General features: G+C 37.7%; 1 protein-coding gene across 1 annotated transcript; it reads left to right on the forward strand.

Moving 5' to 3' along the window:
* The first annotated feature begins 8,999 nt into the window (after nucleotides 1-8,999).
* On the forward strand, nucleotides 9,000-74,777 carry SH2D4B (SH2 domain containing 4B). The gene is made up of 8 exons (XM_010567848.1): nucleotides 9,000-9,183; nucleotides 22,200-22,359; nucleotides 23,472-23,619; nucleotides 33,416-33,560; nucleotides 41,932-42,142; nucleotides 45,581-45,708; nucleotides 71,082-71,302; nucleotides 74,685-74,777. Exons 1-8 carry the CDS (start codon nucleotides 9,000-9,002, stop codon nucleotides 74,775-74,777), a joined length of 1,290 nt encoding a protein of 429 aa, XP_010566150.1.
* Nucleotides 74,778-144,179: the final 69,402 nt, after the last annotated feature.

The raw sequence follows: 144,179 nt of genomic DNA on the forward strand, positions 1-144,179 counted from the left end.
TACGTGGCACTGTTGGAAAAGAATGAGGAGGTAACTATCATGACTGAGCATACGACAAGAGAAGAGAGAATGAAGAGAAATAGAGCTGCTCTTACTTCATAAGTCTGCCATAAGGGATTGATAGGGGCACATCCCTATTGTGAAACTTGGATCTGTCATGATTTTGCAAATAGCTTTGAAGAGTGTATTTTCTGCCAGGTGAATGGAGCACAGACATGAATGCCAAAGCTGCTAAGGCTCGTATTGTGAAAATGAGTCAGTGGGCTTAATCCAGGTTTTGTGATTTGAAACTGTGAAGATGATTGGGGGAGGAGGGAAGTCAAGTAAATTTCAACAATGTCCTGAGCTGTTCTTTGTCCCACAGTATGACAGGAGTGGAGAAGGTCTTAAAAAGGCTATAAAGAAAAAGGGAAGGATTTTCAGAATGCTTTAGGTACTGCTTTTTAAACCTTTTGAACAGCACCTCAATGTCAAGACATGGAAAGTGCTGAATATGATCAGCAGCAGAAACTTAGGGGTCTTTTGTGGCAGAGGTTTTGCCACCTTAGGAGGTGGGCAGCAATGAAGCTGAAAATTAAAGGGCTTTAAAGAACAATACAATGCCAAAATGATGTTAAAGAACAATGTGATGTTTGTGGATTTTTCTACCTGGTCCTTGAAAACAAAGAAAAGTCTGGCTTCTTATGGTGAGTGAAATATTAAAAAAAACCAAAACCAAAACAAACCCACAAAAAACCACACCAGAAACAAACCCCAAAACAGAAATCATCAGTTTGTTGATGTGATTCATAATGGCAGCTAGCTTTGTCTAGCTGGATTGTTGATCAGGTCTTGCAAACAAGAGTCTGATAGTCAAGAGAAATCCTATATAGCCTCCATGCAGAATATGCTCTGCCTTTTGTAAATCTTTAGGACTTTATTGTCAGTGAAGATGATGAGAATAAGAAGTGGCTTAAATGGGCAAAATGCTATGCCCTGAAAGAAAATCACTTGCATGATGCCACTAAAGCAAGACATTTTGTATATAAAACTGATGAGTCATTTAAATGATTAAAAATTTTCCTATTGGTGGCTTTCAATTACACAAGTAATCAATTTAGCTGCCATAATGCAGTGTCTAATATGATGTGAAGTTGATATGATATGACTGCTGCATTATACATAATGCAGCTAAATTGTACCAGGGAGTATATTAAAGAAAATTAGCACTCACGTGATACGTTTTGATGCACTTATGGTTAGATGGAAACAGGTGAACTTACTGAGCATCTTTGTAAGTTAATATATATCTGAGAGAAGAAACTCACATAATTTAGAGCATGGTATCTCTTGGGTAGCTTATTGTAATGAATTTCATTGAAAATGTACCAAACGCTGGAATAATTTCATGTAGCAATTAGGCCATGGGATCCACAGGTCTCTTGGACTTTGCAGATACACAAAGCGAATCATTCATGTAAAGGAGAATATTGAATTCCTGCTTGAAGCTATGTATCCTGTAGTTATGCAGACAGCTGGGTCTTGGAAAGGTGTGTGCTGAGGGGCAGGGGCAGAAGGGCAAACTGGGCCAATATTCTTTAGGTACCTGTCTATACTTGGAGTTTCATCCTAGGTTAACAGTTCATTATAGAGATCAGATAGAGGTAAATCAATAAAAAGGCAAGGTGTGTAGAGTCTTAAGAAAAGCCTATCACTCAGGAGTTGAAAGGCAACCAGTTCTGCTTTGAAGAGTCATGGATGGCCTCCCTCAGCTACGGAGACTTCTGCTGAGAAACAGATGGACTGATGTATTTTGTACTTAAACAGCACAAAGCTGAACTGCAGTGTGCAGTGTAAGCACATGCTGTGTTTAATACAGTGAGGTATAACATCAGGATCTGACATGAGCAAGGAAGTGTAAATAGGAGAGCAGGGGGTAGTGCATTCTGCATATCTTTTTGAACTAAGAAATTCCTTGGAGACTGTTGCCAGTGGGCCTTTTAATCTGTGTAAGGCTAGATGCCTACAGACACTTAGTGAGCTGTAATTGCTTCCTAAGTAGAGCCTGCTGCCTGCCACCAAGTACACCCCATTCATAGCTGAGGGTCCGACCTGAAGAGCTTGATTACTGTTTTGTAAATAAGATACACACCAGTTGAATTAGACAGCACAAGCCAAGTGAGAGGATGGTGGAGTACCGAGAGCTCTGTTGTAGTTAACTGCAGTGTGTGCGAGTGTTTTGCTGCCTTTTTCTGCCTCTCCTCTGCGAAGTATCTCTCTACAGTGCTTGGCTTGCGGGACACTAGTTGTTGCTTGCGAGCCTATGTACCATGTTTTCTCAGATGAATTTTCTCAAGGAAGCTTGAATTTTTTTCTGTTTGGTTTACTTTACTAGCTTTCATTCTGAATTATTTTAATGGTGGATGTTTCATTCTCCGTTTGAAAAATTATGATGGGACTTGCCCAGCTCTTTGATGTATTTTGCAATTGTGAGTGTATTAATAGCAATAAACATTAAGTATGTGATCTTCTAGTTTGGGTTGCATCCATGTCTATTACTATAGAGGTATTAAAATTAAAACAAGTCTAAACTTAAAGTTGACAAACTGGTATTGACCTCAGACCTTTGTAATGTAGGTCAGAATTTCAAATATCTACTATCAACTTGAAGAAAAATTGGAGTGCTGCCCTTTCTACCCAGCTTCCCAAATCTCTGACAAATTGTGCTGAACCACACAGGCATTACAGGCTCCAGTGTAATTCTGTGTACAACAGCTGTAGCACAGAACACAAAGGGATAGACCTAAAGTAATCTTGCTGGGTAGGATTGCCACGCTGCCAGGCAAAAATAATCACTGATGTGACATCTTCTGAAGGGCAAGTAGTGTTGCAGAGTACAGAATTAACCTTGGGAGAGTGGAGTAATGACAGATCGGTCTATTGTCTGCAGCCCTGGACTTCAAATACTACTTTCTCTGGGTTAGTTCCCATCCCTTTTCTGTCCCTACTGTTAGTGCTATCTATATTTGTGATTGTCTAATTTCTGCAAGGAGCTGAGGAGTAACAGATTTGAATTTGGGGAAAAAAAAAAAGAAAAAAATCTGATGAGACTCCTGCCACTGTAAATCACCATTGCGCCATTAAAGTCCCAAGTTAGCGTCACTTCACTTACAGCTATGTGACTGACAGTATGATAAGACATCTTTTCTCATTAATTGGTTTATAGTTCTTCTGCTGCATTTAATTTCTTTAATATAGGGTTTTAATCGATTTCATTCCTATTTTGCTGTACAGACCTCAGATTTTTTCTTTTTCTTTTTCTTTTTTTTAATTATGGCAGTGCCTTGTAGAAATACCAGTCTTGAAAGAGTACAGAGAAGGTGACAAATACGCAAAGCCAGTCCATGCTCCAAAACACTTCGAAGTCTGATTTACTGATATTAGCCCCGTCTAGAAAAGGAAGGTCTAGGAAAACACACCCTCATTCTTGCTTTATGTGATGCTTTGTGATGGAATAGCAGCTTCAGGGAAATGATCATTCTGATCCAGCTGCAGATTGTGCTGTTGAGGAGCTCATTGTAGCCCTTAGAGGGAGCCACAGACTTAACTATGGAAAAGGAGGAAAACCAGGCAGGTTTTGTTACATCCATCTGTGATAGAGGAGGTGGGGAGGGGATGGTTCTCAATTGTTTTTGGTTTTTTTCTAGTTTTTAATTGAACAGCGATGTGTAAATCAGACACAAGACTGGTTTGTTGTGGTGACTGCCCTAATGTATTTGCTTTTCTAGTGACAGTTTTGTAGAGTTTAGAAGGCCTCAGACAAATGTTAATTTTACTTTTCCCCTTTCACGTTGTCAGCTCCCTCCTGCACCATTCATTTCCAGATTCCACTGTTCTCCTTTTGATGCTGACACAGCAGGACTTGAAAAATTCAAATACTGAACATTGCTTCCTCGTAAAAAATGAAAACAAAAAAAGACACAAACCACAAAAAATTGATTAAGGCTATGGAGTTCAAAGTCTAGAAAACATATGATTGCCTTTAAGGAGAGAGGTTCATTACCCCTCTCTCTTTCCTTGTAATATGTAGGTTATGGCAGAATATTTTTATGTAAATGGCTAAAGGTTATATGACTCTGTTGTAAAATCCAGATGAACATGCTGTTCTGCTGGCTCAGCATTCATCAGCATTGCCAGTGAGCTATTCAGTTCAGGGAATGGAGGGTGCACATGCTCAGAGGAAAATGGATGAGGAGATTTGCAGGCCTTGGCCAATTAAGCACTTCCCCTTTTCTTAAAGTAAATTTAAAATGTTTTTCTCTGCCTTTTCCTCACCCTTCCTCCCCCTTCCCCAGCAGATGAATTCTAGTGGCAGTGCTGAAGACCGCTTAGCCAGAAAGATGCTATACCAACGATGGGACAGAGTGTGTCTAGTCCCAGAAGATACCGTTAAAGATTAAAGGAAACTCCAGACTTAAATCTCAAACAGCTCTGAGCTGCTTGCAGAGACTGCTACTAATTAGAGCATCGAGTTGTGTGGCAGTTACCGTAAGGTACTGACTGCCAACAAAGAGCTACATTAATAGTAATCTCTTATTTTGTGTATAGGCTGTTGACACATAATGTCTTTCTGTAATGGTTTTAGCTTAGTTTGGACTGTTGAGCTAGGGGTAACCAAGACGGAAGAGCAACGGAGAGGTCATTGTCCTTCTAAACTATTCAAAATACTTCCTAGGAAGGCTGGGAAGATGCTGAATGTCCACGGTCAGGAAGGGGCACCCTTACTTCAAATTTCCCTGCTCTTCTGAGTCATTAATTCATCCATATTTTAATGAGGTCTGGGAAAGGAAGGGAAGAGAGAGAATTTTTATTTTGCAATAGAAAGTTTTATTTGTGTTTTGTGTGAGTTATGTCCGGTTCCTGGCTGGAACTGTAAAGCTCATCCGTTGCAAAATATGAGCTAATCCTAGAAGTGGCAAGAGTTTTTAAAGTAGATTTGGTGTTTCATCGAGGTTGCCATTTTATGTTTTGGACTTCATAGATTTTATGAATTTTCTGAGAAATCAGGAGAGTTCATGATAATTTCTTTGTGATAACTCAGACTATTCATTTGGAATATTTATGGAAAAGTGAACTATAATGAGAATCAGTGTCTACTAGGTTAAAAATCCAGTCTTGGATTTGCATAGGATACTGCTGGGAATATTTAATATACAGACAAACCCGTTCACTGAGATAGCCAAGAGAGAATCAGCCCTTTTATCTCTTTAACAGGACCATGTCTTCAATGAGGAGAAAAATCATTTTCTAGTAGACAGGTGCTTTCTTTTCCTCTGACAGGAGGCTTAGAACTGGAAATTCTGTTCTCATTTATGCAAGGAAATCTGTGACCTCTCATTTTTTTGACTTTAACTATGGTGAGTGAGTGTTTTCTTTGAATTTTTGATTGTCAGACATCTTGCTTATCAGAATCTATTAATTTTTACCTGAGGTCATTCTAGAGATCGTCATTCATAGAGGAATCAAGTGTCTAGCTTTCTCTTAGTGAATAAGGTGAGCAGGAAGCAGAGCTGCACAGATGCCTGTGTCTCGCTGGTCATCTGGTCATCCTGACACCTCTGTGTGTTATGGGAGTGGGCTGTGAAAACAGTCTGTTTTAAAGATCACTAAAGGCCGGATGTGAGGAGGGCATTAACATCTAAAATGGTGCCTCCCACAGGAGGACAAGCAGTGTGGAAAGAGAATGTTTTTACACATATATTCTTTTTCCATCTTCCCCATGACGGTTATTACAAGGGGGCAGATGACTACATTTTGTGTAGTCAGGGTTTTTTTATTCCTTGTAGTGTATGTTTGGGGTCATTCTGCCTGTATCAGAGAGATCATTTAATTGTTTTCTAATAGTTCTTCCAGAGTATTTCTTCAGAGAGGAGAAATGTGATTCTGAAAGGATTTGTGTCAGATACAGAAGAGATTTGACGTACTGGAATGGTGGTTAGTGACTACACTTCATTGTCTGAATTATTTATTGCTCCTTAGCACTTTTAGTCTGGTGAGGGTATATGGAAGGTGGACCTGCCGTCAAATTCTTTCATACACTGCAAAGTGCTTAGCATAGACAGGTTGGGTGTTGCCAGCTCCTGATGAAGCCAACAGGCTACGCCTAGTTTGGGCCAAATACTTCATTGGCCCAAAATATTCAAAGCTTATATTTCTGGGAACACCATCCAGCATTAGTCTTTTCTGATAAGTGGAACATCAGATGGTTTCTCAAGCATGCCTAGTATTTACTTACATGACTGAGGTTCTCTATACCTTTGGGATCTGCAGGTAGGTAACCATCTCTCTCCTTCCATTCACTCCATTCCCAAATTGTTATCAAATCAAATGTTAATTAGGAAGGGACTGGTGAAAACACTTGATTCTTCCCATTGGTCCTCTCGGATTTTCCACCCCATAAAGAAACATAAATCTTAAAACAAACATAGCTGCCAGTGGAAGCAAAGGGAGAGATTTGATGAAAAACTGCCATGCATGTGAGAGTTCAAAGACCAAGTGTTCTGAGGCAGAGTATTTTTATCTTGGACAAGAAACTAATGGAAGACTTTATGATGTATCTTTCTACTTCTGTTGCGTGTTGACTTATGTCAGATAGAGTATTTCTTTATCTTCCTTATTTCTCCTTTGCATTTCTGCAATTTTTTGTTTTCAGGTTGCTACAATCCAAAGAAGAAAAGCTATGACAGAGGAGGTTGATCAGATTCATTGCTGTGATTAGATGATAACACTTCCACATGTGACTTTTATTTAAAAAAAAAATTCCCCCACAGATTAATTCCACTTGATCATTTGGTTACCATTCTTAAATATTTTTGGTGAATAATCTTAGGCAATGGTTTGTTCGTGAAGCATTCATTTCGTCTCCTTGTTCTTGCTATTTTTGTTGTGTGATCGCTCGTTGAACATTACCAGTGGTTTCCTGAAAACTTGTTTGTATGCCGTCTTGTATCTCCATCCTGAGCCACTTCTGCAGCTAAATGCAGTTCAGAAATGGTTCTTCTTATCATGCTTAAATGCACATAATCCTTGATGAAGAGTTTGTTCTTTGTACTGTGATCGCTTCTGATCGGGATTTGATTTCTGTTCTGTGAAGTCAAGTAAAATAAAATAAGAAAGATGACAAATGGGTAGAACAGCAAAACTGCTTGCCCTGAAGCCTTTGCAAAGGCGAGTCTTTTTCAATTAGTGCCAAAATGTGGAGCCACAGCTCTAATATAATTGAATAAAAGCAGAGATACAAAGGCCGAATCCCCCAGGCTCTCCCCTTTCTATACCTGACCAAGTAAAATGGAAGAAAGAGGCAGTATCAAAGTCTTTCTTACCCTGTTTTTTTTCTTGCCAAACTGTATTTCTTAAAAAATAAAAATAAAAAAATTAAAGCACTTTATTTTAGGAGACAAAATATGTACATAAGAAGAGATCCTGAATTGCAGAATGGCATGCATTTGAACTGAGCCCTATAAAGCCCAAACATGATGGGTTCTGAAATTCTGTTTCAGCTGAAGGCATTATTCAAGTATAGTCTTTGGATTCCTGCTTCTAGGTGATACAGTGTCTTGTCTTGAATTACAGTTTAGGTCAGATGTATTTTATGCCTAAATTAAAATGATAGTATTTTGCATACATGAAAAGAATGTTACGTGAATAGATGCATTGACAGTGTAAGGTTTTGAATATGAGGATCATGGAAATCATTTGACAGATACCTATCTATAAAGAAGGCTTCTCATGAGGAGATCTCACAGATCTGCTTTCGCTCTTCATTCTTAGGTAAACACCGTGCAGTGGGACTCGGCTCAGCCTGCACACGTCATCCGTGTTTTGTTGTGACTCCAAGTGGCCACATCGTGGTTCTCCTGAGAAGACGTCCCCTTCCCACAGAGTGCCACTGCTCCCTGGGGGAGCTGCGCCCCTGCCCAGTGCAAGCTGGCTCTGGAATCCAGAGGGTTTGGGGTTTGGTTTTTTGGTGTGTTGTGGGGTTTTTTGGACACAATTAAGTGGCTGTTGGCCCTGGTGCTGAAATCCAATTATTTTGCTCATTTTGGTGAAACTCTCTCACATAGTGAAAAGCCACAGCTGGCTTGAAGAGCAACATTGTAACTTTCTCCACTCACAAAGTGGAAAATAAATCAACAGCAGGACTTGCATAGTCTGCATGAACTGCTGAGAATTTACTCTTGTTTAATTAATATTAATTTACTATTTATAAAGTGATAACAAGAGTCTTGTGGCTTTTGTTATGTCTGCTTTTAATTTTAGAGGCATTTTAATCCATTTGCTGCGTAACAATATTTGTCAACACCAGGTAAATAGGACCTCTAATATGACCTACCCTGCTGAGACTAGTTAACAGGCTAAACTGGGAAATAATACGCAAACTCGTTTCTTCTCTCTTATCAGAAGAGATCAGTTCCCAAAGTGACATAGATATTGTTGGTGTAGGTGATACCTTTAACCATGACATCACTTTAAACCCCTGGGCAACACTTACACCCTTGGGACTGTATTGCTGCTAAAGGAAACCACTTGAGCTGGAAGTCTGAGACTTTCTCTACATTAAAATTCCTTCCGCTCAAGGGAGCAAAGCTGATGGCTTCAATCCCTTATTTTTACCAGCTTGCAGTCAGGAGCACTGAAGTGACTTTTTTCCTTATCCTTGTTTGTTCCTCCCCCTTCCTTTCACTTGACACCTGTCCCTACCTTTGGAAGATGAGATAAGCAGAGAACTCTGTCCCTGTAAGAGACGAGGAGCAGAATATGCCTACCTGAAGAGGGCCAGAGCAAGAATCAAACTTCTCCTGGGCAGGCTGGTGTGGGAGAGCTCCTTTGCTGCAGGTTGCTTTCTGAAGTGCCATCAGTGGGGTTTTGCCACTGTAGTGAGTATAATTGGAAGCAGGTTTATCTTCTTGTTTTTTCTTTTTCTTTTCTTTTCTTTTCTTTTTTTTTTTTTTTGAGTCACCATGCTGCAGCAAATTTTGCGTGATATGTATATTGACCCTGAACTCCTGGCAGAGCTGAATGAAGAGCAAAAGCAGATCTTGTTCTACAAAATGAGAGAAGAGCAGCTGAGGCGCTGGAAGGAGAGGGAAGAAAAAGCACGAATGGAGGAGGCCGTGCTGAGAAAGACAGCGAGGCGCAAACAGAGTAAGATTTGTGACCTCCTTCTATACTTAAGAGCTGGGGATGGTGGGCGTGCAACTGGCTATGGTGCAGCATGCATCTGGAAGAGATTACAAGGAAGAGTGCCAGCTGTCCCCATAGGCAAAAAGACAGTCTGAGGCAGCCAAGGCACCATGTTCCTGCTCCTTGTCTCTCAAGGCTGGTTCTTTCTCCAGGGGAATAGTTTAGCGTGGGAGTAAGGGGAATTGTTTTGAAGTGCCTCTTTCAGTCAGGAGTCACTGCTCCTGTTCTCTCAGTGGTAACAGATGTATCATGACCAAGTTTCCCCTCTACTCCTAAGGCTTTTTTCTTCACCTACCATCCCCACCCCTCACCCTCAGTCAGGCAAACGGCAGTCTTGCCTGTGCTGTTGAGGTTTCTTGACTTGACATTAAATGTTTCCAAGTGGCTGGAGCAGGAGATAAATTCATGATTTTGAGCTTGTTATGAAGGGCTGTTTGTGAATAAGATGTGGCATCATACCATATGAGACTAAATTTCCAGCTGTACTAGTAAACACTCTCCAAATATAATGGCTACAGAATAGGATAATAGTGGGGCAAGCATGTTAAAAAAACCAAAACAACCAAACAAAAAAAAACCAATAAAACCCAACCAGCAACCAAAACCAAAAAAAAGAATAAAACAGAAATGTGTTTTCATGCAATATGTAGTTAAACTGTGGAGCTCCTTCTACAGGCTGCTATGGATGCTAAATGTGTGTGTTGACTTAAAAAGCAAATAAGCTAAATCATGGAAGAAAACATCAAAAAAAAAGAACTCCAAAGGTGATTTCCAAGTGTCTGGTCTTGGGTCCAAGTGGTTTGGAATAAACAGAAATACTTATTTCCTTGCTCTCTTCTCTGAACAAGTGGCTTCCAGCTCTTTTCCCATTCACAGGATGAAGTTGTTAGGCTGATGCAAGATAGAAAACATTTTCATCTTGGAAATGTAGTTGCAGTGATTCCTCAGTCAACAAGGAAATGTCACAGAGCTATGCCAAACATTCCTTTCCCTGTGAAATGCCAAAGATCTTATCCTATCTTTAAATCTATTAAAACTTGAATATTCAAAATTTCTAATAATTTGAGGTAGCTGATTTTGAGAAAGCACTCTAATACCTATGTGACTCTGCAGTCAGTGTTTAAAGTGTTGCTCATCCTAACACACCCATGCTAGAAAGCTTTGCTTGGAGCACCTCAATACAGATAGATTATTGGATTCAGTTGTCAGGCTTCTTAAAATGTTTAGAGCCTCTGAACCCTACAAAGTGCCCATTAGATAGTTAACAATTCAAAGACTATCATTAAAGAAGCGTGTTTCAAAGCAAAACTAGTTTCCAAGACTCACTTGAAGCAAAGGCCTGTATGAAATGATTCTAGAGTAAGTTACAATGGTAGCCTTAAAATAAAGGGTGAACATTCAGAAGACCCTAATCAGCCATAATAGGAGTTTAGAATGGCCCCTCAGAGATGGCAAGGTGGATGTTGGAAAGCCTCATCCTGTTTAATTTCTATTTTCTTTGTGTTAGTGTACTTACTGTGAATGGCACTATCCTAAGAGAGATGGCATCAAAATAGCTTCTCTCATACAACACAAAACCCTTGTTCATTTTGATTGATTTGTAGCCGAGAAAAAATTAAAAATGCAGTTCAGCTCCATATACCAAAACAACATTATATCATTGAGATAATCTGTATTATGCTCATTCTTTGAGGAAGACAGATGCAGAAAAATCTAACTGCAAAAATATTTATGTGATGATTTGTCACAGTGTTGACACCTCGATTTCCATATATAAATTATACATGAAACCTGTTCAGCTTCCTACTACAGGAGACCATTTTCTAGGTAATTAATTTTCTGATTTATAAAGAATAAGAGAAAGGAGAGCAGCAGAGTAACCTATAGATTATATTTGCTCTGACAAAAGTATTCACGAATACACATGGAGTTAAATTTCACAATAGCTCATATCCATTTTACCTTCTTAAATTGCCACTTTAAGGTATTGCTTAGGTTTGACTTTTGCCCACTGTTAGAAACTTTCTACTTCCTTCAGAACTGTATGAAAGAACTGATCTTACCGATTTTTTTATAGAGAGTACTGCCGGAATTAGATTTGCAAGTCAGTTATTTGGTTCTGCTGAAAATAAATTTTGACTTCCATGAACTGATGTGGACCAGAGTTACAAAAGATAACTTCCATCGTTCAGGCATGCTGGTCATCAACTATACAGAAAATTGTAACTGATTTCTACTGTACAGTTCCATAATATGATGGTAAATGGTCTCATAGTGGAGCTAGTTTCTTGTAAAAGGAAAAAAAGGTGGAAAAAGTCAGCCAGAAATTATGGTGTAAGATAGGAATTAATGTGCAATGGTTTTGCCTATATGACTCAAAGGGTCGGAGTAGATGACTGTAATAATCCTTTCTTGTCTTAAAATATGTGGTTTGGTTTTTTTTTTTTCTAAAAGACATTTGGCATCATCACTTTTTGGACCTTGAAGCTGCTTAGTTTTCAGTTTCTATTGATGTATAAACAAATTCCCAAACATTGTCGCCCTGCTACACAGTGTAGAATATGTAGTATTTTTATTCCTGTTTAAAATTAGTGGCTACCAGGAAATTTAGAGGTACTGCAATTACATGTTCTTTATTCCTTTGAAACTGAGGGATTTGAGCAGTATCACCCACAAGGTTTTGGTTTTGACTCTGTACTGCATGACACAGTTTTTATGTTTGTGCTATTTTGTTGAAGCCAAGAATTACTCTGGCTTTACAGAGGTCTTTGTAACCTGACATACAGTAGAAAACAGAGATGAGACTTCAATATCTCTAATGTTGTGCCAAGTTTCTGAAATTTTCTAGTTGACAGAAAAAATGTATATGTTGTTTGTGAATACAACATAACATTTGTATAAAATAATTTTTTACTAATTTAATCAGAATTATCTTTATAGGACTACCTTTCAAATCCTTCTGTTTTCCTCATAGTTTGAATAGCATATGAAAACTTTGCCCCCCTTCTTTGGGATGGGATAGGGTAAGATAGAACAAAAGGAATTAATGACAATGGGTGCTTCTTTAATTAAAAATGCTCAAAAAAGTGCTTGGGCTTGATCTGATTCAAGAGCTTACCTGCAATGGTACGTGTGAACCCAGCAGCATAGCAAAAGGGGTGGATTTTTTGAAACAGAGCAGTGATTGTGAATCCAATTTTGATTTTCTACAGTGACTTGAGGATGAAGGGCTCTTGTGCAAGGTTTAGATGTGTTGTCTTACAGAAGCCACAAGTGCACAGCTGGGGAGGAAAAAAGTGGCATATGCAAGTCAGATGGGCCTTGTGCTAGAGTTAAAATGATCATCAGCTTTAGGGAATGCTCATCAGTGTGATAATTCTTTAATTTCTTGGAAACTAACTAGCAAAGGCCCAAAATCTGCAGTGTTTTTTACAGAAGCACCACCGAACATGGATTGTCCATAAAAGTCCGATTCAGTACTATGAAATTTGCTTCTTAGAAAACAAAAACAAGTCCAAACCATGAAATAAGATGTAAGCTGTTGAGAGTGTTTAGCAAGCCAAATAATGCAACAGGCTATGTATAATTAGTCTTATTCTTCATTTCTAAGGAAAATAATATCAGTCACCTTCAGTAAATGCTAATTTGTGCCTTCTTTTCCATTTGGATTGTTTGGTTTCATGAATCTTGAGGAAAGGTTAAAATTGAAATTTGTATCAGAGTGAGTCAATATTAATGAAATTATTTCACTTTGGGGGTGAATGAAATGTTTTCAGATTATTCAACAGTTTTAATTTATTCCTTTTTTAAAAACACAGATCAATGTCTAAAAGGGAGCAATATCTAAACATCACTTCAGAATGAGATATTTCCTTTAGAAGATATTGAATAAACTGTTCCCATGTTTTTGCTGTTTGCACCTAGCTTACATTTGTACCTTGCCTAAAAATAGTAGAATTTGAGCATCATTTGGGTCCTCCCAAACCGGCAGTGTTTAGTGAACTTATTCCATGTAAAAGAAGTATTTCATAGCTTTAATTAAATCATGACTGCTGGCTTCTACTGAAATAGCTTCACAAGTGAGTTGAATTCCTGGACGTCCATCTCCAGTTCATTTACAAATTACTCCTGGGCAGATCTTTCAGGAACATATTTTCATTGTAATAAAACAGGTTGCCTTTTCTTATTGTGCTAAAATCACTAAGGGAAGTCTCCTCAAAATTTCAAGATCCCTTTGGGATTTGCTGAGAGTTGACTGACAGGCAGCTTTACAGTTTGCAAAGAAACATATTTATTTGATTAGGCAGGAGCCCTTTAACTCAGCTATATGCTGAGTTGGGAGTAAGTGAAGGATCCTGCCAATTTGGATTTTGACTCTGATGCAGTATCCAGAGCTGTCAGCATACCCAAAATGAGATCTCAAAAACTATTGAGCATTAGGTAGCTGAAGGACAGCCATGTGGGAGGGAAGACAATGCTGGTCTGCTGCTGCTTATTCTGACATTTATTGATTGTGAACTGGAGCTCATGATGTTCAGACAGGAGCTATTTGTAAACACTCTTATTTACCTGTCCTTAACAAGAGTAGCTGGGAGAAAATTAGGCAGGCTTATCGCAGCATGGCTAGAAAATAATTTCTTTATCTAAATGGCATTTGTGTTAGAAAATCATTAGAGAATAGATGAAGCTGTTTGGAAGCATGTATTTCAAATATCACAAGTGGATGGTTAGAGGATGCATCAGTGTCACATGTGAAGGCCAGTGCATGGGCGTGTGTTTCAGTGTGTGTATGAAGGGTGAGTGGGTGTACATGCAGTGACATTTTTTCTATGTTTTTGAACTCAGAAATGTATTCCTCATTTATACTAAGGCCTCTAGACACCCTGGTAGTGCTTAGCTAAGATTTTTCTCTCCTACGGAGACATGCTCCTGGCAGTGTTCATTGTCTCTTTCTCTCTCTTATTGGATATGGGTCTAACCAGAGACATCGGACTTGAGTATTTCTGAAATTTCTGGCTTGAATTCGGTAGAGCCCTGTCTTCTGTTTCCAATTCAGATCCAACTGAAAAAGTAACAGGAGAACATTAGCGAGAACGTTAGAATAATTTTTATTAGGGGACCGAGCCACCTAATTTGAAGTCATTGGAAAAGTTTTAATGTAATATTCACAACATGTATAGCAGCTTGTGACATGAAGCAGTTTTGTTTGTACTGTATACCTTGGGGCCAGAACTCAGCTGCTCAGAGCTCGAGCTCAGTGTGGCTGTGTACTGAGGTATGGTTAAACAGCAGCTTCTAAACTGTCTGTTTGCTTCTCCGAACCGGGGGCTAGAAAGAGACCTCCAACCGCCACATGACCTAAATATGTACCAGATGGAACAAATCCAGAGGGACTTCTCTGCCCTCCTAAGATCAGCCATAAGTCTGTGCTTTTTAGTCTCATATCTTGCCCTGCAGCCGGCTTCCCTGTTTTGCAGAAAAGTGACAGCAGAATATCGCTGGATGTTTCTCTTGCACATGTGCGATCCTCAGCGCTCCTGTTGTCTGAAGCATCTGGCATCAGCCGCTTTCTGAGAGAGGCTACTGGGTTAATTGAGCCACTGGCATGGAGAGCATTCCTGTGTTTCTCTACGGCATTGTGTTCCTCAGCCTGTCTGGACACAGTGGTGGTAGATGGGCTTTCTTGTACATACTAGTGCTCTGGTAGTGATACAAGGTTGTGACTGTCTGCAGGCTCATGAATACTTGATATGGAAAGAGAGCAGTACTGCGGCCAAGCTAATTCAATATTTCCTTGCCGATTTTGCCAGGTTTTAGCATAAATGACTAAAACATTCAAGGACAGAGGCACCAGGATTGGGAAGACATGGAAAAACTCAATGTATTCAAGTCAGCAGTGGATTTAGCCAGACACTGATGGTGGTTCATTAACTTTTGAGTCCACTCATGAGCTGTGGTGCTGGAAAATCTCACTGTAGTGGTATAGTTCTCCTTCCTTTTGTGGTCCTGTGTGCCTGACAAAAGGAGTCACGCTGCCATTAAGTAGGGGAATCTGGTGGAGAACGTGATCCATAGTTCTCTGTTCATTCTGTGACAGAGAACCCTCATCTGACTGCTTTGACTTACCAGCAGACCCTGAAGTAGCCATGCAGGCTTGGTTTTTTTTATTCTTCAGCAGTGGGAAAATCTGGATGCTTTGTGATGCCTCTGTGTGAGAAAACAAGCCCTGTATATAGCTTTTGCTCTTTACAAGAGACAATTGGGATCAGGAATCAGAAATTATAGTGCTATGTTCTTGTCTTCATTTTTTTTATGAAGAAAAAAAACATCGAATGAAGGATACTGATGAGAATTTTACAAACTTCAACTTTGATCTGATGTTTACCTGCATTTTTATACTATTTAAGGTGAAAGGGTCATTACAATGGACAGAAAGAGACTACCTCTGGATTGTACAGAGTTAGAACAATGTCTTTAAGAGTGAGTTCTGAATGTTATCTCCCAGTTGAATGTGGGCAAATTACAAAATTGTTATGCGTAACAGCGTGCCTTGGCCAGGGAGCCAAGAAGATATCTGGGACATACTAGATAGAGACCACATAAATGATACTTTATTTCTCTGTTTCTTTTTTTTTTATTTTCTTCTTCTTTGGTTTACAATATGCAAACCTGTATATATGTATTGTATATATGCATACCAGGTGATAATGCAAACCCACTTACCTTTGAGCGTTATGTACAGTTATCTTTGCTACATTTGTTAATTACCATAGTCTTATTTGAGTAACTGTTTCCTCCCTTAATGTTTGCTCTCTTGCAGTCACTCTTCCTTTATCTGATCCTGCAGGGGTATATTGCAGCATAATTATTTCCATGGTAACATGCTGTAATTCCATAAACAGAAGATTGAGTTTGTTATATGATCAGGAAGCAGCTGGAGAGCCATGAAGGCTGATTTTTCAGCAACGCTGAGATACTGCAACCCTTATTGATATAGTAATGTAAATCAGCTGAATTTCTTTCTCCCTCTGCAAATCCTTCTTTAAACAAAAACACACACAACAGAGTGTTGAAATTGGAGGGTGTGTAAACTGAAATGTTGGGGGAATGCTTGAGAAGTTCAGAATTTTTCCCCATTTTCTTCCTGTTTTAAGAATTGAAGTGACTGGGTTTTTTTAATGTATTCTTGGAAGAAAGGGGTTCATGGTCCTTTGACTATTAGCAGGGACAGACCACAGAATTAATTATAGCAGATCTTCAGTTTATTGTGGGATTATGTTATTTTCATTACTTTCATCATTACCACCTAATTATTCTATATGTATTTTAATGGATTTATGGCAGTTAATGTTTGGAAAAATGCATTCTGTCCTTTGAACAGTCTGTCAGAAACATTCACAGTAATTTTGTAGGTTTTCTCCTTAGAAAAAAGTGAAATTGTGTGTCTATTTGTGTGTTCATATAAAAGAGAAATATAATTAAATAAAATACTTGTACTGGGTAAGCTCAAGGAACTGAGAACAGCCTACAGCTCACATTCTCATTTTCATCCTAATCAATGTGCTTCTAACACATGTCCTGCAGTTAATGAAACTCTGAATGGAACCTCATCTACCCTGCAGACTATCAAAATTCAAGCTTCTACTATAAGGAAGCCATTAAAACAATTTGCTCAGAAAGTTAAGGGTGAAACCTCATGCTTAGACCAAAGTATACCAGATATCTAAACTCCAAAAGAATAAAAAACCCTCAACCCTACAAACACACCAATATCCACAAGCTATGTTTTGTCTCTGAATGACAAAAGTAAATCAGGCTGATCAGCTTGATGTCAGCAGTGAATGTTCATGCAGCCTATTTCAAATACAGAATAAATTTCAGGAGCCTTTTTCTAGTGCAGAGAGAGAAAAGAAAAGGAATATTTTCTAAAGAGAGAGTCAAAGGATGTTTGTATAACTACATAGCTTTCCAGCGAGTAAGGAGAGTCAATTGCTGTTGCAGAGATCTGTGGCTTCCAAGCAGGAGGACTATGGTGGGAAGCCCAACCTTGGAGAAACAAGACTGTTCATGGAAATAGCAGGCTCTTTTGAGAAAGTTTCAGGAGACTTTGAATGCCATTCCATGTTTCTCAGATTATAAATCAGTGATCTTCTGATTTTCTGAATTTACACTTGGCCCAGCCTGTAATATTCCCTATGATAGAAAGGCAGTCAGGGTTACTTGGTGCTCTCCATCATTTGGCTGGACTAAGCAGGCAGACGGTGGCCAAGTGACAGCACAGCTGGGAGGCGTGACACCAGATGAGGCCTCCAGTGGTCCTTGGAGTAGTTTCCCTGTAAACACTGGAGATGGATGACAAATGGGGATTGTTAGGGATTCCGTTACTGTTAAAGCAATGGTGAACAAGCTTGGAGGAAGGAAGCTGGCTCCAGCAGTATTCCATTTGCTCTGTTATTTTTAAAGCGCTTTTAATTAGAAGCCTGTGTGAAAATGAAGCCAGATAGAACCCAAAATCACAAAAATCAACCCAAACCCCCAAACCCCATAAAACACCCAAATGCACTCCGTGGTTCTGCTTCTCTGTCCCGGTTAGCAGAGGCAGTGTAAAGGCCCAGTTCTCCTTTGTTTAACTCCATTTGTTTTTAAGCCTTAGTCACAGTGTGGAAGTCTGAGCTGATTGGAATTGAAGCCTGATTTAGCCTGAGCATTGTGTGCAGCCAGGATTCCCCCTGCCAGGCACCTTCAGGTGCTGTTTTTCTCGTTCTCCTAAGGTGGCTGGCAGCGTTCGTATTTTCTGGCAGCATTCAGTCCTGACAGTAACGGTACCGTGCTTACACCAGGGACTTCCTAAGGGTAGCAGAAAGGCCAAGAGCAGCCTGTGGTGCCATATAGCACAACTCATGGTTGCACTCCAGCACTCTGTGTGTGTATGAGATTAGTAGTGCTGCCGGTAGAGACTAATAATTCTTAGAGGAGAGAGCCTTGAGTTTACTATTACTCTCTAGGGCATTGTTTTATACTTTCATTGCTGTTACAGAATTGACTGCGTAAATACAAACAAATAGTAAACATGATTTGGTCTTATTTTTGATTGTGTGTGTTTATACATGCAAATTTGTGTTGCTGTTGGTTCGGGCTGTAGGTCTCCAAGAAAGTTTTCACTGTGATCCCTTTGTGCTGCAAATTTGAGATACCTGTCTCAAATTTGCCTGGAGTAAGGACCAATACCCAGAAACCAATTTACTTGTCTCAAAGCAGTATAGATGTAGGTTTAGGGGAACTCCATGGGAAATACTAAGTTGTGGAAGAGCTACAGGTGAAAAGAACTGCAAGAATTAATGTTGCCTTCTTGTGCTGCTAAAGAGTTGTTTTAGACGAAAAAACTGGTAGAATACTACAGCCAATAATCATTGGTCTGAAGATTAGAGATGGAAAAGACTTGGTAAATTATTCAGTACATTTTCCTGATAAAGCAGTGTTTGTTTCTTAAACACTTTCATTTCGTCTCCAATGTAGACTAATTTTGATGTCCACTACTTCCTAATTGTAATTATTTGCAGCCTGCCACAGTATCTCCAGGAAAAGAAAAGTACTTTTGTGGTCAAGGCACAAGACTGGGGCTCAGGAGATTTAATTTTTATTTCCTGACTCTGCATTAGGCTTTGTGACTGGGCTCAGAAGCCTGCTTCTGAACAGGAAACATGAAGTTCCCTTGCCTCTATCTCACCTAGATTTGTTTAGTCAGGACCTGTCTCTTCCTTTTAGATTTAGTTGATTTTTTCTATTTCTTTTTTTCTATTTCTCTTTCATTTGGAAATGAAGTGTGTTAACAAAATATCTTGTTTTGCAGAAAAATGTAAAACTTGAGAGGCATCTCAAAGCAGAAATTATTTTATTATAATCAGCCCTCAATGGTAGTAATTCTCTGCTTGCAAAGCAGACACTAGTTTCCTAAAAATATTAAGGAAAATAATGTTCTGTACTTTCAGCTCAGATCTTGTAATTGGTTCTACAGTTTAAAACTGCAAGCCCAGTATCGTTAGCCTAGAAGAGCTGACACTGACCACTGTGAACTTGATTCTGCAGGCTGCAAAGACTTTTTCTATGACAGGAATTCCGTTTTCACATTGCCAGATTTTCTCCCTAAGCTGCTTTTTTTCTTCTGCACACTCATTTTTGAATGTTATTCTGTGCTAAGAATCTATCAAGTTTCATGATCAGATTGTACAGTAAAGCCCATCTCCAACTTTATGGGAGCGTGAGTTTAAGGAAAGATTTGCATGGGAGTCATTTCTTGAAGTAAAATAGAAAGGGTGGTTGGATGTGAAGGAGACATTCTCTTTTTCTAAAGAAAAACCTGAATAAAGGCATATGTGCTCAAGTTGAGTTGTTTTAAAATTGTACATGTGGAGGTCTGTCTGTTTAATGCTGAAGCTTAAAATTGCCAGATTGTTTGATACTGCTATTATCTTTCAACTTGAGCTATGGATGCTTATACAGTAGAATACTGTACTGTTGTAGACAGTAGTTAGTGCTGAATCAACAATTTGTTACACTGATGTTTTCAAAAAGTTTATACATCTACTGTCCATACCTTTAGAAGAGGCATCCATTGTTTTAAAAGGAAGACAGAGAATAATTTCTCAAGACATGTCTACAAATGAACTATTTGTTTTATGGGGCTGGGTAGTAATGGATAAGTTGTGCCTCTGAGAAATATATGAATGAATAACTCTTTGGCACAGAAAACCTGGAAAGAAGCAAAGATAAAATTTGTCTGCTTACCTGAAAAGGGTTTTTTAATTCTCTTTCCATCTGATAAGCTCATAAATGAGCAGTAGTGGTAAAGTTGTCTCAGAACAGTAGAAGTATTTGGTATCTACCAGTTATGATACAAGAAAATTAACATGAGGCATGTTGTTTGCAATGCTTCTTTAAAGTACTAAATAAAGGGCAACAACTAGGATATCCAGATTCCTCCCAGGGAAAAGGACATGAGCCACTTTTAAAACAAAAGCTGCCATTGGTTAGGTGGGATCAATACTCCTGGGAAATCATTCCATACTTTCCAAGATACTTTACTGTAAAATGCAGTAGGAGAAAACCTTGCAGGGAAATACTGATATGGGCAGTCAGTTCTCAGCAGATGGTGTTCAAATGCTGTATCCAAAAAATACAACATAAATGTTGTGCTGATAGGAACACAGAAATGTACACACTAGGAACCACAATAAAATACATTCACATTTATAACCTGAGACATAATCTGATAGACTGTGAGAGAGCAAATGCTTTTGAGACTTATTGAAGGAAAACATTTATGGCCTAAAACCCCCCCCCCCCCCCCATTGAAGTCAGTACCATTAGGCCAACACTGGGAATTCATATAAATCACATTTTCAAATTTGATATAGAATATTAGCTTTCCTTGAGAGATCTGATATGTTCATTGCCTGCAGTTCATATTGTCAACACTTGCGAGTGTGGGTTGGCACTGGCACTGCCTGCTGTCAACAGCCCTGCTTCATTCCCTCCTGCAGTTTTCTTCTTTCAGTCTGGGATGTCAAAAAAACTTTATTGATTGTGCATCGGGAAACTTAATCTGGTTAAATGGATACTGTCCTATCACAGAACAACAGGTAGTTGAAGGTGAGAGTAGCTAAGCTGATGCTTGTACAGAAAGAAGCAGAAAGAGCGGAAGCAAAGACTGGCCATTCAAATACGACCAGGTTTCTTTTAACTCTTATGGGAACATCAGAGAAAAACTACCTAGGAAAATGGCGGACTGTCCATTTCTTCACTTTTTCAAATGAGACAAAATTCCTTTTAGAAGCTATGCGGCAACGCACAATTTACTAACCTCAATATTTGGGTAAGAGGGTGAAACCTAGTGGACTGTAATATACAAGAAGTGAGATGAACTGCTGAGCCTTTATGGCCTTTCAGTCTGTGTTCTTTAAAAGAAATCCATTGTTCATCTTGGAAATGGTCTTTGTGGTAGATTCTCCTTTTGTAAAGAACAGTTTCACCAAATTTGCAAGAAATAAAACATAAAAATGGATGCATAAGAGCTGTTTCTACCAATTCCTCAATATGAACCTCTGAAACGCATAAAATATCTGTTAGTCATACATATAAAAGCAGAAGGAAAAGACCAAACCACACTAAGGCAGTGTATGTGACTATTAAAATGTATTCAGATAGGTTCTAATCTAGTGCCTTTTGTAGTCAGCAGGAACCCTATAGTTGGTTCTGGGACATGGAGGTTCACCAAATGTAGTCTATTTTGTAAAGAGCACTCAGGCTTTTCTGGTGTTTTTAAAATCACTCTGTCAACACAGTAACCATAGATTTTTGCGTGGTGTCTTTCATGCAAACTGAACCAGAAACTTAATCCCTTTCAATTGCCGACCTGAACAGAAAAGCCTCTGCAGTGTTGAGTGGTGTGCTCCGAGTATGCAGGCTTTCTGAAACTCCCCCTTTGCACAGTGGGAGCAGGAAATTTCTGGATTTTTTGCAGGGGTTCCAATGAAGTCTCTATATGCTCAACACTCGACATTCTCTGTGCACTGTAGCATTGCTAGTCACATAAAGTCACTGCTTATTGTTGTCGCTCCATCTCTTTTGCCATTCTCTTCATTTGCTGAGTGAAGCAAGAAAATAAAACAATTAAAAAGGGATCATAATACCTAAATTCTGGGAAATACATGTCAGAATTGATAATTCCATATTTTTGTGGGACAGTGAGTCTTTAAAGATTGTGTGATCTGGAGCGTACACCCCCCTTTTTTTTGCCCCAGCATAGTAGATTGGTCAAATCTGAAGATTTCATCCAACCTCTCAGTAATGTTTTATTCTGAATGGTAATTGCAAGCTTAATGTTTCTAAATTGCAGATTTCCCATCTTTTCATCTACATTTATGTAAGAATTTGAACCAGTATTTATATATCTGGTTTGTTCTTGGTGGCTGTTGCAGGTAATGGCAAACATGTGCAGTGGCTACGTGGGAAGGACGGTGAGGTCTGGGTCTGGGTTATGGGAGAAGCCCCAGGTGACAAGCCATATGAACAGATATCAGAGGAGCTAATAGCAGAGCGAGCCAGGCAACAAGCACAGAAGGAGGCAGAAGAACTATGGTGAGGATTTAAGAATCTGAATTCAGGGTCCACTTGGCATAATGGGAGACATGGCCTTGTAGAAAGGCAGCAGGTAATGGTGGGTAAGACTGGTAAGTATGCTTTGTGAACATTTGCTTTCACTTGTTTTGGTAATTTTTCAGCACATGAAAAATGTAATTTTATTTGTATTGAAAACTGAAAAACAAACCCCCTCTTTCACAAAAAAAGTGAAGCAAACCTTTTTCTTTTGGGAATTTTGCTAAACCATTGACCAGTTTGTAAATAAATAAAAATGAAACAATCTGGTTTTGAGATGATTAGATTAGAAACGTTTGTTGTATCACACATCTATGCCCACAATAGGCATTTGGTACATAAAATCGTTTTTGAAATTGGTTTTATCTGCATATCACCTGTATTAATTCTCATCCCAGCAGTTCAGAAACTGATTACACAAAGTGCTATGCTGCTGTTTCCAGCAGGGCCTCTTCCAGCTTTGGGAGAGAGTCAAAAGTGTTTTGATGCTTGATATGGTTAGGAAGTAGACCACCTGCCTCCTGCACTTCCTTTTGTAGTCCAGCACTGAAAAGTGATGGTTTAAACATCAGATTTTTCTATATTATTCCTTTTCATACCAGATTTTTCTTGCTTATGGTGATTTGCATATTTAAGCAGGGATTAAAAGCTTCAACCTGTGCTCTGCGTTCCTTTTACATTGTCAGTACTAATAAACAATCTATTGTAAGAATTTGGCAGTCACTCACATTGATATTTGAGAGACAATAAATTCCCAATCATGCTTTGCTAGACTGACAGATCTATGTTTTTGGCCAGGGGACGAAAAATATAGGGTATGACTCAAAGACACCCAAGAAGTACTTCTCTAATTTAGAAGGTGCTATTTTAATTAGTCATTTATCAAAAATTGAAAATGTCTGCTTTCTGGATAGTTTCCTCAAATCTGATTTGTGGTAGGTCTCTTGTTAAATAGATTTTAATTCTTTCCTTGTACATTTCCATGAAGTCTTATGCTAATTATTTGTTGCAACCAGTGAGCAAGTATTGATCCTTGATTTAAAAAAAATAATCAGTGTCTTAAATTATTTTTATTTTCAAACTCTTTTCTGAAGGAGGCAAAAGGAGGCTGAAATTACAAAGAAATTCCGGGATGCTATGGCTCAAGAAAAAGCCAGAATAGTGGCAGAAAAATGGAAAATAGAAATAGAAGATCGGAAAGCTGCCAAATTGGAGGAGGAAAAAATTCAGGAGGAACTGAAGGTTTGCAAAGAGTAATTTAGCTTTTTTAGTAATGTTTTTATAGAGATTCAAAGTTCTTGTCACCTTCAGTGCATGTTTATTAATCAGCTTTGAAACCCAGAGCTGTAATTTTTCATCCTGGAATATACAAATATACATGGTGTTCACCATAACAGCTGGGAGAGTGATGCAGAAAAATTACATAGCTCATTCAAAAGTGTCAGGACAATCAAACTGGTTATTCAGCTCACACATTAACAGAATTGTTCAGTCAGCTGTGCTGAGTGAATCATACTGGGGGAAAAACCGTACAATTGTGAAATGTCTCATTTTAAGTTAGTTTGCTTGAACATGTTTTGTGTATTTTGGATGAGTTGTTCACATATTTAACTTGAAAATTCTGTCACTACTTTCTTTAAGATAATGAGGGGGGAGGATCCTTCTGCTACTCAACATATGGGATGAGTCCAGTTGGCTTTGCTGGGAGAAGTTCACTTGGCTGATTTTTATTGACTTCATCATGAATTTTCTATGAGCTCAGTTATGGTATTTTAATGTTTGTTTGAAATAATATTTTTTCACAATCTCTTGTTGAAAATAACAAATTGAAAACTAAACAGAAAAAGAAGGCCTCTCTCTCCCCTTTTCATATTACTTTATAAGGATAAAAACTTGTTTAAAATGAGAAAACAAAATATAATTGGTTTAGCATGCAGAGAAATTATCTCAGTCTTCTGAGTCTGGGATGTGCACTCTGGGACTGCACAAGATTGGTGAGGCTGGGTTTCCATGGAGAAAACCTGTAGCAAAATATGACTCCTAGGAGATCTGCATCCAGTAAGTTCTGTCTATACGCCTCTCCCCTGCTGACAGCTTGCTATGTCATTTTTCCCTTCCTGGGATGGTGATTAAAGGTGTGGAAAGTGCAGATAGGCTCCCCCCTTGTCCCTCTGTGATGGGAGGAATGCTGAAAAACTCAGTGTTAAATATATGTGGTTTGATTACAAACTAGAGTCAGCAAGTTACTTGTCATTCTATAAACTGCGGGCCTGGGATTTGAGGCTGGTTGTGCAGCACAAAGCAAGGGTGGTTCCTGTAGCCTCCTCTGCACAACGCTGCGGATTTACCTTTGCACAATTAATTTGAATTCATAGGAGAGAACAGGGCCTTTGAAATTTGATGTCAATGAGTAATGAAATTATACCTTTCAAGTGCTTTATTAATGTACGAATAATGAGCAGAGCAACTAATTAAATGCTCTTTCCTCTGCTTTCCAGAAAGCAAAGCCCTCTTGAACAAAGACTGATACAGGCGTGTTCACTTACATCTCTGTGGTTGATGTACAGTGCACTTGATGGGGTAAATGTCCACAAGCTCACTGTTATTCTGTTTCAAAGAAACTTTTTCAAAAAGCAGAGTGAGCAACTTGTGAGACTTCAGTGGCCAGCAGTCATAATTTTCTGTTATGGAAAAGTAGTCTTTCAGTTACTGATACAATTTAAAAGGAATGGCACCAAATTCCGCTCATTTTCATATTGATGGAAAGGTAATGTCACAGTGATCTGTGTTCCCACTGTTTCTTGGGAAGTGAGCAGGTATCCTCCACCCAGCTGTGTGCCTGGTAGGAGCAAGAATTGCACTGATGAGATGAGAATTTGATTCAGTTTCTACTTTGAATTTCAAGTACTAACTTTTGGCCAGGATTTCTTTAGCCCTATTCATAAAGTTGCCGATATCTTTATTTTAATCAAAGAAACAGGATCCTTTAAATCAAGCATTTGAAGAGAATATTTGTAAAAATTTAAGAAATGGACCAAAATTTTTAAGACAAGACCCAGCAGAAATGAACTCTTTGGCTTCAAAAATGAGTTTGGAAACAAGATATTATGCAGTGATTATTTTTTAAATGCCCCTTCATTGAGTGTGCTCTCAGTGTTTGCTGTATGAATACAACAACATAGGCTAATTAAACTTCCAGCCCTGGGTCTTCAATTAGGTCTATAATTTGAGATCTGTTAGGAGGGACTTGGACTAACATAGGGTTCCACCAGCAGAGATCCAAATGCAGGATTGATCCCTGGTACTATAATACCACACCTTTGCTGCTCAGAAAAGCATCTTATCTATTACTTGGTCTTGAAAGAGCAGATCTTGTATATAGTGCTGTAGAACTACTTAAAAACAGTAAAGGCGTTTCAAAGACAAGTCAATCTCACAAGCTAATATGGGGGAGTTGTTAACCTCTCTGTCATGTACATGAAGTACATGAAATATTTACAAGTTGAATGAGTGGAAAAGTACCTAGACAGGAAAATAGGAAAATTATGTTTCTGGCATCTCCCTCCAACTACAAAAGATGAATAGAACTAACATGTTGGGAAAAAGATGAATTAATGAATCTACTCATGTGTGACTGCGATCATTGAAATCATGAAGAAATGTACCTTTTGTAAATGATTCAGGGTGTGGAATGAAATGCAGATCAGTTAGCAAGCCCCCTTTAACAGGTTTAAAATATTTAATGCGTAGGTAATCATCCTTCTGTGATGACGACGAGACCGTATTTAAAGTGGTCTCCAGACTGGGGTACGAAAAGTTCAGTCTTTGCTAATACTTCATCCTCTTCAGGCATTTTGACTTGGGAGATTGAAACGCTGTCGTTTCTGCTGATGTGTTTAATTTCTAACTAGATTGTATCACAAACACTCCTTTTTAAAATGCTTTTATTCCTCTTGACCTATCATGGGACTTTAGGGCTGTCTGCACTAGATAAATGGTATCTCACATATCAAAGTGAATGATGATCTCTGTTTCCTTTTCCAACACTATTAGAAAAGTGCTGCTTTCCTTGGTGTTTCTTAAGCAGAAATGCCTTTAATTTATGGTGCTAGAATATAAATGTTGACTGCTCTATTTATGCAGTTTAAGGACAGCTATTCTTTTATGCACCTATTGCAAAGGACAAATAAGAGAGCCAATTACTATCATTAATCTTTTTGCTAATTCAGAAAGGCTATGAGATCATAGGCATAATTTCCTACTGTTATCAGTTGCTGTCACTAAAAGTCTTGAACAATGTGCAGAGCTAGGGCAAATTAAAGGTATAAGTGTCAGCCAGCCAGGGGCGGGTGTTATCCTTCAGCTGCATTTAGAAGTAACAGAGATACTCTCTCAGCTGTCTCTCTCTTCATGTTGTCTACATAAAGCAAGAGAATATTAATAGCAAAGTACTGTGTATATGACAACAGCAGATACCTGCCAAATTTAGTACTATAAGCACAGTTGACAGTAAAGCTGGATTGCTGCTTAAAAATTCCTTGGGAGATGAAATGTGTGTTAACCAAAAGCTGCGTATAAACTTTTATGGGCATTGTTTTTCTTCATGCATCAAAAAATATTTAGTAGGAGTTTTAATGAGAGTGGCACTTAAGGAGAAATAATCCTTATTCTCTTGATAAGCAACAAGAGAGTAACAGTGCATTATAATTCCTTTCACAATTTTTTTTTTTTAATGCAAGTTCATGACCTTTAATTCCAGTTGGGATTGTGATGAGTGAAGTGAGCTTTTTTAAGGTGTGGATCCAAGAGTTTCTATGTCCTGGCTGTTTCCAGTCTCATCAAAGAAGACAGGTTTAGAATCAACCTTCAGAGATGAACAGAATAATTAGTGCTTCAGTTCAGGACTTCAGTCCTGTGTACTTGGATGGGCTTTCAATGCATATCTGAGTGCTTTACTGTGCTCAAAAGTGCTGTGGACCTGATTCTTCAGACAATTGCTGCCAGTCTAGAGTTTAGGAATACAGTAAAATGTTACCATCACCACTTACAGTACTATGGGCTTCTTACGATATAGCAGTGAGCATTCTGTCCTGATCTGAAAAAAAATCTTGTCTCCAAGTAAGCATCAAGCACTTCTGAGTAGGCCTGTTATCTTTAAGTGCAAATAAGCTGTAAGTTCAACTCTGTGCTTTGCTGTGCCAAGAAAACACTGAACTCTTTCCCAAGGACAGCATATTTAGAATCCAGGAATATGACAACAGCGTCTTGCTGGGGTTTGGCACCCAGTTCATACTGAAAATGCCTCTGTTGGGTTCATTCAACTGCAATTACAGTAATTCAGTAATACTTCATTTTGTTTTCTTTTGTGTGACCATAGTTCAGAAATTGGTTTTTTCTATGCAGTTGTCTCTTAAACAATGTTGGAAATGAGTCAGCTGTTAGTTTCTGCTGGGAATCAGGTCCTCAGGTTTTTCTATCCTACTTGTGAGGAACTGTGATATTAATTCTAAAGAAAAATCTTTTCCCCGGTGACATCAGTAATGATTGTGCTGCTGCAGCCACTGTCTTTATTCTGGATCGCTAGTGAAAACTAGCAAAGCTCTGATATTTTCCATGGGTAAATGGGAAGATCGGAGCCACTAATGAGGATAGTTTACATATCAGGAATTCAAGCTATGAAGAGTCCCTAAGATCCAGAGACAAACTTTTATCTATGGCAGCTTGGATCTATGGCAAGTTACCCAAGCAGAGTCTGCTCCAGCATGTGCAATAAATCTCAGATCTCTCCCAATCAGGAATGGTCCTTAGCTTTGTTTTCTGTCTCATCTAAAAGAGGATCTTTGTGAATCAGAGTATGTTGTTACCTCCCTGTATGAGCCGTGTCTGAATAGCATGTCCTGGGGCATATCCATGCCTGAAACGTAACTAACTTCTTCTGCCTAAAGCATGACTGCATTTCATACAAATACATGCACAGTGAAGTGATGCAAACCCAGTGTTCCTTTTGAGACGCTGGTAGTAGAGAAGAAAATAATGCCTCTGCAAACAATTTCTTTTCTGCGGCAAGTGAGAGAATTTTCTCAGAAAATGTTGGGAAGGAGTTGGACGTATTTCTGCTGATACTTACTCACAGCCCTGTGAGAAACTGTCAGGTGGGTTTGTGGAGAACTCCGATCTCTGAATTCAGCCTTGCTGCATCAGCCTTGCTGAGAGCAGGCTGTCCTGGAGCTAGGGACCCTGGGACTTCCAGATTCCCTTCCTCAGAGCAGGGAGTCCTGCGGGCTCAGGTCTGAAGAGGAGCTGTGCTCTCAGCTCTGTGGCAGGTAGCCTGAGTGTCTGCCGTGGCTCAGGGGTGATTGCTGAGGGGTCTCAGGAGATTCACAGCAGCTGTAATGCAGCCAACTAGCTGCAGCTCTCAGGGCTGCCAAAGACACTTCCCACCTGCCTGAAGCACTGAGGGAATCCCAGGCATCCTTTGCTTTGGAGAGGACTGCTGTAACAAATACGTCTTGTAGGTTTTGCCCTGAGCAGGGTGGCAGTCATCCCAGGATGGCAGTCAGTCATTCCAGGATGGCAGTCAGTCATTCAGCTGCCCTGCGTCCCGCAAGACTCCCCAGAGAGACCCCAAGAGCCATGGCAGCCAGAGCTCCGTTTTCCATTGTAAAAAAATCAACTGCTGTATTTTGGCTTTTCCTCAGTGTATTTTTTAAATCTTTCTGGAGCAAAAACTAAATGCTGACCTAATCTCCTCTCATCTGCACTGGACTGAAACATCAGAAGCTAACTATGGCTAATATTAAATATTATTTAGAGCTGGCTGTAGTAAAGCTATCAAACATTGTGAGACACACGTTTACAGTAACAAGTAACAAGTAACAAGTGGTAAATGGTCAACTGCCGGAGGCTAGATAAGATTATTTAGCATGTTCAAATTCTCCAGTGGAGTTAAAGCTGGAGAGGATTACTGCTGCCTATTGAATTGCCAGTGTGATTTGTTGCAGCAGGTTGGTTTTTCTTGGCAATTTGCAGCTACGTACTGAATTGTCACCTTCCTAATTATTCTGGAAGAGCTGAAAGGGTCACGGCACACAGTACAATCTCTCTCAACTGTCAGGCAGAAGGTGATGTTTGTAGGTTATTATAGCTCTTCAGGGCCATTAGCTCTGATGTGCAGGATTGGGTTCATGGGGAGAAGCAGATAAACTGGTTGCTGTATTCTTCCACTGGAGTAAATGTGAGAAGTTCAGTTGCTGCTCATTTTAAATACAAACATATACTTTTTACTCATACTTGCCAAAAGGATGACTTTTCTTTCCTGTGTCATACTAACAGGGGTTGTTTTTCCTCACACATACCTTTAAGGAGTTGTACAATATACTTGCACATGTATCCATGTGCTAATTTAAGTAAAGGGAATTTAAAATTTTTCTTCCTTTAAAAAGGAAAATCATATAAAAAAGTTTTGTGAATTCAGAATCAAGTGCCAGCATTAAGGTTTTTTTTGTAGTTGTTGTCTCTTCTTTGACTTAAATCTCCTCCTTCTCACAAAAACAACAACAAAAAAAAGGTAGAGTTTTCTTAGTAGGTATTGCTGGTTTTGATTAAGAACTCAAAGTCTACCTGAATTCTAGTTTCATTTTTTTTTTTTCTTTAGATGCTTTCACCAATTTACTACAAATGCTTCAGCAATAGTTACATTTTAAAACCCCAAACTTGTGATAAAACTCTTGTGTGATTCAGGGAAACTGCTGTGAGTTTGATTGCCCGCCCCCCATTAAACCTTGTGGTTTGAGATGTTGAATAGAAAACATTTTGATAACCCAGGATTACCCCTGTGTCTCTCCATCTTCCTGAAAAGATAGCCTAGAGGTACTGGATTTTTTTAGGTAGTGAAGCTAAAGGAATAAATATTCTCCTCATAAGAGTAAAGAATAGCCGATTGCATACTTTTTCCAAGAAAGGAATAAAGCCATTTGCTAGCAACTGAAATATGGAATCCCTAATTCTACGGGGTATTTAACAAGATAGTTTAATTTTTAATTTATTTTTTTTTTTATTCTGAAGAAGCTGCTGGGCTTTGAAGTGAGTACTTCCTAAAAGCACTGACTTTTCAAAAATAATGAACTGTCCACTCAACTAATCTTTTTAGGACTCGGGAGTTAACAATGGGAGGATGATGTTAGAAATAATCAAAGATACTAGCATTAAAATTGACTGAAGAAAAATACTATGCTTTTCTTTCTCAGAAATAAGAGCAGCCTGATGTATTGTTCATCATGTGTGTTATGGAACTATTATTCACTACACAGGTGCATCACTATTAATACCCAATATTTCAGGTGTTTTGATTTGTTGTATTATCAAGAAGACAGATCCTCTGCTGGTGTAAGCCGGTGGAGTTCAGCTGTGCTAAATCAAGAAATGCTGATTTATGTTACTTAGGGAAATGGAAAAGTGGTTGAATTGGAAAAGTGGTTGAATTCTTTCAAAGGATGGAGATTTGCATTTGTTCCGTTTTCCCACTCTGAAGATGGTGTTGCTCGTCACTGCTAAAATGCTTACTGCTCTTCAGTCTTTCTGTCATTCTTCCTTAAACGTGCCATTGTGTGATCCATGATCAGAACAACCAAACAGTCTTGATTTCTTCTGCTGCTTCTGGCCCTCACTGAGCTTCTAGAGATTGCAAACAGCAATATTGTTTGCTTTGGAAAGCTGTCTTCTGAAAAGAATTGGAGTTACCTTTCTTTAATTCTAGATGTCTGGTTAACAACAGATAACTTCTGCAGAACTAGAGAGAACTGGGGAGAGGGGAGGAGAGAAAAAAGTGCCTTTCCTTCCCCATGGTGGACAAAAGTTTTCTTCTGTTTCCCAGATAGATATTCCAGACACATGTTTCACCATTGGGAAAAAATGCATGAGTCCCTCTTAGGGGCATTAAACAACAACATTGTTTGGACATTCATATTACTGTACTCAGGTTGCTTTTGGTACTTGTGCCCTGGCAGGTATTAAGATAGGACAGAAAACCTTCAAATGAGTATTTTTGCAATGTATTATAAAATACAAACTATTTACTGTAGGGGAAGTGTTAATCAATTAATATATACTTTACTGAATTAATATAGCTTTTGGATAGTTCAGCCCCTTTCAGCCTAAAAAGAGGCTGAATTATAATGAACGTATATACATAGTGTGAACTTTCATAGAAGTAGTATCTTCAAACACTGAACAGTAAGAACCTATGTGTTAAAAAAAAAAAGACATACAAGTTACTTTTTGCAGGTTTATGAGCAACATCATGAAAGCTCAGTTTTGCGTCTCCTGAACCCACAGACTATGTTTAGAGAATAACAGAAGTCAGAGTTTGGCCCCTTTTTTTAAATCTCTCTACTCATATTTGTAGTACTTACTAAAAGAGACCATGGATTGTTTTGGTCATGCTGTGAATCTTGCTGAGATGAAAGTTTGTTTTCAAACTTAGTAAATATGCCCTTCCATAAAGTTCACAGTGCACAAATATGATATAATAAAAAGGAAGCTAAATATGTGTGATTCCCCTTTGAAAGCAGGAGCATTCCCATCTGAACATAATTTTCAGAATTTACATCATACCATGTCTTAAGAAAAAAAAGAAATTACCGGTACAAAGTCTGTAGTTAAGAAACATTTGCTCAAATATGTCAGCTCAGCTGATTGATAGAATGTGTTAGTGCATTTAAGAAAACTGTTTTCCAATTTAAAATAAGCTTGGGGTTTTGTTTGTTGTTTTTTTTTCCTGTGCTCAACTCTTGCTGGTCCCATTGTAATGAAACATTAAAATCCCACTGAAAGGGAGCAAAGTTAGGAAAATGCAAAGATCTTATGAAATACCACTTCTGACCTTTAGTAAACAAAAGTTATTTAAGGAAGACCCAAAGATCTCCCCCAAACCTCCTAATGTAAAAAGCAATGTTCCACCAGATTTTATTTAACTGGATGTCAGTTGTTTCACCCTAGGAATCTGATAGGGTTAACATTTTGCAACAAGTCACAATCTACTTTGGGCTTACCTTATTTATAGTTTAGGTTAGGTAACTAGGTTAGTAATTCAGGGTGATTTTATTCAGTGACTTATAACAAAATTCTTATCCATAAGTTTGTTACCCAAAAGGGTATAGCGTTCTGTTACAAAATTAAAGACTGTTCTTATTCATAATTCAAGTTATTTCAATAATATGAATAACATTTCATGAAGTTCAGTTTTGGTTTTTTGGGGGGGTTCCATTGAACAATGAATTAAATCTGCTTCTTTGCTACCTAAGGAAATTGGGAAGATTTATGAGAATACAGGTATGGACTCCTATTTCTGCACTAATTAAGCTCTTATGTTATTGATAGTATGTGGAAGGCCAGCTGTAGAGGCAATCTTTATCAGCTTTCCATGTCCTTTAAGGTCTCCTTGGAAGGGAACTTTTTTGTATGTTACTTGTAGCTACATTTTGCAAAGTGACTAGTGTGTGCTGAAGGATCTGCCTTTTCTTCTAGAATGTAATGATCTTGATATTTGGAAAATATTATTCTCTGTGTTAGTTATGATGACACATGGTGACAGTTGCTAAACTAAGAACACCAGTAAATCGGTTACTGAATTCTACAGATTCTGTAGATGATGTGTATACTGCTTGAGTGACAGTGATAACTCTGATGGAAGTACGTGTGGACTTAAAATGAGCATTGCTTATGGATTGCAGGATAGCACAGGCTTTGGTGCCATGTGATAAAAAATGTTTTCCGTATGGATTTCAGGTCTTAGATACTTACATGTTCCTTATTCCTGTGATACCTGTGCAGCTCAAAACATACCTCCCTCAGAAATTCCTAAGAGGTAGGAAACTTCTGTTATGCCTGTTATGATAGGTGAGAAACCCAAAGTTGGAAGAGACAGTGATTTGTCCAAGGTAACATAGCTACTCTGTGGGAGGAAGCAACTGAAGCAGTGTCCTAACTTTTGGCACGTTCTTCCTCCTTAGTCACCTCTGTTTTACTTCATTTTGCCTAGAAAAGAGAAGAAGAGGAGAGACAAAAGGGCGAAGAACAAATAAGGCAGCAGGAAGAAATCCGAGCAAAAGAGTTGTATCTGAGCCTCAAGCAAGCTCAGCAGCATAGTCAACACAGTGACGATGACCAGGAGTGGGAAGAACAGTGTGAGTAAAATTACCTTCACAGGATTAATGTATTTCTAAAAGCAAATAAAAAGAGACCTGTAGAATGGAAAAAGGAGTTGCCAAAAATCTCTTCTACCTAGAGCAATACTAAATGCTATGTTATTTTGCAGGAATTTACCAGCTCGACCTTACAAAAAGAAGTTACTGTGAGTTTACCAATTTCACATTTCTTTCTGAGTAAGAATCCATGTCAATGCCTTATAGAAAATTTTTTGTGTACAATGACTGAGATAATTAATTTTTGTCTAATGTAATTAATTAACAGTTTTGGCTTAGTAATAATAATTCTGGACACAGTTATTTCAACCGCTTGTCCTCAGCTATCTCTGAAGAGGTAAAATCTGTCTTCATCTGTATTTTAATTACTTCCATATGGTGATGGGGTCAAGCTATGGTAGCAGCACTGAAACTCACTTAATTTCAAAAGATTACAGTAAATAATACTTAGATTGTTGCCCTGAAAAAAATCCATATGATGATGATCTCCCTCTATGGAGGTGCTCTTCCTTTTTAGCCACCCTGAAATTCTTTATTAATATCATCATTGGGATTAATTTAAAAAAAAAATTAGTGATTTTTAAAAGCCTATAAGGAACAGAACAAATATATTACTATATATATGTATACACACATACTGTAGGTGAGTAAACTTCCACATTACGAGTAAATAAGACTTAATAGGTTATTGTGAATAAAATGTACGTCTCCTCCATCTGGAGCCTATTGTATAGTTGGCTTTAGAAGTAGGAAATTTGTTTGCAATAAGAATTGTGCATTTTTGTTGGGGGAAGAATATTTTTTGCTTCCCACATCTATACTGATCTGATTACTCTGCAGAAAAAGGAAATGTAATGATTGGAAAGTTTTAGCTCATGTGGGGTTATTGTATTAATTATATATGACACAATGGTTCATCAACTGATACTAGAAATGGAGTTTTAGGGAGCTGATAGTCAGTATGTGTTACATGAAATACCTCATGAAGTAGGAAAAAAAAATTGCTCTAGTGTTACTTATTTCCTGACAGAAGTAGAAAAAATGTTTCAAAATATGCAATGAGTTTGGTTTATGGTTTTAGTCATCACTTCAGGAGTTCCTGAAGACTAATTACTGAAGTCCTATTACCTGGAATTGATGTGATAGTGAATCATTCTGTACAACATGAATTAAATCTGTATAAGATACACTGGTGCCATTTTCCAAGCTCATAGCAGGCTATGCTCATTTTTGACCAATAAAACTGCTGTATATTACACTGTCAATAAAGAGAAGGTAATTATTTTCTGGAGAATTATCTAAATCCTGGTGTATGTGTTTATTCAGAAAGGAAAACTAGCTTTCTGTATTTTGGGTGTTTAAGAGCAGAACGAGTTAGGGAAAAAAAAGCCCTTTAGTTTTGTAGAAAATGAGGCATCGTCAATTAGCATCAGCTGGTAACCTAGCAGAGAGGATGGTATTATGTACTTTAGCATTTCTTTGATGATAGATAAAGAAAGAAAATATATCTGCAACCACATTATTAAAAAAAAAAAAATACAGCCTATCTTTACACTGAAAATGGCAATAAAACAAAATACTATAAACATTACTAAAACCAGCAATCATTTTCTTACTATTGCATTAAAGAGGTAACTGAGGTTTTAAATTGTTGTCTCAGTTTTCTCAAGGAATGCTGGTTGTTCAGGGACAGATACTAGAAATGCAATAGAGGAATTGTGGGAGAAGGCAGAGAGGAAAAGAATAAGCTATGAAAGGTTTTGACTATGATTTCTGTAATGGCATTCTTGGTCTGTCAAAACACTTTCAACTGCATCATATGCTGATAGATATAATCTACCACAAGTATTTTTTCTTGTGTAACCTTTGGAGTGTTCTGTATGCTCTGAAGGAACTCTGTCGCCTCCAGTCTGTGTCCCTCAATACCTATAGACCTGTTTGCTTGTGGTCAAAAGGGTGACTGACTGCAGCTCACAGGATTTCAAGCTATCCAGCCTGGTCACCAGTAATAGTGCTGCACGGGCAAAAGAAAAGCTCAGCACCTTCTAGCTGGCGGCACCACAGCTGGGTTTTGCAGCATACTATAAATTCTGTGCTGCCAGAGTTTATGTTGTTATCAGTAATTGATTTAGCATTAAACTAACTGCAGACTAATGACTAGAGTGTATCACATCCTTGTTTATCCTCTTATGCTTATCTCAGTGTCTCAATTTATCCCAGTTGGTTTGAGGGCTTAGAACTGTGTTCCATTAGCAAATGAGTGTGACAACTTAAGATATGAAGATGCAGTGTTTAGTGCCTTATCTGAAACCAGTTCCTGGCTGGTTTAGACTATGCCATCAGACTTTGCATTTGAGCTTCCTGAGGAATGTTAACATCTTCCGTTTCCTTAACTTTGCTGCAGAAGCCAGAACCTCCAGCAGACAGGCAATAATGAAACTTTGGAAGTGGGAACACCTGAAATTGCTATGGAATGAACTAGTAGCTCAGGTTCACCAGATTTTTCACTTTGGATTTCAGTTCCAGGTTCCTTTTTATGGTAATCCTTTAATTTTGTCTTCAAATATTCCTTTGGGACACCGAGAGGAAATTTAGTCCAGTTAGGCAAAGGTATCCACTTGTCATCTTTTCTAACCAATAAATAAATGCATGAGCCCATAAAAGAATCACAAGCAGATGTAATATTAACATCTTTTGTCTCTACACACCTGCAATGGAAACCATATTGCCCATTAGGAACAAGGCCAGGCTCCTTTGTGTCTTACCTCCTTGAAGTCAGCCCTCCATATTCAGCAGTGCTGGGGGGTCAGTACTGAAGAGGAGCAGCAGTGCTAGAGCAGCTATTGTGGAGAGCAAATTGAGCAATGATATTGATGACACTACTAATTTATTTAGTAGATGGAATTTAGAATGTGATGAGAATTCATCTCTTCTCATCACATTATCCCTCAGCTGTTTATTGCCAAGGCAATAAACGAAGTGTTGCTAATATTAGTTTCTGTTGTTCGGTTCAGTTTGCTTCTGCTGTTTGCCTGATTGTGCCAAATAACAATAAAAGCCCATATAACCACTGTGTTAATTGAAATACATCGTTTTGGTGATTTTTAATATACTAAATGAAGAATGTAGAATAACTTGAGAAATCAGTACTAAAAGAAAAAAAATGGTGTTTTAAGAGCAATTATATGCTTTGATTTCATATAAAGGATATATGTCGGGGTATTTTAGAGGACAGTTAGTTGTGAGTTAATATGTGGAGCAAGTATATTGGTTGGCAAATGAGAAGATGAATAGTGGAAAGACTGATTAAGAGTCCACTGTTCAAAGCTCTTACTCTTTGAAACTGAGAAGTGAGAACTAAGGCTAAGCTTGAATAGAGGAGTGTATATATTCTGTTTAGTTTTGGACCTTTCTATGGGCTGTTCCATTTTGTTAGGTTTCTAGAGTATTCAATAAACAATACCCTATATCACAGTCTCTAAGTGTGACCTCTCTCTGTGAGAGCAGAAAAGGAATCTGCAAAAGATAGTAGGAAAAACTGTAGCATAAATATTCGTCTGATTGAATATTGCAAAAGGCATTCTGTTAGTACACTTACGAACCCCTGCAAACTGCATCAAGCAGTGAAGTGCTCAGACACCAGTAAAAATGTAAACAGAGTCGAGTGACCAGATCTATTCTTATGCCTTTCCCTAAGCACCCACTTTTGGTCTCTGTTGGAAGTAGGATACCAGGCTGACTCATTATAGCTTCTTTTATATTGCTAAATTTTTATCTTCTACAAACTTTGTCTATGAATTTATTTTTGTCTGGATTTTAAAGGAATTTATGTTCATTTGGTACTTATCTTCCACAGAAATTCAAGTGAGTGAGTTTATTGGCAGGAACATTTGATAAAATGCTGGATTTTAAAGTGAGTAATCCCCAGTTTGGCTATGCATTAGCTAAGCAAGTGCTCAACCTTAAGTATGTGATCACTGAACTTCAATAGGTCTCAGAGTGTGTTGTTGAATAGGGATGGCATTATTCACATGCTTTCAGATAAGAAGATTGCTGAACTGGAGCCATATTGCAGAGTATTTGTGGGAAATTATTTTCCAATTAGGAAATGAAAAAACACCGTGTGATTTGTATGTGCACTCAGAAAATTTGAAGATTGAATTTTATCTATTAAGTAGTCATTTTGAATTGCTCATAAACAAGCTTCCAAGAATTATTAACAAGCGTAAAGCTGAAACAAAATAATTTAAAAATGAGGATGCATATTCATGGCACATGTTTTTTTTTCTGCTTTCACATAGCTCTGACTGTAACTCACAGCTCTTCAAAAGCACAAAACAGATTATACAAAATGGAGAGTTCCTAGTCTTTCACAAATGATGTGATCACGTTCAGTTGCAGCACATCATGAATTAATCCTCATCTGTATCAAAAGATTTGGTATTAGAACTTTACCAGGACTGCTAATAGGGATTTCCCAATCCTAAGTGAAAATATAAAAGGCAATCTTGTATTGTCACTCAAAAGACAACTTAGGTTAGCATAGAGGAATAACAGGTTCTTGTAAACTGTTCAAGGTAAACAAGGCAAACTCAAATTAAGACCTAGAGGATCATAAGAGCTATTGCATACATGAGCTTTGTGGTTTCTTCTTTGTTGTTAGAGTATGTTCACACTGCAGGTCATGTACACATGTCCAAGCTGGCTTTAAACTATTTATTTCTAGTAATGATAACTGTGTAATCATGACAGCACAGACCTCAGTCTGGATATTTTTACCATTTTTCCAGGAGGGTTTGGTAGCCCATTTTTGGCCTGCAGCCACAGTCACATTGGCACCTAACCTATATAAACAGCTCAGGCATTTCTACACAAGTTACAGTGCCATCAGGGCAGAAGTGTGCTTAATTTTACAAGTGCTGAAGGAGGATGTACATGTTGTTATGATCACCAACACCTGAAGAGAATACTAGTAGTGGAGATGGACTTCATGGGAACTGGTTGAACTGTAGATTTCCTGCAAGCTTGACGAATCAATCAAATTCCTCATTTCCCAGACTTGTCAGTCCTGACATTATTCTGTAATATGAAAGGAAGATGAAGAAAATGTGAATTATTATTTGTAGTAATTCTTGATGCTAGGTATATGGACCTATGGTGATGATTTTTAAGGATGGAAGACATTATTCAGATATCTAGTCTCCCTATGGAAAACACTGATTATTGAATTTAATGCTTTGCACAGGGGTCATGCCAGAAGTACATTTACTGTAAAAGGGTAGCCAGTCAAGAAAAGTAATCTGTTCCTGCTTAAGACAGTACTAGAAGTCCTGACTACTTTTGCTCTCTTATCGTGAGGAAGGCTATGATGTGTCCTGAAATACAAGTAATGCAGAATTTGTGGCTTCTTTGATCTCAGAATATTTGTGCTACACTTGATCCAGATATAAAGTTCTTATTTCTAGGGACATAGTTCAGAGTCAGAGAGAAATATTAATTAAATCCTATTGTAAGAAAAACTTGCTGCAGAAATATGTCCAGATTTACCTTCAGACTTTGAGTGACTTTCCCAGGATATATAAATTTGTAGGAGGTATCGGTAAGGGAGGACAGTTCATGTGACACACATCATCTTGTCTGGAGTGTAAAGGGAAAACTTTGTACATTCCTGACCACAATGGCTGAATGAGTCTTTATCCACAATACTCTTTCCAGTCACCAAAACCAGTTATTGGTGCCAGTGACTTTGGTTATTTGTCTGATACAAAATCCCTTGACCAGTCAGACAGTTTTAAAAGCAACTTGGCGTAACATAGCACCACAGATCCACAGTAGGAGCTGTACTAGGGAATTCCTAAAGATAGAGGAATGTGAGGAAAGAGAAGAAGGTTTCTGGGAATAATTATAAGGAATGGGACAGGGAGAAAATCAGGACTCCAGTAACAAAAAAAAAAAAAAGGTTAAGAGACCCTATGCGTCCCTATGGTCAATGATACAATTCTTCAGATACCTCAGTTGGGAAATTTCAATAAAAATTCTTCACAATGTGAAAGAGATGCCTGCATATGTATATATATATAAAATTTATATGCATGCATTTAGGCATCTCTGGCATGCAGCCTTCCCTATCCCGACATATATACAGACACATATACACATCTATGGATATATACAAATATGTAAACATATATACATATATGTGGATGGATAGGGAAGGCTTCATGTCATACAGCCTTTCAGAAAGTTTTCTGAATGTTAATATTTGACAGTTGCAAACTATGCTACCTCTCACCATTGTTTTGTGGTAAGAAATATTAAAATTTGGTACAGGTTGGGAAAATGTGATCCACGTCACTGGCTTCTAATGGTATAGATTTATTAGCTAGCACAAATACAGTAGCAGTGTCTGTTGAAAAGACTTATCTATTGCTGAGGAAAGTGGGGCATGAAGATACCTTGCCTTTTTTCATTACCAGGCAGCCTGTACATCAGTAGAAAAGAATCCCAGAAAGCTCCAGACATTCTGCCCTCGATATGTATACTGTGATTGTGACAAACAGTGACTGGTTTCTAAATGTCTTACCAAGCTGCATTACACTCATCTTCCTTGCTGTCTCTTGAGTTGTTGCAAGCACAAAGTCCATATTTGAAGCAGCCGTTCCTGAGTGGCTTTACAAAGGACAAATCACAGAATTTTTGTAACTAATATACTTGACCCATTGAAACAGTATATTTAGATGACATTATCATGCTTAAAAATTACCTGGAGGATAATAGTAAAACATGTTACTCACATTATCTGTGCTGTACAGTTGTTTGTTACTGCATTTAGCTAAAACTGCAGGGTATGTAGTTAAATGAAACCGAATTCCTGCCAGTTGTATACATATGAAGCATCTATGACTTGTTTTTTTACGCTGTCTTAATGAGCTTTTAGTCCTGTATATCTTTCTACTTACGATAATATTATATAACTCTAAACTTAAAGGTCTTTTCTCTTTCCCTTATTTGCCCAGAGGGTTTTATTTCATTTCATTTTGCTTTGAGTGCTTTTATTTCTTAATTTCATTAAACTTTTTCATAATTTGGACGAATCCATTTATACCTCTGCTTACTTTAAATCAGGAGTGTAAACCAGTGGCATGAAAACAACTTAATAAAATGCAGCTGTCTGGTTTTGTATCATGCATTTGTAGTCACAGGTACGATCACAGTAGAGTAAGAAATGTGTGCACTTTATGAATTGAGTATGATCTAAGCCAAGATAGTCATGGCAGGATTGATAATTGCTACTGGAGGCAATAGCTTGCTTCTTTAATATTTGCTTCACTGGATGTTAAAGGTTTGTTTTGCACTGGAATAATTTGCCTGCCTGAAGTTATTTGTGTCTCAGAAAAATCGTCAAAATGGGGCTTGAGGCACCAGAAAAGAGCTGATAGATTATGAATATTTGCAGTACAATTCTTGGTGCATTTAAGTTATACCATTTTGAAGACAGGATTGTTAGTACATTAGTTTTAAAATGAAGAAGCTTTAGTGAAAGATGCCTGACCTGCAGTGGCCAGAGGAGCAGTCTCATTTCAGGTTATGGAAATATGTAACTCCTTGGTCAGTGCCATTGATAGGTATGTATTAAATTTTCCAGTACAGATTCTGGTTCTTTATATGCAATTTCAGAGACTCATGTGTGAGACAACCCCGTCCATAGCATCAGCATGCCCTTTCCAATGGCTGCTAAGTTCTCCATTGTTACTGGAACCATTTTTAGACTGCAATTTTCAAGATGGAGACTTGTGTGATTTTAAGTACCACAACAAAGATAGCATCTGCCTTTCAGAAAGAAAGCAACATTAGCAACAAAAAGTGTGACCTACATGTTAGTTTTTATAATTGTAAGTTTCGGGAGTAGCTCCTGCAGTTCTAGTTATGTGCATAGTTGCAGAGAATTCTGTTAAACACAGACTTAATTTTAAGCAGTAGTTAACATTCCCTCTTGAAACATAAAACTTGGTGCACTGCCAGTGGAAAAGATGTCCTCAAGCAGAATTTCTCTTATTACAGCCAAAGCAAGTTTCAGATGTAATCGCAGTATGTAGAGGCTCAGTTATTGCCAGTGATCGATTCATTGATAGCTCAAGTCTGGCACATGTCATCTAGTGCTGGGCCTGTATTTGAAGCACCAGGGAAGCCATCCAGTTAGCTATCTCTTTGATAGTGCGTTGTCATTTATACGTTCTTAAAATCGGGTCATATAAGGAATAAAGATAGTAAGTTGTTGTATAAGGAAGGGGGTAAATGGCTGTTTGTATTTCTAAAGTCTCTCCTCCCCACCCTTCCCATTCATTCCACCCAGTGCGCCGCTCCAAAGCTGCAGATGAGGAAAGGAGCCACAAAGCACGCAGGGCCCGGGATGAATACCGACGACAATCCTTGCGTGCCATCCAGAAGGGAAGAGTGGCTGGCCTGAGTAATTTGTTCCAGGGGACAAGCCTGAATAACTATCAGGAGATAAAACTGAACAACAATAGTGCAAGTCCTTTGCTGTCTCTCTCTGCAGCATCCAGGTTGGTTTGTACAGGAGTGACTTTGAAATAGTTTTCTGTTGAATTGCTCCCTTTCCAATCCCGACCGTTTCAACAACCTCTTCAGTTGCTGGAGATTCTCAGTCTTGCTCTTTCATGACGACCAGAAAAAGAATGTTTAAAGAAAAATGAAAACAGATTGAATACTTAATATAAACTAAATGCCATTTATTTTTCAGACAGATTTCTTAGAGTTCACAGAGAGAGAGATGGGTCCTTCAAAAGTCAATATTAGATTACTATGCAAGGCTGTGATATGGAGAAATCAAACAGACAAATTCTTAGGCAAGTCTTAAGCCTCAAGCTTAAAACTGCCTGCTGCATAACAGCCGTTTGAAACATTTTACAGAGAGCTGTCATACTCCTAAGTTTCAGGGGTTTTATGTTTTATTTTCAGGCAAAATCAAGTGTCTTTGGTGTTTATTAATCTTTCATCTGATTATTTAGGGAGTGCCATGAATTGTAGAAGAGGAAAAGAATCCAAACTGGCAGATGGGTGATAGAAAGTTGAGTAGTCACTCTACTATTTTCCTGGTTATTTCTTATACCATTAATTTGGTTTCATGTGGTGATAAAGGCCATGTAAGCACTGGCAGGGTAGTAGCATTAAATGCTAAAAAAGAATAATAAACCCAACAGCCAATATCCAGGCTCAGAAAGGAAAAAGCCCCATTACATTGTTTTTCTTTACCAGTCAGTGTGGCACCAGAGAGAATTAGTCCCTCATTGTTTGGAAATGTGTTCTGCTTTGACAAGTTCTTTGCTCTACTGTGTTGAGACACAGAAGCTCTCCCGTAACAGCAGACAAAACTCCCAGTTTGAGGAGGAATCAGACTTTCACTCTCAGAGAGAGCAGGATCTTTAAAGTTGCCATCAAATCAACTTGTCAAAGGAATTCTCTCATTATTTTTCCAAACTACTTAAACTCTTCTTCAAATTGAAGTAATAAAAACACTAATAAAAGTGGCAGATTTTGAAAAAGATGGTCCATAAATTTGAGCTGAAGTTCTGAGCTTCTGAGGTGAGGTTATTTATGCTAGAATTTGGTGGTGCTAGACGTGATCCTTTTCAAAAAGGGCCTGAAAAAAAGCTGAAAAATATTCTGATCATTATCCAGCTCACCTTCAATACTATTTATCTGTTTCTAAGCTATGTCTATACTACAAAAAAACAGGCAGTATTTATTTTTCTGATCTCTTAAGGCTCCTTTTTGCCTGTCCATGACTTGATTGTGAAGTTATCAAGAAAAAATGAAAGTTGCTTTAAACATGTGCTTTAATAGTGATTATACATAAATATATATATAATTCAACTTCTCATACCCAACACTGGTATGGTAAAGCAGGAGCAGATGTGTATCTAGAATTTTACTTTGCCAGTGACCTAGGAGGTCAAGGAAGAGATGCACAGTATGTTGTTATTTACCACTAGTGTGAGACAGATTTTTTGCCTCAAGGGAATGTGGGTGCAGTGTTATGTCTCTAAGTTTTTCAGCATGAAGCATAGCTCCTGTAGTTTTTACCTTGCCTTGCCTTTTCTTTCAAAAGTCACATGAAAATAGTATTCTTTTATTTTTACTTGAGATCTCTCTTTCTTATAATTTCTATATAGTTTAGAAAGCTTCCATTTAATTTTTTTCCTACTGTCTTTCTTATTTTGCTGAGTGTTCTCTTCCCAATGAAACTCTTTGGCACACTTACTCACTTTTATCCTTTTTCCTACTGTGTTGTTTTGGTTTTGTTTTTTTTTTTTACTTTTTTGGTTGTATTTCTTTCTTCCTGCCCCTACAGGACAAGCTCGACTACAGTAGCTGTATAGAAACAGACACAGTAATTTTGAGATTTGGCCCAGGGCAGAAAAAAATCTGGATTTGACAAGTTTTTCAAATATAAACTGAATTAGAGAGAAATGAGTTAAGAAATGAGAATGGATTGTAGGGCCCTGGAACTTAAATGCTTTTTTGTTTCTGATATTGAAACAATTAAATATTTGAAAATATTCAAAAACAGAAATAAGAAACACATATGTAGTTTGGTTTTTTTAACATGTGTCTATAACTGAATATCACTTTTTCCCCTCATGTTTGTATCTTCAAATTTTATGATGAATATTGGTCAGATCTACTCACACACGTTTGTTTAATTTAGCAATAACTATTACATTCACTGCTGGCTTCATCACTTGATATCAACAGAATCAATCACTAGTTTTAGTAACAGACGTGCTGAAAGGGGGACTCAGTTGCATATCATCGAGCAGACAGCATCTATCTTTTTGCTTTTATTCCTTTCTAAAGTGCACTTTGCTGTTATGAATTGCAGAACCTTGATTGGTTTTGAGGGTGCTTGATTATCTCACAAATTAGTTTAATGCTGTTTGGTGACTTCTGAGCTGACATTCTAATTATAGTAGTAGTTCTCCGTTACATTGTCTAGAAATATACAACATTAACTGGCAGCTCCATGGCAGGTGGAGTACGAAAGCTAGAAGTATGTAGCCAGCTACTGTCCTGAGCACTGTGAGTGTATGTCTCACCAAATGAAAATGAAATTCTAGTACAAGTAGACATACCCACACTAGCCTTCATCCTATTTATCTGAAGAAGAACAGCTATGAAGATTTTATAATTTGTGCTAACAGTTTAAGCACCCAGAAACCCATGGGATTTCAAAGTGTACAGAAATCCATTGTAAAACCTCCCTTTTACTACTGTTATCAGGGTAAATGATATTGTATGCTTAATTGGAATGCAGTCATGCTTTGATTTGATATGGTATACCGTAGTCCTTATTTGGGGTAGCTGGATGGATTTTCCACGTATTTTACCTGATTTGCCTCCTACTAGCTAAAATAGTCTAAAAGCATAGAAAGTAGTAGAAACAGTAAGGGAGTCTGGCAAGTAGAGAATGCAAAGGGAACATAAGAGTTTAAACAAAACGTTCCCTCTATCATGCTCAGTGGTTTGGATACACAATCTATTATAGCTGATTCTGATTTAGAATTTCTTGTCAGTGAGAAGGACTATACTCTAAGCAAAAAAATAAACTTTGCTTGTCAAGATGTACCTTGGAATAAAAACAAGGTGGAAGAGGAAAGCTGACTGAAATGTCCATTGCAGCTTTTGTGGTAAATTGTTTTTCAATATACGTTCTGTGCTTAAGAAAATGCTTAAGATTCCATTGCAAATGTAAAATCAAAATACTCTGGTTTCTGTAAAAACTCAGAATAGTTTTAACAAAGTTAAAAAAAAGTTAAAATTTTTCAGTGAGCTATACTGCACAGCAGCTACACTGACCATTTTGTAGCTGCATGTTTTGTAAATATATAAAAGAGAGATTAATATTTACATTGTCCCTTGCTTTCATACACTGCTAATTCTTTGTATGACTCTTTTCTGTAATTACTTGCCTTTCAATGCAGTAACATCTGGGAGCGTCCTTCTAGACCCTTTTCCCGAGATGTCATCATTCGCTGGTTCAAAGAAGAGCAGATCCCTCGACGTGCTGGGTTTGAGAGGAACACGAACAGGATTGCTCAATGGTTTCATGGTAATACATTGATCCTTCATTTCTTATATAATAGAGCTGTAAGCATACATTCAGGAAATAAATCTTGCCAGCTTTCATCACAAAAAGGAACGTCTGCTGACACTGTGAAATCTAGTGCCTGTTAAAACAACGTTTTTGCATCATTCATCTTAATAGCATATTTTCCTGTTTTCTGATTAAGTAGACTAATTTGTGACTCATATCACTGAGTTTTTTTCAGGAATATTTTGGCCAGTATATACTTGCTGTAAAATAGCGAGCCAAGCAGGAGGAATGAGACCAAGATAGGGTGAGGAGGACTCCAAAATAAACTGGCAAATACCGTAGTGATATGGTATGAGGATCACTGACATTCAAGTTTTTGCTTTACCTGATTTGCAAGAAGGACTTGAACCTGCATCTATTTAATCCCTGTTGTACTTTCTAGGTGGGAGTACCATTTTTTCTTTCTCACTTTCTTTTGCAAACAAAAATTATTGAAAGATCTTGATTTTTCTTAGGAAGACTTGGAAGTGTATAATTTTAGGCAGTTTTCATGAAACAGGAAAAAAAATTTCTGTACAGATCCATAATTTGCTGTCATACCTGCTGGAGTTCCTAGCATCTCAGAGGATTTTTTGCTCTGTATAGCATTTGCTATGCAGCTGAGTCTTTGATATCAAATTCACAGGTAAGACATCTTATTTTCATAGGTATAAGCAATGATCTTTATATTTGTTATACGCAAACATGGACAAAAAGAATCCTGGCTTAATAGCTGACATAATTGAGGGAGTGGAAAGACTTTAAAGTTAAATCTCAATACTTTTTCATTGCTGCTTTTGGTGAGTCTGGTATTTCTTTGTTCAAAGCACTAAGCTCTGACCTTGATCCTATTTTCATGATTCTCTAAGCATAAGATGAAGATGTGTGGGTGTTCTAAGCTGAACCAGGCAAGGAAGATTTCTGAACAAGTTTAGTCTTTCATATATTTCAGAATTTTTTTTATGATACGCAAATCCTTATGTGTTAAAAGACATCAGCAAGCTGCTGTTTTCATTGGCTTAATTAGTCAAAGACACTGAAGTCAGTCATGAATAGCTTGCAAATGCTACATACTTCCATTTCTAATGAACAATGATGCAGACAGGGTTTTTTGTTTTCTTACAAAAGACATTTGGTGTGGTTTCTTTCTGAGACTCAAACTGATTAAAATTTCATCTGTGGACATTTTTAAAAAATATTTTCAACCATGATCTTTCTGTGTGGTCTAATGGTAAATGTTTTCCCTGCTTGTGGGAAGTTCACATCCATATAAATTGACATGAGCAGTTATGAACATAATTCATGCCTTAAGTTAAGAAGGCATCTGGGCTTGAGCTACTACCTGTGCAGTTGTTCTACTGACTTCAGTGGCTTTTGGATTATCTGTTAATCACTGCTAGAACTGAGGAATTAATGATCTTTCTTTAGTTTCTCAGATCATGTTGTTCATATCTTAAGAAACTGTGACTATCCAATGACATTTATAAAAGTGAGCAGAGTACCTCATTTGTCCTCCTCCCACTCAAGGAGCCTGACAAAGATAATTAACATAGATTCCCAGCACAGAGCTCAGTGGTTTTCTTTGCAGAGATCCACACAAATGCTGCTTTGGTACATATTTGCTGTGTTAGCTCCTTTAGCTTCTGCAGCTCTGGTCAGATTCATCGTAATCTCAGCACAACTCAGCTGCCTTGTAACTCTTCTGGAGTGGTGGAAGCTAAACATCAGGTTGTTACAGATGTAGCAGTCAATGTTTTGTAGTGTTATGTAGTGTCTAATCTACATTTTGTAATGTAGACAAATTTGAGGAAAAATAAACAAACAAACAAGAGCAAAATATTAGAAAGTATTAACATACTTTAACTTCTTTTTTTCCAGAAAAAAAACCCTTCTTCATTGAATTGCCCTCCAATTCGGGGGCAGGTGGGAAGGGGAAGGCAACCAAAAACTTTTGATCCAACCAAAAATCTTTTTTCTATTCTTTATTTACTTCTTATTAAAATAAAGATTGTGACTTCTATTGTATAGTCCTATTTAGGATCTTCTGTGTGTTGTTGTTTTGTATTGTATTCAGGGAACCAGGACATATATATACATTTTTTCTGTATGAACAAAAATACAGCAGAATGTATCTGGCTTGTATAAGAAATTGGCAATACAAATGAAAGCCATTCTGCAAAGCCCAGAATTATGGCTAACCACTTGAGTCAATGGGACAATAATATGATCATCATTTGGATAGGTGGATGTTTCTGTGGAAAGGACTGCTGCCTAGTATTTAATGTTATCTAGTATTATGATGACAGGTTCTTAAAACCTCAAACATCTCTCAAAACAGGTATAATCAGGTCCTTCACACCCTTGAACAACTTCTGTATTTTCTTATATCCCAGTTTTGGACCCTACCATGGGAGCATAATATTCTGCCTCACATTAAAGGCTTTTTGAATGCAATGCACTGAGAGCTATTACAGCAGTACTGAAAAAGTAGATATCAGTTTGTTACAGAATTGCATGTTTCTGCCAAGGTCAATAGACCTTTGCTTACCTGCTATGACTGTCAGGTTGTTCAGTTTTTTAGCTAAAGTTAGGCGTTAGCTGATTCACTGTCTTCAAATTGTGCTATGGACATACGATATTTTGTAATTATGCAGAGACGAAGGTTTGAGACAGATGTGTTTGGCTAAAATAACAAAGTCCAAATAATAATGCAAAAATGTCTTTACCCTCATATATTTGGCATATTTCCCACATTAAGTCATCAAACTGATCTGGATTCTGTTTTAAAATATATATTGTCTAGTGCATTTTCATGATATGCGAAACAGGGTAACATACAGCATACTTAATGTACCTGAAGTTTTCCTTTTGTCTTCATTTGAAGAATCACTACAAAATGTTTCATTTGAAGTGGAGTGGTAAAATCTGTAGTAAAGAAAAGTCTTTTCAAATCTGAGTATTTCCTTCCTTATTCACAAAAAGTTACTTCTTAAATGAATATCATCTTCAACTTCATCCATCTCTATTTGTCTCTTGGAATTATCATGTTATCTGCACTTCACTAATATGTTTTTAGCTCATTTTGAATAGGCTTTTCTGTTTTCTTGATTGAAATAATTACCACGTTAAAGATACAAACTGTAATGTTCAGCTGAATTTTGGATGTAAATTCTATTATTTTTGCTATGTTTGAATAATAGATCCTTGCAAAAAACTGGATCATTCACCCCTTCAATAAAGGATAACTTTTTTTAAAATTTGTAAAGAAAAAAATGTTATTTTAAAATATCTCTTTTAAAAAGTTATTTATAACTTAAAGCCATCTTTAAGCCCCTCAGAAACCATAACATTAGATGATCTTTAATTCATTTGGGTTGGGAAGCAATGAACCTTTTTTTTCAAACTGGCTTATGCTCACTTAGTGGCCACAGTGCAATGATACTCAGTTCTCAAACTGCTAAAATAAAGGAGAATCAGAGCAAGCGATTAAGGTGTCACTGAGACTATCCTGGGATATAAGGTAATTGGTGTCTAAATCTTTTGTACAAAAACCAGCTGTTTCTTTTGTATTGTTTAATAGTTGCCTTAGGTTTGAGTGAAAAGAATTATGCCTTCAATTTTTTGACTATGAAAACTAAGAAATTGGTCTAAATTTAGTTAAAGGTAAATTCTCATCATTTTGATAACCAAGAAGTTAATAATCATATTCAGATTTCTTACCTGCTAATTGAAGAATATGGGCAGGTGAATCTAACTTACAAGGCCATCCTAATGTTGTATCAAGATCTATGAAACTTTTTGTAAAGCTGAATTCAGAACATGCTTTGCCAAGATCTCAGTTGCTGCTACACTTTGAAAGCTGGGAAGTAATTTGGTGTCTAGGATGGGAGGTCTGTCTCTCAAAAGGGCTAGAAAGGGAGACACGCTCTTTCTTTTGGCCAAATTTAGCTTTGGACTCAAATTTTCTTTTCGAACCTCTGTGCGACCCGTGCCAAGTAAAGAGAAAGTTACCAGCCTTCCCTATATGTTGAAGAGTTTTGCCAAACTCTGTCACAGTCATTAGCAAATTGTAGTTTTCAGTTTACTACAGACATAAGACACTGGGAATAGAATTCCATATGGCAACAAAACTAGAGGCCTCTTCCTTCCGTAAGTATTTAACAAAAGGATGCTGGTGGCTGAGACAGATAATATTGCCATTTGTTTGCTCTGTCTTTCATTTGTCCTTTAACCTTTCTCTTTTGCCTGAAATCTGTTTCAGCATTATTTTTTTTCCATTCCCACTGGTTTGTCAGCTATTATTTTTGATATTTTTTTAACTTCGGATATTAGACTTTTTGCTCTCACATATTCTGTTCAGCATTTGGTTATTTTCCATTCAGAACACAGGAGTGTTGCTGTTTGCAGGAGGGCTGATCTCTAAATATTTCCCCAGCTTTAGTTGAGACCAATGTTTTAGGATTGTTGATGTTTTTTATCCATGATATAAAAGGGATCTCTCAGATGTATAGCAAGGATAATACAGTACGAGAAAATGAGGAATTTATTCATTGCCAGTCTGTGAGATGGCTGTATGCATGTTTGCTAGGCATCTACTGCAGCACTATCTGATCTCTACTTGCCTTCAGGTTGAAAGGAAAGTTCAGAGGCTTATATCACAGATCTGGAAACATGAGGTAGTTGCCCTAAAGATTGTACCTTTAAAATGTAATTGCAGTAGCATGGTTCCTATTGTGCAGAACTATTTTATCGAGGCAAATCAGCATGGCAGTGCAGTTACTCGTTAAGGGAGTGGCAAGCTGCGAAGCAGCTGATCAGAGCAAGTTGAAGAAGCTGAGTAATCCTTGAGGTCAGGGCAGCCAGGGAAGACAATTTTCAGTTTAACAGGATCATGTTGCAAATGTTTATAGATCAAGGTATAATTTCAGGTGGCTAATATTGTTTTCAGGAAGAAACTTGTTTTCAAGAGGAAAATCTAGCAGACCTAAATAGTGACTGGTTCTGCAAATCAGATGCTCTTAGTAAAGGATTCAAGACTTAATATTTCTGAAAGTCTACTAATTTTGAGTCCTTGAACAGCAGCAGCAAAACTGGCCATATTGGTAGAGCTGAACTGTGGGAAACATAGCTTATAAAATATAGCTTGTATAGTAATATTTTCTAAGGGACACAGAAATTGCAGTGGTTTGAAAAACATCTAACAGTGAATACAGTTTGCTGCTTCAAACATAAAAGCACACTTTTTCTTCTGCTTTTGAAGAAGAACCTTCCAATCATTCATAAATGCATGTTAGGAAGATGTAAAGCAAGTGTTGTAAATCCAGCAAAAGTACAGCCTTCTTGATGTTAATGTTCTATTTTCTAATTGACTGCTTTATCGTTATGTAGCTTTTACTTCTCTCTGAGAAAGTGCACAGATAGATTCTCTGCTTAAATAAACTGAGCCCCCTCCCAGGGGTCTGGGATTTTTTTTCACTTCTAGAATTGTTGTTGATAGGGTACTTTGTTAGGAAGAAGATACAAGATCTTGTTAAAAATCTCCTGAATTCACTGAGGGCTTTTCCACTGTCTTCCACAGGTCTTGAAAGACGCATCCAAAAAATAGCTATATGCAAAGCTTGCTATCTAAAACATCCTGTGATTGGGAAACACCTGGAATGGAATCAGAGAATTCTTGACTTGAATGATAAAAATAGCTAAAATAAAAGTTGACAATTACAACGTACCTGTTATCTTGCACACATTTGCAGGACAGCTCTGGGTCTCTAATTTATGCAAGTAAATGAAGAAGGGGAAGTGTGAGATTAAAAAACAGTTACAGAATATAAAAATTTATTTTGAACGACTGTCTGGGAAAGATTAAAAAAAAGACGACTTTCGAGATGATAGATTTAGAAGAGACTATGTCTACTCCCTTTATCAAAAAGGTAGATTTCTGTTTTCTACTCTGCCAGCCTGTTCTCAAAGAGAGAGGGCTGACACAGTTGTGAACAGCAGTTCAAATGTCTGTAGACTTTGTGGCTTAGGACTGCTGCAGGGATACACCCAGGTCAAGACAGGCTGATAGTTATTGCCACCTGGATGATTTTTTGTAAAACAAGTGATGCCACAGTCATTTAGTATTAAACACCATTCCTAATCTGTGTGAATTTCTCCAAAAACGTCGTTAGGAATGAGTGTTACCTTTGCTGAGAATCTTGGCAGAAAGGACAGATATGGAATAAGTTTGGACACCAAATGACGCTCTCATCATGTAACCCTACATTAGAAAATGGGTTGAGATATACTGTTAGGCCTGAGTGGAGAGGCATGCACTGCTGTCACTCCCGTTGTCCCTGTTCTGTGCTTAAACAGAGCACATTAGTTTCCAAGGCTGCTTAGTCCCATGCTTTTCATCACTGCTGAATTCAGACACAGAGATGAATGTGATTCCTATCACGGTGGTTACGCAGGATGAATGAAAGCCCTCTGTTGTATTAGGTAAAGGGGTTGCTAAACACTGAAGGAGACAAGTCAGGCTGGAAAATCTCTGTCTAGCATTTGAAGGACTGATGATAGGCTCACTCTGGTTTTATACCGTGGCCTTTAAATAGTAATAATACTGTAATTTTACTTTACTTTGAAAAATTATAAAGCAGTAATGTTTATAACATACACATACAGATTTTATTGGGGCACTATACGTGAACCAGTTTGTCCTTGCACTTTTATATAAATCCTCTATATGGATGGTTTTACACATAGTTATTAGAGCCATGATCATCAGTTTACTTGCTGTGAGATGGAACGCTGGTTTTTATATTTCCAGAACATATTCCTATCAAACATCTACTGGACATTCTGATAATATTTTTCAAAGATAGTGCAGTATTTGGAGTAAGCAGTTAGATCCTTTGGTTGATTCTGGTACTTGACTATGGATGTCTCAAGTCAAGTCAGACCCATAACATATGACAAAACCCAAATACTTCATCAGCTCTAATTCAGTTCTCAGCTTCTTCCTTAAGAAACGAGAGGTGTTTTGCTGTTTTCTAAGAAATAAGGTGATCCTTCATATACTAAGTCATTCTACTTAGGTCATAATGATTGTTTCAGTCTGTTAGTTCTTTTGAAGGCTTTGAAATTGTTTTTCTAGTGCCATTACAGTGCCAAAGTGTCTACGCAGACAGGTTATTAGCAAACAAAATAAATGTTTTAGACTCATGGCTCCCCTTGGAAGGGAGCAAAGTATCAAAGTGAGGTAATGTGAGCTGTAACATGCTGCAAGGAGAAAGGAAGCACAAAAGAACAGCAGGGAAATTGTAGAATGAGGCAATTGAATAATTAATGTAAATAGGCTAATTGCTAATGTGAAATGAGCTTTCTTACTCTTTTACAATACCTTGTCCTTCTTGACTCCTTTTTAACTGGAAGCTATATTCTAAAGATTAGGCATGTTCTAAAGATAGAAAGTAGCAATTTTTCTGAACAGGTATTGTAGACGCTAAAAATGAGAGATAATAAAGACCGTGTGACCACACAGGGGAAACAGGTTTGATGAAGTGTTAATGGTTTCATGGATACAAACAGGTCAGTTGCAGTGCCCATACAGTGCACTGCTAGTCAAAGATTTAAAAAAAAAAGAAAAAAAAAAGTAAAATATCCTTTCAAGTCTGAAGTTTGTGCCAGACAATTCTTTGCACTTGTGAAGAATATGCACCAGCTTTTTCATAGAGTTTACTTCCAAGTTAATGTACTAATCTCTTAATGAAAAAATATTTTGCTATTGAAAATCAAATTGGTTTACGTTCAGAAGACTTCTTGCCCCCTTTATTTAAAACACTTTAAGATTTTCTTCTCCGTGTGCTACTGTTAGAGCATGACATAGTGAGCAATTATGATTTCATTTAGTAAGCCATCGTGGTAGCTTAATGCATTTACCTGTAATTTTACATTACAGTTCTGTGTTCTATCTCCTTATTGAACTGGACTGTGTGTGAGTAGATTTCTCTATTACTGCAGCTCCTTCAGTTCTTCAGTTAGGCTTTCTTTATCACATTACAAAGAAAACAAAAAAGAAGAGGCGTTCCTGAAAAGAAAGCTCTGCTCTTAGTCTTTGGAAATGAAGAATCATTTGTAAAAAACAAGTGATATAAAAATCCGGAACATTAGATTCAAATAAAAAGCTCTGACATCTGCCAAGGTTGTTTATGCTAAGACTGGAAGAAATTATGATGACTGTTTATGGTGACCAAAGTGAACACAGAAGGCCTTGTTCATCTGTCCAGCAGCCTGAATCTGAGCTATGGTATCCTTTTACATATATTGTAGTCTGTTCCTTACATGATGGATCATGCTTTCTCCTTTCAATGTCAATTGTATATGTATTAATTGGTTGGTTAGTTTATCCACACACAAGGTCCCCTTACATGTCAGTCGCTACCAGCACAAGCCATTCAGCTCATACTGCATATCTTTAAATGCTGTACCTGGATGTTTCCTGATCACCCCCTCTAGTATACCATAGGTGTCCTGTGCAGAACCTTGTTAGTCTTGGATGAATTGCTGATATCCTTCTTATTGTTAGTCCCTATCTAACTGTTTATCAGCCATGCCTCCAGCTCTTGTTCCTTTGCCTGCACACTTAAAATAACATAATATATTTTCATCATATATAATATCCCTATATTTTCTTCAGCTTATGCTAGACTAAGTTATATTTATTATTTTATCTGCAGTACTTTAAAGCACAGCAAATAATTGCAAACCCAAGGTCAGAAAATTTTCCTGGTTTCCCAGCAGATGACCTTCTCACTGGTCCTACTGTCTTGCTACGCAAAGTATTGAAACCACAGTATTGATCCAGCCTCAAGGCAAAAGATTACAAGTTATTATTTCAACAGCTCCTTTGAAATAATGGTATTTTCCTGCTAAGCAAACACAAGTCTCTCAAACAGGGTATCAGCAGGTATGGTGTGTAGTCATGTAGAGGAGAAAAGCATGCAACTGCGCAAAATTATGTTACTGGTTTAGCTCAACTCCAGTTCACCCAGTTAGGAGCAGATTGTGACATTTAAACTGCTTTCACCACAGGAGATAAACATTAGGAGATTATATGAAAACAAAGGGACAAGATTTCTGCAACTAACCTGTATGTGCAACTTCACCATGTGACACTGGCATGGAGGCAGAATGAGGTGGAGTGTGGGAAACAAATTTTCCCTTCCCCTGCAAAAGTTAAGGGAATGACAGCTCCCTTTCTTCCCTCTTGGATTTCAGAAAGGTCAGTTCTTCCTTCTTCTCATGGCCTTTCAGTGAATGGAACTGCCAAATCACAAACTCATTAATCTTTTTAAGAGGTAAAACTCTGAAAGAGCTATCTGGATTAGCATGCTATTAGCATTGGCTCTGACTGGATCATACCCTACTTCTCTATCCAAGATTAGCATCTCTTATGTAATACACAACAGTTCTTAATCCAGGATAGGGAGGACTCAGATCTAAATTATATATATAATTCCATGGAACATTCTGCCACTGCTGTTACCACTGCTTCTCACAATTAAACACAGCATGGGTCTTTCATGAGTTCATGTGGTTATTGCAAATTCATTCCAGTATGCTTGCTAAAAAGAATCTTCTGTACTTGAAGTGAGCTGCAAACATTTATAGATATTTCAATCCAAGATACAAGAAAGTAATAGTTCATTAGTCATAGGATAGAGCTCCCTCTCCTATTTTCTCTCTTAACCATGCTACTGTTTGCAGGGTGGAGACGGAAGCTCTGAGAGCTAAGATGGTGGTAGCAACAAATGATTCTGCACACTTGCCGTTTGTGTGCAGATCCTCTTGTCATGTAACCTGGAATAGTCCCATTGACGAAATTTAGCATAAATGAAAGACTCTTAATTCCAGACTTTGTATTAGAAATTAAGTAAAAAATTCCGTTTGCTTCTGTTTGTAACTTTTTCAGAACTTCAGAAGAAGTTGGTCCCTCCAATGAAGACATTTCTGCTTACTAAGTAGTGGCTTCAAACACCTAATTCAGATTATCCCGCTGTGAGTTTGAGCCTAGCTGCTAGCTCACTTACTTTAATTCCAGTGCTGGTAGGAAATGAGGCTATTTAGTGGCTGTTTTTTAGTGGCTTAATGGAGAAATGGGTCAAACCCCAGAGGATGTCCAGAACTGGATCATTGTAAGAGCTTCACGTGGTTATACTGCCACTTATTAGGTGTGAAGTTTTTACTATCCCAGTGTTTTTCTCATTTGACTTTCAAGAGTGCTTCAGTGTCTGGTTCACTTTATCGAGTGATTAAAGGTAACTTTTTCCCCTGAGGAACAGTACACTAAATCAATATGCAAGAATGTTGCAAGTAGCTAGAAAGCCCTGTAATTAACAAAGTTAGCTTAAAGTTTGCAAATCTAGCCAAGTGTGTAAGAAGAAAAAATAGTTATCAATATTAACCCTAGATTTATTTTTCTTTGAGCTGGATAAAGAAGTATAGTTTCTTAAGTACTTACAGAAAATACCACAACCAAACTGCTTTGTAGAAATCTATCTGGAACTGCTATTTTAATTTGAGTATGGGAAAATACTCCAGATATAGCATGATTTAAATTTGTATCCCTTTTAGCAATAAAAGTTCTAATGATTGCTTGATTAAAAAACATGTAGAAAGATTTCTTCTAAGCTCAGTGACGTCATCTGGAAGATTCTCACAGATGTAAATAGATTTCAGATTTGACTGCTAATGTACCTAAAAAATGTACGCATTCTTAAACCTTACAGAAATGGAATATATTTGAGGCAAAACCATTTTCCTTCACCTATGAAAAAAGCATGAAAAACAAAGACCACAGTATATTTTCTGCTTAGTTATCTGTTGTAACATCAGTTGTAAAATTTGAATTCCAGGGCTCCATGTTAACTGTGACTTTTATTTTTCTCCTTTTATTGAGTGAGCTCTGCTGACACTGTGATTTGCATTACAGTTGTCATTTAAGTTTATGGAAAATGTATCTTGACAGCTTCTTTAACACCTATGAGATTACAGTGTTCTAGGCAAACTGTAAGAAATATGTGTTTTTGAAGACCATCATAGGCACATGTATTTGTATACATGTAAAGTTTTGGTACTTTTTGGATCTATTAATTTCATTGTAAAAAGAAGAAGTGCTGAATGGTTATTTTTGAGCATGGGATGTATTTTTGTTAATAACCAAGGGGTTTTTTTAGTATTTAAAAACAAACTGAGAATGCATTCAACTGCTTTTCTTCTGTCTAATTCACAGTCAAGAACGTTATCTTTAAAGCCTCCTGAAAAGTTTTTATACCTTCTACTCATAAATAGTTGTGATTGTAGAGCTAATTGTGCTGTATAACTGCTATTATCAGCTGATATCTACTCAGTGTATCCATGGTAGTGCGTCAAATTGGCTATAAACTGTGGGCCAAATTTATGACAATAGTCGACGTTCTTCCTGAAATTAATAGTTTCATGGTGGGAGCATACAGCAACCTTCAGCTATGTCATAAGGTACAAGGAAACATACTATGGGGAGAGAGAAGCTGGAGCTTACTGCACCGTAGTGATGATGCCATTCTGGTCCCTACCCACCTGAATGAGCCCTGGGCTGCCTTTCTAGGGCTGATGTAGAATGGACCCCAGAATCAAAGAGTCAGCTCTTGTTGTGCATGGAGCTGGAGGTCGAACTAGAGGTTTAAGGAGTCTTGTTAGATGCAATGAAGAATCAAAATCTAGCTTCCATATACTCAGATAAAAAGCAAATTCAAATAGCATAGGTACTTCAGTGCAAATCAGTATCAATATAAAAAGGCTAGTGGAAAACATTAGCAACTCTAGCAAATTAGCAGCTTGTCAGAGGCTGTAATGTGATATTTTGTTTACTACCATGTAACTCAATTAACTTCTAGACATTTCAGTGTCCATTCATTGGACAAATGCTTTTACAGTGAGACCACTAAATTAATGAAGTTGTATTCATATTGCATTCCCAATGTACTGAATGACTAATCAATACTAGCATAAAATAAAGCCATTTAAACTAGCAGTATACCAGGAAGACTCCTGAAGAAGGCTCTGAACATTCCTAGTGCCCAAACCCATGATCAACCTAGATATCACTGCTCTGTTGTTAACCACTAGAATTACAAAACCTTTCCCACACAGCTATGCATTTTGTATTACACTATTCAAGACGTTTGTTCACGGAAATTTGACATTTGCATAAAACTTACTAAGTATGTATGTATATGGAGAGATTTGGTTTTCAGTTTACCTACAAGCAGATTTTGAATATCTAATGGTCCTTACTCGTGTCAAAATCTTACTTCTCTGTTTCACAGTAGTAATTGTGAAGCTTGTTTGTTTTAGGTAGAATTGCAAATTAATTGCCTTTATGGAAAGTAATTTAAGTATTTTTTCAATGTTATTTCTGCTGCAGAGATGCATCATATAGAGAACTATTTAAATCCGTGGAAGTAGCAGTGACATCTGCTAGTCTAAAGCCAGTCCAGTTGTCTTCCTTTTTATACCACTAGCAGGATCATTGTTCTTCAGATGTTCTTAAAATATGCTTTCATTCAGTACATCTCATTTATTTTTATTTACATTTTATTCTAAATAGGATTAGGGTATATTTCCTGTTTGCCTGAAGCTGTAATCTATATTTTTGGTTGCTTTATTGCACCCAAATAAAATATGTCAAGCCACTAATAAAGACAGTAAGTTCAGTTTCTAAGTCCATATTTGAAGTGTTGAGCTTTATCTTAGTTCACCAAGATTGTGAAAAAGTTGTGAAGATATTTTTAAACGTACTTTGTTTTTGTAGTGAAGAAATTATACTACTTTTATATGGGACATACTGACAAGCTTTATGTCAGTTTGGAGAAGGAAAGAATGCCTGAGAATGACTCCTTTTCTTTTTCCTTTTCAAGGGGTGAGCTTGAGAAAGCAGCACTGCTAATTTTCTCCGAATTTTAACCATTAAAAATTGCAGGCTTTTTATAATTTAGCTCATGACTGAATGCGCTGTTTTTCCCTTCTGGGTTTTTTGTATGGTTCTTGAAGAAGCTCTGATAAAGGCAGGAGTACCCATAAAATGTGATGATATAGATAGGACTGCTTTGCTTTTGTTTGTCTTTTTATAGCCAATCTCTGCATCATGCAGCCTCCAGTGCAATTAACTCCTGGTTTAAAAATCTTGTTCATTTTGCTACTTCTCGCTTGGCTTGATGAAATTTGCCAGTAGCTTCCTATTATCTAAGTAATTTTTTCCTTTTCTTCTTTTAGTAAATCCAGTGGCTATGTTTCATAGGTATTTACAGCTATGGCAATAGTGGCAGAGGAAAACTGCACTAGGAGTTAATGTTGGTGTCTTACTTATTCCATTTAATATGAAATCATAGCATATTACAATTCTCAGTAATTTATTACAGTTATTATCAGAAAGCTTTTTGGCAGCTGGTTGTCTCAGTCCAGTCTGTGTGGACAAGGGCCTGATTTTTTAATTTCTCTGTATTTTCTGTACTCAATTACATGATGGAAAAATGGGTATAATGGGTCACAAGACCGCCCCAGAATAAATGACTGCAAACATATGAGGCAAATGCAAATCAGGCCCTAACTGTTCTGCCAGAGTTTATGTTGATTTATTATATTGTTTATTCAGTATAATGTCATAGTCACAGCCTAGACATTAAGAATTTCATGGGCACTGAATTAAATCCCCTGTTTTCCTCTAGAAGTGGCATATTCATGATAGAGCATGCCAATGGTGGGGTAGCCACAGTGGACATTTTAATGAATGTGCATTATTGCTCTCTGTTCTATACATCCTTAAGTGTGGCCACGTTTTTAGAAGAGGGACTGGTTACATGAAAGATCCAGTCTGCATTTGGAAACATAAATGATTGTTTGCCTGAGCATCCATGTATTCACAATTCGGAAGCACCAAAAATGTTTTACATATCGATACTGTAAGACTATAAGTGAAACCATATCTAATTGGTTTTAGCATATTGTGGTTTTCTTATATCAAAATTATTTGAGGACAGAAAGAAACATCTTACTCCTTAAGAAACATCAATATATTAAGATGTGTAGTACAGAAGCAGAACCTGGTGCCAAAATAAATATATTGTATAATTTTTAGCATTTAATTTTTTAAATAGTGCTTATGGAATTACATGTTTTATAAAGTATTCCACACTCCAGTCAATAATGCTTATTTCAGAGCTAGAAAAAATATGTATGAATACGCATGCTGTTTTAAAGGATTGCATAGTTTATCCTTCTAGGTAGAAGTTTTGTGCTTTACTTGTCTGTCTTGTTGAGATTAAACACCTGTTGATTTGCAAGTACAAGTATTTCTTCTGGCAGTGGTTTTGAAAGAAAATCTTGGTGGTTAAATGTACATATCTAGTTCAGTGATGGGAGAAGTGGCAAGCTGATAAAAATGTGATGAGACATGTTTTTTTCAAAAGTGCTCTCTGAGACTGACAGTAGTTTTAACACTTGCAATTTTTCATACTCATCTTCCACTTGCAGAAAGTGGGAAATGGTAACATTTACACACACTAAGTGAGCAGGTGTGTAGAGTTTTAAGTTCCAAATGCAGCTTTCATGGCAAATCAATGAACTTGCACTCAGTTCTGATTCTAATGCCTTCAGCATCTGCAGTGTTCAGCAACTGATGATTTTAAATTGCAAATAATTTATACTTTTATACGAGTATTTCTTCAAGCCTTTGATTCAAGAAGAATTCCCCCCAACCTCACAAACATTTCTCAGTTTCTGTGTGTTCAGAACTGTACCTCCCAACTCTCCTTCAGCAGCTATCCATCAGCCAGTAATGGGCTCTTTGAAACCATGTCTCTGCAGGAATGTCATCCCAGCCAAGGCTATTTAGTAGTAGTGCTGTTCCATGTGCTATTCTCGTCTTTGGTCTGTGTGTTCCCCCTGGAGTGTCATCTAGCAGTGTTGCCTCAGAGTAGGTTGTACAAAGCCAAGAAGGGGCTACAAAGAGACTACCTTTAACTAATTCTTCTACTTTGCCATTTTACAGAAATCTAAAGCAAGCAAAAATGTCACTGTGGGCTTTATTTTGTTTTGTGCAATTGGTTTGGTAAAAGTTCAGTCTTCCATGTTTTTTCATGTCCATGCTGCCCTCAGAAGTATTTAGGAGGAACAAGGACTTATGATGGCTGGAGTTATGAGAACATAAACAGATCCCAGGAGGGCTTTTGCTCTCTCATCTTCTCCTCTCACAGATCAGGTTTCTCATCTTTTTCCTTGATTTAGATCTCATTTGCATACCAGAAGATTTTCTCTCTCATTTTCAAATTCAGCAAAATTTGAGGATTTAAATGAGAAGTAACAAGGTGAGTAATGTAAACAAGTGAAGTGGATAAGAAGTGCTTGCAAATGATGCCCACGAGCTAGAACTTCCCTTTCTTTTTCCTCTGTTGCTTGCAAGACCAAGACCAAATGAATGCAAATATTTTGTCTGTCTGGAGAAAGGGTGGTGAATACTGGCCATTAACCTTCTAAAAATCTGCCATGCTTTTCATTTTTCACAGAAAACACAGTATCAGTGACTGCTGTACAAGAACAGATGTGTTTCTCTTTGCTGGACCAGGATCAGAGCTTAAATCAGCTTCTGTGCTCTACAGTGATTTTGTATTACACCACAGTACTATTTCTAGCCCTGTCAGGCTGCTCTAGCGAGGTATTTCTGTGTGCTTTACTGATAAAGCAAGTTTTAATGTTTCAGAAGTTACACTAAGGTCTTAATATCTACTTTGCATGTGCCACATCGCACATCTATCACAAAAGTTTGTTGATAGAGTCTGTATAGTTGTCTATCTTTTTTACGCATAACAGAAATAAAAATTCAATCCCATCTGTATTGTAAGGAGGTAAACACATCCTACAGGAATAATATTTGTAACAAAGTTCCCTATTTGGATTAGTGTACTGATATTTTCTTGAAGCATGTTTGTTTCTTATTTGGAGTTTGCAGACATCCTTATGAATATGCTTATTTTCCATGCTCTTTGCAGGAAATGTCATCTTATCTATAACAGCATCTAGGATGCTTATATAGGCTTGGAAGTATTTACTGTTTTTTTTTTTAAAAAAAAAACCAAAACCAACACTTTCTTATTTTCCAGTCATCCTATCAGCAAAGAAAATTCATCATTATCAAGAATATTTGTACTGTTTATGTAAGGCATCCTGTTTAGGTGCTTGGAACCTCCCTGTTGTTGATCTTCCATTGACTTTACTAGAACATAGAGGCTTCCAATTTTAGTCAGTGAAAATAATACAAAATTAAATATTCTTCCCCCTAAGTTTCTGTCAATTTACTCATCATAGATAGTAAACTACACACAGAGAATGTAGTTTGAGAAACCACTGAAAATGGAATGGTTAACTGTTCCATTTTTGTAAATGAGCTTCTTTTCAGAAGCTGTTCAGATGAGAAGAGAAAACTCACAAAAATTAAAGAGTAATAGCAGAGGTTTAATGCGGGGATTTCAGGTCAGAAAGCCCATCTCTAAAGAAAAAAATCAAGAAATATATATATGAGATAGAAGGTTAGAGGTCTTTTGTGCTACCTTTTCTCCTCTAATAGGTGACAATTAACAATGTACAAAGAGAAGAGAGAGTTTGAAATCTTTGTTTTTCTCCTGGCTAATGCATTCTATAGGCTTATCTGAAAGGAAGGAAAGAAAGAAACCAACACTATGCTTTGAGGAGACATTAACAGAAAAAATTATAGCTCTATTATACCAGTGGTGTGTTCAGACAAGTAATGCAAATGCATATCTTTAACTTGCTGCAATGCTTGTTAGTGAATATGGTGTAAATATTTTGACAGTGAATATAAAGGGTTTTACAGTATTTGATAGTTTGGGTATAGAATGAACTTTAAAGGAGACAATTAAGGGGTATATTTTCTGCAGAGTGCATAGGGAATTAACTGTGAGCCACACTGGCAACAATGGATGTAGTACATCTGATTTTCTGTAAACCTGAAGAAAAATACCCATTATAACTGCATTACATGTTTAGATAGGATTTTCAAAGATTCCCAGGGGAGTAAGGCACCCATTTCCTTCAAAATTTCAGTAGGTCTTTAATTGCTTTAAGGAATCTCAACCTTAGGGAATTAAGAAGGCTTCTGAGGTCTGAGTTTTCTTTATTCTAAGAACTGCTTTATCCTGACAGAACAGAAAGATGAGTCCATATTAGTTAAAAAAAAAAAAAAAAAGGAAAAAAACCAGCAAAACAGGCTGATATACTTTTACATATGATACTTTTCCTTCCTGTGTATAGAGGCTCAAGATAGTCCTATGTACCATGTAAGTCTTCAAGGAGAGCTTGTTTAGGGCATGGTGCATTATCAATATGCCTTATCTTTGCCTGAAGGGATCTCCTGCCATCAGAAAAACATTATTCCTCTGGGCCTTGGTTTTCTATACATGCCTGTAGGTAGCCCAGAGCATACTTTCCATACTGAGCAAGGCCCACTGGGGAGGTAGCTGAGATTCACTGATGTGGTGTTTCCCAATTCTGCTTATATCTTAAATGTACCAGCATGGTTACAAAGGAGAGGTATGGTGAAGAATGGGTAATGGACTCCTGCTCACCTTTCAACAGCACAGATTTATCTCTATCTTAGGTATGTTACTGCATGTATTGCTCCTGCGCTTGCGCAGAAGAAAAGGTGGTGAGTATGGAACAAAGCAAGGTTTCTCCAGAGGCTCCCTAACCACTGTCACTTCACTTTGCCTATGTAGCTGAGAGGGGAGGCCAGCCCCATACTGACCACAGAGTATTCAGATAACCTATGTGTGACATGGCCAGTGAATTTCAAATGTGTATTTAACCTGTTGATTTCTAAATACATCCCAGCTTTGCCTCCCATTGCAGTTCTATGCAGACAGGAAGGTTTCAGTTTATTTGCTCACATTTTAGGTTTTGCTTTTTGTGACCTATTGCACACCTTTTCTCTATTATCAGCACAGAGGCCTATAGCCCCTTACTTGGTAACATTTATGGATACTGTGCTATTTACTAGGACTTAAAACAGATTGCCAACATGCAGCACAGCAGGAAATATCTGCATACTTACCAGCTCTAAGTAGCAAAAGCATTTTGTAGGAACTCCGCACCCCATGGCTCTTGGGCTCTTGCCATGACACTTGTGGACAGGTTTTGAAAAAAAAAAACCAAAAAAACACCACACCACCACCAAAACAAACTAATCCCAAACCAGTTATTGTACTGGGTTTTTTTGTTTGGTTGGTTGGTTTTTGTCATTTATTTTTTTTTTTTTAAAACCTGGCCATTTATTTTGATGCCTAAATGGGAACAGACCTCTTTTGAAGATCTAGTCCCATGTGAGTTTATCCTGCATTAACAGCAGATGGTGAATAGCTTCAACAGCTTTGTTTCTATTACTGGCCGTCTTTGATTTACTCCCTTGCTTTGCTTTTCAGTCTTTATTGCTTCTATTCTGAAATAACTGAGGCAGAGCTATCGTTATCTCTCAGCCATAGCTTTTCTCACACAATACTATTGATCTCTTCTTTCACTATTTGTTTTGTTGCACTACCCCCAAAAGTATTGTGACTAAAAGGAAGGAGAAGAAGAGGATGAAACATTTTTAATAGAGTGGCACACTGTAAGATCCTATTGCTGCAAATATTTGTGCATGTATTTAATTGTGCATGCTACTCCTGCTGTAAATGCCGGAGAAATTACAAGGTATGACCTAAATATATATGTTATCCTTTGGCTATTTCACTTGCAGATCAGTCCATAAACCACCATAACTGATAACAGTGCTCTTTAAATTATATGTGACGTCGGTAGTCTCAAGGATAACATAAAGTATTCAGTCTAGACATCATAGTTTTGTAGATTAATAGTGTCCTTCCCAATGAACAACCATAAGTATGTTCAGTCAGCTTAAGAGTCCACATATAGACTTGCACCTGTGGGAGAGAATTGAAAAAGTCAACCTGAGGAAACTATTGCTGTGAATGATGTAAAGACTGCTTTTCCCTGAGAGCATAAACTATAGCTGCTCTAGTTCTTGCACTGCAGGGAAGCAATCACTTCATCTTCCCTGCTTTTATGCTTTTGATCTTTCTGAGTGGTTGAAGGAGCTGGATTTTTCACTTTCTCTTAGACCAGAGCTGGTTGCTAGTGTCATGCATTTGAACATTTGTTTCAAGCCTTTACTGTCCCACCTTATTATGGCATCTAAAAAAGGTCAGATTTATTCTAAACCTTAGTCCCCCAGCTTGAGTTTTCATCTTAGCTTGTGTTTGTTCCTTGTGTATGTCTTCCTTTGCTGTGGGCTCTGAAATCTATGACTGCCTCCATTAGGTTCATAGACTAGTGTTCTAATAAGCTGTTCTTGCACTTCCTGACAGTGGTTTATGTTAATGCTGGCATGCTAACACAGGCTGTCAGTTCTTCCTAAACCACACTGGCTGCAGTTGGATTAATCCCTTCTGAATTTCTGTTTACTTTTCTGATTATTTCCTTCAAAACTGATTACCTTTATTCATATTTTGGTCCCAAGTAGGTTGGGTCTTTACTTCCAACTACATGATTTTTATTATTATAATGATGTAGGCAGAAAAAACTATGACGTATTTTCCTCTCCTCAAACTGGAACTTTTCTGTTTTGATTAAAAATACCCAAGACCCTAAAATCTGTTCTATGCAAATTTATTTTTAGGCTTTTATAGCGGTTTGTTCTGAAATTTGTTTCAGCTTTTTTGCAAGGTGAGGTGCAATCCAGCTTTTGACTCTCAAATTAAGTCTCAGAGAGAAGAAATTTATTTGGAAGTTTTTGGAAAATTTGCTTATTTATTTCCTTTTGGGAAACATTTTATTCCAAATGGTATAGTTACAATAATGTCTGTCTAGTTCAGTTTTTGAGTTCCAGAAAATGGAAGGGATTGGCTGGTGCTTTGCAAACTGATCCTTCTAACCCTTGTGCCATTTTATCACTATCTTTCAAATTACTGTTTAGATCTGCCTGTATAATTAGAAAAACAAAGTCCTTTACATTATTCGGGAGCTACCTGCTAATTCCTCATAATTCCGTGTGTTTACTCATTTATTTATTTTTTACACTTGCTCTAGGTGTAATGAGTCTGTATGACCTTAACATGTGAATTATTCATGTAATGATTGCCAGGAATATTTGTATTCATATGGGCTTTGATCTAATCCCATTGAAAACAAAGGAGATACTGGTATTGGCTTCTCTGTGTTTTGGATCCTGCTCCTAATTTTGATTGGTAACCTAAATCACACACTTCCCTGGTTAGATGTCTTAAGTTGTATAAGCAGGATGAGTCTCTTTCCTCTTCATTGATTACTTGTGAATATTCGTAATTGTTCAACAAATCAATTTTGCATGAAATAGAAGGCTTTTCATAATGGTCATGAAAGCACTGTTGGCATGAATGCTCTCATTAATATTTATTCATGCCAGTATTTGTGATGCTTTTGCTCTGTGAGTAAAACCTCATGCACTAGAGTGTTTGAGATCAAGCTAATGAAAAAATATGAAAAGGGAGAACATCAGCTAAGCAAATAGCTTCTATTGCAGAAGGGTAAATGAATGCTTCTGGGCTGTGTTTGTACCTGCTGTCCCTCTAATCTTAGTCGACCTCTCAGCATATATAAATGCACATATGCATATTAAAAATATCTTGATCATTAAAGGCCAAATTATCTTAATATATTGACATTGTTATTACACGTGGTACATTAGACCACTGGTAGATTACAACAATGGACATGATGTAACTTTATCTGTATGATCAAAAAACTAATTTTAGACTTCTAGTATATAGTCTTGCCTTGTTGGCAAAGTTTATCAGCTTTTCTAGTTTGGATTCATGCTTGTTATGGCATTCTCTTAGCAAATATTTATGTATTTCATCTCCTGAGTTTCACTCAAGGATGTATGTAGGATAATGCTGAGAGAAGAGTGGGAAGCTGAAGTGTCATTGCATAATATTTCAGAATAGCATTTTCTGCTATTGAGGCTGCCGTAAACTTGGAAGGCAGCATCAAGATTTCTTAGCTGTTACCACTAAATTCATAATGGACTCTCCAGTTCCCACGTGAGCTTAATATACTCTAAATGTTAGGTGTTCTTTTTCCTTTTTGGAAGATTGGTGGCAGTAAAAAGAACATAATAACAACAAAAATGTTAAGACTTGCCTATCATCTACAAATTTTCGTTACAGGCACTGTATTTAAAAATGAAGCTGTTAATTAGGAACATGTCAGTTGGTGATGAATGTCCTATAATTTGAAATAACTGTCATCCAAAACGTTATTCTCTTGCTAAGAATCAAAAATGTTAATATGTATAAGCATTGCAAAACTAGAATGTTTAAGGTGGACAGGTAGATACATGTAACATGATAGATGTATGAAGTGAATCTGGGGGGCAGGGGGCTAAAACTTAAGCCAGCTGATAGGGTTTCCCTGCTTTCAAGAGGAGTTAGTTACACCTTTGATCCTCTCCCAGTCAAAACCCTACTGCTCTTTTACAGTTTGTTATGGACAACAGCAGTTTGTATACTCTGAGAGAAATTATTTGGCATGACAGGTAAAAGATGTAAGTGGGTTTCAGTGGGGTAGCTAATAGCTGTCCAAATACACTATTGTGTATTTGGCCACACGACGAGTTAAATGATACTGATGATAGAGTAATTGTGAGGCATTTATTTAAATGACTGATTTGCAAACTTGAGCTTACGTGAAAGGATTACTGCTTTTGACACAGTGTTGGTTTACAGCAAGTGAAGTTGTTGCCTTTTTTTTTTTTTTTTAAGAGATTAGCAAGAATTAAAGAGAGGGGAAAATTAGCTTTCAAAGCATCGGTGGTTTCTCTTCCAGATAGTATTTCCAATTAATATCCTAACTAGCACAAGTAAGAGCATCAGTGATTCTAAACTTCTTACCAGAGCCTTGGGAAACCAAAGTTTCTTGACTTCAGTTCAAACAATTTTAAATGTTCATGTAGGGGTTTCACAGATGTTGTGTATTTCTCTACAACTGTCTCAGGAGCAAACAGTGCCACTCTTTTTCTAGTTGTCTTGAGAACAGTATAATGTTTTTTAAAGTGTGGAGGGAGACTTTCATTGCTGCAAACACCACCCACTGAAGAACTGAACCAGAGAAAAATAAAATAACTGGGAGGCAGAGACAGGGAGGAGGTGGTGGGGAGAGATGGTTTCTCATGAGCTGTTAACAGAATCAGGAGAGAAAAAAGGAAGAAAGCAGCTGGCTGATAATTTATTACACCATCTTTAACAGAAAAGAGGACGAAAACAAAAAAGAACTTGGCCGTGAGCAATGTAGCATTTCTCACCTACTCAATGTTATAAAGCGCCCAGAACAAAAATAAGGTCTGGCAAAGAAGATAACATCATGTGGAAGCCTGCAGTGTTTTAGCTCTACTGGTGGGAGTTGAGAGCAGGTGAACAGATTGTTTAGCATTAAACTAATCGATGTTAAATGAATTTCGTATTATATGCCTGATAGTGATGGTCATTGAAATCTTAGACATACCCTAAGAATAATGTTCACCATATAATACAAACCCTCTTTTTTTATAACTCTCTTTTTTTACAAACCCTCTATTTTTATAGGTGCTAAATTGTCTAGGCCACCTCATTCCCTAGCAGGCCTGCATAACAGTTCTGACACTGCTTAGAGAATGGGTAGTTGTAACAGCACCCAGTTCCTATCCCAACCAGCATGGTTTCAATCTAGAATTACAGTATAAATATTGATTGTTGGAATTAATATAGTATTTGCTGGTGATGGAACTGTTTACCCCTTCCTCTATTACTGAATGCTGTGAGCTTGTTAGTGTGGCTCATGTACATGTATTTCTAGCAGAGATTTGTCAAGGAAGTTGGCATCATAATCACTAATAAAAGCTTTCATTGTATATTTAAATTAGGGCAATTTGAGAGAAGACTGAATTAACAAATAGTGTGATTTCAGAATCAATTTTTGTGTAATTCTTGGCACGTGGCACCTGGTGTTGGGATCTAGTGATACATCTTCACATAATATGATGTATCATATCGATTCATGTTAGTAATATCTTTTCATTTGAACAGAGTTCAAGACTTTTTAACAATTCATCTTGGAATTCTTCCAATAAAACTGTTTTTAGTTTTGCAAAGTGCAGCAATTGACACTGTTGGCTGAGCAGTTGCATGCTGTTTCTAAACAAATGCATATTTTTCCATGCTTACTGCCTGTTTTGCATGTCTGGTGCAAAGATGATGCAATATCCTCCAGAAAAGAGAACGGTACATCATTCAGCAGAGTATATATGTGTATGTTTCTCCTCAGTACTGAGGATATTTCAGTAGAGATCTCTGAGCCCCACTGAGATTGAGCCCTGGTCATGTTCATCATTGCACCAAGCAAAACTGTAAAAGAAATTCACTGTCTCAAAGCAGAAAAAAACTGAGAGAAGGAGATGCTTTTCTATCTTTCCTAAAATCACCCAGTGCTTGCTTTTAGGACCCAGATCTACTCAGTCCCTTCCTATGTCTCCCAGAGGCATAATTTTCCTTGTGGGCTGGTTTAATTAAAGCATCCCAAACTTTGGTCTTTCAGGTAGGTCCTTCTTTGTATGAATTGGTGATCCCTGGGCTATGGTTATTATTACACTAAAACAATGTGGCTTTTCAGCACTCGGTCTCCATGGAATTCTCAGTAGGACACATGTAGGATTCTATGATGACAAGCAGTTCCATTAAATATTACATGTATTGTTTTGAGTAAGTTTAGTTTTACAGAGAGTAACTTTGGAATATGTACATATATTATTTATTGACATTTGTGCCGTGTTCACATTCAGGATGGCCTAATTCAACATCTGTTCCTAATTGAAATGAGCATCTGGTATTTCACAGATAATTATGAGACATGAGCTTACTGTCCTCTAGGCCCACCAGACAAATTGGAACCAGGCTCTCTAGATGGATGGGAAGACCTGGTTCAGTGCTGGGTGCAATTGTGATCACACCTTTTACGTGGTGTGTGATCAGATTAGGGTTTATCTGTTATACCCTGTTTGTAAGCAGAAGTACCACAACCTGTTGTGTCCTAGGATCAGAAAGAAAAAGAAAGTTGAAGATTTTTCCAACACAGAAGAATAAAATGGGAAGTTCTTGAAAGCTCTACTCCTGTTAAACTTTTACCCCTGCTTATTCTGAAAATCTGAATTTGTGATCCTTCTTTTGCCCTGGCAAATATATTTGGCATGCAGCAAAGGAATGAATTCACATATAAAATAACTGCTTGGTGACCAGAATATAGGGGAGAGTTTGTTCCGTGATTGAGTTTGTCCAGAGAGGTAAGTTGCCTCACAGAGAAAATGACCACAGGATGATAGTTATGTACTGCAAAAGCTCCCACTAATTTTGTAATCTCTTGTCCCAGAGCAAGGTGCATAACTCATTATTGTTCATTATGAATTGTAAAGACGAGCTCACTTCTGATAAACAAATACAATATTTGATCTTTTCTTTGTGTTGGTACTCTGGTTAGCTCATGACAATGGTTTTTAACTAGAGGAGACTATTACTCTGATATTAAGCCTGAAAGGACCCAGAAGGAAAGGACTATGATCTTTGTTTCTTGTTTTCCTCTGTCACAATGTTCCCTAGAAATGCAAGCCTGTGAATAAGTATTCTAATGTACCCATCTCTGTTAGCAGCTCTGTTAGCTGCAGGTTTTGTTTTCTTTGTGCTCCAATTTATCTATATGCATCTATGGATGTGTGTGTATGAATGTACAAATGCAGGCAAATGCTTTTTCTCCTGGCGCTTTCTTTATGTTCCTTCTTTAGGACCTATAAAACAGCTGTAAGGCAACACAATCAGAAATACTGCAATATAATCGCAAACATTGGGAATGTATTGCAAATTCAAATTGCGATGCTAGTCTGCTAAATGATCACTTGTATGGAATTCTCTGGTCTGATAGGCCAGTTGTGTTTGGTCACTTCCTTTGAAAAAGCAGTAATGATGGGAAAAAGCAATTCGTAATCAGATAAAAAGCATATCCCACCAGACTCCATCAAAACTCTTACAGCTATCCTTCAGAAGCAAATAGCATAAATGTTGTCTCCATAGCTCTAACTCCTCCTATAAACATTTCAACCTTGACAGGTTACGCCACTTTAATTTCACTTCTGCTCTGTATTCATTGCCTTTGATTTACTGTGACAGACCCATTATCTGCATAACCATAGTTTTTTTTCTTGCCAGGTATTATCAGCCGCCAGGAGGCAGAAGAGTTGTTGATGAATAAATCTGAAGGAACCTTCCTGGTGCGAGTCAGTGAGAAAATCTGGGGCTATGCGTTGTCTTATCGCCAGCAAAGTGGGTTCAAACACTTCCTGGTTGATGCTTCGGGGGATTTCTACAGCTTCTTGGGGGTAGATCCAAACCGACATGCAACACTGACAGATCTTATTGATTTTCACAAGGTAACACTTGCTAGGTAGAGATCAATAACTGAGTGGAATGGATTAATAATTTAAAGAGAAACCGTGTAATCTGAAACCACAGTGGAAAGTAGTAGTAACCATAGTGGGGAACAGAATATATGCATATATTTTACACTAAGCCTAGCTGTAACATTTATAGTTTGTGTCTTTTGTTGCAGTGAATCAGAAGGCTTTTCCCCTTCTTTCAAATGCTTCAGCATGTATTTGTGTCCCCTTCTAAGCAGATTCTTAGGCAATGCTTGCTCTTCTGGGCTAAAAATAGACTGATAAGGGCCAACAGAGCTAACACTTTTTGAGCTTCTTTGCTGTGCAAAATTGAATTGGAAATACCATAGAAAGGGCTGACAATGAAATTTCAGCATTTTTCGACCTTCGATGTGAGGGTTGTAACTTGCAAAAGCAAAAGAGTGGGGCCCTGCAGTAAAGAAGGGAACATTGAGGGGTTCTGTTTTAGGGATGTGCTAAGGGTCATTTCTTATTGTCCAAAACAATGCTACAAGAGTAATTTACTATTCATCTTTGACTTTAGATGGGTTTGAATTACTTTGCCTCTAACTTGTGTTTCTTGTTGCCAGACTATGACTAAGGAGTAGCACTGTTTCTGATAGCATAGGTTGTTTTCATCATCTTGCATCTCTTCCCCATCTTCATCAGTTTTAATTCTGCTTTTTTCTTAGCTACCCTTACAATTTCTCTTCATCCCCTCTTTTCTAGTTCCCTTTCCTTTTTTTATCCTTTTCTCACTCTTGTCTCAAATGAATTCTATTAATTTTTTGCTCCTCCTCTTCTTCACAGCTTTTAATTTTTTCAGTATTCAGTCTCACAAACACTATGCAGACATTATTTTTCTTCTAATTTCCCTTTTCTTTTAAATCTTTCTTTTATTTCAGCTAGTTTGCAACATCTCTTCAATGTCGCCTTAGTGTCCCCACAGAGATCCCTATGACGTTATATTTCCACAAATTACATTTCCACATGGGAGGATAGTAGGTGTCACATTTGACCAAAAAAACCCTCCTCCCCTAATTTGGTGAAATTCTCTCTCAGTGGCTACCTTGGAAGCCAACCGCCCCCCACACCTTTCTTCCTCTATCACAGTTTTTATTGCTGAGCATGACATATAGTACAGAATATCCTTTTGGCCAGTTTGGGTCAACCAGCTGGGCTTTGTACCCTCCCAACTTCTCGCTTATTCCCAGCCTACTCACTGCCAGCAGGGCGTGAGTGGGAAAAAGAGAAAGCCTTGATGCTGTGCAAGCACTGATCAGCAATAGCCAAAACATTAGTATGTTATCAACACTAGTTTAGCCACAAATTTGAAACACACCACTATACAAACTGCTGTGAAGAAAGTTAACTCTATCCCAGCCAGACCCAGTACAACTGGAAAGAGCCTAACCAGGGCCTTGTCAGGGAAAGACACACATGTAACACCTCAAATGCAGATTATCAGGCATTGGATGTAGGAGCTCTGGCTGAAGTAGTATCCCCCGTGCTTCTGGAGAGAGGTGATGGTGACAACCAAATCCAACCATCTCTGCTCCAGCTATGTTCCGATATTTTCATCACAGCTCATCCTAGGCAATCACTGTGCTAGAAACACATCTATTTACAGACAGCAGAAAGGCACTTGTCAGAAGCAGAATGTCTTTTAGTTCCTGACACTTTTTTAAAGAAAAAGAAGTTTTCTTAGGTGTCCCCTGATAATAGTTAATAGCTCCCCCTTAGTAAGACTATCAGAGAAACTGGTTCACCTTTAATGTCACCACACAATTCTCTTTTAACTCTCTAGCTTAATAGCTATATTAAAACTGTTCTCTTTGGCAATCACTTCAGGAGACATCTTATCCTGTCTCTCACATGGTTTTCTTTGAAGCTTTTCTGCCTCCCCTTTCTGGTGAAGTCCATTGTCAAGTGTCCCAAAGCCTTCTGGTAACCAACTATGCAGTCTTTATGTAAATGGTTGCGCTACAGGCACACTGTCTCTTGCAGCTATTGCTATATTGTTCGGAAAAGTTGCTGCTTCCTTAGCACTATTTTTGGCAAGGGTATGCTTCCCCACCCCAAAAGTTGCATGGTCTGCTCTTTGAGGGTCCTTTTCACTTTCGATCAAAATCAGCAGGGCTGGCATAACTGGCATAACTACTTTTTTAGTTGCTTAGACTTATTCATCTAAAACTGCTTCATTTTGATTTAAAATAAATTAAGAAGAGGTCACTCAAGCAACTCAGCTGACAGATACAAGGGGCCAGTAACCATTAGCTGGAAGAACAAACTTCTTACAGAAGAGGGTGTGAGTGTGCATTTTCTCTTATTACTATTTGCATTTAAATACTGTGTGGGAAGCAGCAATAACATATCCAAGAGCATTGCTAAATCTTTTTATTTACTTCCTCATAACCTTTGTGAAAGCATTTAATTTGAGTAGTAACGTTCTGAACTTATTCTCAGTCTGATGTACTGATTGGGAAGGGACCATGGCAGGGAGACTGCGTGTGTTCTGAGGAAATTAGGCACCAAATTTCCATTGAATTTCAATAGAAATTAGATAAGTTTTGAAAATGTTAGGCCCATATATAGATCCATAACTTGGATCTAAACTTTCAGATGAAGGATTGCTATTTTAGTCAATATAATTCTGGATTCTGGCTCATTTTGGTGCATTTATAAATCTTAAAGTTCTACAAAAATAAAAATGAACTATCATTACTCTAAGATTAAGTGCAAAGACCAAGTTCTCTACTTTTCCAGTAAGTTTTTTTGTATTCATCTTGGTAATCAATTACTGGAATGACAGACTTGGCATGTGGGTATTTAATTAATGAGAATAGGTGCTATTTGTAAAGTCTGTCTTTACCCTAGCAAGGTTAATATCTTTCACCTCTGTAATCAGTCAGAAAGCTGTTACTGTTGTGTGTGAGCACTCAACATTGAGCTCTTGTTCAGTCTGCCTGGGGAAGCTTCTTTCAACCCAATGACTATGGAAGTAGAATAGTAGGACTGGCATATGGCTGTTAAATTAACCCTTCAGACATCCTTTATAGGCATCTGTAGCTGTTTTTTAAGTAGCGTAGCAACTTACAGGTAGTACAAATCACCACCTTTTTTTGTACACCAGCTGTTTGATTTTACTGTTTGATACTAGCACAAGTTACTACTGGCATAAGTATGAGAGAAAGCATGAAGAAAATGAATGGTTGATAGGATCCCTTTGCTGGTCTGTATTTATTTTATCAAAGGTTTATTCATGATTGGTTACCAGTTACAGTGGAGTGATGGTCTTTATTGCTATCAGCTGCTTTTCTTAGAAGCTCGGGAAAGGCTTAGACCTTTGATATTTTAATTGGTTTTATCTTTCTAGGAAGAAATCATCACATCCTCAGGTGGGGAGCTACTACTGGAGCCATGTGGACAACAGAAGAATCCACCAGACTACAGCCCTTTATTTGAATAACGTACCCAGGACTAACAGGAATGCATTCTGGATAGCTGTAGTAATAGATAGCTACAAAAGTAAACACTGAAGAGTAGTTAACAAACTTCCAAAGCCACTGGTCTTGTGGCCAAAAAGTATTCTCATTAGAAGGCCTAAAATATTTCTGTTTTGCATCTGAATTATCATCATTATTCATATTGCTAACATATTAAAGGTGAGAAACTACTGGCAAATTACAAATGAGGACTATTCCCAGGAATTTTTCAAGGGATTGTGGCCAATTGCACTGAACACTAAGTTCCTCACTTTATTTTCTTAATGTCTGAGATTGAAAATGCAAAAAGCCTCAAGAAGTATGGGCAGGAACTATTAATAGATTATTGGACAAAGTACCAATATTGGTGAACATACTCTTTTTTCCAAAGCAAGGTTTGTCAGTTTCTGTTGATAATCTCGTTACTCAGTGGTGCACTTTTGATAACCAGAGGAGCAGTCTTAAAACATCCTTTTGCAGTTTGTGATTGCTGAAATGGTTAGGTGTAGCTGGAAACTTGCCATTGTGCTTTGGAATTCAGGCCTACAAAGTTCACCACAGCAGAGACAGAATGGAATTCAGAGGAATTCATATTTTATTTACAATTTCATGCAGTCCCACTGCCTTGGAAAGAATTTTGCTCCTGTAGAGAAAGTGGTCAGTTTATTCTAAACTAGTTATTCTAATGAAAGCACTTTGATTTGCAATAACAACAACTCTCACTGGCCTTGTCATGTTTTCTGCTTTCTGATGTGCAAGATACATGCTGGAGATTTCTAGCTTTTCTTTGCTATGGGACCAGGTATTTTCCTTAGCTGAGCTATGGGTGAAGTTGGGGTTGGTATATTTATCCACAGAAAAGGTACAACTAATTACATGATCATCATGCTGTTTCATGTTTAAAAAAAGATGCACACAATGTGTTCTTGATCCATTTGTTATATATAACATGAAAATAGACCTGTAGCCTAGATCTATGGAGCAGTTGCTTAGTGTTTGGACTATAAAAAAAAAAATCTCATCACAGCAGTTAATTTGCCCTCCTGAAATTTGTGTCTTAGCAGTCCTTGTGCTCTGGGCTGTCACACGGTATAGACGTAGTCTTGTGTTGCTTCACTGGTAAGCTGGATACTACTGGGGCAGCCAGTTCAGGAAATGGAGTGAAATGAGTTGGAGAACTATTACTATTACCTTCCTGTGCTCCTTGCTCTATTCCCGTGAATGGCCAGATAGAAACTGCTGGGTATAGAAGTGTTGTTTTCAGCTCCAAACATTCATTCTGCAGGGCAATATTTCAAATAACTGGGTTGTGACAGTTTTATATGCAACTGATTTTTTTCAAGAGTGAAGTGGGACATGAGGGAAGTAGCTGCATACCTATTGGTTAGCCTGATAGTCATGCCTTTAATAGGCAGTTTCTCAGTACTTTTTCTTATGTGATATGTATTTAGAGATGTAAAGTGGACTGATCTGTATGTGTTACTGTACCTCCATGGTGAATTTTTTCCTGGAAATCTCTGAACACATAGGGAAGGCACACTGAGTATATTTCTATATGCTTTGGGCAGTCTCTGAATTCCTATGTGGTTCTCTTCCAAATCCCAGTGTAGACTTCCCTCCCAAACCCCATGTAAATCCAGCTCTCCTCAAATAGTCATTTCTCTTGATTCACTATTACCTTCTGTACTTTGTCTGACCTAGATGGTAAGCTCATCTAGGAAAGAATCTTGTCTTGTCCAAGCTTATAAAGCACACTATACATTTAAGGTGCTACAATAATAATAAATACCTGTGGTAATAATAGCAACATTTTTTTCATAATTAATTCTACAGTTAGCCCATATGAAGTACAGATTTTTGCACACAAACTTCATTGTTGTTCAGGAAAATTTTCTTTTGTTAACATTCCTTTTTGTGTGATTTAATCCATCAATGTTTGTGACCCTTGAAAAGAAAGTTCTCATGAACTTTCCACAGAGACTTAGCTGGACAGTTTCTGTATTAATCACTTGGGACACTGGCTCAGGAGCTTTGAAATAGTTACTGTTAGCACCTCATAACAAAGCAAATCAGGACACAGCAAATAAGCAATGCGTACTAGCTGGAGCAGCTGTTCTTAGTGCACAGTGGTCAGATAAGATGACAGTTGGGCTTTTCACAGCAAGTAGTCTTACAGAGGTAGGACGTCTTTAGCTATGTGTCTGATACCCTGAGAAACAAAGTGGCTTGGCAGCTAGAAAAAGGGTCAAGATACACAAGTGGTCTTGGAATTTTGTTGAAGTGTGGTCCTTTGCAGGTCACCAGGGGCTGGATTCTCAAAATGAAATACAGCTCTGCAATTCTGAACATAGTAACACTTATGTAGGCCTCTAGTAGGATCTGTAGTATCCATTAAATGAAAAGCCTGGTATGTGTGATCCGGGATCAGAATATACCTGGTACAAGTATATACAGACATTGAATCCAGCTACCAGAATGTAGTAATTCACTGTGCTTCAAATATGGAGTCTGTAAAATAATCACCAAGTTGCTTTTTTCCAATAGAACTTTAAATAGTGCAATTTACCTCCCCCAAAGAGTTCCAGTATCTACTAGCTGCTTCCTCTGAGAAACTAGCTCTGCACTTGCTGCCTCTACATAGACATCTCAAGAACCACCTCAGCCTCAGGTTATTCACAGCTGCACATGTTCCATCGCAGAACATCTGGACTCCTACTTTAAAGGAGAATGGAAAGGGACCTTTTAAAGTTAAAAAATGTAGGTATCCATAGACTTACCTCTGAGGCCAGAGAGCAGCAGCTGGGTGCATGGGACTGAGGGTCTAAAGGTGGTACTGAGTAATTAAGGTGGTATTTAAACACCGAGACATCTTTGCAGACTGGTGTTTTGCCTTTATGAACTCTAAACAAACAAACAAAAGGCATAAAATGCTGCCTTCTCTTTGGAAAAGGTGCTAGGCATGCTAGAAAAGAAGGCATGCAATTTCCAAAGTTTTTGGAAGATTACTTAACCGATTGTACACAATTTTGGGAATGTTTATAGACAGAATATTGAAGAACTTGATCCATAAGGAATTCACATTCAGAGACTGATAATAATGCAGCCATTTATTTCTAGTGACACACTTCCCAGCAACTCCTTGCATTTTGTTTAGCTGATAAGAAGGCTTTGAAATATTAGCTCTTTAGCTTATGTGTCCTCTTGTGATGTAATTAACATCACAACAGCATCATCATTTTCACTTTGGAGCACATTTCCTACTTTTAATTTTCTGAATTTTTCTGTCTGAATTCCATCCATTTCTCATTCTAGGTTTTACCTGGCTTTAAAATAAATCCCTTGTAAGTTCCCCTGCAAATGAAATTACTTGGAAAACTGCAACTCATCTGAGAGTTTTATTATGCTAATAAATGTCAGAATTCTCAAGTAAAGGAATTGCTTTTTTTTTTTCCATAGCCCCACAGAAATAATGAAAAATGGCCAGCCAATTCATAGAGTTACCAGGAAAGAAAAACTCAGCAATACATAACCAGAAGCAGCAGCAATAAAATACAGTGCAACTTAACTGAAGATAAATTTTGAACGAAATAAAAGGAGATCATAGCAAGCAGAAATTAAGAAGAACAGAAGCTTTCCTTGGTAGAGATGTGCAGCTGCTGCAAATACACTTGAGGGCTGTGAGTGAAGTGCAAGTGCGGAGATGTTTTCTAAGCTAACAAATGTTTCTTGTTGCCTTCCAGAAAATAAGTGGACTATGAAAAGGTAGCCAGTTAGCAGGAAGAATAGAAGGGAAAGCAGTGATGGAGTAAATATGGAAAATTCAGAAAATATGAAAAGGGAAAATGTGCTTAACCCATTGTTTTGAAAGCATTTTGGACTTCTGTTACTCTGGGAGGAGGACTGGGCACTGCTACCTCCCTTTTGCTCTGCAAGTCTTCAAGATTTCAGCTTTGAGCTAAATCTACCTTGGAGCTAGATTTTACATCCTCAGTCTGTAAGAGTCAGGCTGGTCCATACTGCAGCCTTGAATGCTGCATCTGCTTCACACTGTCTGCCTCTACATTTAGTGCTGTCTGAAGCTGTTCATCACTGTGTACAAAATCTTTTTAGTGCTGCAGTTTCATTGTCTGGAAGGGCTAGCTTTATTCTATTACACAGCGACCTTCAAGTCTTGCTTTCTGGTCTGTTTTTCTAGCGGTAGCTACTGTTGAGTCATAAGAGGTGCGTGTTATGGATTTTCATTATAACATTTTCTGTCAATGTATCTTGTCAATGAGGCCGCTGGGAATACACTGAGAGACCTATTATGGTAATTCTGTTCCATAAGGAAAAATGCTACAGCAATAAGGAAAACTTTTAAACTTCTAAATGAATTGAACTTTTCTTCATATCTGTTTCACAGCAATAAAATATGGCACAAAAGGTCCCAAGCTTGTTTGCATGTATCTTTGAAAAAGCAGCTCTTGATTTATTCTTGCTGGATCCACAGATGCATCCGTTCTTTCTAATTTTGTTTTAATCTGTTATTGTACATAGACATCTCCAATTTAATACTGCTCTCCTTAAAAGAGAACAAAAACCAGGCAAAGAAATTGACAGCAATCATGGATGAGATTTTCAAAGCCAGTCTATTACCTCTTATGATTCCTGTAATGAAATAATTACGTAGTATGAGTATTTAGATATTAGTTTTATAAAAGAATATTCCAGGGCAACTATTAAGTATTAAATCCCTATTGTACTGAACAAGTACTGAGCAAAAGAAGATAGCTCCTGCCTCAAGAAAGAGATACCTAAAAATTTTAGTTAGATTATTTTCAGACTTACTGAGTAGAAACTGTTTCCAAAGACCACATTCAGAGTGAGAATTTCCACTAGATTTCAATTACTTTGAATCAAATTAATAAAGCCTATTTCTTTGCTGAGGTGAGCCAAGATTAATATACTGACTACGGTAAAACAATTCAGTTTTGTACAAACTAGGGATCTACTTTTGCTCATTCTTCTCCTGAGTCACCACAGACCTGAATATAGAGTGTTAATGGAGTTACACCACATTTCACTGCAGTCTAAACTCTTCTCTTTATGTAATGCCACAACACAAACCTGGTCTCAGGTGAAATGTGGTAGTTCACAGTGGGAGAAATTTTTTTCTTCCTTTGTATGAATAAATTCATTTGCATAATTTACAGATTGGAGTTTATTTTTCAATGATTTTCAAGGACTGACTTTCTTTTCTGTTTTATTATGCGTTTGCTTTAAGATTCCTTTTTCCCTTCCCAAGAGCATAGGGTTAGTGACCTCTGTGAAGTAATAATGTGTCCCTGGCTGGGCTATCAGTTGCAGAATGAGGTGTTTGCACTTGACCAAATGTTTGATTTGTGTTTCCTGAGATGAATCTTCTGGATACATACTTACTGTCTGATGATAATGATGCGTAATTGATTTTTATGGCTAATTTCTTGCCATGCAAGTGCTGTGTGAAACCTTCTCTTCAAATATTTGTTTACTGCTAGTGATTAGTCCTGTAGCTTGTATATTTACATTATGACCCATAGCTAATACAAATTTTCTGCCGGGCTGGAGCCTTCAATGAATTTGGTTTCTTCTTGCTTGGAATTTCTTCCAGTAGTTTTAAATGAAGGTAACATCATTTTATGGTATCTTTATTAAACATCAATAAGTGATTTTTTTTCTTACAGAGCAGAAATAGCTTCAAAAGAGATTGGACATTTAGTTTGGTCCTAATTGTGTTAGTTTGATCTATGTGCAAAGAAAACACTTAGCATGTTAATGTCTTCTTTAAATTTTAGCTGCCATTTCTCCCCTGTTCTCGGTTTTAATGAGAACTGTATGTGGGAGAAGGTCATATGCTCACGAGCAATAGAGAGAAAAGAGAGGAAGTAGGACTGTCTTATTCCATATAATTTTACATATAACAGCAGGCAAAGTCTTGAATCAAATATTTCCTGAGATGCACTATTTTTTCTGCTTAGCATTCAGAGGATCTAGCCTGAGACCTATCATAACTACTTTTCCCTTACATAAGAGCAACAGGAAGGTATTCATACTGGGTGTGAAAAGGGCCCAAATGGAATTGAATGAGTAACATTACAGTGCCCCAGGAATGGTACAGAAGTAGTGCAGGTCAAGAACATGGTAAAGACATATTTTGTATATAGGTGTGTAGAACTAGGAGTGCTTGCAAATTCTTGTTTGTTAGAAGTTAATTCTTTTAATTATATGATTGTCATTAGTGGTCAATGCATGGGAAGACATGGCCAATCTTAATGAACTTCCTATTCCACAAATTCATAGAACATAGATTGCCTCAAAGGAAAATCAGAAATACTTGTCTTAGACAAGAGTTAATATGCATTACTGTATGATATTTGGGGCAGAGAATTTTAAACTGTGTTATGCATCACTATCAGGATAGGAGAATGTACAAGCTAAACACTGCTTTCCACATAAAGCATAATGAACTTCTCAATGTAGTTTTTATAGCACTTAAAAAGTCAATGAAGAATAAAGCTATCCCCAGTTATACTCCTCTCCAGTAGGAAATGCTGTCACTACTGTAAACAAGAAAATGTCTTCTCATCTAGGAGTTTAAGATTAATAATGGACTTAAATATTACAGCAAATAATTTCAGAGAGCTGTACACTGAACACTGCACTCCAATTAGGAAAATAGCCTGTTGCACTTACATTTGTTGTTGTTTCTCAAACTCGACTTGCTTGTGATAGCCTGATGTTAAAGAGAAGTAAGTTTTTAGTAAGTCATTCAAATCCAACTTTATGGAAGATGTATTAAGGTATATGTTTCATTATCATTTTTATCATTAACAGTTTCTCTCAGGGAATCCCAGAAAATAAAAAAAAAAAATTCTAAGAGCGATGACTAAATGCATACAGCTCTGGTCTGACCACTAGACAGTATTTTGTTATGTTTTATGGGCTGTACTCACAGCATGCTGGTTCATTCATTTTGAATTTCAATACCCTATGTGCTACATTGGAACCTATCTACATTTTTTTAATAACAAAACAGTAAAGAGCAGTGCATGTGAGCAAACTGTTATATGGGATGAAAATGTTCACCAAATTCCAACACTGAGCCCCCACAACATCCACTGGAGTTCAAGTGGCAATCTCTAGTTGATAAATATGAGAATTTTTTTTTATAAGGATTGCCTGTCAGAATCACTTTTCCCTTCCCCCAGAAAGAAATTGAGATACTCTAAAATCTTCCATTGACACTTTTTAATGGAGAAACATTCTGTTTTCAAAATGCAAAGCTTCATGAAATTGTTCCTATTTTTTAGAGTAAAAAAGATTAAAAGTATCTAAAGGCATTTTTAATTGCAGAAAATATGAAAAGTATGCACAAATTTAACACCCAAAAAAATCTGGGTTTTATTCAGCCCTAAAAGAAAATGTGCTGCATTAGCCTCCAAAGTCAATACAGGTATTCAGCGTTTTTGACATTTCATTAGGTATCCATTCTCTTCTTTAATGCTAGTTTCCTTTTAAGGGAGAATGGAAATACCTAGGGAACAGTTATTCAAAATGTCAAGCCCATTAAATATCTGGTTTGACAACTCAAATAAATTTATGAAGGTTTAAATAAGACCCCAGGTAATGTTTTCTCCAGAAAAAAATATCAAGCTAGTGAGGTGGGTGAGTTCAGAAAGAAGAACTGATGTATATTGCTCACAATTTTGTGTATTTTGTGTTGTACGCTAGGATCCTTACAGTATGATTTCCATTTAAACACTACTAAAAAGTGTGAGCACTGAAAAATAATTAATTTAAATGGAATAATAACATAATAGAAATTGTCTGCTATTCCAGTTTCTCTGAAAAAGGCTAATCCTATCAACCTATGGTTATGTGAAAGACTAAGCCTATTCATGAACTTTTGCAGTAAAAAGGATCTAATTTTCCATGTCATCATTGGGACTAATCACAACACAAATCTCCTCCTGGTTGAAGGTCTTTGATTAAGAAATACAAAGTTCTGACTACACATTCAAATACTAAATGGAAACATTTGCAATGAACCAGTTGCATGCAAATGCAAGCCATCCCACAGAATAGCCATTGTCATGTAGCAAAAATGAATAGCTTGGACTTCAGTTGTCCACTTTAAGCGGGACTAGAAATGTTGACTTAATCCAGAGATCCAGCTCAGTGTGGTATCAGCTCCTCTGTCAAAGATCACTGGTTATTTGAGGAGACATGAGATCAGGAGAGAGTGTGAAAACTTTTGAAACCTTGAAATATTTCCGTGATAGGAAAAAAATTCTTCCCCACCCTAGGTAAGAGTTAGTTTGCAAAGGAAAAAGAGGAGGCTTTGTGAAACTGTTGCAGACATCTTTTTTCCTGTTGGTGAGTAGACGTTTAGACAATTTGTTAAAGTCAACGAGAAGTAAGTGGGGAATAAGGATTTCACAGCCGGGTCATTTTTTATTCATTCTGTTCTACAGCACTGCATACAGTCATGAAGTGCTAACCCATCTGTTCTCGGAAGTTGTTCAAATCCAATGGACTAAAAATATTCTGTCTGCCAAGGAGACAGTCAAGGTGATTTGAAAAGGCTTGGATGCTTTTACTTTGGGCCACAGTCTGCAGATAAATTAAGAGGCATCAGGGCTTTTTTTTTTGTTCCCTCTTCTCCTCACCCAGACCTATTAATAATGAACCAAATTCACAACAACCAAGGAGAAACCTGCCTGCTGGCTAATATTCTGTTTGTAATACTGTGTCTGCACCTGCCCATGGTGCTAAAATTCATTTCGAGTTACACTTTAGTAATTGATGATCACTTGCCATATCCCTTTAGAAAGCATTTTTATCAATGTCTTTGGTGGTTCATTTTGTATCAGCAGCAGATCAATGAAATTTTAATGGAATGGAGTGCTCTACTTGAGACTGAATTAATGTTGCTTTACCTGTTTCAATATCAAGTGAAGTTTTCAATGACGAGAAGTATAATAGTTTTTCAGATTTTTTCTTCGATAACTTTGTTTCTGCACAATGGTGGCATCCTTGTGATCAGCTCTAATAAAGATTAAATGCATTAATGAACTTAGTTCTACATTAGCCATGTGCTGTGAGAGACAGTGGGAAAATGGGGGGTTTGAAGCTGATACCTGAATCCTTGTAAATGTAAATGCCACCGAGATATAGCAGGGAACACATGAACTCCTAGAATACTAGCTGGGGAGTCCAGGAGGATCTGAATTGGTTTAAAAATCTCCAAGGTAATGCAGTAATTAACCATGCACAGGGAAGTATAACAAGGTCATGAATTGAGTTCCCTTCTTTAAAACTGCAGGAGGAGCCTGTGTTGTTATCAGAATAATCCCACAACACTGGAGGAATAATAACCACTGCAGCCACCTCAGAGCAGCCTGTGAAGTACAGATGTCTTGCCTGTGAACTCAGCACAGAGGGACTACTGGGGCTTTGAGTGCATAGATCCTGCCAGTCTGTGTCTATCACCAATTAAGAAACTATGGATCTTGAGAAGCTCCAACAACTCTCACATTGTCTTGGAGCTATCTGTACAGCAAAGTGATTGAACTATTTTATTCCCTTATAGAAATGATTTCTTTCTGGTCCTCTAAGCCACATGAACTAATTATGTGGTATTTCACTTTATTTTTTGCTACTATAGATGACTAAAAAGCATATGATGAAAGAAAATTACTTCCACTGAAGCTTAAATAGGCTAGGAGGGAATATAAACCTTTTCCCGATGATTTAGCTCCAGGCTTGTGCTGCAAGTTGCCGCAGTCTGCCTGCTCCCTCAGGCCCTCCCTCAGGCCCTCAGGCCCCCCCTCAGGCCCTCCCGGCCTCAGGCCCCCCCTCAGGCCCTCTCTCCCTCAGGCCCCCCCTCAGGCCCTCACTCCCTCAGGCCCTCACTCCCTCAGGCCCTCCTGCCCTCAGGCCCACCCTCAGGCCCCCCCCCAGGCCCTCCCGTCCCCAGGCCGGGATCCCTGCAGCGAGCGGCACAGGCAACCGCCAGACGGCAAGCGCGCTTTGCGAAATGCCGCTTGATTTTGGCCTTTCTGAAATGGGACTGTTGGACTTCATGCTTCAAATTGGGCAATTTTTAGCCATTCTAAACACAAACTAAAAAACCCTTTGCAAATGAGAGAACAATTGAGATAAGTCTCAAACAAGCAACATTTCTTGGTTTGCGTTGGAGAAAATTCATTTAATTGATCTAAATTCACCTGAGCTGGTCTGGATTCATCCCCTGGCTTGGCTTTCGCCACCCGTTTTGACAGACTTCCCTCTGTTTCCCCTCCTGCTCTCCTGGCCCTGGTCTCTCAGTGTGGCATCTGGACGGAGGAACTGTCCCCTAGCCCAGCCTTGTCACCGTGTAGGTTTGGGGACCAGAGGCGCTATGGCGGTGCGGGGGTGGCTGGAGGGGCTGGCAGCTACAGCAGCTGCTGAGGAGGACGCGGGATGGAGCTCTCGTGGCATAGTTTTGCCCATCAGTGCTCCGAAGTGAAGGCTTGGAGGTTGAGTGCAGCTTTACTGGAGAAAGCTTTCAATAGCAGCTTTCATCTGCTATTTACTGAGTCCTGTCTGAACCAGGGCCTGAAATGCAGGCCTGATAAAAACTTCTTCCACGGGTTGATTCCCCTCAGGCTGAACATAGCAGATAATTTACAGACTGACAAGATAAAACTGGCAGTAGGACATACATGGGGGAACGCCAAACTATCCCAGTTTAAGGACTCTTCATCTGCTGAGGAGGACTTACTCAGTTGTGCTCCTTGTGGCTGGACAATAGAAATGGGAAGACCATAAGGAAGGAAGCTGCCATATTGCCTTTAAAGACAATGGGAAGAAGTCCTCCTCTCCAGTAATATTCACCTGATGAAGGCGGACTGGTAGGTAAGATGCCTTTTTGTTGTTGTTGTTTGGCTTAGCTTCCTGGAATTGCCAGGTTGACAGTGCTGGAATGCAGGAAAGATATTGGCTGATTTTTGAAATAGGAAGACCCATACTGATTGCTAAGGAGGTTAGCATTCACTGGCCCAATTCTAGAAAGAATCTAAAGGAAAATATTGTCCAACATGTTTGAATCTCCATGAATCAGTAAAAGAAAATAAAATATTAGTTCAGTATTAAGGATATTTAAAAAAAATGTAAATGTTTTTCAGTGTTTCCAATGAGTGTTGGATCAAATGTTGAATGCAAAAGATAAATCTGCCCTCTCACCTTCATAGTCACAGCTGAAACACACATTACCAGGGCAGCTTGTGTTTCCCTTAATGGAACTGTTTCTATTCAATGAAACAAAGTGTATCAGTCTCTGAAACCGTAAATTTAAATCTTATCACTAACACCTTTCTCCATACAGCACTAAACACAATTTCAGATACAGGAGAGGGAAAACTTTTTGAAGACTTAGAAATGTCAAAATAAGAAATGTCTAAAATAGAATTCTTGTGGTAGAGAAAGCAGAGTGGCAAACAGCTATGTTCTGATTGATTTCATGTGCTTTGATAAGCACAGTGTATAAACTTTCAAAAACTGGGACTATTTAATACATACTGAAATAATGCTCAGTAATGTAATGTAATAAAGCTTTTGCATAATAAGGAATGTTGTTAATAGCTACCAAGAATACAAAGCTGCCTGTTTTTCACAATGAAATTATTCTGGTTTGATTTCTTTTTCTAAAGTAATCTCTGTATCCATTCTTTCACTACAGAAGAACAAGCTAGAGAACATCTAAATGAAGTTAACACTTTCTTAAATAGTTCAGATGAAATGTTTATGCTTATTTAATATTTTGTGGGTATTTTCCATGGTAATTTAATTTTCAACAAACCAAGGAGTCCAACAGAGAAAATAAAATGTAGACATAGGATATTGTAATTTTAGCTGATTAGAAGCAGCAGGTAAAAGGTGAAGAATCTCCTGCCCTCATTCTGCACAGCACAACACTAGGTTAAAGAGGCACTTCATGGCATGAAAGAAAGGGAGCTGCTTTTAGCTCAGAATGGAAAAATTGTAGAATCATAGAAAAATTTGAGCTTTTAGGGGGTCTTTGGAAGTCACGTCTGTACTAAAATTTGAGGATGGCTTCCCCTGGACTTGTGTGCAGTTTTTCCTCAATTTTCTTTGATCTTTCAGCCTCTGGGATTTTTTGTTTTTCCTTCCTTGTCACCACACCCTCTGGAGGACCATTGTTGACTAATTTATTGGTCCAACCAATAAATTTTCAGATCTGTCCTTGTATTGTAACACATCTCTTTCAGATTGCCGTTCCTGAAGCTCATCTTTCAGTGAAGTTTTTGCCATGCACTTTTTTTTTTAATCTTAGATTACAGCAGAGATGCTGGAATTCATTATGTGTGAATATGGACAGAAGTTCTACTGAAAGAGGCTGAAAAGTATTTTACAGAAGAAGAGAATTCTTGCCCATGTTTCATTTTTGCAGTATTAAAGTTCTTAATATGTATGTAATAGAGCTATAGAGAGGATTTTGTTGTTGCGGTATTTGTTTGTTTGTTTGTTTGTTTAAAAAACTATTTGATGGGATACAAGAGGATGTGTTGAAGACTTCATTTTAGCCTGGACAGCTGGAGTTTCTTCTTTAAGCTTTGTATTTTACAGTGACTGCTGTTGTTGCATGTCTGATAAAATGCTGTTGCTGTGAGTTCTGTAACAGCTACAGATGTGACTGACAAAGTGTCTGGGGTGTTGGGAGCTATACAAGAAAAAAATAACCCCAGGCCATTTCTAACCAAAGAATGCAAGGGAACCATTCGTCACTATTGACAGCAGGAAAATTAATAAATATTGTAATAGATATATGTCTACTCAATGAATTTATATTAGCATCTGAGTGATGTCCTGTCTCAGGAAGGCTAGTAGACCAGTGTTATTAACTTCCTTGATGGAGATCTTTCCTTTCAGGCAGTGAATTTGTGGTGTGAAATCAAGATCTTGTTTTTCTGGTGTTCTTTTACTTCCTAAAGGAGTATGCATATTATTACATTATACTATTTTTAAAAAAAAAAAAAAAAAAAGTCTTAGTTGCATGTCCAGAGCTAGGCTCCAAAATTCACATTTTGGCACCACAATAGAAGTGGCCAAACTGAAAAGTCTCAGGTATTTTACATAACTTTATATGTACAATGTATGTTCATCATATTGGGAAAATTATGATTCAATATAGATGCAAAATAATAAATTTGGAGCCTATGTTGCGGCACAGAAAGTTCTGACATTTCTTGTCAACCTGTTTAGACACACATTATGAGAGTCCCTCATCATTATTAATCATAAGGCTATAAAAGGAGCCTATGGATCATGTCTTCTGGGACAATAAACAGCTAATTGTAGCACAGCTCAGCCTATGAACTGGTTCAGTATTTCTACTTCATTCTTCTTGTTGCTCAGTTTTCCAGGTCCAGGATCTTCTGCTTCTTTTCAGAGATACAGCTATCTTCCCCTCTTGATTTCTCCCTCCTGCTTACCTTTTTCATTTTTTTTCTTAGTCTAGTGTTTGCTGGTAACTTGTAGGCACTTGAGTGCACCATTAAAGTGTGCTTGAATCATTCCTTTAGCAACTTTGCCAGAATAGTTATTGTAGAAAGTTACTGTAGAAAAAGCAGAGAAGAAAAACTCAGATAAACAGTTTAGTTAAACAATTCAGGCAAACTGAATTAATTCTGGTTTTATATGTAACAACCAGAATTCTTTTGAACTTTAAGAAAAGCTCAGTGCCTTCACTTCCAGTCTCCCCTTAGGCTCTCCTGATTTCCTGATTCTTACTAGTTTTGAACTGAGTGCTAAAAGAATGCTCTGTTAGTGCTTGCCTGATCTGAAACTCCTGGAAATCCATGCAAGTCTGCTTTTATCTTCATTTTCCAACTTGCTAAATGTCTGATTCAAGAAGATATATAAAGAATGGGAAGTCTCAAAAGAAGAACTTTCCAGGAATAAATCTGATGGACCCCAAAGACCTGAATTCCATGAAACAATTTCAGATGAGTGTCTGAACTCTTGTGCTTCATCTAAAAACATCTGAACTTTTTGAGAACAGCCAATCTCTAATGAAAATGTCCTTATGTATTTTTTAATCTATCCTGCTACTTTGGATGATAAGTCCTTTAATAACTCTTCAGAATACATCAAAATGTCATGCTGTGCCAAACGTCTGCTTTTTTCCCTCTGGATCCTAGCTTGAAAATGAATGCTGTACAGTAGGAGATCATTCTGGATTACAGAACAACTTCTCAAAATGTCAGTGGTAAATAGTCAGCAAATCCCTCATTATCAATAAAATGGCACTGATATTCAGTAAGAAGCCATTTGTAATACTTTCAAATCCACGTCCTCACAAACCTTTTATCTTGTAGCAATCCCACCAGCACCAAGCAAAATACAGTTTAATGCAAGAGGGATCTTTGGGGTTTTTGCATACCTAATGAACTTGAGTAAAGGTTTTAGAAACTGTTGCTGGACAGTTAAAATCAAAGGGACTTTGATTTTAATAGTGTTTTAATTGAAACCATTTAAAGATGTTTTTAATTCCCCATCTTTCATCACTGTAATAGATATAAAATCCTTCAGTATGTGCTCAGATACCATTCATTTTCTGAATAAGAGTCTATTATTGTTTATGAAACTGCTTTGCTTTAAATACTAGCTTGAATGTCACTAAATTAATCTTGTTGAGGGTTTTGGTCTCTGACTTGTGTTTAGTTACCTTATTCATTTACATATATTCCTTAAAAGCTCTCAATCTTGTGTGAAGTGAAAAAAAAACACCTCTCTAGTGTTACTTGTGTAGAAATTGTAACTCAATAGCCCTAAAGCCAGTATTTCTTTGATGTAAGTCAGCTGTAAAATTCCCATTGACTTCATTGGCAGAAGAGTTAGACCCATATGAGAAGGAGAGAAAGAAAACAAGTCAGTGGAAAAAATGCTATGAAAATTTTATACTGTCAGAGAAAATGTGGTGATCAAGGTAACAAGCGTGAACGTAGTGGTAGGCATTGGTGTTGAAGAGTGCAACTTGTTTAACTGCAGTGCTGGGCTTTCAGCACCATGTTACTGTACAGTTCACCTTGGTTCTGTAGATTTTAAGACTGGGAGGATGAATTTGACTCTATGCTTTTGACTTACCTGCTGAGATTTCTGACTGGTGATTAGGTAGCTGTTTACTGGGAATCACACTAAAGTAAGACAGCTCATCTTATATTAACTTCTATAACGCATCAGCCTGAACTTAGCTGTCCTTGAATAAATGACTCATAAGGGCAAGTCTAGGTATCTGGTTGCACGCTGCTAGCCAGTCAATCATATGTGAAGTATTAGGAGAGCCCATAAAATCTAATTAATAAAAAAATAATTTTACTAGGAGATAAGTGGATCTGTAAAATTTTTGCCAAAAGAATAACAATGAAAGTGACCTTGTAAAATGCATCTGCTACACCTTAGATATTGTTGCTTACAAGTAAACGTTCTTTCAATAACATGCAGTACTAGGTCTTCAAACAGAGAATTTTTTTGAAAGGAAAAAGCTCTCAAATTTTTGAATTAAAATTGGCTAGATTTGACTTCCAGAAATGATCCAGTCTGAGTAAAACAGTGCCACAAATGTGTGTCAAAGTCATTCTCAATACCAAAGCATTTTAAAATCAGATTCATGAATAGTAGCTAAGTTTCAAACATATACATTCTTTTTTTATAACATTACTCACACGCACATGACAAAAGTTTGTAGACCTCTGCTTGACTTCACTAAAGCCTGGACTGCCCACATACCTTTTCTTCGTCAAACTTGTGGTTCCTGAAAGTATTTTATGATTCTTTCTCCAGCTTCTTTTTCCTTCTAAACTGCCAATCATGGTCCATAATTGAGCAGTCAGCAATGTTGACAGTTAGTGGATTGCATAGATGAATCTCAAAGCACTTTCTGCTAGGACTATGGATTAGACTACCGCAGTGGTATGCCTCATTTAGCACTTGAACAGAGTTGGAAACAGCTAGGCCTGAACTTACCTGAATAACTCCATCCGAAAGGGAGATAGAGTGTGCAAGCTCCAGAGGATAATCTAGACAGACTTCAAGATGCAGAAAGCAGAGCTTTAAGATGTAAAAATTGAGCTCTAAGGTTTGGTGATCACCACAACAGCCCCTCTAAGGAAAAAGCAAGTAAATGCATGTCAAGCGGTTTCCATAGTCTATGTCTTGGGTATTATGACTCTAAAGAACATAATCCTCAGCTTCAATTCATTCTCTACATGGGGATTTAGATGATTTTCTTCCCTTGACTTTGTCTAGTCCTCTTGTCCTACCAGAGAAAAATTCAGCCCTATTCAGAAGACTGGCACACTGCCAACACAGATCTTAAGTACTATTTTGAAGTTTCCGAGTGGCTGCGCAGGGGGAGCTGATGTACTGGGCAAAGTGTAATGGTGCCTCGCCATGAACACTGTGTTTCCACAACGTGTAGAATAAGGCAGTTGGATGTGGGCTGGAGACAGAATTGGAAAGAGCGTTTGCTATGTCATGGGCTGCATTCCAGTGAAGGTCCACCACAGCAATAAGTTAATGATGGAACAACTTAAAGCCAAACACTAAATACTTCAATACAAAATGTTAAGTGCCAAATGTTTGCTTTGCTAAGAGGTTTTTTTTAATGTTACACAAACAGTACATCGAGTTTGTGAAAAGATATGCACTGCCCAAGGAAGAGAAGAGTAATTAAAACCCCTTTAAAGCTGATGTAAAGAGAAGGGCTTTGAAAAACTGACTCCCTCAGAAGTTCAGCATAGCTAACTTCTTTCCTTTTGAGCCTAGTGTACAGAATCTGAAAATGAGAATACAGTCTAAATAGTCTTATTCACACAGATATGAGTGAGTGCTTTTGCTTTGCATATTCCTGCTGCAAGCAGACGTGAATGTATTCCTCCTGTGCTCAGAGATCTGAAGTCAGTGAGTATAGTGCTGAGTCAAGCTAATAATCCCTGAACCGTGTGAGTATATATTAACTCAGCTCAGGCACTCTGCAAATCGTTAAACCTAGCTCATCATTTTTGGTGTTCAACTTGATGATCATCTATAACTTGTAATGCTGGAGTCAGGAAACTCCTGATGGCCCAAAGATGAAGACAGAAGAAAGGGGAAAGAGATCTTGCCACAGTTGTTCCATTTTGCTTTCCCTTCCTTTTTTTAAAGTGCTTCAACATGCTATTTGATTTTGCTCAACTTGCATAATTCAACCGTGATAATTATTCTCAACTCTCTGTTACTATATTTCTTGTAAGCTTTAGCCTTCTTCTAAAAAACATTGTTGTGTATGATAGTATTTATTCAAATGTTCAAGAGGTTTAGTCACTAGGACAAGCCTGCTGAATTGGGATTGTCCTGCTCACACAATCCCAGTACTTTGGCTAGTTGCCACATCTTTTAAAACAGTATTTATTGAACCAGGCTGCCAGATCATTTTTTTCCCCCCATTTGTTCTTGGGATAATAGGACATCTTTGAGTGACTGTAGCATCCCCTTGTAGCTGGCTTACTTTTGTAAAATATATATTGGAATAGAGCCGTTCTTCTTGTAAGAGGGAACCCCCTGCTGCAATATTCTGCCAAGATTTGACAAGAGTGCATAACTCATCATAAATATATAATGAGAGTAGTTTTGACAGGCATGGAGTCAAGTAGGTTGCGTTCTGGTTTTGTCTGGACATTCACAATTAAACTCTTCTCAGGATTTGGCAGACACAGCCAACTTAAAATGTTTCCAATCACACTAAAATTAGAACAGGCATAAAATCCTCCTTAGCTAGTGTGTTACTGTCACCACAAAAGGCCTGAGTACTGAAATGTCAGTGAATTCACTTTCTCATCATCCTTCGACTTGGGAGACGATCAGACAGCACACTCTTTTAAAATAAATATTTTAATAGTATTTGGTACTTTGGCTTGCATGTGGTGTTACGCCTTTGAAATTAAAGCCAGACAACAAGACAAAAATTGACTTGTTTTGTAGAAACAGTAGCCATTTATGAACTAGGATAATTTTATGCTCTTCCAAGAAATATAACAGACAGGGCGGATCATCTTGGCAGACAGCACTCTGCAGTTCATGTATTTGTATCTCAGTGTATATTTCAAGCACAGCCTTGGTTGGGAACATACTGCAGCCCAACTTTTCAGATGTGATGAGTGGTTTTGCATTGTCTTGTTTTGTTAATTAGAGACATTTTGTAAGGTCTTATACTTGCTAGTGCTTTGCAGAACAAATCCTTTCAAAGGAACTCAGGCGAAAAAGTGAGGCATCCGAAATCATTAGTCATTTTTGAACAATCGTTTTTTCCTTGTTATTTGATAAAGTGCTTCTCAACAGTTCTTGATTAGAGCTTCTAACGGAAATTAAGGGTCTGGAATATGGTTATCAACAAGAATGCTCAACTGCTGGTCTCCATTTTGATGGATACTTTTTACGTATGTTAAATATAGTACACAGACGCAATGCTGTAAGCCAGCCTAATCAGCAGAGAGAGTCTAGCTCCTACCTGGCCCACCACCATCTTTTTGAGAAGATATGGGGATGTGTTGCCAAAACAGTAAGTGCTGCTCCTGATCCAATGATGTGTAGAGAAGAGGTTGTTTGGGCAGGAACAGAAATGTGTTTACCTACAAAGGAGAAGAATGCTAAGAAATATATCAGCCCTTTTGGCTGACTCACCCTCAGTTAGATGTTGAACAATTGGAGGATAACAGCTGCTAAAGCCCTGGTACTCAGGTGAAAGGGATGATGAGTGCTATTTTGCCCTACCAGTCCATTGGTATCTCCATTGGTTAATGAAAACTTAGGACCTCTTCTCATTCTCCCTCCCCTTTGATGGGAATGTATGGGAAACTTCAGTGCAAGGTAAAAAGCCTTACAGACTGAAAGGAAGTGGAAAGACAATCAATCCCTGCTAGCAAGTCCCTAGGCAGTAATTCATCTAGGAGTCAGGCTAAAGTTCTTGTCCCTTTTTCATGATTTGTTGCTACTGCTTCTTTTCTTCTACATTATCACTGCAAAGAGTTGTCCTTTCAACTGTATAAACTTTCAAGGTCTCCAGGTAAGTGTTATTAGGATACCTACTTCTTTTTTTCATGAAGACTATGATGGATGAAAAATATGATTTTTCTTTTGACATCTCAAATGTATTTCAGTATTTGAAAGTTTCATTAAAAATGTGAAAGAAGATTACCCAGAGCTTCACAATTGTGATTGCTATTGAAAATAGTCAACTCCGTGAAGATCATTGAGAGCTGGCTTAAAACAAGAACTTGAATTTTGGTCTCCTATTTCAGGCTGCTGCTTTAATTGCAGGCTTTTGACTATCTTGGATAAAAGCTTTTTCTCTGTTCCTCCCTTCCTTTTCTTTCCTTCTGTGTTCAGAGAAACTGAATTTGTGTAATCAGCTCATCTTCCTAATGTACCTTGTAGCCTTTTGGCTGTGGTACAAACACTGGATGAAGACATCAGAAATAGATTTGTTGTTTGTGGGGGTTTTTTTTGTCTTTGTTTTTGGTATGTTCTCCTGATTTTCTTTCTCCCATAACTTGAGCAAGAGATTGCTAACTGAGAAAAAACTGGGCTCATCAAGTTAGTCAAGGGAATAACTGGAGGATTGCTAAGCAGCCCTAAATTTGGGGAATATGTTTGTAATACACCACAGCACTGCCAAGGCTAAATTACAGACATAATGGCTTGAACAGCATAGCGTTATTAATTACATTTACTAATTAAGAAAATTGCACTGTTCCCCCCAAATTAGAGAGAAATTATACAGTATTGACATTTCCATGAGAAATCAACATTAAAACCAGTGTTTTTTTCCTCATAATACAAGTAATGAAATAGGGGGAAAACAGCATCAGCACTAGATTCCATGGGTTTCAGACAGATTATGGCAATAGACATTGTGAATAAGGGTTTAAAAAAGAACATGTCTACAGTGAATACTTTGCATCTTTTTTGCAAGATTCACCTACAAGACACCAGGCAGATTTAAACTATTTGTTTTGAATAACAGGAAATGGCTTAGCTGTTACTCAGACTCTTTCAATGACTTAGAAACTAAGCTTAAAAAAGCAAGCAAATAAGCTTCTTATGGTCAAAATTTCTCTTCAGGAGCAGCATATGCATTAGCCAGTCAAAGATTACTATTACTTATCATTCTCACTGTAAAGCTGCATGTGTACAGTGTTCACAGTTTAAATGTGCAAAAGAATGTAGTCTGTATGCCGAACAGGTGATGATCGATACCATTTAAGCACATCATGGACCATCTGGGCTTTCAGTTATTTTAAGATGGAGAAACAACTGCTTGACATGTTGACTGTGAAACTGCAAATACCAGTATTGTACAATATTTTTCAGTATTTAGTTTTGTGTCTTTTAGTGAAAGAATGCATACAAATCTTAGAAGTGTAACATCGGAAAGAGATGTTTTTATCTAGCTCATCTCCTTTCAGTGAGATAGGATTAATGACAGATGTTTTGTCCTTCATTGAGCAGTGACAGAACTTCCCTGGCCACTCTAATGATAAACACAGAAACACTCTGAATTATAAAGTTTCTTCCAGTATCTATCTGAAATCTCTGCTGCAACCAAAGTTTGTTTATCTTTTTCCTTCTCCCAGTGAGACTGGAGAACAATTTATCACTATAGCATTTTTACCAACCTTCACATTAGAGAACTGTTGTCATGTTACCTGTAAGTTTTCTCTTCTCTAGACTAACCCAACTGAATTCCTGCAGCTTTTCCTTTTAGTTCACATTTTTAAAACCTATTATTACTCTTAATGTTCTCTTCAGGACTCAGTAATTTGCTTTTGTCTGCCTTAAGCAGACTGGCTAAACTGCAGTCAATGCTCTAGCTGAGCTCTCACCAGGATGATGAAAAGCAGAGTGATTTTCTCCATTTCAGATTTAAAATATTCCTGTTGGTACAGTTCAGAGTAAGTGCCACATATGGTTGACCCTTATTCAGGTTTAATCTTAACAACCAGATTCTTTCCTGAAGTAATGTGATTGTTTGTTTCCCTTCTTTGTATTTATGCTCTTTATTTCCCCTTCCTGTGGGCAGTTCTTTGCACTGGTCCTAACTGAATTTATCTACTGACTTTAAAGCATATTTCTGACTTAACAGGATCATTCCAAAATGCTTGTAAATTTTCCCAGTACAATGCCATGTGGGAATTTTGTGTGTTTATTTCATTACTCAATTTACAAATATTATAGCTTGAATAGTTAAAAAAAAGTAAATAAATCTCAGGACAGACCTCTGAAAGACTCACTTAAAGTCTCTTAGTCTGATAATGAGTCATAAACTATTAGTTTTTGAGATTATTATTGTGCTTGCCATTCTGCAAATATTTCCATCTTATTACAGTGTCACAGTGTCAAATACCTCACTAAAGCTGAGGTGTGGCACATCTCTTGCTTAACCTTGTTCATTAAGCTAGCTAGAAGGAAATTCAAGTGCTCTAGTAAGATGTTTTTGATAAGACCGTACATCATGGAGAGATTATTTACTTATCACTATTCTCAGAATGCTTAGCAACTCTTCCAGGATCTTCCTGGGTCTAAGATAAGGCTGGGTGATCTATGATTCTCAGGTACTCCTTTACTCTTTTAAAAATAGGTATATTTTCCCCTTCCGCAGTCTCAGTCATGCTTTTCCCTAAAAATCAGGATTGGTTTCTGATCTTGAGGCACAAGTGTATAAGCCTGTGTTTCTGGGAGAGCTCATTCCAGCTGTAATTTTATTTACCTTGCAGGCTCATTGCATTTTTGTCCTAGCTGTCACTGGCTAGATATGCGTGCATGTATTCAGGTGTGGTGGTTTAACCCCAGCCAGCAACTAAGCACCATGCAGCCCCTCACTCAGTTCCCCCCCACCCCCCCGCCAGTGGGGGGGGGGAGAAAATCGGGAAAACAAGTAAAACTCGTGGGTTGAGATAAGAACGGTTTAATAGAACAGAAAAGAAGAAACTAATAATGATAATGATAACACTAATAAAATGACAACAGCAGTAATAAAAAGATTGGAATGTACAAATGATGCGCAGTGCAATTGCTCACCACCCGCCGACCGACACCCAGCTAGTCCCCAAGCGGCGATCCCCTGCCCCCACTCCCCCCAGTTCCTATACTAGATGTGACGTCCCATGGTATGGAATACACCGTTGGCCAGTTTGGGTCAGCTGCCCTGGGTCTGTCCTGTACCAACTTCTTGTGCCCCTCCAGCTGGACATTAGAAGCTGAAAAATCCTTGACTTTAGTCTAAACACTACTGAGCAACAACTGAAAACATCAGAGTTATCAACATTCTTCTCATACTGAACTCAAAACATAGCACCGTACCAGCTACTAGGAAGACAATTAACTCCATCCCAGCTGAAACCAGGACATCAGGCACTCACAGAAATCTTCATATGAAAGAAGTGACTTCAGAAAAAGCAGGATAGAGTCCACAGAACAATATAGCATTTTCAAAAACTATCTCACAATATCAGTATTTTAAAAATATACATAAAGGAAAGTTATTAGAGATGGAAATTTACTCATACCCCGTAAAATGGATGAGTTGCTTGCTAAGGTTCCACATTATACATATATGTAAGTGAACATGCAAGGTACAGAAATTGGATAATTATTTTCTTCATTTCCACATCCTAAACTTATGAAGGAAATGAACAGAAGTATCTCAGAAAAATGTGAGCTATGACTGTTGTCCCACAAGCGGGGTTCATTTACCTGGCGTGCAAGCCAATAACACACAGAGTCAAGGTATTTTCAAATTAATTTCATTGATGACACTTAACTAATACATATTCAATATTATTTTCCTTAATGATTGGTTCTTTCTTCTTTGCCCCTCATGTAAATTAGTGCACAGACTCTGTCTTCTTCCTTCATTGTCTTCTTTTGAGTAGGTGGTATCATTTGAGTAGGTGATCAATGAGTCGGTGGTTGCAATCTCCCCCTGTAGGAATTACCTTTTACCTACTTCTTCCCTAATCTTGGCGGTTCCGAGCTGTTCTTCAGGGTTTATTGACCAGACCACAATCCATTACCTTTTCTGACATAAACATAAAGCCCCGTTGTCTAGTAGGTAGCTCCTAAACCCTAAATCATGTCTAGTTATTGTTTCCCTATTTTAAACATTAACTGATGGGGGCTGTACACAGGACTTTAGCAGCACCCTGGTTATTTCAATCATATTATACATATTAATTGATAACATGACTGTGACTACCAGATAGCCAGAGCTCCTTCTCAGGATAAGAGCATGTAGAAAACCTTGGAAGCTGTTAGCACAGGAAAGCCTTAGTCCCAGCCTGAATTATCTAATTACAATAATAGAAGGATTTTTACTATTAAGCAAAACTAAAACAATTTGTGTAAATTAATTTGGAACTGCAAACACACCCCACAACCCCCCAGACAATCAACCAACTTTATGCCTGTTTCATAATTTGGTGAGAGGTGGCAAGGGTGCAGGGATGTCTGTATTTTTATTAGATATCATGCATTTGATGTAGTCTGATTACAGGTCACAATCTAGTGGGTGAATTAAGATGCTTTTAGAGAAATATATGTTACAGGAAGTCCCCAATTTAATGAGATGGTGGAAAATTATATCAAAATAATAAAGCATGAGTTAAGAAAGTTGCAAAAGCTAACTTTGCGCTTTAATTTTTATTTTAAATTAGCAAAGCATCAACATTGTTACATGGATGGTTATTTGCTAATATTTATTTAAGAACTGAAACAAAGATGCCTGCATTGTTAGAGCCCAGTCATTGTCACTGGATATGTGCAAGCAAATAAAGTGAGAGCAAAGGCATAAGAAAATGTTCAGTATATTTTAGCCTGCTGCAGTTGTTTGGTGAATATGATTCAGAGCATATCTAAGTCCTCAGGGGTGGTCAGGGGAAAACTGTTAAGTGTATGATGTGATACATAAAGCATATCTTTGATTTCCATGCAAGTACAATTACAAATGGAGGTCTTGCATAAGATCTCAAGGAAGCACTACAGTAGATTGACACCATTCAGCCAGGATTACCATCTCAAAATGCTGTTTCTGATGCTTTCATGTGCTGACACAGGCCAGCTCAAAGACCAGTTGAATGTAGGAGATTTTTTTTTAACATGCTGAAATTGAGTAGCACTAGTTAATATTATTATGTCAGAATGACAAGAAAGTATTCCCTTAAGAAGCTCTGGCAAAAGCCCTGTGGCTTGATTATTGCAGGTGAAGTGCATCAGTTGCAAGGGAATGGAGCAGACCTTTGTCAATGGATTTTTTTTTTCTGAGATACTTCTGAGCACTGCCTCACTTTCAGTGAGAATCTTTGTGTGAGGCTGAGACTGCTACAAGGTTAGACAAAAGACTCTAAAAGCAGGATTTATTTTGAAGTAATCTGAATGATTAATTAGGTGGTCAATATACAGCTTGGAGCAAGGCATCTAGAAGTAGCCAAGACTCTATTCCAAACTGAGAACTCAGTTGGAGTCTCACAACAGAACAGAGTTTTGCAAATTCTCATAATGAAACATCAGACCTTCAGTGCAAGTTGCCCAGCTTCTGTAGAATCAGTTGAATTGTATCAGTGTACACCAGCTGAGGATTTCTCCCATGGATTTGTAACAACAGAAGCACGGACAGCAAGATAAACAAAACTGGCATGCCAGGTTTCCTTTTTTGGGAGCTACAGTTTATCTGGGAATTAAGCTTTACCATTATAGGAGAGAAAAAACCTTTTAAACATGAAAATAATTAATGAACATTAAGCAGCAATTAAGCAAACTTAAAAGTGGATAATCACGCCTTTCACTTGTAGTTCAGATATAATGTGTTATTTTTCTTTCAGAATGCTCAGTCAAAAGGATTGAATTAAGAAAGCAAAGCAAGATAATAATAGCCTCCTACTTTAATTGTAAATACTGATTTCTACAGCAAAGGCTCCATTTCTGCTTTTAATACTAAGCACAAAGTGTTTTGAGGATTTAATATTTTTTCCCAAGCCCATGTTTTTCAACTCCAGCATTCCAAAACCAATTCCACTCTCCCAATATGTGGTCTTTCATCACACTGTTAACTTTGAGAAAAGTCTTTCCAACATTTCAGAAATTCTTTAATCGAATAAATGGCTACAGCTACAATAACTGGTTCTTCTAGCCCATGGGGGTTCATGTTTCTGATAGCTGAGTAGCAAACATCTTTTTATATGTTGAAAGAGAAGAATGACACATTCAAGCTGTGATACGTTTTATTGCCCAAGACTTCGTCATGTTCATTAGGCTTTGAATTTAAGTTTCTTGTAAAACTGAATGTGCTTGCTTCTACTCAGATTTGCCCGGATAGATGCAAGAGCATAGTAGTACTGAAGGGAAAACACCTTTTTTAAAGTTTTTTTCCCTTCCCTTTTTTTTTAGTAACATCAACAGTTGCAAGCCACATATGTTCAATTTTTAGGTTAAGTCAAAAGCTACTGTTCTCTGAAACATTAATGTGGCTTTAGGGATGGTAGATCAATATGATCATTAATTTTCACATGTTCACTAGAGGACCTTCTTCATGCTGGAGATGTGGGACAGAAAGCCTTGTTATATGCATTCTTTATAGCTCCTAATAGAAACTTCATGACTACAATTTTACAGCATGACTTATTTTTTCCTCGTCATAACAACATGGAGAATGAGAGCTGAAAAGGTCTGGTGCCATTTTTTCTGCAATATCTGTCTGAATCGACCAAACTCTCAAGAGTCCTTAATTTCAGTGATTTGCTATCAGTGCATTTTAGAGGCTGATTTGATGGCCTAGCACTGTAAAAGGACTTCAAAAATTCTTCATGCTATTGTTGTAATTGCTGTGACTATTAAGAACTTTTTCACTTGTTCGCTCATTTTTCATAACTATGAATCTAACCATGCCTAAGTGGATATTAGTGCCATGCCTTCTTAAGGTTATTTGATGCTTCTAACAAAAGCCTTGATTTTTTTTGGGAAAAAAAAAAAAAAAAAGAATTGCTTTTGACTCTTCTAAGTATGTGGGACAAAGAAGAAGAAAAAAAGAGGTTCCAAAAAAGCTATATCAATCTTTCCATCTTGTAGCAAATTGTATACAAATTTTCCATGACTGCAAAGTAACCTCTTCTTCTTGCTGTAGTTTTGAATTGTTTTAAACCACAAATAGTAGCTTAAAAAGGAATAGCGTTATGACAGAGGACCATATTGAGTACATTTAGCTAAATAAATAAATGTTCTAATCCTCACTGATTTGATGGAACACCAAGATTTTCTGTTGCCACTATTTAGAGTTTAGAATATACCACACACATTCTTTTTTTATTTCTAGATTTATACACACACATACTTGCACAACATGTATGTAAATATGTATAATCTGCAGTGACAACTGTGATGTGTTGGAGACATGCAAGTGGAATTACTAATTCTGTTTGTTCTCAGTCTGAAATCTCTTTTATTCTGTAAGAGGCAAGTACGTTATCTAAGCCTTGAAATGAAACTGGTGTCTCTTATTCATAAAATCAACTAGGGGACGATGTTCAACCTAGAGAATGGTGTTATCAGTCAATACAGAGAGGAAATGGTGTATGTACAACAGTCCCAGTAGTGATATAAAAATAGGAGTTCCATGCTTTAGATTAGTCTAACTAGACTAGGTTATTTTCTTACTTATACCTTGCTAAACATTCATTCAGTATGAGCCAAATGACTAATTGTTCAGAATAATACCTATAGACTAATAACATTCAAGAGCCCTTTAGTTAATTTTTTGGTTAGTGAATTGGGAAATTGTAGAGATGCACCATGAAAATACTGAAAATAGGTAAATTATGCTGGCTCAGGTGACTTTAAAGCACTGGAGTGAAACTGTATGTTACTTAGAAGGATACCTTAAGGACCTCAGCATATTTTTCTTATATACTGAAGTCATTATGAGTGGTAACTTCCTAGGAAGTTCCCAGTGCCATGCAGCTGTTGATACTTGAAGCAGTTGTAGTGAAACCTGGGTATTTGCATTCCCATATTCTTGGAGCACATGATTACAAGCAACTATTGCAGAGTTCATACTACAGTGGCACACTTGCCATATAGAGAGATAGCTTCATGGTGCTTCTGCTGGGACTAGACCTTGAGTGGAGCAATCAAGCTATTTTTCTCTATTTCATCTGGCTTTAATACCCATGGTTAAGGGTCAAGACCCTTAATCAGTTTTCTGGGAGTCCTGTGTGTCTGATTTCATGCTGCCCTGAGCCCTTCCACAGAGAATTCTTGCAATCTCTCATCTACTGCTATTACCATCAGGAATTTCTGTTGGCACCCAGCAAAATGAGGTCAACAGAACTGAAAGCAAATCAGGAAAAATCTTCTGCATTTTAGGTAATCACTGTTGTACTTCAGTGGACACCTTGCAGGCACACAGAAAGAACAGTCTGAATAGCAGTTAGACAAAGCTGTTTATTTTAGCAGCTCAACAAGAACAAAGTTACAATATTGAAAAGAAGCTATAGCAAACAATTAACATATGTCTATTACCAATACAGGGGGGGAAATCTAAATCTTCATTGTAGTTTGACTTAAGATTTAGGGAAAAAAAAAAAAATCCCAAAGAAGTTTGGGAAACTGATGAAGGTCTATGATGAGATCAAGAATGGGAAAACTCAAAACAAAGAAGTCCCAAATGTAGAGTCAACAATAGCTTGCAAGGTGAAACCTTATACTGTATGAGATGTCCCTGATATATTGCAGCTTTTTTCTCATATCCAGTTATGTGAAGGATAATCCATTTTGTAACATTAACTTTCGATCATTGCATACCTGCCTTCATAGGCATCACTATTTGTAATTGTGATTTCATACTGTTTCTAGTTCCTTTCTAGTATTTGCAGGAGTTCCAAAATTTTCTTGCTTGGTATGGCACAGCATAATATTGGTAGGGTAAATGTCTCCTTTACACAATGCCAAAGCAGTTGCACTATGAAATTGTTGAGCAACAACTCCTGTTTGCATATCTGGGCAGATTACAGCTCTGTCAGAAGAATAGATTATACGGCTGTGGAAGTAGTGGAAGCAGTGGTTGATGGTTAATTGTATTATAACAGAAGTACATTGACTAGGATGTGGTGGGGGAACATTGTGTGTTGAATGTATGTGAAATTCCTAGTGGGTACCTCTTCCTGATCAGGTTTCTCAGGTCACCCTGATCTAGAAAGACATATGAACTAGGAAGTGGGTTATTGCTGCTCTGTTCCCTTAGTGTGGGGTAAGTAGAAGCACCGAGTCTTCACGACTACATATGATGGTGCTCTTATCCTCCCTCATTGAACCTCCACATTTAATAATACTCTTAACTACTATTGTTCACACCTCTTTTCTAGCACACGGTGTGCAGGCTCCAGAGACACATCCTTTTTAATGAGTTCTGAGAACATTCTGGCTTCTTCCAATCAAATATTCATTTCATTTATCTAGCATGGTTTTAAATCTATATTCTGGTCTAATATTATTCAGGACATTTTAGTATCAGGGAGTCTTGCAGCATTCATTGTGATGGAACAAAAATGGCTGTAAAATTATTGATAAATTTAGAGTAGAGCCAGTCCTTACTGAAGCCAATGACAAAATCCCAAACACAGGAGTAAGGCCAATGCTTGTGGTCATAGACAAAATTTATTAGGATGTTTTAAAATCATATAGAATTTAATAACAAGTATAAATGTTTTAGTTAAAATCCTGAGGACAGGTCAAACAACATTTAGATAGAATCCTGTTCTCTATTAAAGTTCTACAGGGAAGCCTCACATTGAAAAGCTCTTATTACTAGGCAAAATGAATAGTCTTAGTGTCTTTAAAGGTCTGTTCGCTTTTCTTTGCACAGCGTGATTTTGCTGATCGATGGATATTTAGTGTGTGTGTGCTTTTCAGCCTTGAGAATAAGACATGAAATAGAACTTTAATGAGTTTTCCTCCTGTAAAGAGTTTTGGGTTGGATCTGGAATTTTTTTGTAAAGAGTATCTGGCTTTACATGTATACCAAAAGGTCTTGACTTGCTGTTGTTTTCCAGAGCCTTTAATAGTTTTGGTCCTTTCATCCATTATTATTTAAATATTACAGTGTTTTGTTGTTGTTGCCCATGAAATTACTATCTGATCAGAAACAGATTAGAGGAAAGTGAGTTAGCCCTTATAACCACGATTTATATCATCTAGGCCTGGTTTGGGATAATAATGAAGGACCACAGGCCAAAATAATCTTTTGGGGATTGCACTGGGCCAAGAACATGAAGGGGGGATTAACCATCCCCTGATAGGTGGTAGGGGCAGCTTTCTGAGAAGTAGGCACAGAATTTTGTCAAAAGGTGCATCTTCGCCCATGTCCAACTGAAATGCGTAAGACCCGAGGTGACGAAATCAAACTGGAATCGAATTTAACAAGCTCAGCCTTTGTTTGAGTTGTAATCAAAGGTTTGATTCCTCTGGCAAATTACTCAGGTTCTATGGCTTGGTTCTGTTTGTAGAGTGGGAATAATACTAACAGGTAGCAGCACATGCTGTGAAAGGAAGGATAAAGCTGATATTGAGTGCCTCTCTGGATGCACGGTTCTTCTGGCTGTTTGTATGATTGGTACTGCTGTTCTGCATTAGAACATCCATCTGCATTTCATGACAGTGTTGTTATATAAATAGCCCTGGCATCCCTTGACTATGTTTTTTGTGTTCTATTGGAAATCTAAATAAGATAAAGTTGTTAATAAGAACAGACACTTCCATGACTCTGTTCATCAGGCTGCTCACATGCCTCACCAACACAGAGAGCTAAAATTCCGTGGAGAGAAGCTTTTTATTCCTTCTGCCAGCACCATCCAGAGGCAGAAAAAAGTTATCTTGAAAAACGAGTGAGGCTTTTCTTTGCAAAATTTCACATAAATTCCTGTCAGTAGAAAAATCTTTCCAAAACAAAAAGGCTTAAAGCATTCACTCTGCCATTGTGTTGGCAATTAATGAGGCCTGAAATTTAAATGAAGTTGAACTCAAACAAATTCATATTGTCCCTTTTAGAAGTATAAAGAAAAACAAAGTCACGAATAAGAGAGATGATTGAGGGATTATTTTAGATGATTATCTGTTTGAGATTATTCTGCCTGTCCTTATTGTTTTGGGTATGATTCCCTTTTTCCTCTTCTCCATGTCTGGTTGAATAGTACTGTGCAACTCTGAAGGTCTTATAAAATGAATAAAAAAAGCAAGTTTAGTTCCACTGTCTTAGGTGTGCAGCTGCCTTACAGAAGAGCCTAAACAGCCTGAAGAAAAATAACACTGACTTGAAGTGTAAGCCAAAATTTGAGTTTAATTTTTATTTAGATAGGACATATGTCCTATCTTTAACACATACCAGGCCATGTATAGGATGTATTAAATCTCAGGGAAATGTAGGTCTCCGAGTTCTACGTTTACGTCTCCACCACACAATTTATAGGGTATAGAATTCACTAGTTTGCTCTACCTGCCTCTGGTGTGGAACTTAATAGATATGTTGGTTTATTATTTAAGATAACATCTGATAGAAATTAGTCCACAGAAATTAGTGGTTACCTGCCTAGCTGGTCACTTCAATGCGTACATTCCATGTTTACTTGTTCATTCACATTTGCATGAGCAAAACTGCAATCAGCTGATACTGTCATCATGGTGATAATTAGAAGGAAATTTCCTCATCATATGAAACTAAAGGGGAAATTATATTTTGACAGAATAGTCATCAAGATAGAATTAGTACAGATTGAAACATGTCTGGGAAAATTAAGTGCATGCACCTGATGTTAATCTTTCTCTAAAATAGCATTGCTTTTGCTTGCTTATGGTGGAAGAAATCAGGAGACCTATGGCAAGACAGGACCTTTTTCTCCTTTGGAAGAATTTGCTTGTAGAACAGGATATCTTGCATGGCATACTAGAGATAATAAAATTCAAAATACTTAAGAAAATAGTTCTGCATGTCATACTTGAAAGCTTTCACACGCCGTGTGTTCCTGTGTTTACCCTGAAAGTTCATGTCACAGTTACACAAAGGAAAGAAAATGGAAGGAGGACTAGAATAATAACGTGAGGCTCAGTGATAGTCTGCCTGAGAGTTGATATAAATAGTGAACACAAAGTTGGCATCGTGTTATTCAGACTGTAATTCATTCTTCATCATAGGAAAAAAGAGAACTCTTATTTTTTCCAGTAAATTGTTACTAAGTGAAGGGATGGCCAAGTCTAGTGCACCCTCCTATAGATAAAATGCTTAGGAACTTGTATGCATCATCAATGTACATGACTGCCGCTTAAGAACTTGAATGTTTATGGGAAAGAACTACTTTTTCTCTCTGAATGGTGTTGTAAGCTATGTAAATTTAAAAGTGCCATGGTGGGGGAGGGGACCAAGCAGTTTTAGTGTTGTGATTTTTGGAACACAGCGTTTGAAAGCAAAAAAACCCCACAGAAATGCCTTTATTAGAAAGCTTGATGTAGTGTTCTCTTTTCATTTATTCAGAGAGCATGGGGATTAGAACAGAAAATTCAGATAAAACCAAATAGAATGGATCAAAGCACGTGCGGCTACTTAATTTTGTAATTTGATGATCATTTAAAACTACGGACGATTTCTTGCATGGAGCCCAATTAATACCTTTTGTAATGAAATGTGAGTGGCAAAGTAAACCTAGCAACCTGGGCTCTAATTGTTCAGAATTTTCTCTCTCTCTTTTTGTTTTCCTTTGTTTTCCTCCCCACCCCCCTTCCCCCCCTCCCCCCCTTTTTTCCCCAAGGACCTACAAACACTTCAAAGAGAATCCTTAGATCTGATTTACTGGGTTCAGCACAGTGGAAACTGGGTGCTTTCTGCTGGGTTGTATTACATGCTAGATCTTGGCAGTTGACTGAGTTTACCAGTTTCATTTTAAAATGTGTGGGTCAAGATGTCCTTCCTTGTTGTACCTCCAGAGGCTGTGTACTGCAAACTTAGAGCTGCACTTGATTTTTCTCTTCAGAACATTTCCTGAATTAGACTTGCTACCAGGTTATTCATGTAGGCTTCATCTCCACACTAGGAAGCACAGTTTACAAACTGTGAAAGAGATCACCCTCTCTGTAGCCTTGTCCTTCTTCTTTATTATTCCATTACTTTGAAAGGAGATGGGTGGTTTGTGTTTTTTCCCCTCTTGTTTTACTCTTTACTGTGAGAAGACATTGCAGGAAAGAAAAAGCAAAATTTATGGGCTTCATGCTCCTGAATTATCCCTCTGTTTCAGGGCAATGTGTCAAGGGTAATGCAAGTATATGCATATAGGGACAGCAGGCTATGTCCTACAAACAGTAGTCCGTATCTTCTGGAGGTATGCAAGATTTCTGATGCTTGAACTCTTTCCAGGTGCTTGAAAACAACCTTCCCTGTTTCTGAGTGGCCATGGCATTATGGTGAAATAAGTCCAGCCCCAAAGAGGATTTAGATCTTCAGCTCAGTATTTGCCCTTTGCCAGTGCATGACCTTGACTGTAAGAATTTTGTTTTGAGGTTTAACAGGAAGGCTGTGTTAACTGGTGTAGAAGCTGAATAGTGTTGACATAGATTGAGATCTTTTGACGTGAAAACAGAAGCATTCACTTACAGAAGGAGATCTGTAGTCTCTTCAATTTTATTAGCTTGACAGTGGAAACTGTATGTTTTGTGTCTGCTTCCCTTCCTTTCCTTACCTTCATGCACACTGCAGTTGTATGTCTCTCTGAAATAGCTTGTCTCTTAGCTGTAACAAAGGAAAAGAGTGCCTATTGCTTGGGCTGCTAGCGTTTACTAATACAGGATGACAAAAGCCCGATTAAGCTAAGGAGACCATATTAAGAATAAATAAAGAATGATTTGAAGATAGATCCTTTAAACCCACTGTTGTAACGTGAGGAAGAGACAGACGGATAACGTGCCACCTTCTAAATCCACAGCTCGTTTTCACCTCAGCTGAGACTGATTTCTAGACAACTGCCAGCCAGATGCTGTCCTCGTTTGTGTTTGTCCACCTCTCAAAGAGGCTGAAACCTGGCCAGGGGAAGGGAGCCTTGCAGCAGTATGGTTTGCAAAGCAGGGCTGTGGAAAGACCCGACCGGCAGCAGCGCAGGCGGTGTGAAATGAGGGGCGCCGGCTGAGCCAGCCCCTGGCCGCGGGGGCACCCGTGCCGTGAGCTTTGTCTCAGCAGGTGGCACTATTGAGCTGAGCAGCTGAGCGGGGCTCGTTCCTCGCTCCGCTTCTCCCCCACCCCGCGCTTGCTTTTTTCTTTTTCTTTTTTTAAATATTTTATTTTACTATCGTGGTGATGCGTTCTGCATGTGTCTCAAACTGCAAGTCATGACAGGGTGTTGTGGTACCACTTTAAGTGCCGAGGGCAGCAAAAACTCTGGGCAGGAACAAGGTTTCTCACATTGTTCACACTGGAAGTCCACTTCTTTCTGCTACCAGAATAAACCCCATTCTGGTTCTGAGTAGACCCTATTTGTATTACATTTTTAATGACTAATTCTATTCCTTAGTTGAAAGAAATTGCGTGCATGTTGATAGAATACATAATGACACAGCAAACGGAGCTATGGACAGAGTTTAAGATGGCTAAAGTCCTCTCAGCATCTTGTCCTTTGCTCCAGATGCAAAATAACATCCTGCAGGGGGGACCTACATGGTCTTTATGAACGTTGGCCCCAGCCTCATAAGTAATTGCCTCCCAAGCAAAATACTGCCAGTACTTGCAGTGTCATTCTGTGGAAGTACTAATGTATGAAATACTTTTAAGACTAGGAACATTGTGGTTACTGTAGTTACTTTTTTTTTTTTTTATTTCCTTGCACCTGTCAAACCAGTTTCCAATGGTTGAATGCTCACATTCCACCCCTGCTGGTTCGCAAGCTATGAGATCTTAGGGTTGTCACTGATGTAAAACTAAAAGTAATGAAGGTCTAATCTGCTAAAGTTGATTTGTATTATGTCAAGGTTTGGTTTTAAATGAGCTAACTATTCCTGATTCATTCTTGTGTGGCTACTGTCTGAATTAGCTTCTATATAAAAGAAGCATAAGCTAATTCAGATCTGTGTACTTTTTTTACTTGAAAAGAGCAGGGCCAATGACAGATGATGAGTAAGAAGAACCAGGAATAACAACTAAGAATAATTGCTCCTGCAAACAGTTCCTCAGTGTAATTTGTAGGAGATAGTCTACATTAAGACTCAAGAGGAAAAAGAAAGAAGACAGACAGTCCCTTGAAAATGCTTACAGCTGGAATGTTAGTATTCTTAGCAGGTAAATCATAACATCCTTCATACATCCTCATTTATGTGCATAACACTTCAGAAGTAAAATGTAGGTTCCACAAGGCAATTAAATGTGTCTGTGTTAAACATTTCCACCCAGGGGTTACCTCCACTGTTTTTTACATAGATCACATCCACTCAGGGGTAAACTGTGCCCATGACAAAACACAACACAGATGTGTCTAAGTTATTCCTGTGCATAATGCCTTTTTTGCCTCAGCCTTTAATGGTAAGACCAGTTGTTCTCTGGGTACCCAGCACCCTGAGCTGGAAGACAGGGACAGGGAGCAGAATGAAGACACCATAATCCAAGGGGAAATGGTTAGCGACCTGCTACACCACTTTGACACACACAAGTCTATGAGGCCAGATGGGATCCACCCAAGGGTACTGAGGGAGCTGGTGGAAGTGCTCATCAAGCCAGTTTCAGTCATTTACCAGCAGTCCTGTCTAACAGGGGAGGTCCCAGTTGACTGGAAGTTAGCAAATATGATGCCCATCTACAAGAAGAGCTGGAAGGAGGATTTGGGGAACTATAGGCCTGTCAGTCTGACCTTGGTGCTGGGGAAGGTTATGGAGCAGATCATCCTGAGTGCCATCATGCAGCACATACAGGACAACCAGGTGATCAGGCCCAGCCAGCATGGGTTTATGAAAGGCAGGTCCTGCTTGACTAACCTGATCTCTCTCTGTGACAAGGTGACCCATTTAGTGGATGAGGGAAAGGCTGTGGATGTTGTCTACCTGGACTTTAGTAAGGCCTTTGAAACCATTTCCCACAGCATTCTCCTGGAGAAACTGGCTGCTCATGGCTTGGACAGCTGTACTCTTCACTGGGTAAAAAACTAGCTGGATGGCCAGGCCCAAAGTTGTACAGTGAACGGAGTTAAATCCAGCTGGCGGTCGGTCGCATGTGGTGTTCCCCAGTGTTCAGTATTGGGGCCAGTTCTGTTTAATATCTTTATCAAAGATCTAGATGAGGGGATCGAGTGCACCCTCAGTAAGTTTGCAGGCGACAACAAGTTGGGCAGGAGTGTTGATTTGCTTGAGGGTAAGAAGGCTCTACAGAGAGATCTGGACAGGCTGGATCCATGGGCTGAAGCCAGTTGTATGAGGTTCAACAAGGCCAAGTGCCGGGTCCTGCACTTGGGTCACAACCCCATGCAATGCTACAGGCTTGAGTAAGAGTGGCTGGAAAGGTGCCTGGCAGACAAAGACCTGAGGGTTTTGGTTGATAGCTGGCTGAATATGAGCTAGCAGTGTGCCCAGGTGGTGAAGGCCAACAGCATCCTGGCCTGTATCAGAAACAGTGTGGCCAGCGGGACTAGGGAAGTGATCGTTCCCCTGTACTTGGCACTGGTGAGGCTGCACCTCAAATACTGTGTTTAGTTTTGGGCCCCTCACTACAAGACAGACATTAAGGTGCTGGAGTGCGTCCAAATGGCAGCGAAGCTGGTGAAGGCTCTAGAGCACAAGTCTCATGAGGAACGGCTGTGGGAACTGGGGTTGTTCAGCCTGGAGAAAAGGAGGCTGAGGGGAGACCTTATCGCTCTCTACAACTACCTGAAAGGAGGTTGTAGTGAGGTGGGTCCTGGTCTCTTCTGTCAAGTAACTAGCGATAGGATGAGAGGAAATGGCCTCAAGTTGCACCAGGGGAGGTTTAGATTTGATATTAGAAAAAATTTCTTCACCAAAAGAGTTATCAAGCATTGGAACAGGCTGCCCAGGGAAGTGGTGGAGTCATCATCCCTGAAGGTATTTAAAAGACATGTAGATGTGGTGCTTAGAGATGTGGTTTAGTGGTGGACTTGGCAGTGCTAAGTTAACGGTTGGACTTGATAATCTTAAAGGTCTTTTCCAATCTAAATGATTCTATGATTCTATATGTTGTGATGTCTTATTTTTAACACTTCTTTTTTTGCAAAATGTCAGCTATATTCCTATACTCAATAATGTGAAGGAAGAGCACATTGCATGTTATGTGTTCAGTTTTGCTTGACTTTGTATGGTCAAGTAAGAAGTGAAAAGTGACTAAGAGGCAGGGTACAATGCAGTTTTGATCGTGGTCTGTCTTTAGCTGCTTGAAAACGTGGGTGGGGTCATGATATATTAAAAATGTATTATGGAGAGCTGGAAAAATACTGACCGCTTTTAGCAAGGGTCTTGATGTTTTGTTCAGAAACCATCTGTTGACCTATCAGTTACTGCCTAGGTTTTTCACTTCATGAAAAAGAGAGTATGTTCCTTTACTCATCACTTCTGAGACACTAGCAGCTTTTCAGACAGGTATTCCATCTAACCGGAGATTCAAAAGATATAGGTGTTTTAGAGCAGGTGTTTCAGCAACGTCTGATATGGCTAATCATGGGTGATTGCTTCAGCAGCTAAGAGATGCTTCTGGAATATCAGCACTTATCCTCTCTTAAGACCAGTAAGAAATAATCAAACTGCAGAGTTGGTGCCCAGAGGTATGAAACATGACATGTTTCAAGGATCCGTCTCCAAACCTTTGCTGCTCAAAGGACATGTGAAGCCTCTGGACAAAATTGTTTCCTAACACAGCATAGAATAACATCAGCACTGTCATAATGCACAGCTGTGTATCTTGTACCCTGTGGAGTTTAGTCTTCGCTCTGGAGAATTGCTTACATGACATTGCCATCTGGATGCATACAAATTATTTTGTTCTTAGTTTTATAAAAACATTAGCCTGGCTGCCAAGGGGAGGTCATTCAGGGTGTCTTTATCAACATATACGTAAACACATGTTCCCTGCCCAGACAAGCTTACAATGTATTGTTGCAAGGACACAAGAATTGCTTGATGCAAACGATAGTGATGCTATAGGTATGTAAAGAATGTAGTAGTTTGCCTACTTTGTTTTACTAGTGAAGACTGTCATTGCAGCAAGCCTCTTCTAATTGTCATTTGTTGCATACTACATCTGTTCTATGGTAAGCCCAGTTTGCTGGACACGGTATGAAAATGTCTCAAACATTTTGGTCATCCTGTGCTCTTATTTGTCCCATACTGGCCTTGCAACTGCAAGACATCCTCCTCATAAGCATAGTGCTTGATTTGTTGCAATTCCCCTTCAGTCAGGCTTCCAGCAGAGTAGCAGCTCTGCTTATGCTTCTTCAGAGTTCAGGGACATATTTGCTTTCTGGTTTTGAACAATCCTGAGCAGATGATACCTCTTTTGTCTTCTTTATATTGGCTGCCTGAAAATTAGCAAACAGACTGTAGCAAGTATAAATCAGGAGTAATTCAAAACAAATTATATTGTCCAGTTTTTGTTGGTGTGGTTTGGTTTATTTTGGGGGGGTGGGTGACTTATTTTGTCTTCTTTTAAGAGAAGTCTTAATAAAAAAATGTGTTAGGATGTGTTTGTATGTGCAACGCATGCCTCAGGAATTTGGTAGGTTGTGTGGGTATGCTGAGATGTTTGCCAGCCTCAGAAAAGAAATTGTGTTTTCCTGTATTACCGATGGTCAGTGAGGAGAGGGTGTTTGCCACCTTCAAATCCTTTTGATCATGGGATATTTTTTTTTCCCCAAGCAATTAAAATGTAATGATGATAGCAGTGCTGTGACATATGTGGGTTGAGATTTCAAATTACTTTTGGAAAAAAGTCTCAAAACATCAAAGCACTTCACACTCTGGCTGTGTCATCCTGACAGCTGCTCTTGGTCAATATATTAATCCCAATTTACACACAGAGAAACTGAGGCACAAATTGGTGGATTAAATATACTAAGTCTGGGTTATTCCAGAAAACTACAGGTTCACTACAGCTGTCTGAGCCAAGGTTTGGGAATATGCCAAAGGAGGAATTTCTGTTGGACCTGTGGTTTGCCTGCAATTACACAGAATCATAGAAATTTTGGCTGGGAGTGATCTTTAGTGATCATGAAGTCCGAGTTTCTGCTCAAAATAGGACTTTGGCCAACAGTAGATCAGGCTAGTTGAGACTTTTTCCAGCTGAGTCTCAAAAAACTTCTAAAGCTGGAGTTTCCTTAGCCTGTCTGGTCATCTGTTCCAGTGCTGGGCCATCCTCCTATTTTCTGTTATGTCCAGCCTGTACTTGCTGATGTACAATTTGCAACTGTATTGAAGGAACTGAGAAAGGGGTGATGCCTGGCAGAGATATCTGTTGGCCCTCCTACCACAAAGGAAGAAGTTCCATAAAACCCACCTCTCCTTTGGCTGCTGAAAAGGACACTTGAAGATCCATGAGTGCTTAAGCTTGGACAGTTCTTTTATTCTTTCCTATCTGATGAAAAACTAAACAGAAAGGTTGTTTGGAGAATAAAAAATGAAAAGAAATATCAGGTGAAAATAGGGAAAAACTGTTTCTCCATTGTCCAGTCGCAAAACTGAGTCTGCCAGAATAATGGAGTTGTTTAGTTATGTCAGAATAATAAAAGAGCTATCCTGCTTGATCATCCCTTGTTTGTAAAGAAGATGAATTTAGTATCGTTGCTATTTATTTTTTCACGACCATGTAACTTTTTAAATGTCAAAGCATGAGTCCACTCCAGGCCCTATTTATTGTACCATCAACCATCTAAAGAACTCTAAAGACTAAAAAGTTGACAGGTTCAAACATGACACTACTTATTTATGTATGCTCTCTTGATCTTAGTACAGCAGCTGCAAAACCATTTGATTGAAAAACAGCAGGTAAGATGATGTGGAACTGACCCTCATGCATACTACATACAGCACAGACTGTCCATCCTACTGAAGAAGTGGACAAGTAGCAGATCTGGAAAATTAGCTGCAGCACTAGAATTAATATGACTGGCTAGGAAGTTTCAGAAAGAGGTGTTCTTTGAATAAGTACTCTTAGAAAAAGAGAGAATCAAGAAGAATATTTCTCAGGTTGCTGTCATGCTTCAGTCATTTTAACCTTTAACAGCAACTCAATAGCAATGTGCTTGAAGTATATTTCCCCACTGGTTCCCCTGGTTCATAGTACTTAACTGTTGCGGTTTACTTAAATATTAAATGATTCCACCCTGAGGTCAAATTAAGGCTTAAATTCTTGAAACTTTGACATCAACATGTAACAGGTTATGAAATGGAGCTAACCTATGCTTCTCTATTTAGAAGACACTAAGTAAGAGAGGTGATGGATTTGGGGGACCCATGTGACCTTTTAGAGGCAGGAATACTGAAACTTTCTTGCAATTCTGATTTTATTAAAAGAATACAGAACAAGACGAATACATACAAAAAGACAGCTGATGTTTCTTCATGTCTTGCAGAGTAATTTTCTGGATGATTTCAACAGGCTATATTGAGCTAAGAAATGCTGGTGGTCTTTTAATTAAATAAACCACTATCACTGAAAGTATTCATAACTCACTCTTACCCTTGGTGTCTCCAAGTTATACTGTGTTGTGTTGTCTCAGAAAGAGGGAGCGAGCAAATATGGTTGCTCTTACAATATGGTACTCATTTTTCCCCTTGTTCTACAGGGAAATAAATAAGCTATCCAAGCTGTTTTCTTGACCCATGTGAGTTCCTCTCTTTACTGGCACAGCTTTTCTGCCCAGTGCAACCCAGTTCTCAGTTCTCTTTGTAGAAAACCACTAAATTCTCTTTTGGTCAGAGACTATGAAAAAAAATTGCCTAAGCAGAGGTTTAAGTAGGAAAGCTTTCTTTTGGCAGCCATGTCACAGAGCAGTATCTTCCTTCCTCCCTTCTTCCTCCTTCCCTCCTTCACTGGCTTATTAAAATATTGACTTTTACAAGACATGACTGCCAGAAGTATTTTATGGTGCTAAAGAGAAGTTACTGGAGGATATTAAGAGCTCTCAAATTCTGCCCTTTTGATCAGTAATTACCTAAACTACAGTGGATTATTCTGTCCCTGATTGGAAAAATTATTTGACCAGTTTATTAAGTGTGGATGGTGAATATTAACCCCACATGAGTCTTTCTGTTTTCTCTGAGGTGAGATTGTGTAAGAAACATAGATGTCAGTGTGGATAGGCAAAAACGAGCTTTCAAGACAAAGCTATGGGAAGAGGTTTAAGGGAGTCCTTGGCTGTTTACAGTGGAGATTGGTGCAAAGGGAAGGACTTTCATCTCTTTTTGCTACAGGTCAGAGTGATACTGAAATTCTGTGTGAAGTTCCAGTACTCATGTTCTTCAAAAGCATGTTGAAAATCTAACAGTGCAAAAAAGAAACAAACCCCCTGTGTATATGAATTGGAGATCATTATTTATTGAGAGATGCAAAAGAGGTCAGCCTGATTAGTTGACGACCAGGGAAGACTGAGAGATGGCATTCATTACAATGTATGAGTATTTTCAAAATAAAGTAGTACTTTGTAGGAAAAGGCTGTTTAGTGGCAAATGACTTAATGAAATTGGATGTCAGGAAACTGAAGCCTGAATGAAAGTAAAATAACTCTAAACCACAAACTTCTAACTTTGAGATTGTATTTTGCTTTCCTTGTATCAGGACCCAATATATTTTGTTAACCAGTTACTAGCCCAAACCAGAGGGACATATAGTATAGTCACCTTGGAAAAAGAGGGGGGCATGCGAGAAGCTATGTCAGGGTTTTCTGTGTTCAGCTGTATAATTTATGCATTGCATAATTGTAGGTGCTTGTCATGGGGCACCTACAGTTTCCATCAGTTAATTTCATAGTTAACTTTTTTTAGTATAATTGAGAGAGTTATATTTTTCCATCTGACCTTAATGAGCAGTGACTTTGCATAGCTGTTCTCATTTCAGCCTACATTGTAATTCTATAAAGCTAATATATGGGTGGGCTCAAATTTGGAGGGAATTATTACTGTCTTCTTGGTTTGTTTGTTCATGGAAACTGAAGCAAGATTTCTGGGTCTAAATTAGAGGTCAATGAAGGACACCCCTTATCAGTCTGAAGACAGTATGGGGTCATCAGACCCTACCATGTCACCAGATATGAAAATGTGAAAAGCGAGAATGCACACTTAGCAGTTTAACACAATAAAATAATTCTGTTCACATTACTGTCTTCTCCTCTGACTACCAACAGTGCATAATAAATCACCTAAATTATATCTAGAGAGTCTTACTGTTCTATAATTGCTGCAATAGGGTGTTTTGTATGCTGCAATTGCTTTCTACTACACTTATTTCACTTGGAAGACATTGAACCTGTTACCCAAACAAATTTTCACCCTGTAGTGTGTTTCCTAGGCTGCACAGTAGACAATACTTTTAAAAGAGTGGGGGTCAGGAGAGGAAAGCAGAGTGAAAAAGTGAATACTGAGAAGCATCTAAATATGTTGTCTTGCCAAGAGTAAAGCAGTAACAATCTGAAAAATAGCTAGGGCTTCTTGTGATGATTTCTTTCCTGTTTCTATGAATTCTAGACCAGCATGCAAGGTGAAAGCTTAACTACAGTTCTTTACTTCAGAGATGCTCATAAGCAGTGGAGCATGCCAGACTTTATTGGAATTTGAAACTGCAGTCAATAGCATTTTCTGCCATTCTGATGCTCATCCTATTCAAACAGTAAATTTACTATCTAATCACAAGTTGCCTTGTCAGTCTAAACAGAGTAATGCAGGGCTTCAATGCGTAAGATAATCCAACAAGAATGACAGTCAGTAAAATTACTCTTGTGTTTGCTTTTTCATTCTGGAGGGAGCCTTTGAGCTTTCAGATTTAGTGGCTTTATATTCTTTGGGGCTTCCTAGGTGCATGAGTCCAAGTTATACATGGCAATCAGAAAGGTGGTCAGCTAGCACTTTCCAAGGCTAAATAGTGGAATCAGACATTGATGGGAGCAAAATAAAATATTGTGATCTCTCTGTAACTGCTTAATCAGAGGCAATAGGCCTCTTCTTTACTCCCTTTCACTTTGGGCAGTTGCATGCAAAGACTCTGTAATTCACCTGAGCAAAGAGTTCATTGTCCGTGACCCAGCAAGTATTCTCTACTCACTGATGTCCATTGTAACATTTTGTATTCTCTTGGCACCAATTTAAGCAGACATAGAAAATTAACAGCCCTGGAGAATCAGGCTGATGGTGTTGCTGGAAGTCATTATCGACCTTTTAATTTTGTGCATTATGCACCCTCAGGGACACCCTCAGGATAATGGTATTTTAAAATAACATCAATATTTTGACATGAAAACCTAACAAGGGCACTAATGCAAACTTAAATCAGAGGTGTTACAAGCAACTCATGTACAGCCAGATGCAGAAGGGGTATGCTTAATCCTGGAGGCCACGTACCTTTCTGTTGTGCATATTATTCCTCTTGTATGGTTGGCCTCAATTTAATGTTACTGAAGTAATTTCTAAAGTGCACTTCTAATGATTTATACAAATATTTACAGGTAACAGTAAACTCGATAGGTAAGAATGAATTCTGCTGAGAACTGTAACTTTGAACTTGTCCATTCCTCATACATGCTATTTGTAATATGAGTTCCTCAGGATAAGATGTGCCTATCAAGATGTTGAATAAGGTGGCCTAGCATACTGGACACCTGAATCTATAGTAACCTAGAAGTCTATTCAGTTAACTGGGAATCAGGAACTTGATATTGTTTTCCTATTTCTGACACAGCCTTGCCAGGTAACTTGACTTGAATTATGTAATCTTGTATGGTTTTTCTGTGTATAAGATATAAGACTTTCAGCAGCAAGAAATAAATACTGTGGAATAAGAAGGACCAGAGTTAATTTTTGTTACATTTTGTGCATTTGTCATGATTTTTTTTTTAATCTGTACCTCAAATATGTACATTTAGAGAGGATCATTGGTCTCCTGTCTTGAGGGCACACATCCCCTGGAAGAATGCCATGCAGAAGTAGCTGTCTGAACCATTGCAAAAACTACCAAGTCAGAACAGCTGACACTGCACAAGGTATTAGACTAAGAACTATTAGACTTGCAGAACCAAGATTTTCCATGGTTATATTTCAAGCACAACACATTTAGGGAGCTTGTACTTCCACTGACTATGCTACATATGTCCAGAGATGTATGAAGAATTCATGTTCTAGAGCTGTTCATCTGGCAGTTTTCATCCAGAAACAGGTTCACCTGTCCTGAAACCATTTCTGGCCAGAAGGAAGGCAGCAGTTGTCTGAGGTAGCACATTACTTTGGAAATGAAACAGCAGCGGTACCACTGTCTGTTTTGCCTACATCTGGTCCTTGAGAAGTGGGCCTTGCTACTGTTTCTGTTAAGCTGCTGCTACTACTGCCATGGGGTAAGCAAGGTTTTAGACTGACTACAACTTCTGACTGCTACTGCCAGTTGCAACAGTATCAGTCACCAGTAAGCTTGGCTGTTTAGATCTTTTTCTGCTGCCATCCAGAATTCAGTGGAATCCTGCCTTTTCTGGCCTTTTCTTAGTCCCTCATCTCTGTGGTAGCTAAATTCAGTGTCACCTTGTCACCTTCAAGTTTCCTTCCAACCATTCCTTGTAGTTTAATCTGAGCTCTTTCAAAAAGTACTGCAAAATGCATTAAATTAATATTTTAATTAATTTAGAATATAATTATATATATTTAAAGATGGTAATGCAATACAGACTAGGATGATTTGGGTCCTCATTGCCCCAAATTTTAGAAAATTGCATAGCAAACTAAAGAGATGTTTGTTTTGGTGGTTTTTTTTTTTGTTTTTTTGTTTTTTTTTTTTTAAGATTCCATTAACTTTTAATGCAATGACAAGTTATTCTCTTATATGAAATAAATCAAGACTGTAACAAAGACTGACACATCCTAATGTTTGCATGACAAGAGTCAGGAACACTGACAAAAATAAACACCACTGGAAAAATGATTTATGTGACCTGTTTTCAAACCTACCCAAATAATATCAGCCCAGGCCTTTTACTCAAAAGCTATTACCTGAGTCTGTTAACCTAAAACTAACTGGAGGGAAGGATAAACATTTCAGTACCAGACTATAGCCTTTTATATTGATGTGCTTAAGTACAGCAACAGGGTTTTGATTTATTTGACAGAAAAATAAACTCATTATCTAGAAAGAGGGGTCTAGTGGTTAAGACCTAAGGTATGATTTTATATTATTCATAATCGGTCAGGTGACAATCTAAAGAAATAATCCATCCTACAGATAAATGACACAAAAGCTCTAACTTTAAACTAAAAAAAGCCAAGCAGTCTACACTTATGTCATGATGAGAAGAATAACATCTAACAGTATAAGTCACTTTACACTTTTGTTCTTGTCTCTGAATTTCTCTTCATTTTTAAAATTAAATGGGAGTTGAAATCGTTGTCTTCTGTGCCATTAATGCTCAAAAAAATAAAACTTTAAAGAAGAGATGAAAGAATCCATTTTATAGCTTAGGAAAACTGGCATAGTTGAATGTAGAACCTTGTTTAGGTCCATTATCATCTGGTTTGCAAATAAATGTTTATGGACTTTTAACAACTTACATTATTTATGTGTGACTTTTCTACCTAGTAACAGAGTTACAGGGTTATTTAAGCCACATGCTATTCAGTAGCTGGAAAGAACCTTGAAAGGGTTATTGGTCTGCACCACTATGTAATTAATAACTTGTGCAGAATAAGTACTTTTTACTCCAACGTTCATTATGGTCTTTTTAGGGCAGACACACACTCCTGGATGAAGGTCTAACATACTCCAGCAATTTTTGCTTTCTAGACTAGCAACCTCACAGTCCATATGATCTTTCGTATTACTTCTATGCGCTAACTTATCAAGTAAAAGGTTTGACTCTTTCCATAAGTGACATACGTAATGAATAATGACAAGGTATGGGTTCACATTCAGGCAAAACCCCAATAAACTTCATTGAGCAAAGTGTATTAAAAAATTGTAAAAATTGTTCTTCAGTTTCTTACTAAATATATACTGACCCTATGCTGAACCTGTATTTCCACTGGTCCATATGTGAAAAGAGCCATCTACCCTTGTGTAACTTGCCGATTTGCAAGAAAACTACTTACAGTGGAGAAATGAGAATTTTGTACGTGTGAGGAGTTCTAAGCCTAGGCTTGGTCTGAAAACTTCAGAGCTGGAGCATATGACTATATTGGGCTTCAAAGCTTTTTGCATCCAGAAGAGGACCAATACTTGGCCAATTTACTATTATAATGCTTTGAACATCTCTTATTCAAGATTCTTGAAGAGCTTGTATTGACGAAACCAGCTATGCTGTGCATACCTTGGGAGCAAACTTCATAAAGATAAATTACGTTCATATGAATTTTAGTGATGACTAAAGCTACAAAATGTAAGCTAATATCACTTTTAACTTTTTTTTCCACTGAAAAGGTAAAGAATACTATGAAAAATCTTATTTTCTACAAGGTGATGTAGGTTTATTACATGCGATATTATTGCATTGTAAGAATTGTGGTTGAGAAAACAGACACTTTCATAAAGTCTGCTATTCTAGATGCCCTATGGCTCCAGTAATCAACTGCAGCTTCTCCTTAGACTGAATGGAAGGATATTTTGCAAGAGTCATGTATTTATCTCAAATTTGTGATTTCTTGACTTATTTATTCATGTGACAAAAGTGTAGTTTTATTTCAGCATAAATTGAGGTGCAAAGTTTTAAATGATTACACAAAGATGTTCTAGTGCTAATAATCTACTGGCACAGGTGTGAAATGCAGAATATGTTTTCATAAAAGATAATGCTGAATGACAGCTGAAGTCATTTATAAGAAATACACAAGTATTAAGCTCCTCCACTAGAATCACTGTGACAGGATCCAGTCAAATGGTCTAGTTGACATATTAACTATTCCCATTATTTGTTGTGATTTTTATTCATCTAATAACAACACCAATCACATGGGTAAAAAAAATACCCTGAGTATGTGTGGGAAGCCTGTTTCTCAAAAGCTCCTGTTTGATTTGTTGTCATTGATCCAGTTTTATGGGATATTCAATTAAGAGAGGCAAAGAAACCATGCAGTTTTTCATTGCCTAGAATGAGTGACATTATTAAAGGCTGGCTTCTACTTGCTAGCCACTGTTTAGATTTTCTGTCATTGTCTGTTAAATTCATATAGATTGGCACAGCATGATTCTTTTCCATACTCAGTTTCTTAAGGGTCAAAATAACTCCTTTAACTAATCACAGAACATTAAAATGTCTCACTATAATTCAGTGCACCTAAATATCCTGCCCTGTGCCTTTTACAATTTATCTAAGTGACCAAAACTCTAATGCATGACAACTTGACCACTTGCCAGCTTCTCTTTGCTTTGTAATACAGTACTTAATATTGTCAAACTTTAATGCCTCTTTCCAAACATTTTTGCCCTTCTTATTGTGGCAAAAAGGGACATGCTTTGAAGGCTCATCCTTTCTCTGAGTGAACTCAGTAGGAATGGAAGTTCAGCAAGACCAGCCTCTAAATGGGGTAATGACTTATGTTAATTATTTATAGATTAATTGTGTGGAAAAGAAGGTGGTATCACTGATAAAAAGCAGTATGTCACAACCTCCCATCCTCCTTGGACTAAATAGCAGTGATGTTTGCAGAGTCATTGGGCTAAATGGTAGAAAGATTTGGGACTTGGCCATTATTTAGCATTCAGAAATGTTCAAGCTACTTCACTGAGTGAGAACAGCCTAAAAGATCTCTGTAATCAGTGCTTTTTACTTTTAGTCAAGGATACAGAAAAGTCGAGGAGTGAGAGCTGGACTGGAGAGAGGAAAAAAAAAAGTAAAAAAAAGCTCAAGGTGAAGGAACATAAGAACATCATGACAGTTGGTAAAATTTCAAGTTAGTGATGTGTTTTCACCTATCTAGATGCTCTCTGGTTGTCCTTCACTTTATTGGTGAAAATCAGCTTGAGATACTTAAGTACTAGAAGATCAGAACACTGTTTTTTATGGAATCACTGTAGTCATTTCAATAATAGCAAACTCTTCAGGTATTCAAGTAAATACCATGCATAGTTACACTGCAATTACATGATAACGTGTCACAAATCATAAATATCCACCTATATATCATTAAAAAGTCTCATATAGGGATTTTCTTAACCTTTGAGAAAGACAAAGACTCTATATTTGCATGAGAGTACCTCTAGAAGATAGTGAACACCTGTATTTAATTCATGTGGTAAAATTAGAAGAAGATATTTATTTATACTGGATAGCTGTGAAATTATTTGATCATTTGCTGCTCGTGCATGAACAATGATTACTACCCTGTAACATTAGTGAAAGCAAATATTTCACAGTATCAAAAGAAAGAACCTGAAAGAACCTCACTCAGCTTTATGTTTTTCAGTTTCAATAACACAAAGTGCTATATTATCTTCCCTGGACCCAGGGTGTGTAGCCTGTATAATATGCCTTTGTGAAGGAATTGAGGAGAAATAAGTCACCTCCTTATTTCCCTGTAACAGTAGCAATAATTATGGTTTATATGCAGAGCTGCTACTATTCCTCCAGATAAATCATAGTAGGCCCAAACATTTGAAATATTTTGTTAACAAATGATAAATACAGATTTCTTTTTATTTCTTTGATTTTTTTTAAAAGCCTTTAGTGTTTTAATGTTTTCTCCATCTCCTTGAAACCTAACTTTACTTTTTTAATTGACATTATCTCAGAATGACATGCTTCAAAGACCAGGTACTTTCAAGTAAAACAAACCTAGCATTACAGGACCTGGATAGGAGGTATGACACATAGTCATGTGAGAAGGCAAGGAGTGAATGAACAAAACCAGGCGCTTCTCTCTGACATGAAGAGCAAAGCAGGCACTACCGAAAGTCATGTTGCATTAGGTCTGTGCAGTATATCCCTTTAAGAACAAGGAAGCAGGCCATTACTATCACTGTTTATTGCTTAGTTTCCTCTCAAAATACTGAGTCCACATGTAGGATTTGTAGCAAACCAAACGGCAGTTCAGTATGTTCTGTCATAGCTTCAGAAAGCTATGAAAGTAATTTTACTTGAAACCATTTGATTGAGGAAGGAAGGAAAGAGGTGGTGTGTGTGAGAAAGTGAGCAAAAAAAAAAAAAAATAGACTTTGGTAGAATCCTTAAAATTTCTCATTAAAGTTTGAAAAAATTCCAGTGCTCTGTGGCATAGCTGTGGATGTTCGTCAGACAAGAAATGTCAGAAACTTACAGAACTGGCCCAGATTTGATTACTTACCTTTTTAATGTCTTGGTGCTTGTATGAGTTCTTCTTTTGTTGGGAAGGAACAGTGGAAACAGAACATTTTCTTTAACCTGTCAGTACTGGTTTTGAGAAAGGTGTTCTCATTAACTTTTTTTTTTTCTTTTTTCCCCTCCCCTGGACTGACACAAAACAGGTCTCTAGGGCACAGATCCTGCTGTCTTTTCTGTCTCTGTTTCTTTGGAGATGCACTAATTTCACTGGGCAGGGATATAGCCATAGGAAACCTTCTTGGATTCAGATTTTTCACTTGATTGAGGATTTTATTTTCTTTATACGTTATTTTTAAAAAAATATTATTGATATGTTGTTCCTATTTGCCTAGCCTTTGTTTCCCAGGGAATTCAGATTTTAAGCTTACTTTCTATCCCACCTCAGCCTTCTAAGAGTATCCCTTTGTGAATTAATTTAGCCTAAAAAAAACCCTAGTCATTTTTGCTGCTTCGGACTGACTTCTGGCAAACAATGAGGCGTTAATTTCAGGTTACTTGCCAATATATCCTTACTTGGGAATTGAATTAATCTATTGTACCTTCTGCGTATTGTCTCTTAAATAGCCAGTGTGTGGGTAGTTTATTTCTATTGTCACTTCCCACTGAATATAAAGCATCTCACTCATTAACAGATATTATCTTGGGGGTTTACAGACTGCTTTTCTTCACAGCATATTGGAGTAAAGTGCTTACTATGGTACACCTGGGTTACTAGGTTAGTGGAGCATGCTGTCACTTGATTTGATGTGGAGGATGGGGGTGTGAAGTAGATAAGAGTTGAGAGGTGGGTGTAAGTGGCTGTGATCTTGGAGTGCCAGAATGAGAGCTGGGTTGTAGGGGTGGGGAGAATGAAATTAATGCCTTTGAATTGCTTTGAAACTGCTTGACTAATAACCAGCTCAATTTATAAGGCTGGTAAATGGCTTCCTACCTTCTGTCAGACTATTATGAGTGAATAGAAACCATTTCAGTCTCACGAGGGAGAAAGGTTTCTATTGTCCTCAATAAATTTGGAGATCTTGTGTTGCTAATTTATGTTTATAGTCTAAATATACACACATACATATAGGCACACATATAATTATATGTATAGATCTTCAGTGCTTGCCCATAATAAATTACATCCTTTCCTAAGAATCCCCTGAAATATTGGGACCACACTAAGGGACTTTCACAGTCTGATGATGAAGCTATTGGCAATATTCTAAATGAAACTCTCTAATCTTCCAAAAACATTCTAAATGAAATTTTCTAATCTCCCTTTCAGTTAGCACATTTTTTCCCATCTTAAAAGGTGAGTACCATAGCATTGGGACTAAAGGCTCATACAGTATAAAATAAATTACCGTTAACAGTTAAAATGAAAATGTTTAATATGGGATGAATAAATATCCCAAGCCTAATTTCAGCTTTAGCATTGCTTACATACCTGCTAACAACCCCATGCCACATAAAGACTAATGCTGTGTGTATGACTGTAACTTTAACTTATCAGTTCTACAGTGGTTTTGTATCTGACATGTATTTAGGTACTTCGTCTAGTAGCAAGAGCAGCATGTAGAGGAGCATGACATAAGAATCATATACTATGACAAAAACTAAGGTAAAAAAGTAATAAGCATAGCTTCTATGTGATTTAAAGTACTGAGCATTTCAGAAATGAATTGTCTGAAATGTTCAAAGGGTTGACTTGAGATTGTAAAGCTGGAGAGAAAAAGAAATTCCTGTTCTTCCTTGGCTTCAGCACTTCTCACACTTCAATCTCATTCATCCATTATAATTAAAAATGTTTTATCATTACTAAAAGCTAATTTCATTTAAACTGCTAAAATCCTGGACTTGCATGATTTAAAATATTTTTACTTGGAAAGGAGAAATCAATGATTGCATCACATGCTGGGAGACTAGCGGCTAGTCTTTTTTCTGTGCCACAGTTTACTTGGAAATACATCTCCTATCTTGAAATCATTATTTTCACCACTGGAAAAATCAGATAAATCCTCTTATTGCATTGTGTTGTGTCACTTATGCACCAACAGTGGGAAAGTGCAAAACAATATAAAAGCATTGCTATTTATTTTAATATTAATTTTTCAAGTTTAGACATGGAGGAGTGGAGGAGGGAGAAGTACTTCAAATCCTTAGCTAGAATCATCTTTCATAACTTACTTATGGGTGTTCGAGAGGAGCAAGATTTAATTTATAATGATCATATAATTACCTTACTTAAGATAAAACCTTACTGTGCATTCAGGGAAATGCTTGAGTGTTTGCTGGCTGGATCTGTCTCATGAGAGCTGGTTGACAGACCAGTTAGTGGATTAGCTAAGAATTTTTTGGTCTTCAACTCAATACTAGCGTTACTACTGTGCATTTAACAGATTTACGAGGCCCTGACTCAACACTCAGGATTTGAACAGGCTAAAATGAATTTTAGAATTTTTCAGGAAACTCAGTGAAGGAAACTGAGAACTTTTAATTATGCCCGCTTCTACAGCCGTGGTCTGTCCATGTTATCAATACTATACACATCTGTTTCCTTAGCTCAGAGTAGAAGGAAAGACCTCTCCACAGACAACTAGGGAAAGGATATGAGAAGTCTGCGAAGTCTTGGATGTCTTGCTTCTTTCAGAGAGTATCAGCAGCAGGTGGACTGTCATAGGCAAAATGACCATGAATAGGATAGGACTGCAGGAAAGGATTACCATCTTTCCAAAGTAGCACAGATTAACATTTTTAATGTTTCACTGTCACCATTTCCGTTTTTTCTCATTGTCTCTTCTTATCATGGGACAAATTAGATTCACATGTGGCATTTCTCATCCATTTTCAGATACTTGTACTCAAAGTAATGCCATTCAAAATTTGCCATGTGTTTGGCCCATGAAAGATATCACAAAACTTGAAACTTGATTGCATTCTGTAATTTCATTGCCTGTCCTTTTCCTTTTCCTCCCATGTAAAATTCTATTATAACTAACTTGTGAAGAATTAGTAAAGTGGGCATCCAGTAAAATCATATATTTGTTTCAAAAAATCCTGTTTCAGTCTTAATTTGTTGATGTAGAAATTGGATTTCAGAGAATGAAAAACAGTTGCAATAAGGACAGCTAGTAACACCGTTTATATATCCATCTAAAAAGCTACTTTTTCTTTCTTTCTTTTTCCTATTGTTAACGTTAGATTCCATATTTTGCCCTGACTACTTCTTTGTGTCAGGAGCTTTTTATCTATTCTCATGACTCAGTTTTGAGGTTTTGGACACTGTACACCACAGAATCCAAAGTGTTAGAAGATCCAAAATACTCTCTGAAACAAGCTTCGGAAATATTACCTTGTGTTTGCATGACTGCATACTTCACTCTTTTTTGCAACACTCTGAACCTCTGTTTGTAGACAAGTGTATTTCCCACTTTTACTGTCCTAGCCTGTGCTGTAATCCATTTCACTCTTGAACAGATGCCACACAACTTTCATTTCATGTGATATGAATGACTTTCCCTTGGATGTACAAAAAATATGCTGAACTTGTTTTATTTGATGACATCACTGAGTCAGGCACTTTAACTCAAGGCCCAAGAGGGCAAAACATTTCCTAATTATTCACTGTGCCCCTTGCTGAAACACTGACTAGAAAATGTCTGCTTATCAAACTGCTAAATGATAAGAAATTATATTTATATGTGCAGTTAGTATGTAACTTTTTCACTGCTTCCCTGTGCCTTACATTCCTGATGTCTTTTTCAGATGTCATTCTGAAAATGTCATAGATCAAATCCTTCAGTAAAGATGTAACATAGAACAAACTTGACTTGTTATGACTTTAAGATTGATTTTGTTGAGCTGCTCCCTGTTTCCAGAATATGGCTTCCTAGTCTGCATAAGGTGATTTTTTTGGTTTGGTTTGGTTTGGTTTTTTTGCTTTCCTTCATTACGTTTGAATTTAGCATAAAAATGCTCCTAGCTAGTCGAAAGAACACTTCTTGCGTAACAATCAACATACTTCCTTATATAAGGAATGAATGGCAAGTACGGACCTACATTATACTTTCAGGGAAATGCGTTCCTATATTCCCTCCAGTTACATCTACACTAATAAAGCTTCACAGGAAGGAAAGAAGTTTGTAACTCTAGTTTATGTTTATTCATATTTTATCAATTGCTCTGGCAGGCCATTGAAAATGTTTCATCTCAGATTCCTGTTTTCAAATCGTCCAAACTGAATTTCAAACAAGCCCTTTTACAAAACGCGTCAATAACAGATTAAGGATAGCAGCTGTTAGCTAACGTGATTGTTCCTATCATTGCTATAAACAGTACCACTGTCACTTGTGTTATTTTGATACTGGAATACTGGAGTCTTGACAGTAGATCCTAAGAAGAAAGTTTGGATATACAGGGAAAGCTATGTTTGGATTGAGGAACTGCAGATAAGGTAGCATTGATTAATCTATAGGACAATGCTTGTTTAGATACTATTAGTTTCATTGTTTTGGGTTTTTTTTCCTACCATTGTAGCACAATAATTATAAAGTGCCTTCTAGATATTGTCATTAGTTGTCATAATTGTCACTTCCCCAGAGAAAAGTGCCATTGTAAATGTAGAACATTCACATTGAAGCTAAATGCAAAAAAAAAAGTATTGTGTGGTATACTATGCAGTATCTGTGAAAAGCAAGAATTGTTTTTACATTATTCATTTCTTTAGAAAGTGCAGCTGGTCTGCTTCTATTTACAAGTCCTCTGACACTTGCCTTAAGAGTGTCAGACTCAGATTCCATTGTAATAACCCTTGTTGCAATATTAATTCTCATCCACTTACCTATTCAGACACTTGGAAAGGTATTGACAAAGATGCTTCTTACCAAGCACAAATTACAAGGGAATACCTTTGAGTCAGTCCTTCTGCAGAACCAAGCCATTACAAGCTTTTGTGTCTGAAAACTTTCAAGTACACCCTGGTGGTTTTCTTCCAGTCTGAACCCAGACTGTACGCCATAATGTGCTTCCCTGTCCTGGTTTCAGGAAAAGACTCTGTTTTGTTGATGGCAGCTTCTGGCAGTTAAAATGTCTACTGTGAAATTGTGGTAGCCAGTAATCCAGATTAATTCTTTCCTTAGAAGACAGAAAAATATGTGCAAGGTGTGGTATAAATGCAAAAGCAACCCATGGCTGCTCTCAAACTCCTCTACCACACTACCAAATCAGAAGGGTGTTGTGGCACCATCCTGGGAGTGAGTGGTGTGATCCCTGCCCCGGGAGAAAAGGAATTGGGGCCCCTAATGCTTCTCTCTGGCTGAAGCTGTGCGCTTGTGTGTTTTTCTGCCATCTGATTCTTTTGAGACGGGTGTCCATCATGACCTCTGTGCATTTGTGGATGAGATGTTACAGAGGGTTACTTTGAAAACTTCCTTGGTTCACGGCCTAGAGCTGCCAAACTAACCAAAACTAACCTGTCATATATCATCCAATATGCTAATTAAGCCATAAAGAAACCTGTTATTTTAAAACCCTTTCTCTGGGAGGGGTTATGAATTTTCCATTTGAGACAGCTGAGGGAATGCAAAAGACTTGCTTGTTTTGTTTTGTTTTGTTTTTCCCCCAAGCGAATTCCATTCTACTAGTATTTGTGTGGAAAGAATTGATTTGGATTTAAGTGCAGTAAATTTTGCCTATACAGCTATAAGCAGTGTGGCAGTTAATTACAGAAACACTCAAGTAATTGTTACTGAAGGAGCATAATATGGAGGAAGAGTATTAACCTAGCAAGCCAAGATTAAATGAGCCAACAGGAAGAAAAGTAAACCAAAACCCGTCCACAACAAACCTCTTTCACTTTTTCAATAATTTATTCTCTCCATTCCCACTCTTCCCCAAGTACTGTCAAAAAGTTGGCTAGAAAACTTTTTTTTTTCCAGAAATGTAATTGAAAAGGGCATCTCATTTGCAGATGAATTATGTCACTGAATACATTAGTGAAATATACAGCAGCCAAATCACCAAAGGAACATGTATAATGAAGAGATCATGAGCAAGTTCTAGAGTGATATCTGTTTGTAAATTCATGTGTTGCAAGCTTTAAACAATGAACAAATCTTCATCTCAGTCAAACCCATGGTATCTGTTTGACTTCAAATGTGTTCTTGAGGCCCACTGAGGCCAGAAAGACTTTACCACATTGCTAGTCATTTCCCAACCAGGGTCAAAAAGGCATAGAGTTCGCAAAGGTGACAAAGGGTTGAACGTGTTGACATAATTTGTCATCATGCAAAAGTTATAAATAAAAGGGCTTTGCCATTGTTCAACAAATACCAATACCAACCTTCCTTTTTTTCCGTGATAGTCCCCTCAGATCAGTGAAACTTTTAAGTAATAAAAGACTTTAATTTTCCACTATTCTGAAACATGTCCACTTCTACATGGATGCTGATTTTAAAAGTAGGAATGAATATGTTTTAAGACAACAGATTCAGAGCTGTGTGTAACTATCAAATTTAATGCAACTTTTGCCTATACAAATCTAACAGTTTTGTGATTTTTTTTGATTTTTTTTAGAAGTTTTACAACTTCTCCATTTATGCAGAGTAAAAACAACTCTTAAATGTTTTCCTAGCCAAACCCATCTTTTATTTTTAGCAGCAAACAGTAAAAAACACCCAATGAAACTAGAATTTTCTTTCAGTTGGCTTTCCCATCAAAGTGATTTTTTTTGACAATGCTCATGAAATGTACCACTTAATTGTTCCATGATTTGAAGATGTGATTTATTTCAATGCTAATTAACAAAGAATGCTTAATTAGAATAACAATGGATATCCAACTTTATTCTTTCTTGCCTTATCCAGGATACAAGCTTTGTTTTAAAGCCCCATTAAAAACACATCAAATGTCCTGTACTGCTGCAGTGCTGTAGCTTGCCCAGTTTCTAAGCCATGGTATGACACATACACATAGATTTTTTTCATACCTCTATACACGCCTTTGAAACTCTGTTCCACACGGCTATGATGAGAGGGACTGTTAGATTCTGTTGCTATGTATAGCCTTTCATTTATCTATTTGTGTTTGGGAATATGTTGAGTTTTGGGAGAAAAAGCTGTGATATTCTTAATTTTTGTAATACTCTCCGCTGAGTAGAAGATGTATTTTGTAGAAGGAAGTAACAAAAGAATTTAATCACCCGTAGGAGCATTAATTCAAGTGAGCTCTTAGGGAAGAGTTACATCAGAGTAATGATTGCTGTCTTTGGCTGGAATCTCCCCAGAAATATTGGCCTAGAATTACATTTGTTCTTTTCCCTGCCTGGTGTATATGTGCAATTTAGTCACATTACACATTACTCAGACTTCTTCCAGAGCTGAAATGAAAGGTCTCAACTACAGATTATGAGAGGAAATGGAATGCTAGGTGAGAAGACGACACTCGGTATCAGAAAAGAGATTACAAGAGGGCAGAATGGACATATAAAATGTCATATTCTCCAAGTTAGTTTGTAAGATGACTGGTTCTGCTGTGTAGCTGTTTCACTTTCAGGTGACTGCCTCAGGGTGTTGGTGACAATTGGGATATTCAGCACCATCAGCAAGAGGGAATTTCAAAGAGCAAAAAGCAGTATGCAACATATTGCTTTCCCTTCCTCAAAGGAAAATTTCTAACAGATCCTAAAACATGAGTGCAGAGTTTATGGCATCTCTACATTTCTTAGAATATTCATAGTAATTATTAATGGTATTCATTGATTTGGGAATCTGGATGCTTTATCTTGTGCTTAAATGAAGTTCTTTAGTGATGAGTATTATTTAAAACATGATCTTTGTTTCTCAGCCACAGTTAGATTCCTTGTACTAACAGAAAGTCAGAGAAGTCATAAATAAAATGAATACACTGACTATTGTCAACTTAAGCTTTGAGACCTAAAGATTTCCCTAAAAAAAGAGAAACCTACTTTTAGTGTAAGCTGTATACAGTAGCATGAAGGCAACTCAAAAGACTGAGGACTGGTGAAGGATATTGTCGTGACACTGAAAGGTACTGCTATAGCCAACAAGGAGCATGCTTTATTACCGTGAGAATATTAATAGTAACCATAGCATTGATTTTTTTTCTTTTTATAACTTTGGTGAATAATAAAATGTAAATTGCAATCTAATTAGAGAGGAAAACACAGCACAGTTCACTGTTATTTCAGCTCCCATAGAGAGTCAGCAGAGAAAGTCAAGATCCCAGTCAGTGATAAGTAATGTATTGCTCCCAAAAGATATTAGAAGCTTAATGAAGACTAACAGAAACTCTCCTTGTATCTTTTAATGAATTCATTTAAGTTATGAAATAATGCATGTTACTTGGGTCACAGTGGGAAAAGAATTCTAGCAACTTCAAAAACAATGCCACCACCAGGAGGCTAATGAAAGGTAAGGAAGGCTAAACAGGACAAAACCACAATAGACCAGTAAAATCAGTCAAACTGATGCATCATCTCAGGTTAGTGGGCTAAAATCCTGTAATCTCAGAGGTGTTTGAAGTACAGGACAAAGGAAAAACAATATTTGCCTCTCAAAAGCTGCCAGTAGATACTAGGGTTCCATCACTGTTCCTCCAGACTTTATCTTGTCAACTTTCTCATTCATCAGTGGTAGAGCTGAGCTACCATTAAATATAAATAAGGAAGGATGGGTGGTTTGCAACTTGGTCTCTGTTGTCTACTCATTCACATGGGATTACAGGCTGTTGCATTATGTTGGAGAGAACATACATAAAATAACTTTTTCCCATCTTTATTTCATGAAGATAAGATTTAGCTTATGTGAACAAGGAATAATTGGGCTTGGTAGTGACAAATTTCAAACACTTCCAAGGAGTCTGACTGTTGGTGTTGTACTTACAAATAAGGATCTTTTGGTAAAACTTCAAGGGTGTATTACATGAGTATTCTGCAAAGTTGCAAATAATGCAAAAGCTGTTAGCATTTAAAGAGGTTGTTACTATAGCTGTACAGAAAAGTGAGAAAATGAACAGATTATTCATTCAAAACTGCTTCCAATTAGGTGTTTTCCATATTTATTTTCCTTTTTAGTGATGAATATTTTTCAAATATTATATTCACCTTTGCATTTCAAAATTTCCATCTTTGTCTTTTTCGTATTGTTTCCTAACGTGTATCATTTTTCTGGGACACCACAAAACAGTGAAGGAAAATATTCACAGTAATACTGCTGCAGTTACTTGCTTGAGAATTAAGTATTTCACAAATGTAATAACTATTTTGTTGACAGTTTTTGTCTTTCATAAAACAATTGAAACATCTTTCAGTAAAAACAAACAAGAAAACAAGGGATAATATAGTCATCTTGGTTCAGATCCAAAGCTAAGTGAAATCAGGAGGAACCTCTCCACTTTTTTTCCTATTGATGGCCACGTTCAGTAGAAGCACTTTGAGTCATGCCTGAATATGTGACTCATTTGAATATTTTATTAAAATAACTGCATTATTTGCACTGCTTTATTGAAATAACTGTATGACATGTTTTTAGTTGCCCATCACTCTTAAATAACTCCTTAGAAAGATCCTTGCTCTTCTTCTATGTACATTTTGCTTCAAATCTCTGTCTGCCCATTTTATAATGGCTTATGTCTGTCTTGGGTTATATTATGAGCAGATGGAATTATTTCTTTTTAGAAGATATTAAAATAAATTGTCAGATTCGTATCTTATCAAAATGCACTGTTTCCTCTGGCCTTACTTGTTGGAATATGTGATGAATAGTGTTTCTTTGTTCACATTTGAGTCAATCAATGCTCTTTTAAGAAGTCTGGGAAGAGGGATTGGAGATTGCTTCTTGACAACTTCTGAGCCTGCTCAAGGCAGAAGAGGCTCCAACCTACATGGGAGAATATGGAGTTACAACAGGGAGCTGAGAGCCTGCAGCTCCAGCAGACAGTGTCAGACTTGAATGAGGAGCAGAAGCAAGACAACCAGGCCTAATTGGTGACAGAAGGTGAAACTTTCTTGGAAAGAGGAGATGGTGATTTTACCATTTTTTTCAGTAAGACTGGGATTCCATGTCAAGTTTTGTTCCATCAGAGTATCCTGAAGTGTGGATATGGATGTGCACCAAAGTTAACTGATCCTTCTAACTAACTCTGATCCTTCAGAGGCTTTTTTATCCAAATGGAAAAGAAAAACTTTATGCTCTGAACTAAGAGAAAAAACAGGGTAGAGACATGAAGTGAAAGGGTGTAATTCTCTTCATTTTCTTTTAAGGAATCAGATTTTGTTGCAGAGAAGGAAGAGGGAAAAACATTGCTGGGATAATTTAGTGTTAAGAGAATGTGACAAATGGCATAAAGGAAAATGATATTTTTTCTTTGTGTTCAGTGTAACATGCAAAAGAAAGCACTTTGATTCTAGTTTATCACACCATTTAAGAAGGGGCATTCTTCAGCTCAAGGTTTGTAATTTTTAGGTAACTAGCTAGTCACAAGTCTATCCTAGACTGGCAAGAAATGCTTACTTGTGGGGAAATAACTTCTGCTCACTTCTCAAGCAACAGGTGCCGACACTGAGACTCACTGCAACAGCTGCCCTGCTAACATCCTTCATGTTTTCAGCAGCAGCAGCCAAGACCAAACACACACCTAGTTTTGGCACCTTCAGGTCAATGTGGCTACATTAGTAGCACTGTTACAGGCTACCGGGTAGTGCTTCCTAGCATATTTTTATCTATTTATTTTGTGGATGAGTAAAGAGCTTTGATCATTGGAGCAGGGTTCCTGAAATGACAGCAGTCAGGCCACATAAAGTATATCAGACATCCTAACAGTTGACAGGAATGAGTGTCATGAATGGACTATAACTAATTTCATTTAAATTAATTTTTAATTTAATATCCTGAGTTGGAAGGGACCCACGAGGATCATCGAGTCCAGCTCCTGACTCCACGCAGGGCAACCTAAAAGCTAAACCATGTATCTAAGAACATTGTCCAAAAGCTTTTTGAACACTGACAGGCTTGGGGCTATGACCGCTTCCCTGGGGAGCTTGTTCCAGTGCTTGACCAACATCTCAGTGAAGAACTTTCTTCTAATACCCAATCTGAACTTCCCTTGATGCAGCTATAAACCATTCCATTACATTCCTATCCCCAGACACCAAGGAGAAGAGATCATCACCTCTTTCTCTGCTCCTCCTCATGAGAAGCTGTAGAGAGCAATGAGGTCACCCCTCAGTCTCCTCTTCATTAAGCTGAACAAACCTAGTATACTCAGCTGCTCCTCATAAATCATGCCCACTAGTCCTTTCATCATCTCTGTTACTTTTAATAATTTTGTGTACAGTGTTGGAGGGCGGATAAGGAATGAGATCTATCTAATCATGTGATGTCTAATAAAGAGGTAATAGCTTCCTTACATCAGCTTGGGCCTTGCTTCCCACACCTATAATGTGATATATGGTTTTCAGTGGTAGAGGTATTGGTAAGAAAAGCCTTTTGTTTCAGATTAACTATGAATGATATGTAGAAAAAACCAAAAGCTTCACACTTCTTGAAATCCCACTATGGTAACAGCAATTTATTGTTTATTCTCTCAGACTAAACTAGATTATTTATTAAATCAGGTGAAATTTATATAAGAAACACATTTTGTGAGAAGGAAATGTTAATGTGGAGGAGGAAAGCCATTAAAATAATTTCTGACTGAATATTTGTAGCTGCAATGAGACTGATGCACAGTAGAAATTCTCAGGGTACTGTGGTTTTTATTTACAAACCATAATGATCTTCAGGTCAGGAAGAGAGCAGGATTTTTAAAAGTCTGTGGTGTTTGGTAATCCTTTTGGTAATTCTTTGGAAAAAGTGTGAAGGTGAATACCTGGATTTTACAAATGGAATTTATGTTCAAAGAAACAATATATTACCTATATGTGACAAAATCTTATTCCTCCCTTTCCTTTTACCTTGTTGTGTATTGACAGAGCCCCAAGGTAGCAGAAGCATATTTCAAATTTGGGTAGCTATGGCTGACAATGCAGTGAGCTGGTGCAAAGTGTCAGCATGATGAAGCAGCACACCACAGTGCTTCATCTGCAGAGTAGGAAGAAAGGAGGAAAGTTGGAATGAGCTATAAGTAGAGGCAAAGGATCCCTATAGTCATAGATCATCTGCCAAATGCAATGTCATGGGATGAATACCACCTTTAGTCATTAGCAGTATCTCTCATGTGCTTATGGCTGTCCTTTGTGATCTGTGAAAACATTCCACTACCTTCAGTAACCCTGTAAAAATCCTATTTAACTGGAATTTGCAGAAGGGAACACTAGGACACTAAGTTAATATATTGTCTAAAAATATATAGGGTATAGTAACTATGATGCTATTAGGTAGCAATCCGTGTACTGTTTAGGCTGCTGCTCGGTATCATAATGTCTTTCATTGCCTTAATTATTACATATATAACAGGAAGGAAGAAAGGTTTCATTTTTCTTTTCTTTCTCTACCAGTAAGGAAATCAATAACAGGTCTTAACAGATTAGGTTTAAAACAATTATTGTCCTTTTTATTGTGGAGACATTGAATGAGTCAATAGTTGATAATATGGAGTGACCAGAGTAGCATCTATCGTTCTTCACTGAAGCATACTTCACCAAAGTGCTGGATGCTGAATACACTTTCCTCTTTCTGTGTTACTTACATACTATTTCAAAATCTGCATTTATTGAGTAGCTTTGATATTATCTTTAGGAAACCAGTGTGATGAGATATTAATTTGCTTCCTTCCAATTTTCCACCACAGATTACTCTGCTTTGCAAAGCTAATCATAATCAGTCCAATTGATACTGAAAAGCCGGTCGAAGAAACTCTCTAAGACTCGTTTTGGAGTTTTAGAAAGCAGGCATTCTTTATTGCAGCGCTGGATGCATGGGGGATAGTTCCACCTAGCGTGCATACCACAGCTTTAGCACAAGCAGGTTATATAGAATAACTAATTGCATATTAATCAGATTAGTATACATATACATAAAAATGATTGTAACTGATTATCATAGTACTGCCTACATCCGATCATGCGCAATGAAGGATCCATTTGAGTCAAAGGGCTGCTCTTGCGACCACCGACCCATTTGAAGTTCCTGTTGGCTGTCCTTGAAGTCTTTATTCTTGTCCTTGTTCTTCGATCTTGAAGCTTAACGCAGTTTCAATCACATGTGGTCAGTTTCAACATTGTTCTCATCTAGCGTAGTGTACAAGAACGTCTAGTCATAAGAGCAAAGAACTGCAAAACTTACGAGTAACTACCTCTACTAGTTAATTGCTTGGCTATACTTTTGTCTATTGTTTCAATCATAGTGTTAGTATAAGATTTCTAATAAATATTTATCAAATCTCACTTTTACAGTCACCTAGCAGCAAACCAGTTTCCATGGCTGGTACAAAATATTAAAACCATCAAAATATTTAGACATACCATACAGAATATATGGAAATATGCTATCACAATAAAGAGGGTTTTTTCATTCAAACTTATTTTTACATTATGGTATTTTAATATAGCACATTTTTTCACCTGATTCTTAATTTTTTTCTGCAAAGATACTAGATTTTGGAAAAGGTTGAGTTTTCAGATGCATAATATGCACTGCATTTCACTTTTTGGTTTGAATGGCAAAGCAGCACCTGCAGCTGAAACTTCTGAGTTATGACATAAACTGCAATACGTAGAATGGATTAGAATTAGGACCAATGATGTTTCACATTCGCTGTGGCTGCTCTTAGCTATTATATATTTTAGATCTAAAATTACAGTGGGATCTGCAAAATGGTGTTATAAACCTGAACAGAGTTTCTGTCTCTTCCTCTGTCAAAAAAAAAAAAAAAAAAAAAGTGAATAATTTAGAACTCTCAATCTTTTTTCCAGCAAGGAATATTGCAAAATTCATTTCTTAACAACATTGCTCTCTCTCTAGTTAAGTCTTGGTCAAACCCAGAAGTATCAACTCACAGAATTTAGAACTTGCTCTTTGACTGAAAATTGTTCTGTTGAAGATCACACTAGGATGTGCTAGAGCCAGAGAAAAGGAAATACTAGCCTTTGTTTTTAAAACTTGCTTGGGTGAGTTTGACTACAAATATTGCATATTATTTAAGCCTATTGTTATACTGTTGATATATCTCTCAAACTGAGGGAATCACAATGTTTTCTTCTGAGAAGCACTGTGTTGCAGAGATATGAGAATAAATACTTGTGGATGGTAATTTGCAGGTGCTACTAAATGGATCTATTCTATACTTCAATGTTTTTATCTATGCCATGCACTTCTAAACTACCTTAGCTTCACAATAGCTGTTCCATTAATAACATACTCATCTTGGAAACACCGCCTTCTGAAAGCTCTTCTGTTAGAATGATGTCAAAATAAACCAGACCCTACTAATAACTGTGATACTGAGTAATTAGCACATACTGTATTTAGGTTTCCAGGCCTCTCCCTCTGCTTTGTTTAGAGGAGGTAGGCATGACTGATAACTACGTGACCTGTTTTGGCCTTCATCTCTGCCAATTGCGTCAAAGTTTCAGCAGTGTGAGATACAATTAATTAAGAACACATTAGGTTTACCAAATCTGTTATAATTAAGCCTGTGCTGTCTTCTAGAGTTTGGTAATCAAATCTGATATTTTGTATTGTAATTCTAGCATTCAGAAGCAGGCTTCTGAATGTGTGGGAGAATTCTAATAGTAAATCCCATTTTAATTTCATGAGAATGGTGTGAAAAGATGCAGTATGAGAAGCACTTTTAACTGACAACTTGGTGTGTATGAAATAATTTTCACCTTTGAAAATACATTGTTTTGTTAGCTTCTGTTAAATGTAGTATATAACTGCAACTAAAATAATTATCTGTCTTGGGAAATGTTAGATATGTAATGTATAAACCCAAAGGTCTGCATAAGAAATTGGGGGGAGTGGTGAATAAATAATCCAAAGAAAACTAGAAATAAATTATATTTCTTATTTTTTCTTATATACATTATAGTAATGAAATAACAGGTTATGGAGTGTTGTGGAGAACTGGTGTTGCAGAGAGAGAGAAATGTCTTGTTTTGGTAGCACGATACACTGGCAAAATCCAAATTATAGCTGACTTTTTACTTTTCATACTTCTAGTCATCTTTTTATTGTAATTTTTTTCCTCATGTAATGTTTCATTTACATATTGCTACTGAAAAAGAGTGAGCTCTAGAAATATTTGGAATTTTCAGGCATTTAAATTGTTATCGCAAAAGCAAGTCACATAATAGAAGATGGATGTAGCAGCTCCTACCCCACTGCTCAACCTCTGTCCTAAAATCAGAATGCACTGAGCTGTTTGGTTAGATCAACAGTGAACAAAAGCTGAAATATCACAGATTCAGAGCATAGTGTATTGAGGTAAACCAAAACTGTCCTTTGTTTTTCTAGAATACATTAGGCTGTAATTTGTGGTTATTCAGTAGCTGCCACACAAGTAGCTGTACTTTCCCTATAGTCAGCTGGAGCAGGATTGCATGATTGTACCCTCAATGCAAGCCATCCCTGGTCATGAATCAGAGCACTGAATATTTTCAAAAGCTAGGATTTAGCAAATTATTTCCATCACTTTTCTCTCCTGAGCTGTGAACTAATTAATCAATCCAGTCACCAAATGCTGGAATCAGCAAACTGATGGGCAGTTTTGGATTGAAGAAGACAGCTAAAGAGTACTGACTTTTGTGCTGTAGGTAATCAAGTATTACTGTGTCTTTCTCAGTGATGGGGAAGCTGAAATCAAGAAAATTAAATTAGTTCACAGAAGTTCCTAAAATTAAACAGAGAAAGATTTTTCTCAGAAAGGTTAAATAACTTGCCTCCAGAACTAGGCCCCACTTGCATGAACGTGGACTATTCTTCACTTCTCTGAATTGCCCACTACAAATAGAGCTACTAATGATATTTAACTTTCCCTGGATGTGTTTTGAGCAATAGCTAAATAATTTTTATGGAACTGTAAAAAGTGTAAAGTTAGTTATATGACTGTCTGCAACAGATGGAATTTAGGGATTGTTGGTTCTCAGGTTTCAAAGTATTCCTGTGAAGTGGGGGGTATCATGCATGCAAAAAATGCCACTACCAGCAGCTGAAAATTTCCAAGCTCAGTAATTTTTTTTTTTTTGACTGTTAGGAGTTCATGTGTATAAACTTTGTCCAGCTGAAATGTTAGGGAGGAAAAAAAGTAAAATGTTGAGATAGGTGATATGCCTCACAGAGAACCACTGCTCAAATCACATAGTTTAAACCAACTATGATGTGGTATGATCATGATCATGATGTGATCACAAACTATGTTCTTGATCAAAACACTTTATTGAATACTTATCAACATATAATTAACATACAATCAGTGAACTATACATTCAGGATCAATATCAGATAAGCCACAAAACTAGACACTTACAAAACGTTAACAAATGCTCACAAAATTCTAAACACCCCCCGTGTAACTAATCCCAAAAGTTTTAATGCCCCCAGTCACCTGGTGTTGGGCTCAGACCCCTGCCAACCTCCCCACCCTGAGTGATGTACATCGGCTCCAGGTGTGGGACCCTACTTGATGCACCCCGAGGTCTCCCTCTCCTGGCTGGAGTGTGGCTGCTCATCATGTTTGATGACAAAGATGCTCTGTCAGACCTTGACAGGGTATGTGCTGATTGTGGGACAACTTGTGGCAGTGGCAGACCAGGTTTTGACTACCTCTGTGTCAACCTCAAGGTCTCTTCTCTCTTACAAATGTTTGTGCTTCCATAATTTTTTTCAGGCTGACTTCTTTGTTTCTCTGTAATTTCTCAGTTGTTATTTAATCCAGTTGATGGTTCTCTTTTGCTTCAACACAAACAATTTGGGGCAAATGTCATCCCAGATAGTTTTGGGTGACTTGATTCACTCATGCTGTTTACACTTGCATTCCTATCTTTACAAGTGTTGTTATCCAGGCCATCTGTTAAAGGTGGACCATGGAAGCACTCTCATACTATACAGTTGAAAAGAAATATTTACAGGACGTGTCTTGAAAGCTGTTGGTTAGTTTTCAGTTATGGGCAGATGGAAACATTGGTGTTGAAAATGTCGATTCAGATCTTAAAAGGTGAATGTGAATGCTATGGAAATTTTCACCCTGTCATAGCTTTGTCATGTACTTGCCCATGCTTGTCTGTCTGTTGGCACAGTTCATCTTTCTTTCCTTAATAGAACAGAACCATACTGAAAAATCAAGGATATATGTAAGCTTTTTCGTGTGTCTTTGATAATACATATGTATATATGGCTTCTATACTAAACAATTATACTAACTCTTACGGAACATACTTCCCAATTTGGTCTTTATTTTCATTTCTATTTTACAGTGCATTAGGGCACTCCAAGTCTTGCATTATGTTTACATAATAAGCTGTTGATAAGATGAATTATGCTGCCTTCTTTGGTTTATATGAATTAATTAACATTGTATTTCCCACTGGAAGGGACATTTGCTGTCTGCTCTATTATATCTTTACTGTGTCTGCTTTGTAGTGATATTTTGTAAAAGCTTCAAAATTGAATCCTACCAGTGTATTCAGACATATGTATTATGGTGATATCAAAATCTTTTTTCACCTTTTAGTAGGATTCCTCTTAAATCACCTTTTGCTTAACAAAGGCTGATAAAAAGATATTTAAATGCTTGGTCAAGTTAACTTTGCACCTTCTTGTGTTTTACAAGTTTGTTTATTTGTAAAAGCTAAATGGTGAATATGAAAGAGCAAGTAGAACTCATGAGACCATTGCTTTCTTCTTAGCTTACCTGCAGTGGACACATTAAAGGATATATAAAGGTGAACAGAGACTCCATTTCTGTATTTTATTTATTTTATCTCCAGGACTTTAGTGCATTACCTAGAGGAGAATTTAGGTATTATTTGCAGTGTCAGTAGTCTGTAGGAGCGAATGAAATTCTCATGTTTAGCACAAGGCTGAGTACATTCAACACTCATGACAAGGTTATAGCTAGAAAATATTACAGCTCCTCTCATGGGCTTCATGGAAGTCATTTGCAGTGTTTCAGTCAAAGACTGAAAAATTGTGCCTGCAAAGACATAGGCTCCAAATACATGCGGAGAGCGAAACGAAGTCATGGTCTTTACAATCCAGAACAGTGATCTCAGTGATCTTTTCTTCTCTCTATAGCTAAAGAAGCAGAAGATAAGAGGAATACATTTGTGTTGCAGAAGCAGTTGAAGTACTTTAGGACTAAAGAAAACTGCTTTCTCCAGTCCTGTCAGGAGAGGGAATAATGAACCTTGCTGCTTTCTTGTTTTCCTTCGTGTTTGGCATTTTGCAACAGTTTATATATTGTTGATAGAGACTTGATTATGGTACCAAAGAAGATTCATACATTCTAGTAGGAATGATAACTTTCTGGCTTCTGGAGGCTTCTGAGGTATTTTTCAGTCACTAATATTGCTGTGTATTTCTTGTTTGACTTTAGATTAAGCAATGGATAGCTTTGTACCTCCTTTCTAGTCTGTAAAATGGATTTTACAGTGTTTCTTTTGCCTTTTTCTATTGTAAACTCTTATGCACATATAAGAGGGCTTTTTTGGTTTGCCTCTGATCTTTATTTTAGTATAAATTACGAAAAATTCCAGAGGAAAAGAATGATCTTTATTACTTTGCTTTAGACTGTTGTCTACAGCAAATCTGACTGGACCAAAGGCTCTCATCATCAAATTCCAGAAAATTCAGTGCAAAGGGTCTCTATGCATCACTGCCCAACACCAGGCTCATTAGAAATTCTTTCTAGCTTATCTTTAACAAATAAGTCCACTAGAGTTCACAGAGTATAAACATAATTGCAGCAACCATTACAGTAGATACTAAAAGGCAATGTAAATAGTACATCAGAAAATGGTAATGCAAAAGACTTGGCCTTGAAACACTACTGCAACTCTCATACTGCAGTTGCTGTTGATGTAAGAAGAACTTATCCGTAGTCACAGGAACAAACATTGACAAAGATATCTTTGTCAAACTTTCTTCCTTTAAAAAAATGTGATCAATGACAGCTGACTATTAAAGACACGGAAGTTTCCATGATCTAAAGTGAATCAAGAATATCTCCTCACAGATTATGGAGTAAATACTGTAAATAATAATTCAAACAGGGCATAGATAACTGAGAAAGGCATTATTTAAGCATCAAGTGGGCCAAAGGGATGTTATATAGTTTTCAGTAGTGTATATGCACCTGCAATCCAATATTGTGTTTTGTATGTCTCAAGTTCTTGGGCAGAATTCCCACAATCATAGAATCATAGAATAGTTTGGGTTTGAAGGGACCTTTAAAGCTCATTTATTCCAAACCCCCCTGTAATGAGCAGGGACATCTTTAACTAGACCAGGTTACTTAGAGCCCCATCCAACCTCACCTTGAATGTTTCCAGGAATGGGGCATCTACCACCTCTTCAGGCAACCTGTTCCAGTGTTTCACCACCCTCGTCAAAAAAATGTCTTCCTTATATCCAGTGTAAATCTACCCTCTTTTTGTTTAAAACCACTAGCCCTCATCCTATCACAACAGGCCCTCCTAAAAAGTCTGTCCCCATCTTTCTTATAAGCCCCCCTTAAGTATTGAAGGGCCACAATAAGGTCTCCCCAGAGCTGCCTTTTCTCCAGGCTGAACAACCTCAGCTCTCTCAGCCTGTCTTCATGGGAGAGGTGCTCCAGCCCTCTGACCATCTTTGTGGCCCTCCTCTGGACCCATTCCAACAGGTCCACGTCTTTCCTGTGCTGAGGGCCCCAGAGGTGGATGCAGTACTCCAGGTGGAGTCTCACCAGAGCAGAGCAAAGGGGCAGAATCACCTCCCTCGACCTGCTGGTCACGCTTCTTTTGATGCAGCCCAGGATACAATTGGCCTTCTGATCTGCAAATGCACATTGCTGGCTCATGTCCAGCTTTTCATCCACCAGTACCCTCAAGTCTTTCTCTGCAGGGCTGCTCTCGATGCCTTCATCCCCCAGCCTGTATTGATACCAGGGACTGCCCCAGTGATGTCTGGTATTGTACCAGTTTCCCAATGAAAAGAGGGTTACGCTTTGCACCAGGAGCCTTACTAAATGTTTGCTGGATCTACCAATTCATTAGAAAAACATCTATAGATTTATGCCACAGGATAGATCAATTCTATCATCTTGCCAATGCAACGAATGACTAGGATCGGAACCTTCAGGAAAACAAGAACTGAGATGACAGTGAAGGAGAGTCAGATGGCAGGAACAAAGTGAGGGGAGACAAGGAGAAAATAGCTAACAGCATAGAGAAAAAATCTTCTAGAGTTGTTTGGCAAAGGAGGGGGCAGAGATAGAAGTATTAAAGAAAATAAACATTGATGCCTTCATATACCTCTACCACAAAGCACTTCTGACATCATAGAGTTGGCATTCTCTAACTTTTTGCTTTTACTTTGTAACGATAATGCTCTTTCCAATGGGGTATCTTTGTACTTGATTTATAATTTTTCTAAAGAAGCAATCCAAACAAAGTTTTCTGTATTGTTTTGTATATGTTTTTTGATTTGACAGTCTTAGGACACCCAAACTTATAGTTTAATTTGTGGACCCAGTAAACATTTAAATAGCTCTTTGGGAAATAAATAATGTTTATTAGTATATCAAGGATGAAGAACCTTGGTGGTAATTTTTTATGCTATTATACTCTTAATTATAGTTTTCCATGCATTT

Source organism: Haliaeetus leucocephalus, unplaced genomic scaffold, assembly GCF_000737465.1.
Source record: "Haliaeetus leucocephalus isolate CR32 unplaced genomic scaffold, Haliaeetus_leucocephalus-4.0 Scaffold229, whole genome shotgun sequence".
In the NCBI taxonomy this organism is placed as follows: Eukaryota; Metazoa; Chordata; class Aves; order Accipitriformes; family Accipitridae; genus Haliaeetus; species Haliaeetus leucocephalus.

Coding starts and splice junctions, on each gene's coding strand:
- SH2D4B (XM_010567848.1), top strand. CDS start 9,000: ATGCTGCAGCAAATTTTGCGTGATATGTATATTGACCCTGAACTCCTG. Junction 9,184..22,199: donor GACAGCGAGGCGCAAACAGA/GTAAGATTTGTG, acceptor TGGCTGTTGCAG/GTAATGGCAAACATGTGCAG. Junction 22,360..23,471: donor AAGGAGGCAGAAGAACTATG/GTGAGGATTTAA, acceptor TCTTTTCTGAAG/GAGGCAAAAGGAGGCTGAAA.